The sequence below is a fragment of the Rhinoraja longicauda genome, chromosome 10 (genome assembly GCF_053455715.1).
Source record: "Rhinoraja longicauda isolate Sanriku21f chromosome 10, sRhiLon1.1, whole genome shotgun sequence".
In the NCBI taxonomy this organism is placed as follows: domain Eukaryota; kingdom Metazoa; phylum Chordata; class Chondrichthyes; order Rajiformes; family Arhynchobatidae; genus Rhinoraja; species Rhinoraja longicauda.
This window is the reverse complement of record NC_135962.1, coordinates 59807314-59951492: the sequence shown is the minus strand read 5'-3', so window position 1 is coordinate 59951492 and position 144179 is coordinate 59807314. Positions and strand designations below refer to the sequence as shown.

At 47.7% G+C, this 144179-nt stretch overlaps 2 protein-coding genes across 2 annotated transcripts; both read left to right on the top strand.

The window, feature by feature from the left end:
- The first annotated feature begins 33445 nt into the window (after nt 1-33445).
- On the top strand, nt 33446-89297 carry LOC144597497 (uncharacterized protein C14orf132-like). The gene is made up of 2 exons (XM_078406963.1): nt 33446-33680; nt 85331-89297. The coding sequence occupies exons 1-2, from the start codon at nt 33654-33656 to the stop codon at nt 85550-85552; spliced, it is 249 nt and encodes an 82-aa protein (XP_078263089.1). The 5' UTR covers nt 33446-33653; the 3' UTR covers nt 85553-89297.
- A 33506-nt stretch (nt 89298-122803) lies between these two features.
- Nucleotides 122804-123847, top strand: LOC144597536 (B2 bradykinin receptor-like). Its single transcript, XM_078407015.1, has one exon. It carries the CDS (start codon nt 122804-122806, stop codon nt 123845-123847), a length of 1044 nt encoding a protein of 347 aa, XP_078263141.1.
- Nucleotides 123848-144179: the final 20332 nt, after the last annotated feature.

Here is a 144179-nt window from a genome sequence, read left to right as displayed (position 1 = left end):
CTGTTAGTTAGCCGCTCAATGCCGCGGCAATAATGAAATTGGTCAGGCAGCCTTTTGCAGCTAGGCCCCCAAGCTGCGGAATACCCTACCCAGGGCTATGAGAGACGCCCACTCACATGACATTTTTAAATGGCTGTTAAAAACATATCTTTTTAATCAAGCTTTTAACTGATTTCACTTTGATTGTCTTTTCAAACTCTCAATTTTACATTTTACATTTTATATTTTTAGATTTTTTTAGATTTAGAGATACAGCGCGGAAACAGGCCCTTCGGCCCACCGGGTCCGCGCCGCCCAGCGATCCCCGCACATTAACACTATCCTACACCCACTAGGGACAATTTTTACATTTACCCAGTCAATTAACCTACAAACCTGCACGTCTTTGGAGTGTGGGAGGAAACCAGAGATCTCGGAGAAAACCCACGCAGGTCACGGGGAGAACGTACAAACTCCGTACAGACGGCGCCCGTTGTTGGGATGGAACCTGAGCCTCCGGCGCTGCATTCGCTGTAAGGCAGCAACTCTACCGCTGCACCACCGTGCCGTGCCGCCCTGCCGGTTTTACTAGACCAAGTGGGCCCGTTGGGCCCAAACCTCTCCTGCATTGCTGCAACACCCTCTCCTCTCCCCTCTCCCCACCTTCCCCCATCCACCTCCACCCCCCTCCATACCCCTCCCCCCCACCACCTCCCCCTTTCCCCTCCACCTCCCCCTTTCCCCTCCACCTCCCCCTCCCCCTTCCCCTCCCCATTCCACTCCATCCCCCTCAACCCCCTCCCTCCCTAGGAGATAGATTTAAACTTTAAAATGTGAATAACTTTAAAAATATAACACCGATTTTAATGAAACTTCTTCCATTAGTACTAAAGGGACGACGGTGAGTAAGGTGGGCCTAAAATTGTCGCGCTATCGTGTACCGTTTTGGCTGTAGTTCAGGAACAAACAAACAAACAAACAAACGAGAGCTTTGGTATATAGATGAATAGCCTATGTCTTTACTGTTTTAAATTGTATTTTTGTTTAGACGTGTGTTTGTTTTTGTGGAATGCACTTTGGGCTGCACTCAATTGCATGAAAAGTGCTATATAAATAAAGTTATTATTATTATTATTATATTATGAGGGGAGTAGAGAGGATAGACTGCAGGAAACTTTCCCCCGTTATCTACCACTCTATGTCATAACTGACTTGTGCAAACGTCTTCAGATGCACCATTAAAAGCACAATGTTGGGTGGCTTGGTTTGGGAACAGCTCTGCCCAAGGCCGCTAGAGAGTGCGGAGAGTTGCAGGTGCAGCCCTGTCCACCATTGACAGACCAGACTCCATCTCTGCTCTGCTCCCTGACAAGAAGCAGCCTCAGAATCAAGGACTACTCGCACACCTCAGTCATTCCTTCTAGCCTCTCCCGTCGGGCAGAAGATAGACAGACAATAGACAATAGGTGCAGGAGGAGGCCATTCGGCCCTACAAGCCAGCACCACCATTCAATGTGATCATGGCTGATCATTCTCAATCAGTACCCCGTTCCTGCCTTCTCCCCATACCCCCTGACTCCGCTATCCTTAAGAGCTCTATCTAGCTCTCTCTTGAATGCATTCAGAGAATCGGCCTCCACTGCCTTCTGAGGCAGAGAATTCCACAGATTCACAACTCTCTGACTGAAAAAGTTTTTCCTCATCTCAGTTCTAAATGGCCTACCCCTTATTCTTAAACTGTGGCCCCTTGTTCTGGTCTCCCCCAACATTGGGAACATGTTTCCTGCCTCTAACGTGTCCAACCCCTTAATAATCTTATACGTTTCGATAAGATCTCCTCGATAAGATACAAAGGTTTTAAATCATGTACCACCAGATTCAGGAATAGCTTCTTCCCCTCTGTTATCAGACTACTCAACAGTCCTTCCATAAGCTGGACCGATCTACCAACCTACCTCATTATGGACCTTGCACTTTTTTTCTCCTTGCACTACCTGTTGTACTTGTGTATGGCTTGACTGTACTCCTATGTGGCAAAACGTGACTGGATCGCAGGCAAAGATTTTGACTGAACCTCGGTACAGGTGACAATACAAATACCATTACCATCCAATTTCTTTAGTTTAGTTTGGTTTAGAGATACAGTGCGGAAACAGGCCCTTCGGCCCACTGAGTCAGTGCCGACCAGTGATCCCCGCACACTCACACTATCCTACACACAGTAGGGACAATTTTACATTCAGGCCAAGCCAATTAACCTACCAACCCGCAAGTCCTTGGGCTGTGGGAAGGAACTGGCGCAGCGGTAGAGTTGCTGCCTTACAGCAAATGCAGCGCCGGAGACTCAGGTTCCATCCTGACTACGGGCGCCGTCTGTACGGAGTTTGTACGTTCTCCCCGAGACCTACGTGGGTTTTCTCCGAGATCCTCGGTTTCCTCCCACACTCCAAAGACGTGCAGGTTTGTAGGTTAATTGACTGGGTAAATGTAAACATTGTCCCTAGTGTGTGTAGGATAGTGTTAATGTGCGGGGATCGCTGGGCGGCACGGACCCGGTGGGCCGAAGGGCCTGTTTCCGCTCTGTATCTCTAAAAAAAAGAAACCCACGCAGTCACAGGGAGAACGTACAAACTCCACACCGACGAATAATTTTGAAGCACTTCTTCAAGTATCACAACCAAACAGGGTCTGAAGAAGGGTCCCAACCTGAAACGTCACCTGTCCATGTCCTCCAAAGATGCTGTCTGAGTTACCCCAGCTCCGGCACTTCTTTTTGGTAAACCAGCATCTGCAGTTTCTTGTGTCTCCAAACAGGAAGGAACATGTTAAACCCAAACCACAGACATCGCCCTCCGCGAATGGGGCTGTTTATATATAGAGAGAATGACACACAGCTAGAGCTCACTAGTGCAACCTCGCTGTTAAAGCTGAGGCCGCGGCCTAAATTCTGTACCTGTCCTTCAACTAAAATCGCAAGAACACATTTTCTGGTGGTGGTGGAATCTTGCTCTGCAGGGCCCATGCTGTTGCACAGCTGGTAGAGCCACTGCCTCATAGCATCAGACCCCTGTGACCACGTAGGTTTCCTCCGGGTGCTCCGGTTTCAATAGACAATAGACAATAGGTGCAGGAGGAGGCCATTTGGCCCCTCGAGCCAGCACCACCATCCAATGTGATCATGGCTGATCATTCTCAATCAGTACCTGTAATTTCCTTCCTCAGCCCTAAAATGTGTGGGTTTGTAAGTTATTTGGCCTCTGTAAATTTCCCCTATTCTGGAAGGGATGGAAGAGAAAGTGGGATAACATGGAACTAATATGAAGATAAGACACAAAATGTTGGAGTAACTCAGCGGGACAGGCAGCATCTCTGGAGAGAAGCAATGGGTCGAGATCCTTCATCAGTCTGAAGAAGGGTCTCGACCTGAAACGTCACCCATTCCTTCTCTCCAGAGATGCTGCCTGCCACGCTGAGTTACTCCAGCATTTTGTTCACTTTAGAGATACAGCGTGGAAACAGGCCCTTTCGGCCCACTGTGTCCGCACCGACCAGCGAACGCGACATACTAACACTATCCGACACATGCTAGGGATAATTTAATCGTACACCCAGCCAATTAACCTACAAACCTGCACGTCTTTGGAGTGTGGGAAGTAACCGAAGATCTCGGAGAAAACCCACGCAGGTCACGGGGGGAACGTACAAACTCCGTACAGACAGCGTCCGTAGTCGGGTGGAACCCGGGTCTCCGGCACTGCATTCGCTGTAAGATAGAAACATAGAAAATAGGTGCAGGAGTAGGCCATTCGGCCCTTCGAGCCTGCACCGCCATTCAATATGATCATGGCTGATCATCCAGCTCAGTAGCCTGTACCTGCCTTCTCTCCATACCCCCTGATCCCTTTAGCAAAAAGGGCCACATCTAACTCCCTCTTAAATATAGCCAATGAACTGGCCACAACTACCTTCTGTGGCAGAGAATTCCACAGACGCACCACTCTCTGTGTGAAGAAATGTTTTCTCATCTCGGTCCTAAAAGACTTCCCCCTTATCCTTAAGCTGTGACCCCTGGTTCTGGACTCCCCCAACATCGGGAACAATCTTCCCGCATCTAGCCTCTCCAACCCCTTAAGAACATTATATGTTTCTATAAGATCCCCCCTCAGTCTTCTAAATTCCAGCGAGTACAAGCCCAGTCTATCCAGTCTTTCCTCATATGCAAGTCCCGCCATCCCAGGGATTAATCTGGTGAACCTTCTCTGTACTCCCTCTAAGGCAAGAACGTCTTTCCTCAGGTTAGGAGACCAAAACTGCACACAATACTCCAGGTGCGGTCTCACCAAGGCCCTGTACAACTGCAGCAGAACCTCCCTGCTCCTAAACTCAAATCCTCTTGCTATGAATGCCAACATACCATTCGCTTTCTTCACTGCCTGCTGCACCTGCATGCTTGCTTTCAATGACTGGTGCACCATGACACCCAGGTCACGTTGCATCTCCCCTTCTCCCAATCGGTCACCATTCAGGTAATACTCTGCTTTCCTGTTCTTGCCGCCAAAGTGGATAACCTCACATTTATCCACATTATATTGCATCTGCCATGCATTTGCCCACTCGCCTAATCTATCCAAGTCACTCTGCAGCCTCCTAGCATCCTCCTCGCAGCTAACACTGCCACCCAGCTTCGTGTCATCCGCAAACTTAGAGATGTTGCATTCAATTCCCTCGTCCAAATCATTAATATACATTGTAAATAACTGGGGTCCCAGCACTGAGCCTTGCGGTACCCCACTAGTCACTGCCTGCCATTCCGAAAAGGACCCGTTTATTCCTACTCTTTGCTTCCTGTCCGCCAACCAATTTTCTATCCACCTCAAAACTGAACCCTCAATACCGTGTGCTTTAAGTTTGTACACCAATCTCCTATGTGGGACCTTGTCGAAGGCCTTCTGAAAGTCCAGATATAACACATCGACTGGTTCTCCCTTATCCACTCTACTAGTTACATCCTCGAAAAATTCTATAAGATTCGTTAGACATGATTTGCCTTTGGTAAATCCATGCTGACTTTGTCCGATGATTTCACCACTTTCCAAATGTGATGCTATCACATCTTTAATAACTGACTCTAGCATTTTCCCCACTACCGATGTTAGGCTAACTGGTCTATAATTCCCCGTTTTCTCTCTCCCTCTTTTTAAAAAGTGGGGTTACATTAGCTACCCTCCAGTCCTCAGGAACTACTCCAGAATCTAAAGAGTTTTGAAAAATGATCACTAATGCATCCACTATTTCTGAGGCTACTTCCTTAAGCACTCTGTGATGCAGCCTATCTGGCCCTGGGGATTTATCTGCCTTTAATCCATTTAATTTACCTAACACCACTTCCCGACTAACCTGGATTTCCCTCAGTTCCTCCATCTCATTAGACCATCGGTCCCCCGCTATTTCCTTAGTGAAGACAGAACCAAAGTATTTGTTCAATTGGTCTGCCATCTCCTTGTTCCCTATGATCAATTCACCTGTTTCCGACGGCAAGGGACCTACATTTGCCTTAACTAATCTTTTTCTCTTGACATATCTATAAAAGCTTTTGCAGTCTGTTTTTATGTTCCTTGCCAGTTTTCCCTCATAATCTATTTTCCCTTTCCTAATTAAGCCCTTTGTCCTCCTCTGCTGGACTTTGAATTTCTCCCAGTCCTCTGGTATGCTACTTTTTCTGGCTAATCTGTATGCTTCATCTTTTGTTTTAATACTATCCTTGATTTCCCTTGTTAGCCACGGATGCACTACCTTTCCTGGTTTGTTCTTTTGCCAAACTGGGATGAACACTTGTTGTAGTTCATCCATGCGACCTTTAAATGCCTTCCATTGCATGTCCACCATCAACCCTTTCAGCATCAATCGCCAGTCTATCTTGGACAATTCACGCCTCATACCCTCAAAGTTACCTTTCTTTAAGTTCAGAACACTTGTTTCTGTATCGACTTTGTCACTCTCCATCCTAATGAAGAACTCTACCATATTATGATCACTCTTGCCCAAGGGGCCTCGCACAACAAGACTGCTAACTAACCCTTCCTCATTACTCAATACCCAGTCTAGAATGGCCTGTTCTCTCGTTGGTTCCTCGACATGTTGGTTTAGAAAACCATCTCTCAAACATTCCAAGAAATCCTCTTCCTCAGCACCCCTGCCAGTTTGGTTCACCCAATCTATATGTAGATTGAAGTCACCCATTATAACTGCTGCACCTTTAGTGCATGCATTTCTAATTTCCTGCTTGATGCCATCCGCTACCGCTGCGCCACCGTGACCGCCCATCGATTTTGTGTCTGTCTTCGATTTAAACCAGCATATGCAGTTCTTTGCTACACATAGAACCAACGTGAACGTGTGATCGGTGGTCGGCGTGGACTCGATGAGCTGAAGGGCCTGTTTCAATGCTGTATATATCAATCAAAATGGCTGCAGTGCCTCAACCATCCCAGCGATGAGAAAGACTATCTTCATCAGCTGAAAAGCCCTTTGGGAAAAGAAGGCAAATTAGTCGGTTGCTTTCCCTTTCCTCTTCGCTCCCTCGGCCTTCCCAGCTCGATGATCTGGCTGCTCAGTGAGTAACTCAGCTGTGCCCCTGATCTCCAGTCCCCCCCCAGCCTAATGAGTTAACAGATGTCAATGGCCTTAAAACAGCAGTGCATTCAGTGGGGCTTTCTTCAACAGCACCGCAAATTGGCCACTTGTTGGGTCAGGTCCGTTTATAAACAATAGGTGCAGGAGTAGGCCATTCGGCCCTTCGATTCCTGTAACTGCAGCTCATTGACCGCATGAAAGATACAGCAGGGGAAACCGGGCCCTTCGGCCCACTGAGTCCATGCCGACCATTTCAGATCACACCTTCAAAGGGTTCTATTTTATCGAAACATATAAGATTACGGATCTTATTGGAACATATAAGATTATTAAGGGGTTGGACACGTTAGAGGCAGGAAACATGTTCCCAATGTTGGGGGAGTCCAGAACCATGGGCCACAGTTTAAGAATAAAGGGTAGGACATTTAGAACGGAGCTGGATAGAGCTCTTAGGGATAGCGGAGTCAGGGGGTATGGGGAGAAGGCAGGAACGGGGTACTGATTGTGAATGATCAGCCATGATCACATTGAATGGCGGTGCTGGCTCGAGGAGGAGGAGGATACGATTGTTTTAAGCCAGAGCTGGTTATAGGCACAAGGTGATGGCGGAAAAGTTGGTGCGGTGTGTTTCCTGCAGGATGTGGGAAGACAGGGACGTCGCTGGAGCTTCTGGGAGCTACACCTGCAAGAACTGTGCCCAGGTGCAGCTCCTGAAGGGACGTGTGGTGGAGTTGCAGAGGCAGTTGGATGACCTCAGGGCCATCCGAGAATGCGAGAGTTTCCTCGACAGGACCTATTGTGAGGCTGTCACGCCAAGGGTCCAGGTCGAGCGAAGGTGGGAGACTGTTTCAGGGGGGAGTGGACGTGGACTACAGGAGACCCCAGTGGCTGTGCCTATTGCAAATAGGTATACCCTCTTGGGAACTGTCGGGGCAGAAGACGTTTCCAGTCCGAGTGGCGGACCTGTTGGCAAGGATACTCGACAGGGGAGACCGAAGTCTGGAAGAGCCGTAGTGGTCGGTGACTCCATAGTCCGAGGGACGGACAGAAGATTCTGTGGCAGCAGGAGGGACTTGAGGATGGTCTGTTGCCTCCCTGGTGCCAGGGTTCAACACATCACAGACCGGCTTCAGAAAATCCTAGTGAGGGAAGGCGATCAACCTGAAGTCGTTGTGCACGTGGGCACGAATGACGTCGGGCGGAAGAGGAAGGAGGTGCTACAGCGGGAGTTTAGAGAGTTGGGAAAAGCACTGAGAAGTAGGACGTCGAAGGTGGTTATCTCTGGACTGCTACCGGTACCTCGTGCTGGTGAGGCCAGGAACAGAGAGATAGAGGGTATGAATTTATGGCTGAGGGGCTGGTGCAGAGAGCAGGGATTTCGATTTCTGGACCACTGGGATCTCTTCTGGGCTAGGGGTGACTTGTACAAAAGGGACGGGTTGCATCTTAACAGCAGGGGGACAAACATTCTGGCAGGCAGGTTTGCTAGTGTGACACCTGTGGCTTTAAACTAAGTAGTGGGGGGGAGGGGTTAACAAATTGTGAATATGAAGATGAGGTAAAAGGGAATACAGGAGATATTGCAAAAGACTCTCGGAAGAATGGGAACAGAAGTTCTAGAGCGGAAAAGAAATTAAGGGCAGGGCCAATTGTGAACGATGTGAGAGAGGAGGTAAATACAGAAGTTAAAGTGTTGTACTTAAATGCGCGTAGTATAAAAAATAAAGTGGATGAGCTTGAGGCTCAGTTAGTCATGGGCAAGTATGATGTTGTAGGGATCACTGAGACATGGTTACAAGAGGACCAGGGCTGGGAACTGAATATCCAGGGGTACACAACGTATAGAAAAGACAGACAGGTGGGCAGAGGGGGTGGGGTTGCTCTGATGGTAAGGAATGATATTCATTCCCTTGCAAGGGGTGACATAGAATCAGGAGATGTTGAATCAGTATGGATAGAAATGAGAAATTGTAAGGGTAAAAAGACCCTAATGGGAGTTATCTATAGGCCCCCAAACAGTAGCCTCGACATAGGGTGCAAGTTGAATCAGGAGATAAAATTGGCGTGTCAAAAATGTAATGCTACTGTGGTTATGGGAGATTTCAACATGCAGGTAGACTGGGAAAATCAGGTTGGAAATGGACCCCAGGAAAGAGAGTTTGTAGAGTGCCTTCGAGATGGATTCTTAGAACAGCTTGTACTGGAGCCTACCAGGGAGAAGGCAATTCTGGATTTAGTGTTGTGTAATGATCCTGATCTGATAAGGGGACTAGAGGTAAAAGAGCCATTAGGAGGCAGTGATCACAACATGATAAGTTTTACTCTGCAAATGGAAAGGCAGAAGGGAAAATCGGAAGTGTCGGTATTACAGTATAGCAAAGGGGATTACAGAGGCATGAGGCGGGAGCTGGCCAAAATTGATTGGAAGGAGGCCCTAGCAGGGAAGACGGTAGAACAGCAATGGCAGGTATTCCTGGGAATAATGCAGAGGTTGCAGGATCAATTTATTCCAAAGAGGTGGAAAGACTCTAAGGGGAGTAAGAGACACCTGTGGCTGACGAGGGAAGTCAGGGACAGCATAAAAATTAAGGAGAGGAAGTATAACATAGCAAAGAAGAGTGGGAAGACAGAGGATTGGGACTCTTTTAAAGAGCAACAAAAGTTAACTAAAAAGGCAATACGGGGAGAAAAGATGAGGTACGAGGGTAAACTAGCCAATAATATAAAGGAGGATAGCAAAAGTTTTTTTAGGTACGTGAAGAGGAAAAAAATAGTCAAGGCAAATGTGGGTCCCTTGAAGACAGAAGCAGGGGAATTTATTATGGGGAACAAAGAAATGGCAGACGAGTTAAACCGTTACTTTGGATCTGTCTTCACTGAGGAAGATACACACAATCTCCCAAATGTTCTAGGGGCCGGAGAACCTAGGGTGATGGAGGAACTGAAGGAAATCCACATTAGGCAGGAAATGGTTTTGGGTAGACTGATGGGACTGAAGGCTGATAAATCCCCAGGGCCTGATGGTCTGCATCCCAGAGTACTTAAGGAGGTGGCTCTAGAAATAGTGGAAGCATTGGAGATCATTTTTCAATGTTCTATAGATTCAGGATCAGTTCCTGTGGATTGGAGGATAGCAAATGTTATCCCACTTTTTAAGAAAGGAGGGAGAGAGAAAACGGGGAATTATAGACCAGTTAGTCTGACATCAGTGGTGGGGAAGATGCTGGAGTCAATTATAAAAGACGAAATTGCTGAGCATTTGGATAGCAGTAACGGGATCATTCCGAGTCAGCATGGATTTACGAAGGGGAAATCATGCTTGACAAATCTACTGGAATTTTTTGAGGATGTAACTAGGAAAATTGACAAGGGAGAGTCAGTGGATGTGGTGTACCTCGACTTTCAGAAAGCCTTCGACAAGGTCCCACATAGGAGATTAGTGGGCAAAATTAGGGCACATGGTGTTGGGGGTAGGGTACTGACATGGATAGAAAATTGGTTGACAGACAGAAAGCAAAGAGTGGGGATAAATGGGTCCCTTTCGGAATGGCAGGCAGTGACCAGTGGGGTACCGCAAGGTTCGGTGCTGGGACCCCAGCTATTTACGATATACATTAATGACTTAGACGAAGGGATTAAAAGTACCATTAGCAAATTTGCAGATGATACTAAGTTGGGGGGTAGTGTGAATTGTGAGGAAGATGCAATAAGGCTGCAGGGTGACTTGGACAGGTTGTGTGAGTGGGCGGATACATGGCAGATGCAGTTTAATGTAGATAAGTGTGAGGTTATTCACTTTGGAAGTAAGAATAGAAAGGCAGATTATTATCTGAATGGTGTCAAGTTAGGAGGAGGGGGAGTTCAACGAGATCTGGGTGTCCTAGTGCATCAGTCAATGAAAGGAAGCATGCAGGTACAGCAGGCAGTGAAGAAAGCCAATGGAATGTTGGCCTTCGTAACAAGAGGAGTTGAGTATAGGAGCAAAGAGGTCCTTCTACAGTTGTACCGGGCCCTGGTGAGACCGCACCTGGAGTACTGTGTGCAGTTTTGGTCTCCAAATTTGAGGAAGGATATTCTTGCTATGGAGGGCGTGCAGCGTAGGTTCACTAGGTTAATTCCCGGAATGGCGGGACTGTCGTATGTTGAAAGGCTGGAGCGATTGGGCTTGTATACACTGGAATTTAGAAGGATGAGGGGGGATCTTATTGAAACATATAAGATAATTAGGGGATTGGACACATTAGAGGCAGATAACATGTTCCCAATGTTAGGGGAGTCCAGAACAAGGGGCCACAGTTTGAGAATAAGGGGTAGGCCATTTAGAACGGAGATGAGGAAGAACTTTTTCAGTCAGAGGGTGGTGAAGGTGTGGAATTCTCTGCCTCAGAAGGCAGTGGAGGCCAGTTCAATAGACAATAGACAATAGGTGCAGGAGTAGGCCATTCAGCCCTTCGAGCCAGCACCGCCATTCAATGCGATCATGGCTGATAGTTCGTTGGATGCTTTCAAGAGAGAGCTGGATAGAGCTCTTGAGGATAGCGGAGTGAGGGGGTATGGGGAGAAGGCAGGAACGGGGTACTGATTGAGTGATCAGCCATGATCGCATTGAATGGCGGTGCTGGCTCGAAGGGCTGAATGGCCTACTCCTGCACCTATTGTCTATTGTCTATTGTCTATTGCCTCCTCCTGCACCTATTGTCTATTGTCTATCCCACTTTCTCATCCACTCCCGCCTACACACTAGGGGGCAATTTACAGAGGGCCATTTAACCTACAAACCAGCACATCTTTGGGATGTGGTTGGAAACTGGAGCACCTGGAGTAAACCCAGGGAGAGGATGTGCAAATTCTACACACAAGCAGCAGCCGAGGTCAAAATTGAACCCGAGTCTCCAGCGCTGTGAGACAGCAGCTCTACCAGCTGTGCCTCCGTGCTGCCCAAAGTACCTTGTTAATTCTGAAAGGAAATTAGAGATACAGCGCGGAAACAGGCCCTTCGGCCCACTGTGTCCGTGCCGACCAGCGATCCCCGCACATTAATGCTATCCGACACCCATTAGGGACAATTTTTACATTTACCAAGCCAATTAACCTACAAACCTGCACGTCTTTGGAGTGTGGGAGGAAACCGAAGATCTCGGAGAAAACCCACGCAAGTCACGGGGAGAACGTACAAAGTCTGTACAGACGGCGCCCGTAGTCGGGATGGAACCCGGGTCTCCGGCGCTGCATTTGCTGTGAGGCAGCAACTCTACCGCTGCGCCACCACGTCCGCACAAGCTCACAAGTTATAGGAGTAGAATTAGGCCATTCGGCCCATCGAGTCCACTCCGCCATTCAATCATGGCTGATCTCTGCCTCCTAATCCCATTTTCATGCCTTGACCTCCGTTCTAATCAAGAATTTGTCTATCTCTGCCTTCAAAAAATCTACTAACTTGGCCTCCACAGCCCTCTGTGGCAATGAGTTCCCCAGATCAATCTACTAACTTGGCCTCCACAGCCCTCTGTGGCAATGAGTTCCCCAGATCAATCTACTAACTTGGCCTCCACAGCCCTCTGTGGCAATGAGTTCCCCAGATCAATCTACTAACTTGGCCTCCACAGCCCTCTGTGGCAATGAGTTCCCCAGATTAACTACCCTCTGACTGAAGAAGTTCCTCCTCGCCTCCTTTCCAAAAGAGCGCCCTTTAATTCTGAGGCTGACCCCTGCTCCTGGACTCTCCCACTAGTGGAAATATCCTCTCCACATCCACACTATCTACGCCTTTCATTATTCTGTAAGTTTCAATGAGGTTCCCCCTCAATCTAAGGTAGACACAAAATGCTGGAGTAACTCACGGCACGGTGGCGCAGCGGGTAGAGTTGCCGCCTTACAGCGAATGCAGCGCCGGAGACCCAGGTTCGATCCCGACTACGGGCGCCGTCTGTACGGAGTTTGCACGTTCTCCCCGTGACCTGCGTGGGTTTTCTCCGAGATCTTCGGTTCCCTCCCACACTCCAAAGACGTGCAGGTATGTAGGTTAATTGGCTGGGCAAATGTAAAAATTGTCCCTAGTGGGTGTAGGATAGCGTTAGTGTACGGGGATCGCTGGGCGGCGCGGACCCGGTGGGCTGAAGGGCCTGTTTCTGCGCTGTATCTCTAAATCTAAATCTCAGCGGGTCAGGCAGCAGCATCCTGGGAGAGAAGGAATGGGTGACGTTTCGCGTCGAGACCCTTCTTCAGACACCACCCATTTAGTCTGAAGAAGGGTCTCGACCGGAAACGTCACCCATTCCTTCCCTCCCAAGATGCTGCCTGACCCGCTGAGTTACTCCAGCATTTTGTGTCTACCTTCGGTTTAAACCAGCATCTGCAGTTTTATTTCCTACACATTTTGTCCCCCCCTCAACTTTCTAAAGTCCGGCGAGTAGAGAGGCAAGAAACCCAGAAGATCAACAGTCAATGTGAAGGGCACGGTCAAATTAATGTCCGAGAATTAAGAGTCCTGGATCAAACAAGTCACTGACCTGTTGTGGGGAGTCCAGAACCAGGGGCCACAGTTTATGAATAAGGGGTAGGCCATTTAGAACGGAGATGAGAAAAAACGTTTTCAGTCAGAGAGTTGTAAATCTGTGGAATTCTCTGCCTCAGAAGGCAGTGGAGGCCAATTCTCTGAATGCATTCAAGAGAGAGCTAGATAGAGCTTATAGAAACTTACAAAATTCTTAAGGGGTTGGACAGGCTAGATGCAGGAAGATTGTTCCCGATGTTGGGGAAGTCCAGAACAAGGGGGTCACAGTTTAAGGATAAGGGGGAAGTCTTTTAGGACCGAGATGAGAAAGTTTTTTTTCACACAGAGAGTGGTGAATCTGTGGAATTCTCTGCCACAGAAGGTAGTTGAGGCCAGTTCATTGGCTATATTTAAGAGGGAGTTAGATGTGGCCCTTGTGGCTAAAGGGATCAGGGGGTATGGAGAGAAGGCAGGTACGGGATACTGAGCTGGATGATCAGCCATGATCATATTGAATGGCGGTGCAGGCTCGAAGGGCCGAATGGCCTACTCCTGCACCTATTTTCTATGTTTCTATGTTTCTATGTTAAGGATAGCGGAGTCAGGGGGTATGGGGAGAAGGCAGGAACGGGGTTCTGATTGAGAATGATCAGCCATGATCACATTGAATGGCGGTGCTGGCTCGAAGGGCCGAACGGCCTCCCCCTGCACCTATTGTCTATTGTCTATTGTCTATTGTTGCAGCCCGTCAGATGTCCGTGCTCATCCAGCTCACACCACAGGAGCCCAGCGGAGACGTTTGCCAATGAGGCCCCTGGGACAACCGCCCGACGGCTTGTCACCTCACGTCGAGCCGAGAACATCGGGGACATGACACTTTCAAAGAGATTTCTTCTGTGCCATCAGAAGTGTCGTAGCTCCCGGCCCGGCTGAGATGTGGGCGAGATTAATTCCAACCAGAGATTTCAAAGCCAGCACGTCTGCCAGCTGAATGAACATTCAACCTGGAACCCAACGTCAACAGGAGCAGATGCAACACATTTCCTGCGTGCGGCTTTAGATAACAAATCTCCCTTAGATTCAACCAGACACCGTAAGAGTGAAACAGAGATTCAATTGTCAGTAGGCAACAAACTAGCATATTATTACTTTCAGCATGCATAAACACCGATGAGCCAGAACATTATGACCACTGACAGGCAAAGTGAATAACATTGATGATCTTGTTACAATGGCACCTGTCAAGGGGTGGGATATATTAGGCAGCAAATGAACAGTCAGTTCTTTTTTTTTAGAGGTACAGAGCGGAAACAGGCCCTTCGGCCCACTGAGTCCGCGCCGCCCAGCGATCCCCGCACATTAACACTATCCTACACACACTAGGGACAATTTTTTAAAAACATTTACCCAGTCAATTAACTTACATACCTGTACGTCTTTGGAGTGTGGGAGGAAACCGAAGATCTCGGAGAAAACCCACGCAGGTCACGGGGAGAACGTAAACTCCGTACAGACGGCGCCCGTAGTCAGGATCGAACCTGAGTCTCCGGCGCTGCATTCGCTGTAAGGCAGCAACTCTACCGCTGCGCCACCGTGCCGCCCTTGAAGTTGATGTGTTGGATGCAGGAGAAATGGGCAGGAGTAAAGACCTGAGCGACTTTGACAAGGGCCAAATTGTTATGGCCAGACGACTGGGTCAGAGCATCTCTGAAACGGCAAGGCTTGTGGGGTGCTCCCGGTCAGCAGTGGTGAGTACCTACCGACAGTGGTCCGAGGAGGGACAAACCACAAACCACAAACCACAACAGGCAGGGTGTTGGGCGCCCAAGGCTCATCGATGCGCGAGGGCAACGAAGGCTATCCCGTCCGGTCCGAACCGACAGAAGGTCGACTGTGGCACAAGTCATGGAAAATGTTAATGGTGACGTTTCACGGAGTGCTGGAGTAACTCAGCGGGTCAGGCAGCATCTGTGGAGAACATGGATAGGTGACATTTCACAGAGTGCTGGAGTAACTCAGCGGGTCAGGCAGCATCTGTGGAGAACATGGATAGGTGACATTTCACAGAGTGCAGGAGTAACTCAGCGGGTCAGGCAGCATCTGCGGAGAACGTGGATAGGTGGCGTTTTGGGTCGGGACCTTTCTTCAGACAGGTGTAGCAATCCTGCCTGATACTCCCTCTCAGAGGTATTGGTTTAGTTTGGAGACACAGCATGGATAATCCAGGTAAACGCAGCACCTTGAACCACAGAAGGAGGGAGGCAGGGTATCAAAAGGGAACGTGTCGGAAGGAACTACAGATGCTGGCTGATACGAAAGATAGACGCAAAGTGCTGGAGTAACTCAGCGGGTCAAGCAGCTCTCTGGAGAAAAGGTTTGGCTGACATTTCAGGTCGGATCCCTTCTTCAAACTGAGTTCAGTTGGGTCTGAAGAAGGGTTCCGACCTGAAACATCACCCATCCATTTTCTCCAGAGATGCTGCCTGACCCGCTGAGTTACTCCAGCACTTTGTGTCTATCCAAAGAGAATGTGACATTCCCCACTCAGTGAAGCTGTTGTCGGTTTGGAGAACAAAGCTTCACCGCCGCTGCGTTAACCATCAAGCTCCAATATGCTCCCCGAGGGATTTGGGTTCAAGGCCAACGCACGTCAGGCATCTGTGAACTGATGGCACATAGAAACATAGAAACATAGAAAATAGGTGCAGGAGTAGGCCATTCGGCCCTTCGAGCCGGCATTGACATTCAATATGATCATGGCTGATCATCCAGCTCAGTAACCCGTACCTGCCTTCTCTCCATACCCCCTGATCCCTTTAGCCACAAGGGCCACATCTAACTCCCTCTTAAATATAGCCAATGAACTGGCCTCAACTACCTTCTGTGGCAGGGAATTCCACAGATTCACCACTCTCTGTGTGAAAAAACGTTCTCATCTCGGCAGCAACACAAGTAATCGCAAAGACTTCCCCCTTATCCTTAAACTGTGACCCCTTGTTCTGGACTTCCCCAACATCGGGAACAATCTTCCTGCATCTAGCCTGTCCAACCCCTTAAGAATTTTGTAATTTTCTATAAGATCCCCCCTCAATCTTCTAAATTCCAGCGAGTACAAGCCGAGTCTATCCAGTCTTTCTTCATATGAAAATCCTGCCATCCCAGGAATCAATCTGGTGAACCTTCTCTGTACTCCCTCTATGGCAAGAATGTCTTTCCTCAGATTAGGAGACCAAAACTGTACGCAATACTCCAGGTGTGGTCTCACCAATGCCCTGTACAACTGCAGCAGAACCTAGTAGGATATAGTAGGATTGATTCGAAAAAAAAGGGGGGCTTTTGGAAGGCATAAAGAACTTAAGGCACAGGCATCATTAGAGGAATACAGAAGGTGTAGGGCGGTTCTTAAAAAAGAAATTAGGAGAACAAAAAGGGGCCATGAGATAGCACTAGCGGGCAAAATAAAAGAAAATCCCAAAGTGTTCTATAAGTATATCAAGGGTAAGAGGATAACGAGGGAAAGAGTGGGGCCCATCAGGGACCATAGTGGAAAGCTGTGTGTGGAGCCAGAGGATGTAGGAGATGTTTTAAATGATTTTTTTGCATCTGTTTTTACGAGGGAGGAGGGCGATGCGGACTTAGAAATGGAGCAGGAGGGTTGTGATGTTCTTGAGCATATTGCTATTGACAGGGAGGCGGTGCTGGAGGCTCTGGCAGGTTTAAAAGTGGATAAGTCTCCGGGCCCTGACGAGATGTATCCCAGGATGCTGAGAGAGGCAAGGGAGGAGATTGCAGAGGCTCTGGCACAAATTTTCAGAGCCTCTCTTGCAACAGGGGATGTACCGGAGGACTGGAGGATAGCTAATGTGGTGCCATTATTTAAAAAGGGCAGTAGGGATAAACCTGGGAACTACAGGCCGGTGAGTCTGACATCGGTGGTGGGGAAGCTGCTAGAAAAGATTCTGAGGGACAGAATCAGTCTTCACTTGGAGGAACGAGGGTTAATTAAGGATAGTCAACATGGCTTTGTTAATGGAAGGTCGTGTCTGACTAACTTGATTGAATTTTTTGAAGGGGTGACCAAGGAGGTAGATGGGGGTAGTGCAGTGGATGTGGTATACATGGATTTCAGTAAGGCTTTTGACAAGGTCCCACACAGGAGACTAGTCAAGAAGGTAAGAGCCCATGGGATCCAGGGCACCTTGGCAAAATGGATAAAAAACTGGCTTAGTGACAGAAGGCAGAGGGTGATGGTAGAAGGTTGCTTCTGTGACTGGAGGCCGGTGTCCAGTGGGGTGCCGCAGGGATCGGTGTTGGGTCCCTTACTGTTTGTAATCTACATTAATGATCCGGATGTCAACGTACAGGGCATGATCAGCAAGTTTGCAGATGACACAAAGTTAGGGGGGGTGGTGAATAGCGAGGAAGGGATCTGCAAGCTGCAGGAAGATATAGATGAGATGGTCAGACGGGCGGAGCAGTGGCAGATGGAATTTAATCCTGAAAAGTGCGAGGTGATGCACTTTGGCAGAAATAACTTGGAGAGGGAGTACACCATGAATGGAAGGACCCTAGGGAAGACAGGGGTACAGAGGGACCTTGGAGTACAGGTACACAAGTCCTTGAAGGCAGCAGGACAGGTGGATAGGGTGGTCAAAAAGGCATATGGGTTACTGGCCTTCATTAGCCGGGGCATCGAATATAAAAGTAGGGGGGTAATGATGGAATTGTACAGAACACTGGTGAGGCCACCACAGTTCTGGTCACCACATTATAGAAAGGATGTGATAGCTTTGGAGAGGGTGCAGAGGAGATTCACCAGGATGCTGCCAGGGATGAAGGGCCTCGGCTATGAGGAGAGACTGAGCAGACTGGGGTTGTTTTCCCTGGAGCAGAGAAGGCTGAGAGGGGACATGATCGAGGTGTACAAGATCATGAGGGGCATAGATAAGGTAGATGGCGGGGAACTTCTTCCACTGGTGGAAAGTTCAACAACGAGGGGACATCGATACAGGGTAAGGGGAGGGAGGTTTCGGGGGGATGTGAGAAATAACTTTTTCACCCAGAGGGTGGTTGGAGTCTGGAACTCACTGCCTGGGGTGGTGGTGGAGGCGGGAACACTCACAACGTTTAAGAGGCATTTGGATGGGCACTTGAAATGCTACAACATTCAGGGCTACGGTCCAAATGCGGGAAAATGGGATTAAAATTAGACTGTGTTTGGTAACGGGCGGCAGGGACACGATGGGCCGAAGGGCCTCTGTCTGTGCTGTAGGACTCTATGACTCTATGACTAACCTCCCTGCTCCTATACTCAAATCCCCTCGCTGTGAATGCCAACATACCATTCGCTTTCTTCACTGGCTGCTGCACCTGCATGCCTCACTGGATCGTTCGGCTTCAGTTCACAGGGCTTCAGTTTAGTTCAAGGGCTCTCCCTGACTCCTGCCAGAGAGAGGGAAGAGCCAGCAATTGATGGGAATGCTCTCGGAAGTAAACCGGCACTCCAGTCAACCCGAAGGCTCACACCTGTCAATGGCGGCACGTTGGAGCAGCGGGTAGAGCTGTTGCCTCATTGTGCTAGAGACCCACGATCGAACCTGACCCCTGGCACTATCAGTGAGGAGGTGGGACGTTCTCCCTGAGCTTCCTCCGGCTGCTCCGGTTTCCGCCAACATCCCATGTGGGTTTGTAGGTTAATTGGCCTCTGTAAATTGCTACCAGTGTGCAGGGGAGTTACTGTGAAAGTGGGGTAACATGTAACTCGTGTGAACGAGTTATCAATGGTTGGCATGGACCAGGTGGGCCGATGGGCCTGTTTCCGAACAGTTATTTTCCTAAAGAGAACAGCAAGGGTCTCCTAGGTAGACACAAAATGCTGGAGTAACTCAGCGGGTCAGGCAGCTTCTCTGGAGAGAAGGAATGGGTGACGTTTCGGGTCGAGACCCTTCCTCACGAGGGTCTCCTGTGCCTCTGGCTCCTGTGGCGACACAAGGAATCGCAAATGCTGGTTCACAAAAAAACCCCACAAAGTGCTGGGATAACTCAGTTGGTCAGGAAGCATCTCTGGAGACGTGACATAGAAACATAGAAAATAGGTGCAGGAGGAGGCCATTCGGCCCTTCCAGCCAGCACCGCCATTCATTGTGATCATGGCTGATCATCCACAATCAATAACCTGTGCCTGCCTTCTCCCCATATCCCTTGATTCCACTAGCCCCTAGAGCTCTATCTAACTCTCTCTTAAACCCATCCAGTGAATCGGCCTCCACTGCCCTCTGTGGCAGAGAATTCCACAAATTCACAACTCTCTGGGTGAAAAAGTTCATTCTCACCTCAGTATTAAATGGCCTCCCTTTTATTCCAAGACTGTGGCCCCTGGTTCTGGACTCCCCCAACATTGGGAACATGTTTCCTGCCTCTCACATGTCCAACCCCTTAATAATCTTATACGTTTCGATAAGATCCCCTCTCATCCTTCTAAACTCCAGTGAATACAAGCCTAGTCTTTTCAATCTTTCCTCATATGTCAGTCCCGCCATCCCAGGGATCAATCTCGTGAACCTACGCTGCACTGCCTCAATTACAAGGATGTCCTTCCTCAAATTAGGAGACCAAAACTGTACACAATACTCCAGATGTGGTCTTACCAGGACCCTATACAACTGCAGAACCTCTTTATTCCTACACTGAAATCCTCTTGTTATGAAGGCCAACATGCCATTAGCTTTCTTCACTGCCTGCTGTACCTGCACGCCAACTTTCAGTGACTGGTGTACAAGGACACCCAGGTCCCGCTGCACCTCCCCCTTACCTAACCTAACTCCATTGAGATAATAATCTGCCTCCTTGTTTCTGCCGCCAAAGTGGATAACCTCACATTTATCAATATTATACTGCATCTGCCATGCATCTGCACACTCACTCAACCTGTCCAGGTCACCCTGTAACCTCCTAACATCCTCCTCACAGTTTACACTGCCACCCAGCTTTGTGTCATCCGCAAACTTGCTAGTGTTACTTTTAATTCCCTCTTCCAAATCATTAATATATATGGTAAACAGTTGCAGCCCCAACACCGAGCCTTTATTCCTACTCTTTGCTTCCTGTCAAGTCAACACCCTACCCCCAATATCATGTGCTCTAATTTTGGTCACCAATCTCCCGTGCGGGACCTTATCAAGGGCTTTCTGAAAGTCTAGATACACTATAGACAATAGACAATAGGTGCAGGAGTAGGCCATTCGGCCCTTCGAGCCAGCACCGCCATTCAATGTGATCATGGCTGATCATTCTCAATCAGTACCCCGTTCCTGCCTTCTCCCCATACACCCTGACTCCGCTATCCTTAAGAGCTCTATCTAGCTCTCTCTTGAATGCATTCATTACACCCACTGGCTCACCTTCATCCATTTTACTTGTCACATCCTCAAAAAATTCCAGAAGATTAGTCAAGCATGATTTCCCTTTCATAAATCCATGCTGACTTGGACTTATCCTTTTACTGCTATCCAAATGCACCGTTATTACCTCTTTAATAATTGACTCCAGCATCTTTCCCACCACCGAAGTCAGGCTAACTGGTCTGTAATTCTACGTTTTCTCTCTCGCTCCTTTCTCGAAAAGTGGGATAACATTAGCCATTCTCCAATACACAGGAACTGATCCTGAATCTATTGAACATTGGAAAATGATCACCAATGCGTCCACTATTTCTAGAGCCACCTCTCTGAGGACCCTGGGATGCAGAAGATCAGGCCCAGGGGATTTATCATCCTTCAGTCCCATTAGTCTACCCAATACTATTTCTCGCCTAATGAAAAGTTCCTCTACCCCCCTAGATCCTCTGTCCTCCAGTACATCTGAGAGATTGTTTGTGTCTTCCTTAGTGAAGACAGATCCGAAGTACCTGTTCAACTCTTCTGCCATTTCCTTGTTACCCATAATAATTTCACCCGTGTCTGCCTTCAAGGGACCCACATTTGTCTTTGCTACTCTTTTTCTCTTAATATATCTCAACAAGGTTTTACTGTCCTTCTTTATATTCTTGGCCAGCTTCCCCTCGTACTTCATCTTTTCAGCCCGTATTGCCCGTTTTGTTACCTTCTGTTGTCCTATGAAAGTTTCCCAATCCTCTGGCTTCCGGCTACTCTTTGCTGTGTTATACATCTTTTCTTTTCGTTTTATTCCATCCCTAACTTCCCTTGTCAGCCACGGTTGCCTCCTACTCCCCTTAGAATCTTTCTTCCTTTTTGAAATGAAATGATCCTGCGTCTTCCGGATTATGCTCAGAAATTCCTGCCATTGCTGTTCCACCGTCAATCCTGCTAGGATCACTTTCCAGTCTATCTTGGCCAGCTCCTCTCTCATGCCTTCATAGTCCCCTTTGTTCAACTGCAACACTGACACTTCCGATTTAACCTTCTCCTTCTCAAATTGCAGATTAAAACTAATCATATTATGATCAGGTGGGAACTCTTCTTCAGACCCGAAACTTTGTCCCGCCCACCACCACTGACCATTAGTTTGAAGAAGGGTCTTGACCCGAAACGTCACCCATTCTCTCCCGAGATGCTGCCTGACCCGTTGAGTTATTCCAGCATTTTGTGTCTACCTTCGATTTTAACAAGCATCTGCAGTTTTTTTCCTACACAATAGACAGTAAACAATAGACAATAGGTGCAGGAGTAGGCCATTCGGCCCTTCGAGCCAGCACCGCCATTCAATGTGATCATGGCTGATCATCCACAATCGGTACCCCGTTCCTGCCTTCTCCCCATACCCCCTACACAAGTGATAGGTGGACACAGGTGAGGAGGGGTGGGGGTGGATTGGCAGATGGGTAGAGTAAGTGACAAAGCTTTAGGGTGAAAAGCAGATATGGAGAGAAGAGGAGGAATCAAACATAAGGGGAGAGATACGAGCATGAGGGTACTGAGGGGAGGGGAAAGACTGGGTAGAAAAGGGGAAATGGCGGACTCAGGGATGGGAAATGAGGAAACATTTCTCGAGATGAGAAAACATTTCTTCACACAGAGAGTGGTGAGTCTGTGGAATTCTCTGCCACAGAAGGTAGTTGAGGCCAGTTCATTGGCTATATTTAAGAGGGAGTTAGATGTGGCCCTTGTGGCTAAAGGGATCAGGGGGTATGGAGAGAAGGCAGGTACAGGTTACTGAGCTGGATGATCAGCCATGATCATATTGAATGGCGGTGCAGGCTCGATGGGCCGAATGGCCTACTCCTGCACCTATTGTCTATGTTTCTATGTTTCTATGAAATGAACGCAGGGAGGCTGGGAAAGGTGCACGAGCTACACTGAGTGCCAGCTCTGAGCCTAATTATCGGCAGACGTTTGGTGTTGAGAAGACGTTCAATATCCTTTCATAGAGCCTTAATGGACTGTGCGTCGATTGAAAATCAGTATTGAGAGTAGATTATTTTTCATTTCATGGTCACGGTAATTTGAAATATTGAACGGTTTTGAAGGGAATGGATAATCAGGACCTGCTGGAAGGGAGGGAAGTGGCTACAATCAAAGTAATTTAGCCATCTGTGGGCGCTAAACTAGCTGGAATGAGACATCACAACCACAGTGCCAGACTTGTGCCCCTCTGTAAATGTAACACTTAATAAACTATTTAATAGATTTTTTACTGCAGGAAATATACTAACATGTCCTCAGACATCTAAAGCGTGTGGTAACAGGCTCAGGAATGTTAATGAAGGACATAGAACATAGAACAGGATAGCACAGGAACAGGCCATTCAGCCCACAATGTCTACTTCTTCTTCTGTCGTATGTCTTTTAGACCTGCAGCTCCGTTGAGGCGAGCCAGGCCAACGTGTCATCGTCCAGGTCAATCAGACCTCGTTCACCATTCGGTGGGCGGTATTTGGGGCAACTGGTGACTATGTGCTCCACTGTCTGTGTTGGGTCCCCACACTCGCAGAAGGCACTGTCCACGAGACCCCCACCTCTTCATCGCCACTCCATAGCGTCCCACGCCTGTCCTCGAGCGATTGAGGGTTCTCCACTGCTTTTGGGGCAGGAGCTGGTCAGGGACGTCCATGGGTTCACCGATGTAGCGGTGTAGCCTAGATGGTTCCGCTGACTTCCACTGGTCTCTCCATCTCGTCTTGACCCAGGTGGCCTTGGAAGTGTCGACCGGTGTTGTACAGAGCAGCTCGTGGGCTTGCATGGCAAAGGGGCGCCGTGACTTGAGGCGCACATGTCGCGGTGTCTCTGTGACCATCTGATGGAGAAGGTGGAGATCACTGGTCTGTGCCTTTCGAGAAAGGGCCAGCGTGGCTGCTTCTCGTCTGATGTTGGCCGGGGCGAGGACGGGCAGTTGGTTTACTGGGGTAGCTCGTAGGCATCCGGAGAAGAAGAAGAAGATAATAATCTGCCTTCCTGTTCTTTCCACCAAAGTGGATAACCTCACACTTATCCACATTAAACTGCATCTGCCATCTCACACAACCTGTCCAAGTCACCCCTGCATCCTCATAGCATCCTCCTCACAGTTCACACTGGCTGCACCCAGTCCAGCTTTGTGTCATCCGCAAATTTGCTAATGTTACTTTTAATCTCTTCGTCTAAGTAATAATAATAATAAAAATGTGCGGCACGGTGGGGCAGCGGTAGAGTTGCTGCCTTACAGCGAATGCAGCGCTGGAGACTCAGATTTGATCCTGACTACGGGCGCCGTCTGTACGGAGTTTGTACGTTCTCCCCGTGACCTGCGTGGGTTTTCCCTACACTGTCCGGAGCTAAAATGTCGGAAACCTAGACCTAAACTGTTGGGACCTACAGCGTCGGGGCCTACAACGTCCCCCGGGCCTACAACGTCCCCCGGGCCTACAGCGCCTCCCGGGTCTACAACGTCCCCCGGGCCTACAGCGCCTCCCGGGTCTACAGCGCCTCCCGGGTCTACAGCGCCTCCCGGGTCTACAACGTCCCCCGGGTCTACAGCGCGTCCCGGGCCTACAACGTCCCCCGGGCCTACAACGTCCCCCGGGCCTACAGCGCCTCCCGGGCCTACAGCGCCTCCCGGGTCTACAGCGCCTCCCGGGTCTACAGCGCCTCCCGGGCCTACAGCGCCTCCCGGGTCTACAACGTCCCCCGGGTCTACAGCGCGTCCCGGGTCTACAACGTCCCCCGGGTCTACAGCGCGTCCCGGGCCTACAACGCCCCCAGGGCCTACAGCGCCTCCCGGGCCTACAACGTCCCCTGGGCCTACAGCGCGTCCCGGGCCTACAACGCCCCCCGGGCCTACAGCGCCTCCCGGGCCTACAACGTCCCCCGGGTCTACAGCGCGTCCCGGGTCTACAACGTCCCCCGGGCCTACAGCGCGTCCCGGGTCTACAACGTCCCCCGGGCCTACAATGTCCCCCGGGCCTACAACGTCCCCCGGGCCTACAACGTCCCCCGGGCCTACAGCGCCTCCCGGGCCTAATACAGGACAAGGGCGGTCCCGTACGGAACAAACCGATTTAGCCCAAAATACGGGATGTCCCGGCTAATACGGGACAGTTGGCAACCCTATTCAGCTTAGACATTATGGGCCGAAGGGCCTGTTCCTGCGCTGTGCTCGTTCATGTTCTGACATGAACATAGTCAGAATGCAATGATACTTTGCACTGTACAATGCAATGACACTTTACAGCTTAATGTGGTCTGGCTTCTCTCCTCTGTGGCCTCTCCCTCACCATAAATCGCAAAAAAAAGCCTGTATTATCTCTCGATTGCCAGACCCCTTGCCTGACATATCATCAAACAGTACAGCACTTGAACGGATCCTTCTGCCCACTATGTCCGTGCTGAACATGATGCCAAGCTAAACTAACCTCCTCTGCCTGCACCTGATCCATATCCCTCCATTCCGTGCATATCCATGTGCCTGTCTAAAAGCCTCGTTAACACCACTATCATATCTGCCTCCACCATCACCCAGGCACCCACCACCCTCTGTGTAAAGCAAAGTTGTCCCTCACATCTCCTTTAAACTTTGCCCCTCTCACCTTAAAGTTGTGCCCTCTAGACTTTGACATTTCAATCCTGGGGATAAGACTTTCGGCGTAGAGATTAACCAAGGAGGAACTGGACAGGGTGATGTTGCAGAGGTAGAGATTGATGTCATTAATGTCGGCACTGACTTATCGTCCAGTGTTCATCTCACCGTCATGTCTGCAGTCGAGTCCTTGAACAGTTTATGGCCGGGCAGTTGTAAGGGAGAGGGAAATGGAGTGCTAGAGATAGACACAAAAAGCTGGAGTAACTCAGCGGGGTCAGGCAGTATCTCTGGAGAGAAAGACTGGAGCGACTAGGCTTGTATACACTGGAATTTAGAAGGATGAGAGGGGATCTTATCGAAACGTATAAGATTATTAAGGGGTTGGACACATTAGAGGCAGGAAACATGTTCCCAATGTTGGGGGAGTCCAGAACCAGGGGCCACAGTTTAAGAATAAGGGGTAGGCCATTTAGAACGGAGATGAGGAAAAACTTTTTCAGTCAGAGAGTTGTGAATCTGTGGAATTCTCAGCCTCAGGCAGTGGAGGCCAATTCTCTGAATGCATTCAAGAGAGAGCTAGATAGAGCTCTTAAGGATAGCGGAGGCAGGGGGTATGGGGAGAAGGCAGGAACGGGGTACTGATTGAGAATGATCAGCCATGATCACATTGAATGGCGGTGCTGGCTCGAAGGGCCGAATGGCCTCCTCCTGCACCTATTGTCTATTGTCTATTGTCTATTGTCTATTGTCTATTGAATAGGTGACGTTTCGGGTCAGAACCCTTCTACAGACGTAAGTTAGAGGTGGGTGGTGGTGGTGGGGGGGGGGGGGGGGGGATAAACTGCTGGTGAGCAAGGGCCAGCAACAGATGATCTCAGGAAGGGTGGAGCCCATAATGACCCATTGTTGGCAGGGGGGGGGGGTGGTGTGATAACCAGCGTAGGAGGATGGGAAAGAAAGGGAAATTAGATGAGGCAGTCATGCGTAACGTACTAAAGCACAAACAAGATCCTCACACAGATTCTGTGATTGAAGTAGCAAGGATGTAGTTCAAGTCCCTGGAGAATCAACAACTCAAAATACCCAGCTCTCACACAGCAGCAGTCAACAAAGCCTTCTGAATCCGGAACAACAAACCCTAAGCAGAATACTTTGTGGACATGATATATACAGTGAACTGCGCATTGCTATTATTGTACAGTTTCTGTGTCAATGAAATTGGTCTGTTTGAACATAAAACGGTGTAGCATAGGAACAGCCCCTTCAGCCCACAAGGTCCGTGCTGAACATGATGCATCCTCTGCATGCATGTGATCCCTGCATATCCATGTGCCCATGCAAAAGCCTTCACTATTGCATCTGCCTCCACTACCATCCCTGGCAGCATGTTCCAGGCACCCGCCATCCTCTCTTGTCCCGAACATGTGTATGGTAGAGAGTCATAGAGTCATTTGGAAATTCCCTCTGGAAGACAATAGACAATAGGCGCAGGAGGAGGCCATTCGGCCCTTCGAGCCAGCACCGCCATTCAATGTGATCATGGCTGATCATTCTCAATCAGTACCCCGTTCCTGCCTTCTCCCCATACCCCCTGACTCCGCTATCCTCAAGAGCTCTATCTAGCTCTCTCTTGAATGCATTCAGAGAATTGGCCTCCACTGCCTTCTGAGGCAGTGAATTCCACAGATTTACAACTCTCTGACTGAAAAAGTTTTTCCTCATCTCCGTTCTAAATGGCCTACCCCTTATTCTTAAACTGTGGCCCCTGGGTCTGGATTCCCCCAACATTGAGAACATGTTTCCTGCCTCTAACGTGTCCAATCCCTTAATAATCTTATATGTTTCGATAAGATCCCCTCTTATCCTTCTAAATTCCAGCGTATACAAGCCTAATCGCTCCAGTCTTTCAACATACGACAGTCCCGCCATTCCGGGAATTAACCTAGTGAACCTACGCTGCACTCCCTCAATAACAAGAACATCCTTCCTCAAATTTGGAGACCAAAGCTGCACACAGTACTCCAGGTGCGGTCTCACTAGGGCCCTGTACAACTGCAGAAGGACCTCTTTGCTCCTATGCTCAACTGAATGGAGTCAAGTTAGGAACAGGGGACGTACAACGAGATCTGGGTGTCCTCTTTGCTCCTATGCTCAACTGAATGGTGTCAAGTTAGGAACAGGGGACGTACAACGAGATCTGGGTGTCCTAGTGCATCAGTCACTGAAAGGAAGCATGCAGGTACAACAGGCAGTGAAGAAAGCCAATGGAATGTTGGCCTTCATAACAAGAGGAGTTGAGTATAGGAGCAAAGAGGTCCTTCTGCAGTTGTACAGGGCCCTAGTGAGACCGCACCTGGAGTACTGTGTGCAGTTTTGGTCTCCAAATTTGAGGAGGGATATTCTTGCTATTGAGGGCGTGCAGCGTAGGTTAATTCTGTCTCCTTTTTCTGTTCGTTTACTTATTTATCTATTTATTTTCTTCTCTATGTCCTAGTAATCCCTGTAAAGCGTCTTTGAGTGTTTGAAAAGCGCTATATAAATGTAATGCATTATTATTATTATTATTATTATTATTATTATTATTATTATTATTATTATTAATTCCCGGAATGGCGGGACTGTCATATGTTGAAAGACTGGAGCGACTAGGCTTGTATAACATATAACATATAACAACTACAGCATGGAAACAGGCCTGTCCGGCCCTACCAGTCCACGCCGACCATTCTCCCTGACCTAGTCTCATCTACCTGCACTCAGACCATAACCCTCCAATCCCCTCCTATCCATATACCTATCCAATTTACTCTTAAATAATAAAATCGAGCCAGCCTCCACTACTTCCACCGGAAGCCCATTCCATACAGCCACAACCCTGAGTAAAGAAGTTCCCCCTCATGTTACCCCTAAACCTTTGTCCCTCAATTCTGAAGCTATGTCCCCTTGTTGGAATCTTCCCCACTCTCAAAGGGAAAAGCCTACCCACGTCAACTCTGTCCGTCCCTCTCAAAATTTAAAAAACCTCTATCAAGTCCCCCCTCAACCTTCTACGCTCCAAAGAATAAAGACCCAACCTGTTCAACCTCTCTCTGTAACCTAAGTGCTGAAACCCAGGCAACATTCTAGTAAATCTCCTCTGTACCCTCTCCATTTTGTCGACATCCTTCCTATAATTTGGCGACCAGAACTGCACACCATACTCCAGATTCGGCCTCACCAATGCCCTGTACAATTTCAACATTACATCCCAACTTCTATACTCGATGCTCTGATTTATAAAGGCAAGCATACCAAACGCCTTCTTCACCACCCTATCCACATGAGATTCCACCTTCAGGGAACAATGCACAGTTATTCCCAGATCCCTCTGTTCCACTGCATTCCTCAATTCCCTACCATTTACCCTGTACGTCCTATTTTGATTTGTCCTACCAAAATGCAGCACCTCACACTTATCAGCATTAAACTCCATCTGCCATCTTTCAGCCCACCCTTCCAAAAGGCCCAAGTCTCTCTGTAGACTTTGAAAATCTACCTCACTATCAACTACTCCACCTATCTTAGTATCATCTGCATATTTACTAATCCAATTTGCCACACCATCATCCAGATCATTAATGTAAATGACAAACAACAGTGGACCCAACACAGATCCTTGGGGCACTCCACTAGACACTGGCCTCCAACCTGACATACAATTGTCAACCGTTACCCTCTGGTATCTCCCATTCAGCCATTGTTGAATCCATCTTGCAACCTCACTATTAATACCCAACGATTTAACCTTCTTAATCAACCTTCCATGTGGAACCTTGTCAAATGCCTTACTGAAGTCCATATAGACAACATCCACAGCCTTACCCTTATCAATTTCCCTGGTAACCTCTTCAAAAAATTCAAGAAGATTAGTCAAACATGACCTTCCAGGCACAAATCCATGTTGACTGTTTCTAATCAGGCCTTGATTATCCAAATAATTATATATATTGTCCCTAAGTATCTTTTCCATTAATTTTCCCACCACAGACGTCAAACTAATAGGTCTATAATTGCTAGGTTTACTTTTAGAACCTTTTTTAAACAAAGGCACAACATGCGCAATGCGCCAATCTTCCGGCACCATCCCTGTTTCTAATGACGTTTGAAATATTTCCGTCATAGCCCCTGCTATTTCTGCACTAACTTCCCTCAATGTCCTAGGGAATATCCTATCAGGACCTGGAGACTTATCCACTTTTATATTCTTCAAAAGTGTCCGTACCTCCTCTTCTTTAATCCTCCTAATTTCCATCACTACTCTACTTGTTTCGCTTACCTCACATAATTCAATATCCTTCTCCTCGGTAAATACCGAAGAAAAGAAATTGTTTAATATCTCCCCCATTTCTTCCGGCTCAGCACATAGCTGTCCACTCTGACTCTCTAATGGACCAATTTTATCCCCCACTATCCTTTTGCTATTGACATATCTGTAGAACCCCTTGGGGTTTACTTTTACATTACTTGCCAAAGCAGCCTCATATCTTTTTTTCGCTTTTCTAATTTCCTTTTTAAGATTCCTTTTACATTCTTTATATTCCTCAAGAACCTCATTTACTCCCTGCTGCTTATATTTATTGTATATCTCCCTCTTTTTCCGAACCAAGTGTCCAATTTCCCTGGAAAACCACGGCTCTTTCAAATTATTATTCTTTCCTTTCCACCGAACAGGGACATAAAGACTCTGTACTCTCAAAATTTCACCTTTAAATATCCTCCATTTCTCTATTATATCCTTTTCATAAAACAACAATTTCCATTTCACTCCTTTTAAATCCTTTCTCATCTCCTCAAAATTAGCCTTTCTCCAATCCAAAATCTCAACCCTTGGTCCAGATTTGACCTTCTCCATAATGATATTGAAACTAATGGCATTATGATCACTAGACCCAAAGTGCTCCTCAACACATACCTCCGTCACCTGACCCATCTCATTTCCTAACAGGAGGTCCAACACTGCCCCTTCTCTGGTAGGCACCTCTACGTATTGCTGCAAAAAATTATCCTGCACACATTTTACAAACTCCAAACCATCCAGCCCTTTAACAGAATGTGATTCCCAGTCTATATACGGAAAATTGAAATCACCCACAATCACCACTCTGTGCTTACTACTAATATCTGCTATCTCCTTACATATTTGCTCTTCCAATTCTCGTTCCCTATTTGGCGGTCTATAATACACCCCTATAAGTGTTGCTAAACCTTTCTCATTTCTGAGTTCCACCCAAACAGCCTCCTTAATCGAGCCTTCTAGTCTGTCCTGCCAAAGCACTGCTGTGATATCCTCCCTGACAAGCAATGCAACACCCCCACCTCTTGCCCCTCCGATTCTATCACATCTGAAACAATGAAATCCTGGAATATTTAATTGCCAATCGCAACCCTCCTGCAACCATGTTTCACTGATCGCCACAACATCATACTTCCAGATGTCAATCCAGGCTCTAAGCTCATCCACCTTTCTTACAATGCTCCTAGCATTAAAATATACACATTTAAGGGACCCATCATTTCTTATTCTCAGTTTATTTCTTTTCCCTTCTTTCTCTCCTACATATTGGGTCTGAGTGTTTCCCTTTTCTGCCTCCTGCCTCACACACTGCCTATTAGCTATCTGTGTTTGAGTCCCTCCCCCCAACCGTACTAGTTTAAAGTCTCCGCAGTTATTTTAGCAAATCTCCCCGCCAGGATATTGGTTCCCCTCGGGTTCAGAAGCAACCCGTCCTTTTTGTACAGGTCATACTTCCCCCAGAAGAGGTCCCAATGATCCAGAAACTTGAAACCCTGCTCCCTGCACCAGTTCCTCAGCCACGTATTTATCCTCCACCTCACTCCATTCCTATTCTCACTATCGCGTGGCACAGGCAGTAAGCCTGAGATTATTACTTTGGAAGTCCTTTTTTTTAACTCTCTTCCTAACCCCCTGAATTCTCCTTTCAGGACCTCTTCCCTTATCCTACCTATATTGTTGGTACCTATATGTACCACGACCTCTGGCTCCTCTCCCTCCCCTTTCAGGATATCCTGGACACGCTCAGACACATCCCGGACACCGGCACCAGGGAGGCAAACCACCATCCGGGTCTCCCGACTGCGTCCACAGAAACGCCTATCTGACCCCCTCACTATAGAGTCCCCTATTACTACTGCTCTCCTCTTCCTTTCCCTACCCTTCTGAGCAACAGGGCCGGACTCCTTGCCAGAGGCCCGGGCACCGTCGTTGCCCCCAGGTAGGCTGTCCCCCCCAACAGTACTTAAACAGGAGTACTTATTTCCAAGGGGTACAGCCACCGGGGTACTCCCTAGTCCCTGCCTCGGTTCCTTGCCCCCCCTAACAGTGACCCACTTGTCTACCTCCCGTGGTCTAGGAGTGACCACCTCCCTGTAACTCCTATCTATAACCTCCTCACTCTCCCTGATCAGACGGAGGTCATCAATCTGCCGCTCCAGGTTCCTAATACGGTCCCTTAGGAGCCCCATCTCGTCACACCTGGCGCAGATGTGGATGTCTGGAAGACTATCAGACTCCCAGATTCCCCACATCTGACACCCAGAACAAAAAACTGCCCTGGCAGTCATACTCTCCAAACAAAGCCCCGCGCTCGGTTACTAAACCTACCGCCCGGCCGCTACTCCAACCGCTCCAACCGCCCACCCAAAAGAACTGAGTGATCTCCTGGGAGAGGCGAAAAACCGGATAAAAAACCCAGGCCAATTTGGGAAAAAATCCGGGAAATTCCTCTCCGACCCCAAGCTAGGCGATCGAAACTAGTCCGGGAGATCACACAGGTCTTACTCCTTACTATCCCCACACAATCCCCACACAATCCCCACACACTACTTCCCAAGCAACACAGCTTGGTGCTGCTTGCTACTGCTGCTGCTTGCTGCTGCTGCTACTGCTGATTGCTGCTGCTGCTGTATACACTGGAATTTAGAAGGATGAGAGGAGATCTTATCGAAACGTATAAGATTATTAAGGGGTTGGACACGTTATAGGCAGGAAACATGTTCCCAATGTTGGGGGAGTCCAGAACAAGGGGCCACAGTTTAAGAATAAGGGGTAGGCCATTTAGAACTGAGATGAGGAAAAACTTTTTCAGTCAGAGAGTTGTGAATCTGTGGAATTCTCTGCCTCAGAGGGCAGTGGAGGCCAATTCTCTGAATGCATTCAAGAGAGAGCTAGATAGAGCTCTTAAGGATAGCGGAGGCAGGGGGTATGGGGAGAAGGCAGGAACGGGGTACTGATTGAGAATGATCAGCCATGATCACATTGAATGGCGGTGCTGGCTCGAAGGGCCGAATGGCCTCCTCCTGCACCTATTGTCTATTGTCTAACTCCTCTTGTCATAAAGGCCAACATGCCATTAGCTTTCTTCACTGCCTGCTGCTAACTTTCAGTGACTGATGTACTAGGACACCCAGATCTTCCCATTTCCTAACTTGACACCATTCAGATAATAATCTGCCTTCCTGTTCTTTCCACCAAAGTGGATAACCTCACATTTATCCACATTAAACTGCATCTGCCATCTCACACAACCTGTCCAAGTCACCCTGCATCCTCATAGCATCCTCACACAGTTCACATTGCCACCCACGCAGCTTTGTGTCATTCGCAAATTTGCTAATGTTACTTTTAATCCCTTTGACCAAGTAATAATAATAATAATAATAATAATAATAATAATAATAATAATAGTAATAGTAATAGTTATAGTAATAATAGTAATAATAATAATAATCATAATAATAATAATAATAATAATCTTCATAATAATAATAATAATTATAATAATAATAATAATAATAATGTAATAATAATAATGATAATAATGACAGTAATAATAATCATAATAATAATAATAATCATAATAGTAATAATAATAGTAATAATAATAATAGTAATAGTTATAATAATAATGATAATAATAGTAATAATAATAGTAATAATAATAGTAATAATAATGATAGCAATAGTAATAATAATAATTATGGTAATAATAATAGTAATAATAAAATGGTAATAATAATAATAATAATAATAATAATAATAATAATAATAATAATAATAATAATAATAATAATAATAATAGTAGTAGTAGTAGTAATAATAATAATAATGATAATAATGATAATAATAATGATAATAACGACAGTAAAGGCCCAGCACAGGCTGCGGGCTGGAGGCTGGGCCCGGCGTTGCTGAGGGAGTGTTGCCCTGGCAACCGAGTGGGGGGGGGGGGCGAGGCGAGCTAGCCCAAGTGACGGCGGCGCGGGTCTCGGGAGCGCGGTTGCGAGCGCGCGCGAGTGTGTGAGAGAGGGAGTGAGAGAGGGAGGCGCGCGGCCGCCAGTTGTTGTTGTTGTTGTTGTTGCCGCCGCCGCCGCTCGACAGTTGACGCCCGCTCGCCCGCCCGCCCGCGCGCGGACCGCGACCTCACCCTCACCCTCACCCTCACCCTCACCGCGCCTCGCCGGCGGAACGGCCACCAACATGGACCTCTCCTTCATGGCCGCGCAGGTGAGGGGGGCGAGGGGGCGGGAGAGGTGATCGGTGGAGAGAGAGAGTGAGAGTGTGTGTGTGAGGGACGGAGAGAGAGAGTGTGTGTGTGAGGGATGGAGAGAGAGAGTGTGTGTGTGAGGGATGGAGAGAGAGAGTGTGTGTGTGAGGGATGGAGAGAGAGAGTGTGTGTGTGAGGGATGGAGAGAGAGTGGGGGATGGAGAGAGTGAGGGATGGAGAGAGAGTGGGGGATGGAGAGAGTGAGAGTGTGAGGGATGGAGAGAGTGAGAGTGTGTGTGTGAGGGATGGAGAGAGTGGGGGATGGAGAGAGTGAGAGGGATGGAGAGAGTGGGGGATGGAGAGAGAGAGTGTGGGGGATGGAGAGAGTGTGGGGGATGGAGAGAGAGAGAGTGTGTGTGTGAGGGTTGGAGAGAGAGAGTGGGGGATGGAGAGAGAGAGTGTGGGGGATGGAGAGAGTGTGGGGGATGGAGAGAGAGAGTGGGGGATGGAGAGAGTGTGGGGGATGGAGAGAGTGAGAGAGTGTGTGTGAGGGATGGAGAGAGAGTGGGGGATGGAGAGAGAGTGGGGGATGGAGAGAGAGTGGGGGATGGAGAGAGAGTGTGGGGGATGGAGAGAGTGTGGGGGATGGAGAGAGAGAGTGGGGGATGGAGAGAGAGTGGGGGATGGAGAGAGTGAGGGATGGAGAGAGAGTGTGGGGGATGGAGAGAGTGTGGGGGATGGAGAGAGAGTGGGGGATGGAGAGAGTGAGGGATGGAGAGAGTGTGGGGGATGGAGAGAGAGTGTGGGGGATGGAGAGAGAGTGGGGGATGGATAGAGAGAGTGTGGGGGATGGAGAGAGTGTGGGGGATGGAGAGAGAGAGAGTGGGATGGAGAGAGTGTGAGGGATGGAGAGAGAGTGGGGGATGGAGAGAGAGAGTGTGGGGGATGGAGAGAGAGTGGGGGATGGAGAGAGAGAGTGGGGGATGGAGAGAGTGTGGGGGATGGAGAGAGTGGGGGATGGAGAGAGAGAGTGGGGGATGGAGAGAGTGCGAGGGATGGAGAGAGTGTGAGGGATGGAGAGAGAGTGGGGGATGGAGAGAGAGTGGGGGATGGAGAGAGAGAGAGTGGGGGATGGAGAGAGAGAGTGTGGGGGATGGAGAGAGAGTGGGGGATGGAGAGAGTGAGGGATGGAGAGAGTGTGGGGGATGGAGAGAGATTGGGGGATGGAGAGAGAGAGTGTGAGGGATGGAGAGAGAGTGGGGGATGGAGAGAGAGAGTGTGGGGGATGGAGAGAGTGGGGGATGGAGAGAGTGAGTGGGGGATGGAGAGAGTGTGAGGGATGGAGAGAGTGTGGGATGGAGAGAGAGAGTGGGATGGAGAGAGTGTGAGGGATGGAGAGAGAGTGGGGGTTGGAGAGAGTGTGAGGGATGGAGAGAGAGTGGGGGATGGAGAGAGAGTGGGCGATGGAGAGAGAGAGTGGGGGATGGAGAGAGTGAGAGTGTGTGTGAGGGATGGAGAGAGTGTGTGAGGGATGGAGAGAGTGTGTGAGGGGGAGTGATGGAGAATGTGTGAGGGGGATGGAGAGAGTGAGGGAGAGAGTGTGTGAGGGATGGAGAGAGAGAGTGAGGGATGGAGAGAGTGAGAGTGTGAGGGATGGAGAGAGTGAGGGGGATGGAGAGAGTGAGAGGGATGGAGAGAGTGAGGGAGGGGTGGAGAGAGTGATGGAGAGAGTGTGAGGGATGGAGAGAGAGAGGGATAGAGTGAGATAGAGAGAGGGATGGAGAGAGGGAGGGATGGAAAGTGGGAGGGATGGAATGAGGGGGATGGAGAGGGAGAGGGATGGAGAGTGAGGTAAGTGAAAAGAGAGAGAGGGATAGTTGAAGAGAGTGAGCGAGGGGGATGGAGGGGATGAGGGATGAAGAATGAAGGAGGGATGGAGAGAGTGCACAACAGTGCCCTCCATAATGTTTGGGACAAAGACCATTTATTTATTTGCCTCTGTACTCCACAATTTTAGATTTGTTATAGAAAACAATCACATGTGGTTAAAGTGCACGTTGTCAGATTTTATTAAAAGGTATTTTTATTCATTTTGGTTTCACCATGTAGAAATTACAGCTGTGTTTATACATAGTCCCCCCCATTTCAGGGCATCATAATGTTTGCGACACATGTCTTCACAGGTGTTTGTAATTGCTCAGGTGTGTTTAAATGCCTCCTTAATGCAGGTATAAGAGAGCTCCCAACATCTAGTCTTTCCATCACCTTTGGAAACTTTTATTGCTGTTTATCAATATGAGGACATATCCAAAGACGTACAGGTATGTAGGTTAATTGGCTGGGTAAAATGTTTTTAAAAATTGTCCCTAGTAGGTGTAGGATAGTGTTAATGTACGGGGATCGCTGGGCGGCACGGACTTGGTGGGCCGAAAAGGCCTGTTTCCGGCTGTATATATATGATATGATATGATAGGACCAAAGTTGTGCCAATGAAAGTCAAAGAAGCCATTATGAGACTGAGAAACAAGAATACAACTATTAGACACATCAGCCAAACCTTAGGGTTACCAAAATCAACTGTTTTGGAACATCATTAAGAAGAAAGAGAGCACTGGTGTGCATACTAATCGCAAAGGGACTGGCAGGCCAAGGAAGACCTTCACAGCTGATGACAGAAGAATTCTCTCTATAACAAAGAAAAATCCCCAAACACCTGTCCGACAGATCAGAAACACTCTTCAGGAGCCAGGTGTGGATTTGGCAATGACCACTGTCCGCAGAAGATTTCATGAACAGAAATACAGAGGCTACACTGCAAGATGCAAGCCACTGGTTAGCTGCAAAAAGAGGATGGCCAGGTTACAGTTTGCCAAGAAGTACTTAGAAGAGCAACCACAGTTCTGGAAATAGGTCGTGTGGACCGATGAGACGAAGATTAAATTATATTAGAGTGATGGCAAGAGCAAAGTATGGAGGAGAGAAGGAACTGCCCAAGATCCATGTATGGCTGCTGAAGGTACTGGCTCACTTATCTTCATTGATGATACAACTGCTGATGGTAGTAGCATAATGAATTCTGAAGTGTCTAGACACATCCTATCTGCTCGTTCAAACAAATGCCTCAAAACTAATTGGCCGGCGGTTCATTCGACAGCAAGACAGTGATCCCAAACATACTGCTAAAGCAACAAAGGAGTTTTTCAAAGCTAAAAAATGGTCAATTCTTGAGTGGCCAAGTCAATCACCCGATCTGAACCCAATTGAGCATGCCTTTTATATGCTGAAGAGAAAACTGAAGGTAACTAGCCCCCAAAACATGCATAAGCTAAAGATGGCTGCAATACAGGCCTGGCAGAGCATCACCAGAGAAGACACCCAGCAACTGGTGATGTCCATGAATCGCAGACTTCAAGCAGTCATAACAGGTATAACAGGTATAACAGAGCTTTATTTGTCGTTCGGTACCGAAGTACCGAACGAAACTACATAGCAGTCATATAAAAAAAAAGAATACAAGACACATAACCCCAACACAAACATCCATCACAGTGACTCCAAACACCCCCTCACTGTGATGGAGGCAACAAAACTTCCACTCTCTTTCCCACGCCCACGGACAGACAGCTCGTCCCCGACCGACCCGCACAGTCCCCGCACCGGGCGCTGAAACGTCTCGCGGCCGAACCGGGCGATGAAAGGCCCGCGACCAAGCCTTGCGCAGCTAAGTCCCGTGGTCGAGCCGCACCGGGCGATGTCAAGTCCCGCAGTCGAGCCGCACCAGCGGTGAAAAGTCCCGCAGCCGAGCCGCACCGGGCGATGTAAAACCCCGCGGCCGAGCCGCACCAGCGATGTAAAGCCCCGCAGCCGAGCTGCACCGGGCACTGTTAAGTCCAGCGGCCAAGCCGCACCGGGCACTGTTAAGTCCAGCGGCCAAGCCGCACCGGGGGATGTAAAGTCCAGCGGCCAAGCCGCACCGGGCACTGTTAAGTCCAGCGGCCGAGCCGCAGCGGGTGATGTTAGGCCCCGCAGCCGAGCCGCACCCCGCGCCGTGAGGAAGAGAAAAGTTCCCCCCCCCCCACACCCACCCACACCACCACCCCCTCCCACACATACACAACCAAAAAAAATATATAAAAACCATCCCAACACCGACACACAACAAAAAAAAAGACGGACAGACTGCTAGTCAGCCGCTGCCGTTAGGCGCCGCCATCTTGTACATTGCATGCAAAGGAAATGCAACAAAACACTAAACACGACTACTTTCATTTACATGACATTGCTGTGTCCCAAACATTATGGTGCTCTGAAATGGGGGGACTATGTATAAACACTGCTGTAATTTCTACATGGTGAAACCAAAATGTATAAAAATGGCCTTTATTAAAATCTGACAATGTGCATTTTAACCACATCTAATTTTTTCTATGACAAATCTCAAATTGTGGAGTACAGGGGCAAATAAATAAATGATGTGTCTTTGTCCCAAGCATTATGGAGGGCACTGTAGGTGATGAGAGCCAGGCGATGAGGGAGTGAAGGATAGTGAAGAGGATGGTGGAGAGAGGGATGGAGAGAATGAGATGGGGGGAGAGATGGATGGAGGGGATGAGGGAGCGGGAGTGAAGGATGGAGAGTTTGATGGAGAGAGTGAGATAGCTGAAGAAAGAGAGGGATGTAGAATGGATGGAGAGAGTGAAGACAATGGGGAGAGTGGGATGGAGAGAGAGGAATGGTGAAGAGAGAGAAAGGAATGGAGGGAGTGAGGGTGGGTTGAAGAGAGTGATGGTGTAAGGAGAGGGAGAGGGTGAGGAAAGGTGGAGTGGGGGATGGAGAGAGTGAGATAGGTGAAGAGAGAGAGGGATGGAGGGGGTGAGGGATGGAAAATGGAGGGATGAAGAGAGCGAAGGAGACGGGGAGAGGGATGGAGAGAGAGCTGGAGGAAGAGGGATGGAGGAAGGTGAATGGATGTAGGGGGCGAGGGAGTGGTGGGAGGAGGGATGGAGGATGAAGGAGGAATGAAAAAACTGGAGGGAGAAAGGGTTGGAAAGAGTGGGAGAGGGATGGTGGTGGTGGTGAAAAAGGTGGAGGGGGTGAGCAAGGGGGAGAGGAATGAAGAGAGTGAGGAAGGGGGGACTGAGGGATGGAGAAGGAAGGAGAGAGCGGGTGAGGATGGAGGGAGTGAGGAAGACGGTGAAAGGGGTGGAGAGGGTGAGAATGGAGGGAGAGTGAGGGATACAGAAAGTGAGGAAGATGGGGAGAGAGGGATGGAAGGAGGGCAGGAGAGAGATGGCAATGGAGCGATGAAGAGTGAGGAAGGGAGAGGGATTGCTGGATGGAGGAAGTGAGGGGGAGAGGTATAGGAATGAGTTGAGAAGGCAAGAGAGAGATAGATTGAGAGGGAAGAAAGCAGTGGGAGAGAGGATGGAGGGAGTGGGATGGAGCAGGGGGTGAAGGATGAGGGATAGGAGTGGAGTGAAGGGATAGGAGAGAATGAAGGAAAGAAGGGAGGTCGAAATTGAAGAGAAAGGGATTGAAGGAGGGAGGGAGGGATGGAAGGTTAGGAAGGAGGGTGAGAGGGATTGGTGGGTGAGGTAAAGAAGGAGGACATGGAGGAACCTGGCGAAGGGTGGAGGAGATGGGAGGGTGAGGCGTAGAGACGGGAGAGGGGAAATGAAGGCAGGGTGAAATAATCGCAACACTGTAAAAAGAGGGAATTCCAAACAATGGGAATTTTCAAAAGGATTCTCTTTTTGGTGAACTGTATTTTCCTCGCCTGGAGTCTGGTAAAGTCGGGGTTAAAGATAGAATAAGCCTACTTGCATCTTAGACTGTTGAAATCCTAGTCCCTAATGTTGGGTTGGGAATTTTCCAACTTCAATACCCCTTCCCCCAACTTATCTACCCAGCTCCCACTCCTAGCACACCTTTTTTTTACTCCCCCACTACTCCCCCCTCCTTTCCATCTGTTCATCTTACTCCCCTCTCTACTCCCACATTTTTCATTTGCACACCCCTCCCTCTGGTTTTACATTTCACTCCTCCCTTTCCTTGCTTATCAGATTGCACCATTTGTACCCCCATGTCCTCACCATCCCCGGCTATTATGATCTCCTCCCCAATCCAACTCATATGCCAATCAACCCATCACACCAGCTCATTCCTCTCTCCGCTTTCTTTCGGCTTTCTCCGCTCTGCTCCATCAGACGGACGGAAGAAGAGTCCTGACCTGAATTTTCAGCTGTCCATTTCCGCATGGGTTTCCTCCACATCGCAAAGACAAACAGGTTTTTAGGTTAATTGGTCTCTGTAAATTGTCCCTAGTGTGTGTAGGGATTGGATGAACAGGACAGGTGATCGATGGTTGGCGTGGTTTCGATAGGCCGAAGGGCCTGTTTCCATGCTGTATCTTTCAATCAATCAATCAATTTCTCTTTACAGTTAGTACTTGACCCACTGACTTCCTTCAACAGTTTGTTTTTTGCTCAGGAATTCTGTGTAGATGATTTGTGTTTATCGCCAGTCACGGAAATTTCCAGTTTCTCTCTGGCCCTTGGTTATTTACGTGTGTGTTGCCCTTCTCCACTCCCCTCATGCCTCACCTACAGTCTACTGATGCCAATGCTGCGGTCTTCCATCTGCTATCTTCTTGCTTGGAAGGTGTCAGGAAAGTCCAGGCGTTACAGAATGGTTGATCCTGTGGGATATATCCTGTGGGATATTTGAGGGTGGGAATGATTCATTACATGTGGATTATCTGGGATGAAGACCTATTTGGGAAAGACAAGGGGGTCACGCTCCACCCACCCTGGTTCAGCAGGGATGTAGCCTGCCCAGTGTATAACTAGTCAAGTAAACAACAGACACCAGAACCCCCAATTGACTAACACACTGTCCCATATGGTGCCAGTGAGCAGTGATCTTTAATTTAGTTTAGTTTATTGTCACGTGTACCGAGTACAACCGAGTACAATGAAAAGCTTTTGTTGCGTGTTAACCAGTCAGTTTATTATCATTTCAACAATTAAAATCAAAATTTAATCTCAATAATAACCAATACTTTAAATATTTACAGATATGTGACTTTATAAAAAAATATATACCAAGATCACAGAATATAACGATAGACCCACTGGAAGAAGCAATGAATATTAAGGCGGACTCACAAAAATTAATATCATATCTATATAACAGTATTCTTAATAGAGAATTGCCTCCAACAGAGGCAATTAGAGAAGACTGGGAAAAAGAATTACTGATAAAAATTTCTAAAGAAACATGGGAGAGGTATTTGATATACATACATAAATGTTCGATTAACTCTAGACATAATTTAATCCAATTTAAAATATTACACAGACTATATTACTCAAAAGTTAGGTTGAATAAATTTTATTCAAATATCTCACCCATTTGTGATAAATGTCTTTCACAAAATGCCAATCTTACACACGCTTTCGTTTCGTGCATAAAACTTCAAAGTTTTTGGGGTGATATATTTGATGTATTTACTAGTTTATTTAAGACAAAAATGGAACCTAGCATGGAAATGATTATCTTTGGAGATGTAAATAAATTAAATAAATTAAATATATCCCAAATCTCATTTTTGAATTATGGTTTAATAATAGCGAAAAAACTCATACTTAAATTGTGGAAAAAGTCTACTCCACCAACACTTAAAATGTGGATTGGTAATATGTTGGAAACAGCACATTTGGAAGAAATGAGACTCCTCCTAATAGAAAAAAAAGACCAATTCTTATCGAGTTGGTCTCCATTTATTGACCTTGTGGAATCATGCGGTGTAATATCAGCATAAAATTAAAAATTCTGGGTTTGATTGAAAATTGATTAAGAATCTCCTTTCTGCTTTACTTTCGCACATTTCTTTTTTTTTTTTTTTTTTTTTTTTTCACTCTATACTCACTAATTTATTCTTTACTCTTCACTACTTCTTTCTTTCTCATTTCTTTTTAAAAAAGGAAGTTGTACAAATAATGTTTTAATAATTCTTGGCACCTGTAAAAAGGAACCATTAAAATGTAATGTGCTTACTTCCAAAGAAAATAAAAATTATTTAAAAAAAAAACAAAAAAAACCCAAAACCAGTCAGTGGAAAGATTATACATGATTACAATGGAGCCATCCACAATGTACAGATATATGATTAAGGGAATAACGTTTTGTGCAAGGTAAAGTCCAATAAAGTCTGATTAAAGATAGACCGAGGGTCTCCAGTGAGGTAGATAGTCGCTCAGGACTCTACTTGTTGATAGGATGATTCAGTTGCCTGATAACAGCTGGGAAGAAACTGTCCCTGAATTGTTTTCACACTTTTGTACCTCTTGCCTGGAGGGAGAAGGGAGAAGAGGGAGTGACCGCGGCGAGACTCATCCTTGTTCATGTTGCTGGCCTTGCTGAGGCAGCGTGTGGTGTAAAATGGAGTCAATGGAAGGAAGGTTGGGTTGCGTGATGGTCTGGGCTACATCCACAATTCTCTGCAATTTCTTGGATGGAGCTGTTCACAAACCATGCTGTGATGCATCCTGATAAAATGCTTTCTACGGCGCATCTAGAAGTGCGTGAGAGTTGTTGGGGACATGCCAAACTTCCTATGCCTTCCAAGGAAGTAGAGGTGTTGGTCTGCTTTCTTGGCCATTGTTTTGATATAAATAGTCTAGGATAGGTTGCTAGTGATATTTACTCCTAGGAACTTAAAGCCTACAACCACCTCTACTTCGTCACTGCCAATATATACTGGGGTGAAGTCGATCACTATCTCCTTTGATTTGCTGATATTGAGAGAACGGTTGTCATGAGGTTCTCAATGTTCTTCGTGTATTCCATTTTATCATTATTTGATGTCCGGCCCACAATGGTGTTGTCGTCCGTGAATTTATAGATTGGATTGTATTTGTACTTGGCTGCACAGTCGTGGCTGTATATGGCCTTTTTTGAGAGGCCATTTGAGGGTAGTGCTGTCATAGACAATGTTACAGCCCAGAAAGAAGGCCTCCAGCCCATTGTGTTCACATTGGTTGAGATGCTCCGATTCCGCTGTGCCCTACAGAGCACAGCTCTTCAAGAACACGTTAGGTTTAGGTTTATTATTGTCACATGTAATGAGGTACAGTGAAAAGCTTTGTTTTCATGCTATCCAATAAGATTAAAAAATGCTCTACATGTATACAATCACGTCAAATTCAAGCACAATAGATAGAGCAAAGAAAGAGCAACTTGTAGAGACGGCAAAGACGAAGCACCTGGAATAAAAACTAGACATGGGTAAGTCCACTTCAGAATTCTTTGCCCCAGAGAACAGTGAGAATGTGGAACTCATTCTCAGAGAGAGTGGTCGAGCTGAATATTAGAGATTAGTTTAAGGGGAAGCTGAAGTTGTCATTGTAAGGTCCCCATCCACCCTCACACTCTGCAGGACACGACCATTATACTCTCAGCCAAAATCTACAATACACCCAGTGTTCCAACCAAACTATCAAGCCCCTCGCCACATTTTCACCATCACCCTTTGCCCAAACCCATGTCATCCCTATTCTTCAGCTCCAATTTCCCGCACAACCTATGGTCCACGACTCATTCCTTTTTCTCACACCAACTCCCCCTGACCCCTTATTCATAAAGTCATAAGGAATAGTAGAATTAGGCCATTCAGCCCATCACGTCTACTTTGCCATTCAATCATGGCTGATGTATCTCTCCCTCCTAACCCATTGTCCTGCCTTCTCCCCATAACCTCTGACACCTGTAGAATTCTCCCATTAACCATCCATGTTCTCACCTCACACCCAACACTCCAAACAGCACTCACCCCCTACCAATTTCTCAGCCCAATTCCACCTCAACTCCTACTCTCCCACCTCACCCTACTTCCCCATAGCCTCTACCTCACCCTTCCAGGCACATTCCCGATGAAAAGGGTGACCATCACGGCACTTTGCCAAAACCCGACGCAGGTTAACAGGGATGTGAGATGGTTCTGTTCCCAGCCTCCACGGGGACCCAGTGACCTTACCCCTCTCTGGTTTGCAATCATCGTCTCCATGGCAACTAGCCTGCTACGGTCTAATCACTCCGGTCAATCATGTTCTCAGCTTAATTGTTCACCGCGGGAAAGCAGCAAATCACAAACCTAACTGCTCGGCCTTACGCAGTTAGATGGAAGGTAGGTTTTGTCTGACACACTCACTGCTGGAAACAGCCTGGAGACACCAATAGACGCAAAGCGCACAGCCCAGACCTTTCCTGTTCTGCTTTCCACCCCTAGCAATGTTAGTTGTTGCTGGGATCATCCTCCCATGAAAGGAGCATCATCCCAAACTCAAAACCCTCGATGTCTGAGCACCTCAGCTGGGTGGGAGGAGGGACTTTCCACTGGAGGATTACTGAAAGATGTGGATGCACAAAAGATAGCGTAGAGATTTACAATGAGGGATGGATAGACCATTGTTAAATATGTGACTAGCAGATAGACCATTGGGGGCTGGCCTGTTTATTTTGGAGCAAAGGAGACTAAGGGACTGGAGATGCTGCCTGATGTTTCGGGTCGGGATGGGACCTGCTGAGTTACTCCAGCACTTTGTGTCGTCCTTTGCCTGAAAGAACGGTGGAGGGAGAAATTGTTTTTGTACTGGAACTGATGTGCTGCAATGCTGGGAACTATATTCTCCACTATAGAATATAGTAGAGATTTTTCTCTTTGCTCTACCTGTTGTACTTGTGTTTTCTTGTTTTTACTCATGTCTTGTGTTGTCTGATTTGATTGGATAGCATGCAAACAAAAGCTTTTCACTGTACCTGACAATAATAATGGATTGGTATAAATACCAATACTAAATCAATACCAATACCAGTGAGACACCGGATGCAGGAACCTATTGCCCCACCCTGACGAGTAGACTACAGCCACAATGACTTGTCGAGTGTGAGGGTGGATGGGGACATTGCAATGAAATCTTCAGCTTCCCCTTAAACTCATCTCTAAAATTCAGTTGACTATTCTCTCTTGAGAATGAGTCCCACATTCTGTTCTCTAGAATTCTAAAGTGGGTTTATCCAAGTCTAGTTTTAATTCCAGGCACCTTTGCTCTCCCTACAATTGAACATCACTATTTCAAGCTGATTGAAATCCCGATCAGGTTACTTTCAGCCACTTTCCTGTGAAACAGCCTCACCCCATTCAACTTTTGCCAGTGATCACAACCTCTGTACGTGTGCAATCTGTGCAAATCTGTTCCACGCCTTTAAGGCTGCCATGTGTCTCATTTTATCAGGAGACCAGGACTATGTGCAATGCTCTGACATGCCAAAGTTTGGGTGCAGGTTATTTGTAATTCTTTTTTCCATTTTCTCTCTGCGAAATGGCAGACTGTGCTTAGATTGTTTTTTTAGCACAACCTTTTTAATCTGTTGCACCTTTGGTGATTTATGTATCTGTTCCCCAACTTCTTTGTCTGGTTTATACTCTTGTTTATTTGGGGGGATGTAACATTATTTATTCATTCTTCAGGATTGGGCATTGCTGGGAAGGCCAGCTTTTATTGCCTGCACCTAATTGCTCTTGAGAAGCTGGTGGTGAACTATCTTCTAGATTGGCTGCCCTGGTCTCCACTCCAAACTGATGGTATCTCCACTACTTTCTACTCTCTATGCCTCTCATAATTTTATGTACTTCTATCAGGTCTCCTCTCAGTCTCCAATGCTCCAGAGAAAACAATCCAAGTTTGTCTAACCTTCCGTTATAACTAATACCCTTCAATCATTCTGGTAAGCTTCTGCACCCTCTCCAACGTCACTACCACCTTCCTGTAACTGCACACAATACTCCAAATGCAGCCTAACTGAAGCCCAATAAAGGTGCAACATGACTTCCTGACTCTAATACTCAATGCTGCGACCGATGAAGGCAGGTTTACTTTCTTTTGTCAACGTGTAGTGGGTGAATGGGACAACGTAAATACAGACAAGGACAACAGATTTCTGCCTAAGCTGCTTTTTGGTTTTGGCAGGGATTGTAGATTCTGGAGGTAGTGGGCATGGATGAAGGTGTCGGTAGCCATGAGCCAACACAGGAGGATCACCTTGAGATGTTTGGCTCGAGAAAAATATATTTGTTAGCTATTTTGCTCTCATGCTGGGCGCTGCTTCAAAGATTAATGTTGCAGCAGTAAATCCACTCAAACTTGAGCGATCGATCCTTCACTGGGGCAATGACCGCCAAACGAAACTCTTTAAAGCGCAATTGATAATTAATGTAATAAACTGTCATGTCTGCTTGAGTATCTTTCCATCTGCTCCATTATGAATTCCTGCATTCATAGTTAAAGTGGGATCTGTCCATGCAAACTTCATTAGCTTTCAAGCATCCGGAGAATAACACGCAGAATGATGGAGGAACTCAGCAGGTCAGGCAGCATTTGTGGGGGGTGTGGACAGGTGACATTTCGTCTCAGGACCCTTCTTCAGACATGGAGTAGGAGGGAGAATGTTGGAAAAGAGAGGTGGGGATAGGGCAATGGTCTTCCTCTCCCCACTTCCCCTACCACCCATATTCCTCTCTCCGGCTTTACATTTCACTTCTCCTCTTCTCCCCTTTTCATCGATTTAGACTGTACTGGCTCTTGGAATGATCCCATTCACCCCACTAATTTTAGGTCATAAGTGAGAGGGGTAGAATTAGACCATTCGGCCCATCTTAGAACTGAGATGAGGAAAAACCTTTTCAGTCAGAGAGTTGTGAATCTGTGGAATTCTCTGCCTTAGAAGGCAGTGGAGGCCAATTCTCTGAATACATTCAAGAGAGAGCTAGATAGAGCTCTTAAGGATAGCGGAGTCAGGGGGTATGGGGAGAAGGCAGGAACTGGGTACTGATTGAGAATGATCAGCCATGATCACATTGAATGGCGGTGCTGGCTCGAAGGGCCGAATGGCCTCCTCCTGCACTGATTGTCTATTGTCTATTGTATCGTCTACTCCGCCATTAAATCATGGCTGGTCGATTTCTCCTTCTTAACCGCATTCTCCTGCCTTCCCCCCATAATCTCTGACACCTATACTAATCAAGAATCTATCTCTGCCTTAAAAGATATCCACTGACTTGGCCTCCACAGCCTTCTGTGGCAAACTTTTACCTGTAAACTATTCTCCCTACATTCCCATCTGCAGCCCCGAATTCTTCCACACATCTATAGTCCATGCACAATTTGCAGTGATCAATTGAATAATTAGGATGTATTTGGAGTATTGTGTGCAATTTTGATTGCCCCATAAAAGAAAGGATGTGGAGGCTTTGGAGAAGGTTCAGTCGAGGTTCACCAGAATGTTGCCTGGATTAGAGGGTGTTGGCTACAAGGAGAGGTTGGACAAACTTAAGGGCCTGTCCCACTTAGGCGATTATTTTGGCGACTGCCGGCGACTGTCAAAGTCGTAGCAGATCGCCGAACTTTTCTTTTACCCGACGACAATGACCATGACAATGCCGAGTCAGGTCGAGATTACAGCATCTTCTGAAACATTGCGAAAATTCCCACGCTGTCAATGCTTCTCCCGCGTCCTGGTTTTCGCTGAAATCACTGACAAGTCGGTAAGTACTTGAGAGTTTTGAACTATAACACCTTGTATGGGTTACTTAAAGACCAAGCTTCACTGTAACAAGGAATGAACTGGATTTACTTCCAGTTTACTAATTAATAGCTGTATTAAAAAAATAATTTAAAAAGTGGTTAAGTGGATTTTTATGAAAAGTGTGTGGGCATTCTTTGAAAATGTAAGGGAGATGTATATCTGGTTTTTGGGTTGCATATCTGGGTTTGGAGCCCACTTTAAATGTAATGGCTGAGGCCAAAAACATCGCGACAATTCCCACGCTTACCTGACCGTCAAACTGTCGTCTCCAATCTACCTGTCAAATGTCCTGACGGTAAATAAATTGGTTAAACACAAGCATTTTATGGTATTTTGAAATGACTTTACTTATTTTAATATTATGTGCTTCTAAATGCATCTTAAGAGAACCTATCAAACCTGGGGACAGCATGCGACAGCGACCGCAATAAGCTACGATACCTGGCGACAAGCCAGCTGTCGCCGAGAGATTTCAAACCATTTGATTTCTCAGCGACGCACCGAGATCCACTAAGATCCAATACGATCTTTGGAAGACTCCTCACGATCATGCCCGCGACACCCCAGTGAACTGTCGGCGACAGCCTAGTCGCCGGCAGTCGCCTTAAAATCGCCTAGTGGGACAGGCCCTTTAAATTGCTTTCTCTGGTACACTGGAGTTGAAGGGAGACCTGAGAGAAATATATATAATTATTTGAGGCATAAATGGAGTAGACAGTCAGAATCTTTTTTCCCAGGTGGAAAGGTCAAAGACTAGAGGCCATAGTTTTAAAGTGAGGGGGGAGGGTTGAAAATAGATGTACGGGGCACATATCTTACACAGAGGGCAGTGAGTGCCTGGAATCCCCAGGCAAGGATGGTGGTGGTGGCATTTAAGAGATTTTTAGGAACATGTATATGTAGGGAATGCAGGCTTACTGATCATGTCTCGAGGTACAACCGAGGTACGCCCTTCGACCCAGCACGTCCATGCTGACCATTGATCACAATGTGTTCACTATGTTCATACTATGTTATCTCACTTTCTCATCCACTCCCTGCACTGGTGGGGCAAATTACAGTGGCCAATTAACCTATAAACCTGCACATCTTTGGGATGTGGGAGGAAGCCAGAAGAAACCTATGCGGTCACAGGGAGAATGTGCAAACTCCACATGCTCAACAGCCGAGCTCAGGATCAAACCCAGGTCTCTGGCGCTGTGAGACAGCAGCTCTACCAGTTGATGCCATCATCATGTGCAGGCAGATAAGATCTGAAGACTTGAGTCTGAAGAAGGGTCTCGAACCGAAACGTTACCCATTCCTTCTATCCAGTGATGCTGCCTGTCCTGCAGATACCACAGGATTTTGGCTCGATCTTTAGTATAAACCAGCATTTGCAGTTCCTTCCTACACTGTTCTATGTTAATTAACCTGGATTTCTTTGAAATACGGGAATTTAGTAGAAACTCGTATGGTCGCAGGGAAAACATCCAGGGTCAGGATCAAATCTGGGAACAGCTGAGAGGAAGAGTAAAGATGGATTGAAGGTGAAGCCTAGATAAGCTGTGATTTCCAGGTATGGCAGAGTAGGCTCGAGGGGCCATTTTGACCCATTCCTGTTCTTTTTTTAATGTCACCTGTCTTGAAATCCATTTGCTAATCTATTCTTAACATTTTTAAGTGTCTCTTAAGTTGATAAGTCCATTAACGATTTTCGGGCTGTTTGGTACACAGCGAATGATGAATGCCTGGAACCGGCTGTCAGGTTGGTGGGGGGTGAGGGCAAACACAACAGTGGCATTTCAAATGCTTTTTGATAGGCACATGAATATGCAGGGAATAGAGGAATATGGATCATTTGCAGGCAGACGAGATTAGTTTAACGGCATCATGCTTGGCACGGACACTGGGCCGAAGGGCCTGTTCCTGTGCTGTACTGTTCTATGTGCAGGGAAGAACTTCAGATGCTGGTTTAAATCGAAGGTAGACACAAAATGCTGGAGTAACTCAGCGGGCCAGGCAGCATCTCTGGAGAAGGAATGGGTCCTTCGCTCCAGAGATGCTGCCTGACCCGCTGAGTTACTCCAGCATCCGGTACTGTTCTATGTTCTACCTTCCTCAGCATGGACTATTCTCCCAACTGATGTCACCTGCAAATTTAGAAATTTCGATAATTGCAAAGTTTAAATTGTTGAGATAAGTTGGGAGCCACAATGGTTCTAGCATTGAATTTTATGGGACCCATTTCACCTATGGCCACACCAAGCAGCAGCCTCCTTTTCCCTTCGTGTTTGTTGTCACGCAGCTGTCTGCTCCCTGTCTTTGCCTGCTCTGGTCTCATTCATGGAGACACAAGAAACTTCAGATGCTGGAATCTTGAGCAAAACACAAAGTGCCGGAGGAACTCGGTGGGTCCGACAGTATCTGTGGAGAGGAATGGACAGATGATGTTTCGGGTTGGGACCCTGTTTCAAATTGAATGGAGTGGAGGTGGGGGGCGGGGGAGAGTTGGAAGAGAGGCGGGGACAAAACCTGGCAAGTGATGGGTGGATACAGATGGGGGTTGGACTGGGAACGAGTGGAGTAAGTGACAAAGGCTGGAGCTTAAAAGGAGACATCAGATAAGGAGAGATGAGGAGTGAAATGTACAGCCGGAGGGAAGGAGAAATATGGGTGGAAGGAGACAGGGGGGACGGGAAAGAGGCGGGATAAGAGGGAAATGGGGTGTTGGACATGGAAGCTGAGTGTACAGAGAAATGTGCCGAAGGGAGACACAGAAAAGGGAAGGATGTAGGGTGGGTATTACTTGAAATTGGAGAATTCAGTTTATATTGTCGGGTTGTAAGCTATCCAAGCGACCTTGTTAGGTGTATTTGAGCATTCAGTGCAACGTTTTGGGAAGTCTGCATTCTCACAGCCTTCTCTATCAGATGAGCCTAGATTTTATTTGATTGCCCTGTGCTCCGTGGTTGCTGTAGAAATCAATTAACGATCCAGCTCCCAGTAATAGATTTCTAATCAATCAACCGTCTGCTTGAGTTCTGACAGTTCACTTTGCTAACAATGTTTAAACTGTCAACATGGGCTCTGATCACCATGGAGCGTTCTAGATGAGACATTAAACTGTGTCACTGTCTGCAATCAAAGGTGGATGTCATAGATCCTCTGGTCTCCTTGGAAGAAGAGCAGGGGGGCTCTCCCCCTCGTGCCAGCACTGATATTTATTCCTGTACCCGCGTCATGAGCGTGGGCTATTCGAACATGATCACGTGGCATGTTGTGGGAGCACAGCGTGTGTAATGTTGTGCTCCTGCTTCCCCTTTGTTACCACAGTGACTGCAGCATCTCAGAGTCGCTGAGGACATCTCACAATGGTGAAAGGCGCACGATACGCCTGTCCTTCACTTCCACTCGAGCTCCTTTGCCAAAAAGCATTATCTGACAAGAGTCTGAGGAGGGAGACGAGCAGTTAACCTGTGGGTGGGAGGCAAATTCCTGCTAATTAAGTGTTTTAAGTGCTCCGGATGAGGGCAGGGAAGGAAAGGCATTTGCATCACAGTGTGGTTTTAAATTAAAATGTGTGGACTGGAGACACAGCCTTTGCTCTCAGAAGAGAGCAGATGATTTTGTTTTTGGCTCTTTGCTGTGTTGTTGCTATGGTAATCGGTTCACGATACAGCCTTCTATATTAGATTTCCAATCAGCCAATAGCTCTTCCTCTGACAGCCCACCACTGATATTTCTAATTTGCACAAGTATCTGGTTCATCACAGGCTGGGTGCTGATCACCATGGAAATGGAGATCTCCAGCCTCAGGAATTGCCTTCAGTCTTCTTCTTGCGCATGGCGTGCACAGCCTACAGTAGCAGGTCAAGGGTAGACATCCAGGCCAGTGCAGGGCAGCATCAGTTGCTGGATGGATGGCCTTGATGCCACCAGGGAAAAGCCTCAGTGAGCAGTCATTCACCATGTGTGGGATGGTCTGGTCTGGATATCTGCAGTCGCAAGCAGGGCTGTCTGTCATCCCCCACCTGTGCAGGTGATGGGCTGTTCTTGCTTGGAGGGTGCGGATCAGTGAATGGTAACAATAAAGCTTTTTAACTTTTTTAAGGAAAGCAAGTTAAAAGTATGATGTTCATCCCGTACATTTGTACATGAATTGAGTGGTTCGCTGAGCCCGTAACAGCTAACTGAATTACTTTGGGTGCAAGATCACATAATGGTCCAAATGGAGAAGAATGAGAGATGGAAAAGCAATATAGAAATGCTGAATGAAATAAAAGCAGAAAGCCACTGGAAAAATTCAGCAGGTCGGGCAGTATCTATGGAGAGATTTAATGAGTCAAGAGAGATAAGAATGTTTTATTGTCACGTACTGACAACTGAACAATGAAACTCTTACTTACAACGCCTTAACAAGTCCATAAATGCGATTACACAGATAAATATATAATAATCGATAGTACAATTATTTAATATTAGGTAACCAAAAGCAGTGCAAAATCAAAGTCCATCGTGCAAGCAAAGACACAGAGCATAGATCCCGGCACAAAGTGCTGGGGTAACTCGATGGGTCAGGCAGCATTTCTGGAAAACATGGAAAGGTAACATTTTGGGCCGAGACCCTTCTTCAGACTGATTGTGGTGGTAGGTGGGGCGTGACAAATTCTGGCAAGTGATAGATGGATATAGGTGAGGGGGAATTTTGATAGGCAAACGGTTGGACAAAGGCTAGAGACGAAAAGACAATGTCTACGAAGGAACTGCAGATGCTGGTTTAAACTGAAGATAGACACAAGAAGGGTCTTGACCCGAAACGTCACCCATTCCTTCTCTCCAGAGATGCCGCCTGTCCCGCTGAGTTACTTCAGCATTTTGTGTCGATGAAAAGACTAAAGGTGTGAGATAGGAATAGAAGTTGTGTTAATTATGAAGACAGGAATAATGTAGGTGGGAGGGGAAGTGGATGGGAGAAATCGGTACAGGTTCAGGTGAGGCACAGGAAAGAGAATGGTGGGGAGGAGAAGGTGGGATGGGAGAGGGGGTTTAACACAGAGAGCTTTTCAGGTCAGTAAACCTTTGTGAGTTTAAATTCCACAGTGGCCATGGGGGGGCGGAATGATGCCTGACTGTAGCCCTCTGATCCTTCATTCAGTGCTACATGTTATGCGTGTTTTATGTCTGCACGCCAAGGATATATACTGCCAGTTAGCACAACTCTGATTTCAGCCTTTAGGCCAGTTTATTCTCCACACTGCTGCTGACCTCTTTAATTACTTGTGCTTCTATTTTGGTATACAGACATTTGTGGTAGGACTTCAAGTAACCGTTGCAGGTAGACAGGGCGGTGGCCATTGCAAGCTGATAGGATGGTGAAGAAGACTTTTGGCACACTGGCCTCCATCATCATGGGAATCCAGTGTAGAAGGCACAAGGAGCTGCAGATGCTGGAATCTTGAGCAAAATGCAAAGTGAGGGAGTAACTCAGCAAAGGTATCACAAAATGCTGGAGTAACACAGCAGGTCAGGCAGCATCTCAGGAGAGAAGGAATGGGTGACGTTTCGGGTCGAGACCCTTCTTCAGACCGATGTCAGGGGGGCAGCACAAAGGAAGGATATAGGTGGAGACAGGAAGATAGAGGGAGAACTGGGAAGGGGGAGGGGAAGAGAGGGACAGAGGAACTGTCTAAATTTGGAGAAATCAATGTTCATACTGCTGGGTTGCAAGCTGCCCAAGCAAAATATGAGGTGCTGTTCCTCCAATTTGCGGTGGGCCTCACTATGGCACTGGAGGAGGCCCATGACAGAAAGGTCAGTCTGGGAGTGGGAGGGGGAGTTGAAGTGCTCAGCCACCGGGAGATCAGGTTGGTTAAGGCGGACTGAACGAAGGTGTTGAGCAAAACGATCGCCGAGCCTGTGTTTGGTTTCGCCGATGTAAAGAAGTTGACATCTAGAGCAGCGGATACAATAGATGAGGTCTATCTACAACAGAGTAACTCAGCAGATCAGGTGGCATTTGTAGATAGAATGGACAAGGAAAATTTCATGCCATCGGGACGTTATGTTATAGTTACACATAATGGTGGTGAGGTTGCAGCTGGAATATTGAGTTCAGTTCGGGTCACCCCCTGGTCACCGGAGAGGGACAAGTCTTGTACTTTTTGATTTATATCCTCCAGTTTGGCTTCCCTTGCTTTGCCCTTGAGCCTGAAGATGGGTCCTGCAACACCTGTCCATTCCTTTCACAGACGCAGTCTGAGCTGTTCCTCCAGCACTTTGTGTTTTGGTTAAGACTCCAGCATCTGCAGTTCTTTGTCTTTCTCTTGTTCTTCCTATGATATGCTAAACTTCACATGTCTCTGCCGGATTTCATCAGGCGCGGGATGAGAGGGGATCTTTTCGAGACATATAAAATTATAAAAGGACTGGACAAGCAAGATGCAGGAAAAATGTTCCCAATGTTGGGGGAGTCGAGAACCAGGGGCCACAGTCTAAAAATAAAGGGGAGGCCATTTAAAACTGAGGGGAGAAGAAACATTTTCATCCAGAGAGTTGTGAATTTGTGGAATTCTCTGCCACAGAAGGCAGTGGGAAAAGATTTGAGCATCCGGAGGGTCACAGCGAGAGCAAACAAACTCCAAACAGATCGCATCAGAGGTCAGGATTGAGCCCGAGTCTCCAGCCAGGACTTTGGGCCACTCGTGTCAGAGCTTAACCTTCCCCAACGTTCTTAGGGATTTTTGTTGGCAGCGACAGAGTTAACGGTCGAGTGATGCCTTCTGTTGTTTGGAGCTTGTACTTGGCACAGATGCATCGTTTAAATGGTTGTTCATCAGACATGATCATTCTTAATGGAAGGACTGGAGAAATGCCACATCACCGCCGCCTGGCAGTTTGAAAAGCATGACCTCTGGCAGCACCACTATTCATGGTGACCTCCACATCTCATAACTTCATCATGACATCCACACAGTAATGATGGGATGGCTTTCAATCCAAATTATTTCTGTACCAGGATGGAAACAACATTGTGTCATCTGCCTATTAAATAGCGAGAAGAGAGCATTGACTTAGACTCCTCAAGGTCGATCTTAGAAAAGATGATTGTAAAAGTTTGTTTCCTGAACTTGTCTCTGTCCTTCAGTCCGTCCTATCCTTTGTGAGAACATCTTTCACTTGCCATCTCCCATGGACAGCAGATGTAAAAGCAGTTTAAATATTTATAGCGCTAAACGCTTTTCGATTTGACTTCACAGTTCAGATTACGCAATTCAGTTTTTGCAATACATCTTTTCAACTCTTGAGCTGCGCCTTTCATGAATCACTGGAGTACTCCTGATTTACTACTGTGTATCTCTTGGAAATTTGAGCCATGTTCAAAATGCAAAACATTCCAAGAGCAATATAAATAGAAGCAGGGACACGGTGTTTGGATAGATTTTTCTCAGCCAACATGATTATTCCATTGCTATTTGTAGTCTTCTGTTTGTTTTCTCGTTACCGCAGTGATGATGCTTCATAACATCTTTGGTCAAAAAATGCTTGTAAGACCCTGAGCTGCTAAAAGACACCAGAAAAACTTAAGCCTTTCTCATCAACCCTCAGCTAAAACCGTCCGTAAGGTCCGAAGCAAATTTCAATTATTTCAGGCAGCATCTGCCTCTCTATCGATCTGCATAGCCAAGTGTTTAGCTTACTTTAGAGATACAGCAAGGAAACAGGTCCCTCGGCCCACCGAGTCAAAGTCGACCATCAATCACCCTTTCACACTAGTTCTATGTTAGACAATAGACAATAGGTGCAGGAGTAGGCCATTCGGCCCTTCGAGCCAGCACCGCCATTCAATGTGATCATGGCTGATCATTCTCAATCAGTACCCCGTTCCTGCCTTCTCCCCATACCCCCTGACTCCGCTATCCTTAAGAGCTCTATCTAGCTCTCTCTTGAATGCATTCGGTGAATTGGCCTCCACTGCCTTCTGAGGCAGAGAATTCCACAGATTTACAACTTTCTGACTCTATCTCATCCACTCCCTATATCCCGATGACAATTTATAGACTAATTAACCTACAAAACTCACACGTCTTTGGGATGTGGGAGGAAGTACCAGAGTACCCGGAGGAAACCTAACGCCATCGCAGGGAGAACGTGCAAACTCCACATAGACAGCACCCAAAGTCAGGATTGACCCTGGGTCTCTGGTGCTGCAAGGCAGCAGCTCTACCAGCTGCACCACGGTTTTAGCTTTCTTCACATTCAACAAAAATGAAAATGTCATTAATGTTTGTAAACCAAATATTTATTACAGGAAAATGAATTGCTCTTAATAATAGAAGGTGCAATGTTCACGAAAGAACTATCCCGTGTTAATAATCATACCATCTGCATCAGATGGCTCATGTCTGAACAGTAAGTTCAGTTATTTCCAGCAAGAGTAGGGATGTCTCATTGGACCTGCATCAAATAATAGGCTGCAGCTAGAATAGTCTGCGTACCATTCTGGTTACCATTTTACAACATGGATACAGAAACATAGAAAAATAGGTCCAGGAGTAGGCCATTCAGCCCTTCGAGCCAGCACCGCCATTCAATATGATCATGGCTGATCACCCAAAATCAGTACCCTGTTCCTGCTTTTTCCCCATATCCCTTGATTCCGTTAGCCCTAAGAGCTAAATCTAACTTCTCTTGAAAACATCCAGTGAATTGGCCTGGACTGCCTTCTGTGGCAGAGAATTCCACACATATGGTAGTGCTAGAGAGGATGCAAGGAACATTTCTGAAGATGTTAATTGCCAGAGCTCGAGAATTCGTTATCACGAGAGATCCTCTTATGGAGCAACAAGCAATCTGCTAGAGGGACTCAGCGGATCAAGCAGCATCTGTGGAGGAAAATGAGCAGTCAGCACTTTATTAAGACACTGAAGTACTTAGGTTAACTCTGTCCAAGCCTCTCCTGTGGGCCCAGCGACCCTCCCCCAACTGATGACCCGTGGACCTGTTGCCGGCCGGGGAGTCTTCCCCGGGGCTGGGGGCGGTCGAGGGGGGAGAGGAAAGGGGAGAGGGAGCCACTCCCCCCCGCCCCGGGCGGCCATCGCTGCGTCCAGAGCGACTCGTGGACTCGTTGGGTTCAAACCTCTCCTGCAGCGGCAGCTCAACGGCGATGGCCGTTGCTTTGCGCAGGCAGAAGCCCCGGCGGACAACCAGCGTGCTTAGAGCGCATGTGCGGATCCGGCGGCCATCTTACGTAAGTATTAGATCAACGGGCCCCAACTGTGCAGGCGTGGACCCGTTGGGTTCCCATTGTGACGTCGAACACGGAGGCATTACTGCGCAGGCGCGGCTGACGGGCAAGTGGAAATGGGATTTATTAAAGTTTAAAAAGTGATTTTTAATGTTTAAAAAGTGAATAACTTATAAAATATATCAACCACTTGAACCGCGGGACAATCGTGAGTAAGGTGGGCCTAAAATTGTTGCGCTATCGTGTACCGTTTTGGCTGTATTTCGGGTACGTACAATCAAACAAAGAGAGAAACAAACAAACAGACAGACAAGATGAGAGTCTTAGTAATATATATAGATGTTATTTATCTGTGTGCGGTGTGATTTGGGCCTGTTAAGCTGCTACAAGCAAGAATTTCTTTATTTTATTGTCAGTTCATATGACAAGCAACACTCTTGATCCTGAAGAAGGGTCTCGACCCGAAACGCCCGGTAGAAGGGTCTTGAACGGAAACATGACCCATTCCTTCTCTCCAGAGGTGCCACCTGTCCCGCTGAGTTACTCCAGCTTTTTGCGCCTATTTTCGATTTAAACCAGCATCTAGAGTTCCTTCCTACACCCTTGACTCTTAAAGTCCATTTTGGCCAGCATGGCCACCTTGGACCAAATGGACTTCTGAGCTCACAGGGTGGTACAGTGACGCAGCGGGAGAGTTGCTGTCTTACAGCACCAGAGACCCAGGTTTGATCCTGATTACAGGTGCTGACTGTACATAGTTTGTACGTTCTCCTGTCAGTTTTCTCCGGATGCTCTGGTTTCCTCCCACACTTCAGAGATGTACAGGTTTGTAGATTAATTGGCTTCAGTAAAATTGTAAATTGTCCCTAGTGTGTAGGATAGTGCTAGTGTATGGCGTGATCGCTGGTCGGTGCTGGCACGGTGGGCCGAAGGGCCTGTTTTAGCACTTTATCTCTAAAGTAAAGTCTGAAAGCTGTAGGTGTCTATAGTGCTAGAATTCTACAATTACTCCCTTTGTACAATTCATGCATAGCTCTTTTGGGAAATTATTTAGATAACAATTCAGGGACTACTGAGAGAGATTTATCTACATACACCTTTTTGCCCTTTTTTATCTTAAATGTATCCTACATCCCTTGCATTCTAAGCTTATGAAGACAAAAAGGGTAAATAGGGAGAGAGTAGATTCCCTGATGGATCAGAATGGATGAGGTTTTAAATGAATCCTTTCTCATCTGCATTTATTGTGGAGAAAAAAGTGGAAGCTTGTGAGATCAGAGAAGAGAACAGAGATATCCTGAAGCCTACTGACACTCTGAAGGAGTGGTGTTGGCTTGAAGTGCATAAATCCCTGGGACTTGACTAGTTCTATCATAGGATGCTGTGGGAAGTAAGGAAGGAGATTGTTGGGACACTGTTAGAGATTTTCGTATCTTCGATAACCAGTGGTAATGTACCGAAGACTGCAAGATAGCTAATGTTCTGCTTTTATTTAAGTTCTCTGAAAGTGGTGACACAGGTAGACAGAGTGGTGAAGAAGACGCCTGGTATTCTTGCGTTCATTGGCCGAGGTATTGAATTTGGGAATTGGTGCATCATGTTACAGTTGTACAATTTGTTTGTTTTTACACTCTCAGTTTAAGCTTTGCCCGCTGTTCTTTCATGTAATACCATTATTCTGTCAAGAGTGTTTTATTGTCATATGTCCTGAAACGGAATAATGAAATTCTTACTTGAAGCAGCACAACAGATAAGTAAACGTGTGTAGGAAGGAACTGCAGATGTGTAGGAAAAAAAACTGCAGATGCTGGTTTAAATCGAAGGTAGACACAAAATGCTGGAGTAACTCAGCGGGTCAGGCAGCATCTCAGGAGAGAAGGAATGGGTGATGTTTCGGGTCGAGACCCTTCTTCAGACTGATGTCAGCCCAAGCGAAATATGAGGTGCTGTTCCTCCAATTTGCGCTGGGCCTCACTCTGACAATGGAGGAGGCCCAGGACAGAAAGGTCAGATTGGGAATGGGAGGGGGAGTTGAAGTGCTGAGCCACCGGGAGATCAGGTTGGTTGAGACTAACTGAACGGAGGTGTTCAGCGAAACGATCGCCGAGCCTGCACTTGGTCTCGCCGATGTTGAGAAGTTGACATCTAGAGCAGCAGATACAATAGATGAGGTTGGAGGATGTGCAGGTGAATCTCTGAACTGCAGATGCTAGTTTAAACTTAAGATAGACACAAAATGCTGAGGTAACGCAGCGAGACAGGCAGCATCTCTGGAAAGAGGAGTCGAGACCCTTCTTCAGAGAGGGATAAGTAAACATAGTTCTCTGTAAACCCATAATGAACAGACAGAGGTTCACATGCACCTCATCTATCCTAGAACTACTGCATCCGGTGTTCCCGATGTGGCCTCCTGTCCATTAGCGAAATCAACCGTACACTCGGCAACCATTTAGCTGAACTCTTGCACTCGGTCTGCCGAGACCTACGGGAACTCCCGGGATTTCAACTCCCCTTCCATTCCCATACTGACCTTTCTGTCCTGGGCTGCCTCCATTGCCAGAGATGAAAAGATAAAAGTGTGAGATAAGGAGGGAAAAGGTGTGAAATGTGAAACCAGAGGAAGAAATCTAGGTGGAAGGAATTGAATTGAATACTTTATTGTCACTTTCCTGTGACAAGTCACAATGAAACTCTTTGCTTGCGTACCTTGCCAAGGTATACAAATAGTCGCCCATAAATGTTGGGGGAGTCCAGAACCAGGGGCCACAGTTTAAGAATAAGGGGTAGGCCATTTAGAACGGAAGATGAGGAAAAACTTTTTCAGTCAGAGAGTTGTGAATCTGTGGAATTCTCTGCCTCAGAAGGCAGTGGAGGCCAATTCTCTGGATGCATTCAAGAGAGAGCTGGATAGAGCTCATAAAGATAGCGGAGTCAGAGGCTGCAGATGATATTAAGCTGGGGGGTAATGTGAATTGTGAGGAAGATGCAATAAGGCTGCAGGGTGACTTGGACAGGTTGTGTGAGTGGGCGGATACATGGCAGATGCAGTTTAATGTAGATAAGTGTGAGGTTATTCACTTTGGAAGTAAGAATAGAAAGGCAGATTATTATCTGAATGGTGTCAAGTTAGGAGGAGGGGGAGTTCAACGAGATCTGGGTGTCCTAGTGTATCAGTCAATGAAAGGAAGCATGCAGGTACAGCAGGCAGTGAAGAAAGCCAATGGAATGTTGGCCTTCATAACAAGAGGAGTTGAGTATAGGAGCAAAGAGGTCCTTCTACAGTTGTACCGGGCCCTGGTGAGACCACACCTGGAGTACTGTGTGCAGTTTTGGTCTCCAAATTTGAGGAAGGATATTCTTGCTATGGAGGGCGTGCAGCGTAGGTTCACTAGGTTAATTCCCGGAATGGTGGGACTGTCGTATGTTGAAAGGCTGGAGCGATTGGGCTTGTATACACTGGAATTTAGAAGGATGAGTGGGGATCTTATTGAAACATATAAGATAATTAGGGGATTGGACACATTAGAGGCAGGAAACATGTTCCCAATGTTGGGGGAGTCCAGAACAAGGGGCCACAGTTTAAGAATAAGGGGTAGGCCATTTAGAACGGAGATGAGGAAGAACTTTTTCAGTCAGAGAGTGGTGAAGGTGTGGAATTCTCTGCCTCAGAAGGCAGTGGAGGCCAGTTCGTTGGATGCTTTCAAGAGAGAGCTGGATAGAGCTCTTAAGGATAGCGGAGTGAGGGAGTATGGGGGGAAGGCAGGAACGGGGTACTGATTGAGAGTGATCAGCCATGATCGCATTGAATGGCGGTGCTGGCTCGAAGGGCTGAATGGCCTACTCCTGCACCTATTGTCTATTGTCTATTGTCTATTGTCTATTGGTATGGGGAGAAGGCGGGAACGGGGTACTGATTGAGAATGATCAGCCATGATCACATTGAATGCGATGCTGGCTCGAAGGGCCAAATGGCCTACTCCTGCACCTATTGTCTATTGTCTAAAGGGCACTTACAAAGTTACAAATCTCCCCCTCCCTCCCCCACTCTCCGCGCCAGTTCCCCCTTTGTTCTACCTTCCCTCACGGCCGTCCCCCCCACGCCGGGACCTCCATTGTTCCTTCCCCCGGCAGCGCAGTCCTTACTCCACGTGTCCGTCCTCGTCCATTGTTCGGCGCCATCATCGACCGCTGCACTGACCTTTCCACTCACTAACACTGCCGGGTTCGCTCCGGACGCCTCTGTGGGCGCAGAACCAGGCCCCAGCTGTGGGCTCCGTCGACCCAGGCCCCAGCAACGGGCTCCACAGACCCAGGCCCCAGCCGCGGGCTCCACAGACCCAGGCCCCAGCCGCGGGCTCCACAGACCCAGGGGCCAGCCACGGGCTCTGTTAACCCAGGCCCCAGCCTTGGGCCCCACAGACCCAGGCCCCAGCCGCGGGCTCCACAGACCCAGGCCCCAGCTGCGGGCCCCACAGACCCAGGCCCCAGCCGCGGGCTCTGTTAACCCAGGCCCCAGCCGCGGGCTCCACAGACCCAGGCCCCAGCCGCGGGTTCCACAGACCCAGGCCCCATCTGCGGGCCCCACAGACCCAGGTCCCAGCCGCGGGCTCTGTTAACCCAGGCCCCAGCCGTGGGCCCCACAGACCCAGGCCCCAGCCGCGGGCTCCGTTAACCCAGGCCCCAGCCGCGGGCCCCACAGACCCAGGCCCCAGCCACGGGCTCCACAGACCCAGGCCCCAGCCGCGGGCTCTGTTAACCCAGGCCCCAGCCGTGGGCCCCACAGACCCAGGCCCCAGCCGCGGGCTCCACAGACCCAGGCCCCAGCTGCGGGCCCCACAGACCCAGGCCCCAGCCGCGGGCTCTGTTAACCCAGGCCCCAGCCGTGGGCCCCACAGACCCAGGCCCTAGCCGCGGGCTCCACAGACCCAGGGGCCAGCCGCGGGCTCTGTCAACCCAGGGACCAGCCGCGGGCTCTGTTGATCACGAGGCTCCGCCAGCCCTTCTCCGCGGCACCTCCGGAAGGTGTCGGAGACAGGGAACATGGAGAAACGGAGAAATGGGTGCGCATCCAAGTGTGGCGCAGCGAAGAAATAGGGAGAAAAGGGGGAGGGATGTTTGTAGATTAGTTACCTAAAATCAGAATTTAATGCTCATACCATTGGGACGTAGGCTACCCAAGAGGTATATGAGGTGCTGTTCCTCCTGTTTGAATGTATTCAAACTTGTTACCATATCTCTTCCTCGCTAATTACTGTTAACCTGTTGTATGATTTTAAGAAAGGAGAGAGAGAGAAAACAGGGAATTATAGACCGGTTAGCCTTACATCGGTAGTGGGGAAGATGCTTAAGTCGATTATTAAAGATATAGTAGCAACGCATTTGGAAAGCAGTGACAGGAATCTTTTGAGGATGTAACAAGTAGAATGGATAAGGAGAGCCAGTGGATGTGGTGTATCTGGACTTTCAAAAAGCCTTTGACAAAGTCCCACACAAGAGAGCACATGGTATTGGGGCAGGATATTGACATGGATAGAGAACTGGTTAGCAGACAGGAAGCAAAGAGTAGGAATTAACGGGTCCTTTTCAGAATGGCAGGCAGTGACTAGTGGGGTGCCGCAAGGCTCGGTGCTGGGACCCCAGTTATTTACAATATATATTAACGATTTAGACGTGGGAATTAAATGTAACATCTTCAAGTTTGCAGATGACACAAAGCTGGGTGGCAGTGTGAGCTGCGAGGAGGATGCTATGAGGCTGCAGGGTGACTTGGATAGGTTGGGTGAGTGGGCAGATGCATGGCAGATGCAGTATATTGTGGATAAATGTGAGGTTATCCACTTTGGTGGCAAGAACAGGAAGGCAGATTATGATCTGAATAGTGTCAGATTAGGAAAAGGAGAGGTGCAATGAGACCTGAGTGTGCTTGTACATCAGTCACTGAAAGTAAACATGCAGGTACAGCAAGGCAGTGAAGAAAGATAATGGCATGTTGGCCTTCATCGCGAGAGGATTTGAGTTTCGGAGCAAGGAAGTCCTACTGCAGTTGTACAGGGCCCTGGTGAAACCGCACCTGGAGTATTGTGTGCAGTTCTGGTCTCCTTATTTGAGGAAGGGCATTCTTGCTATTGAAGGAGTGCAATGTAGGTTCACCAGGTTAATTCCCGGGATGGCGGGACTGACATATGATGAAAGAATTGATCGACTGGACTTGTATTCACTGGAATTTAGGATGAGAGGGGATCTTATAGAAACAAAAATTCTTAAAGGCTCAGACGGGCTGGATGCAGGAAAAATGTACCTCGTGTTGGGGGGAGTCCAGAACCAGGGGACACAGTTTAAGAAGAAGGGGTAGGCCATTTAGGACTGAGATGAGGAAAACCTTTTCACCCAGAGAGTTGTGAATCTGTGCCACAGTTGGGAATTCTCTGCCACAGAAGGCAATGGAAGCCAATTCACTGGATGTTTTCAAGACAGAGTTAGATTTAGCTCCTAGGGCTAAAGGAATCAAGGGATATGGGGAGAAAGCAGGAATGGGCTACTGATTTTGGATGATTAGCCATGATCATATTGAATGGTGGTGCTGGCTCGAAGGACCAAATGGCCTCCTCCTGCACCTTTTTTCTATGTTTTTGATTCAAATCTATTGTTTCGCTCACTTAACATTTCAATAGTCAATAGTCGTTTATTTGTCGAAATGAAACATTACCCGCAGTTCAACAATAAGACCAATAAGAATAATCAATAAAAATGCAATAACACATACAATCATAACTAACACCAAACAAAAAGAAACATCCATCACAGTGAGTCTCCTCCAGTCCCTCCTCACTGTGATGGAAGGCCAGAATGTATTTTTCTCTTCCCTTGCCGTCTTCTCCCGCGGTCAGGCTGTTGGAGTTGCCACGTCGGGGCGGTCGGGACTCCCGACATTGAAGCCCCCACCGGGCGGAGAAAAACCCACGGCCTATTTCAGGCCGCGCCGGACGGTGAAAGGTCCGCGGCGGGCCGACCCAAGCCCCGCGATTCGGGGCAGGCGAAGACGCTGCCGCTGCCAGAGCTCCCGATGTCGGCCCCCACCCTGGGCAGGGCCTACGGGCTCCCGCAGCATCCGCAGGTAGCCAGCGCTGCAGGTGGTGAGTCCAGGCCGTGGGCTCTGCGAACCAGAGCCCAGGTGGTCCCAGGTGCATGGCCGGTGGTAGGCCGCAGCGGGAACGGAGACACGACACAGAAACAAAGGTCACGTCTCCGTTCGGGAGAGAGGATTTTTACAGTTCCCGTTCCCTCCCACCCCCCCCCCCCCCCCCCCACATAACATACAAACACTACACCATATTAAAACTACAATTCAGACAAAAACAACAAAATACACAAAAGACAGACGGACTGCAGGCAAGCCGCAGCTGCGAGGGCAGCGCTGGCTAGCTGCTATCTTCTGATCAAAAGGTTAAGTGGATTTGTAATTTATTTTAACTTGCATCATACACCTACTCCTCCCCTCAATGTCCAGGAAAGGATGTGTCACATAGGGTTGTATGTTTGGCACGGATTGCAAAGTGTTTCATATCTTCCAGGATACTGTCAATTTAACATGTGTCTGATGGATTGTGCTGTGTGTCTGTAAATCTCACGGCTTGGGAAATCGGGTAAAACAGAGAGTTCAATGCCTGCGGAAAGAAAATAAATGATAAAGATAGGGATGGGCTTGAATTGTTAGAGTGCGATATCTTCATTTCTCAATTCACAGAGTCTTTTACCCAGGTTAGGGGAATCAAGAACCAGACGACATAGGTTTAAGGAGAGAAGGAAAAGATTTAATAGGAACCTGAGTGGCAACTTTTTCACACAGAGGGTGGTGAGCAAATGGAACGAGCTGCCAGAGGAGGTAGTTGAGGCAGGTACTATAACAACAGATGCAGACAGGTACATGGATAGTTTAGTTTAGGTTTGAGATACAGCATGGAAGCAGGTCCTTCGGCCCACCGAGTCCATGTTCACAGGATAGCTCAGATAAGTATGGAACATCTGAAGGATCCAAAGGAAATGTGCTGGCAGAGGAGATTGGTTTACCTTAGCATCATGTTCAGCACAGACATTGTGGCCCTGATCAGGCTGGGAGGATAACGTGCTGTTGAGGTACAGTGCTTGTCTGGGTGAGTGAGGCCAGGAGCTGTGGGAGAGGCAGAGAGAGGGCTTGCAACATGGCCAAGAGTGTAGAACGCAGGATGCGGAATGAGAAGTGTTGTGAGAAGTGGTGGATCGAGTATGGGTATAAGATCCTGTCCATGTTCTCTAGAAATGCTGGGGCAGCATGGTGGCGCAGCGGTAGAGTTGCTGCCTTACAGCGAATGCAGCGCCAGAGAACCGGGTTCGATCCCGACTACGGGTGCTGTCTGTACGGAGTTCATACGTTCTCCCCGTGACCAACGTGGGTTTTCTCCGAGATCTTCGGTTTCCTCCCACACTCCAAAGACGTGCAGGTTTGTAGGTTAATTGGCTTGGTAAATGCAAAAATTGTCCCTAGTGGGTGTAGGATAGTGTTAATGTGTGGGGATCGCTGGTCGGCGTGGACCCGGTGGGCCAAAAGTGCCTGTTTCCGCGCTGTATCTCTAAACTAAACTAAACTAAAATACTGCCTGACCCGCCGAGTTAATCCAGCATGATTTATCATTCTTGTTGAATTCCCCTCTCTGATTAGGATATATTTTGTTGAGCATTATGAAATTGCTACTTAAATATTTGCCACCGCTCGTCTGCTGACCTTTCCTGAAGCCTATTTTCCTCGACTACTGCAGACAATTCTATCTTAATACCTTTCTAATTTAATAGCTTCTGAATTTGATTGTACTTCCTAATGTTCAGCTGGCTGTTGTGTCAGTCCAGAGATCTGTTTATTAATACTTTATAGAGATTTACAGCAGAAATAAATATTTGGCATAAACTGTGTTTGATGTTACATAGTGACTCCCATCTGCAGAGGTTTAGCAGTGAGTGATGGAGTCAGGGACAGTGGGTTTTTTCTGCAGAAAATACTTCTCACAAGGAGAGAAGCCTGACAAATCACAGCATCCAGATCCCTTTATTAGATGCCCTTCTGTTGGAGAACTTTAGACTTTACAGATTCAGCGTGGAAACAGGCCCTTCGGCCCACTGAATCCTTGCCGACCAGCGATCACCCCGTACACCAGCACTATGCTCCACCCTGGGGACAATTTACAGAAGCCAATTAAACTACAAAGCTGTACATCTTTGGAGTTTGAGAGGAAACCAGAGCACCTGGAGAAACCCCACGTGATTACATACAAACTCTGTGCAGACAACACCCATAGTCAAGATCAAACCCGGGTCTCTGCTGCTGTAAGGCAGCAACTCTACCACTGTGCCTTCCCCTGAAGCCACAAAGCACTGGGGAATTCAGCGAGTCAGGGAGCATTTATAGAGGGAAATGGATTTTAGTTTGTCTTACTGCACTGTAACCCCCCCCCCCCCACATAAAACAAAACAAGAAACACTAATACATACTACTTTTAACACATACTGGATGGAGGAACATTTTACAAAAACAAATCATAAAGTTATGTTTATCTGCGGCGACTTCAATATTGATTTGCTAAATCCGAATAATCACAAAATGACTGAGGAATTTATCAATACATTGTACAGTATCAGCCTATATCCCAAAATCACCAGACCCAGTCGGATTACTTCCCATTGTGCTACATGAATTGATAATATATTTACTAATGATATAGATAACAATACAGTAGGAGGATTATTAGTAAATGACATCAGTGACCACCTTCCAGTTTTTACAGTTTATAACAGCAACTACGGAAAAAATAAGCAGGACAATAAACAAGAATACCGAAGGGTTAGGACAGAAGAGTCCATGGTTGCACTTAAAAATGATTTACTTGCACAAAACTGGGAATTAATATATAAAGAAAATGATATTGATAAAGCTTATGACGAATTTTTAAGAATATTTAAAATACTATATGATAAAAATTGTCCAATGAAATAATATTGTAGAGAAATAAAGTATAAAGATAATCATTGGATGTCAAAAGGATTGCTAAATGCCTGCAAAAAGAAAAACACACTATACAGAGAATTCATTAAACATAGAACTATAGAAGCAGAAAATAAATATAAGAAATATAAAAACAAGTTAACTAATATCATGAGAAATTGTAAGAAAGAATATTATAATAAACTATTAGAAAACAATAAACACAACATTAAGGGTATATGGAATATATTAAACAGCATAATTAGAAATAACTCTAGACAGATTAATTACCCGCAGTATTTTATAGAAAATGATAAGACAATAAATAACATGGATGACGTGGTTAATAAATTTAATAATTTTTTTGTAAGTGTTGGACCTAATTTAGCAGAAAAAATCCCAGATCCGGTGACATCTAATGATAATCTTATAGAAACGAATCCAAGTACAATGTTTTTTAAACCGGTAGAAGAAATGGAGATTGTAGATATTGTTAATAAATGCAAGAATAAAACATCCACTGATTATAATGAGACAGATATGAAAATAGTAAAAAAAGGTAATTGATGGGATTTCTAAACCACTAACACACATTTTTAACTTATCACTACAAACCGATCAATTTCCCAATAATATGAAAATATCTAAAGTTATTCCGCTGTATAAAACTGGAGATAAACACCACTTCACAAATTACAGACCTGTTTCTCTTCTCCCACAGTTCTCTAAAATTCTGGAAAAACTTTTCTTCAACAGATTAGACAATTTCATAGATAAGCACAATTTACTCTCTAATAGTCAATATGGATTCCGAAGTAACCGGTCAACATCACTAGCTTTAACTGAACTCATTGAACAAATCACAAATTCTATAGATAAAAAGAAATATGCTGTTGGGGTATTCATTGATCTAAAAAAAGCATTCGATACAATAAATCATAAAATATTAATCAATAAATTGGAACTATATGGGATTAGGGGGTTGGCTTTAGAGTGGGTTAGAAGTTATTTAAAGAACAGGAAACAATTCGTGAAGATGGGAGAATATCAGTCTGGATGTTTGGACATTGTGTGTGGAGTCCCCCAGGGGTCAGTGTTGGGTCCTAAACTCTTCATCATCTACATCAATGATATATGTAAATTATCAAAAATATTGAAATTCATCCTATTTGCTGATGACACTAACATTCTTGGTTCTGGTGAAAATTTACAGCAACTTTTGGACAGTATCACCTCAGAATTTTGCAAAATTAAAAAATGGTTTGACATTAACAAATTATCACTAAACTTGAGCAAAACAAAAATTATGATATTTGGGAACAGTAAAATAAACAATCAAGCACAGGTACAGATAGAGGGTGTTAACATAGAAAGAGTAAATGAAACTAAATTCCTTGGGGTGATAATAGATGAAAAAATTTGCTGGAAATCTCACATTAAACATATCCACAGTAAAGTATCTAGAAGCATTTCAGTTCTGGCCAAAGCAAAACATTTCCTAGATAACAAATCACTTCGCATTCTGTTCTGTTCACTAGTTTCACCTTATTTAAGTTACTGTATAGAGGTGTGGGGAAGTACATATATAAGTTCACTACAACCACTATTCATACTGCAAAAAAGAGCCATTAGAATAATTCATAATGTCAGTTTTTGTGAACACACCAACTCATTATTTATAAAGTCTAAAATAATCAAATTTTATGACATTGTGGAATATCAAACAGCTCAATTCATGTACAAAGTGAGAAACAATTTGCTACCAAGTAACTTACAGGAAATATTTTATGAAAGAGAGAGGGGGGTATAATTTAAGGGGAACATTAAATTTCAAGATTCGCAATACTCGAACAACAATGAAAAGATTTTCTATATCAATCAGTGGAGTAAAGCTATGGAACAGAATGAATGCGGAATTAAAACAATGTTCAAACATCATCCAGTTTAAAAACAAATATAAACACATGATTTGTTCTAGGTACAGTGAGGAGGGGGATTAACAGTCACCAGGGGTCTACATATAATAACACATCATTATTTAAATAAGTATATCTATATGAACATATAAGGGTGTATGAGTATTTTTGTATTAATATCTGATACTTGATAAATATTGATTAGGGAATGGGGGTAGGATTAAATAAGTTCACACTTCTTCCTACTCCTTTTCGCACATGTTAAGTAATGGATGAAATTCCTTGTATTTCTTCTGTTTTTTTGTTTATTTTGTTTTTTAATTGATGTCTTTTAACATGTTCGAAATAAAATGAAATGAAAATGAAATACTTAAAATAATAAAAACAGTAGAAAGGACAGACAGACTGTTGGCGAGGCGGCCAGTGGTGGTGGCGCCATCTGGAGGAAAATGGTCACCAGTTTGGTTTAAAAGTTATGTGGAGTGAGTGGATAATTAATGTGGATAAATCTGAAGTTATCCACTTCAATAGAGAAAACCAAAAGGTTGACTATTTTCTATTAAGAAGAGAGATTGGAAATGGTTGGTGTAAAGCGAGCCTTGTTGTACATCAGTCTCTGAAAGGAAATGTGCAGGGATAGCAAGCAGTTAAGAAGATGAATGATATGAAGACACAAGGAACTGCACAAGGAATCGCGGGGCTGGGGTCGGCCCGCTGCGGACCTTTCACCGTCCGGCGTGGCCTGGAACGTGGCAACTTCAACAGCCTCACCGCGGGAGAAGACAGCAGGGGAAGACATTCTGGTCTTCCATCACAGTGAGGAGGTGACTGGAGGAGACTCACTGTGATGGATGTTTCTTTTTTTTGTTTTGTGTTGGTTTATGATTGTGTGTGTTATTGCTTATTTTTATTGCTCTTATTGTTGGACTGTGGGTAACGGAATTTCGTCCAAAAGACATTTTTTGGATGACAATAAAGGCTATTCTGATTCTGATTCTGAGATGTTGGAATCTTGAGCAAAGCACAAGGTGCTGGAGGAACTCAGCTGACTAATTGCACAGTTGAATTCATTCAGGAGTCAAGTTACACATGTAGACAATAGGAACTGCAAATGGTGTAAACTTGAGCAAAACACAAAATGCTGGAGTGACTCAGCGAGTCAGGCAGCATCTGCGTAGAGAATAGCCAAGGGATGTTTAGGAAAACAGGTCCTTTGGCCCAACTTGTCTATGCCGACCAAGATTCCCCATTCCCATTGGCCCACGTTTGGCCCAATCTCTCTAAATCACTTCTCTCCTTTGACGTGTCCAAATGTAGATATTGTTATTGCCACTGCCTCAACTACGTCCTCTGGCCCATATACCCATCACCCTCTGTGTGAACAAAATGGCCCCTCAGGTTCATATTGAATCTTTCCCCTCACACTTTGTTTTTGTGCCTTGGATGGTATTGAGTTTGAGTGTGGTTCTGGCTGTTCCATCCTGCCAACAGTATTTTATTGCCTTCCTGACCTAATCCAGGCTGCTTTTCCCTCTCGTAAACAGCATCAAGTGCCACTTGTTCAACCTGAACACCGGGTGGCGCCGTCAGCAACGGCAGCCTCGCCAACAGTCTGTCTTTTCGTCTTTTTTGTTATTTTTAGAGTGTTTTTAAAAGTTTGTGTTAATGTTCTCTGGTTTGTTTTATGTGGGGGGTTGGGGGAGGGGGTCGAGGGAAACTTTTTTTCAATCTCTTACCTTGCTGGAGATGCGATTGTTTTCCGGATCGTATCTCCGGTCGCTCTGCGGCCTAACATCGTGGAGCTGGCGGCCTTGCTCGAGACTGACTTTGAGCCCCACCGCAGGGCCGTGGACTTACCATCGGAGCCTGCGGTCCCTTGCCTGGGATCGACGCTCCAACCGCGGCCTGCGGATTTCACCATCGAGGAGCCCGCAGTCTCGGGTAGAGACCGATGTCGGGAAGCTGCAAGCCGCAGGAGGTTTGACCAGCCCCGGCCCGGGGTAGATCGCCCGGCGTGGGGGAGCTGAGATCCCCCTGATACAAGAGCTTGATCGCCCGAACGTGGAGGGCCTGACCGCTGGCTACGGGAGCCAAGATCGTCCCATCAACGGAAGGCTTGAGACCCCCGACCGCGGGACCCCGAACTAAGAAGGGAAGAGATTGAACTTTTTTCTCGCCTTCCATCACAGTGAGGAATGTGGAGGAGTCACTGTGGTGGATGTTCATGTTAAAATGTATTTTGTGTGCCTTAGTGCTTTTTATTGGTATGACTGTATGGCAAATCAAATTCCTGGTATGTTGCAAAACATACTTGGCTAGTAAAGTATGATTATGATACCGTGTTATCTGTGGCTCTTTTAGTGGAACCTCCATCTGTCCCTCTTCATTTAATACTGAGAGAATAAAGGAGATTCCAGCATTTCCACCTCACACCTGTGAGCACACAATTATTTCCTGCTAATATAAAAGCACAACATGAATTTGTCCAGACAGTAGACAGCTGGCAATGATTCCACTCCGGAAGAGATTAGTCAAAGCTCCTTCTTCATCACATGAATGAATAAAGATGTTCATTAGTTATCTGTGTGTGTAGCAAACCCCCAAGCAGAAAGATGTTGTTAACTTCACATGCCCAGGCAGTGAATGCAGCAAATAATCCAGCTTTAGCTTTCCCAAACTACAGCGAAAAGCTTTGTTTTGTATGCTATCCAATCAAATCAGATAATACTACACAAAAGTACAATCAAGTCAAATTCAAGTACAACAGGTAGAGCAAAGGGGGTATGGGGAGAAGGCAGGAACGGGGTACTGATTGAGAATGATCAGCCATGACCACATTGAATGGCAGTGCTGGCTCGAAGGGCCGAATGGCCTCCTCCTGCACCTATTGTCTATTGATATACAGAGTGCGGAATATAGTTCTCAGCGTTGTAGCGCATCAGTTCCACAGACAAAGTCCAATGTCCTCATTTGGGTAGAGGAAAATCAGACAGTACCCTAGCTAATGGAAGGAGAGTTCAGAAGTCCGATAACGTGGGAGAACGCAGGTCAGGCAGCATCTCTGGAGAGAAGGAATGGGTGATGTTTCGGGTCTGAGGAAGGGTCTCGACCTGAAACGCCACCCATTCCTTCTCTCCCGAGATGCTGCCTATCCCACATTTTATGTCTACCTTTGAGAGAGAGGTTGCTGCCTTGCCACATATTACTAAACTCCCCATCCCCTTCGATCCGGCTTCGATCCTGACCACAGGTGCTATCTGTATGGAATCTGTACGCTCTCCCCGTGACCATGTGGATTTTCTTTGGGTGCTCCGGTTTACTCCCACACTTCAAAGACGTACAGGATTGTAGGTTAAATGGCTTCAGTAAAATTGTAAGTTGTCCCTAGTGGTGCAGGATAGTGTTAGTGTACGGGGCGATTGCCTGTCAGCATGGACTCGGTGGGCCAAAGGACCTGTTTCCGTGCTGTATCTCTAAAGTCTAAAGGTATGGATATAGGTGGAAGTGGAAATTCCTTCTGATCGGGTACATGAATATTAGTTTAAAGTGATGTGGACCAAACGTGGACAAATGGGGTTAACTCACCATGGATGAGTTGGGCCGAAAGGTCTGTTTCTGGGCCATATGACTCGCTGTGAGCCGTAACACCTTAAGGAAGGGTATATTGTCTCTGGAGAAGAAGAAAAATGATAATTCACAGGGCCTAAAGTGTGAGGCTATGAGCAATTACAGTAGAGGTTTACTCTTTCTGAAATATTGAAGAATAAGTGATGATTTAATGGAGATTTGTATTTTAAAATTGGGCGGCACGGTGGCGCAGTGGTAGAGTTGCCGCCTTACAGCGAATACAGCGCCGGACACCCGAGTTTGATCCTGACTATGGGTGTTGTCTGTACGGAGTTTGTACGTTCTCCCCGTGACCTGCGTGGGTTTTCTCTGAGATCTTCGGTTTCCTCTCACACTCCAAAGACGTGCAGGTTTGTAGGTTAATTGGCTTGGTAAATGTAAAAATTGTCCCTAGTGGGTGTAGGATGGTGTTAATGTGTGGGGATCGCTGGTCGGCGCGGACCCGGTGGGCCGAAGGGCCTGTTTCCACGCTGTGTCTAAACTAGACTAAACTAAATTGCTAAGAGAATGTGAAACAGAAAAAATGCTAAATATCAGAGGCAGGCCAGACCAGAGCTTTAAAAATACTTCTTTAAAAATACTTCTACTAAAGTATGGTAGAAATGTCACTTATATTTTAAAAAAACAGCAATGATAGCTCAGTTAATAATTTTAAATCAGAAATTTAAAGATGTTTACTTGACAAGTGACATGGAGCCATGGTAAGAGAGTGAATAAATGACACGGATCTGTCTTGATTTCATTAATCGGGAGAACAGGGCAGTCTCCCCTCATCATCCGGCACTCTGAAAGAAATAATCCAACGTACTTAAATATTCATGCATTGTCTATTTACATAGATACATAGATAGATGCATAGACAATAGGTGCAGGAGGAGGCCATTCGGCCCTTCGAGCCAGGACCACCATTCAATGTGATCATGGCTGATCATCCACAATCAATACCCCGTTCCTGCCTTCTCCCCATATCCCTTGATACCGCAAGCCCTAAGAGCTCTATCTAACTTTGAATGCATCCAGTGAATTGGCAGAGAATTCCACAAATTCACAACCCTCTGGGTGAAATTTTTTTTCTCCTCAGTTCTAAATGGCCTACCCCTTATTCTTAAACTGTGTCCTCTGGTTCTGGACTCCCCCAACATCGGGAACATGTTTCTAATCCCTTAAGAAAATTTACATGTTTCTATAAGATCCCCTCTCATCCTTCTAAATAAAAGTGAATAAAAGCCCAGTCGCTCCATTCTTTCATCATATTACAGTCCCGCCATCCCGGGAATTAACCTCGTGAACCTACGCTGCACTCCCTCAAGAGTAAGAATATCCTTCCTCAAATTTGGAGACCAAAACTGCACACAGTACTCCAGGTGTGGTCTCACTAGGGCCATGTACAACTGCAGAAGGACCTCTTTGCTCCTATCCTCAACTCCTCTCGTTGTGAAGGCCAACATGCCATTATCTTTCTTCACTGCCTGTCGTACCTGCACGCTTACTTTCAGTGACTGATGTACAAGGACACCCAGGTCTCGTTGTACTTCCCCCTTTCCTAACCTGACACCATTCAGATATTCAGATAGTCTGAAGAATGGTCTCAACCCGAAATGTCACCCACTCCTCTCCAGAGATGCTGCCTGTCTCGCTGAGTTATCCCAATGTGTCTACCATTCAGGTAATAATCTGCCTTCCTGTTCTTGCCACCAAAGTGGATAACGTCACATTTATCCACATTATACTGCATCTGCCATGCATCTGCCCACTCACCCAACCTGTCCAAGTCACCCTGCAGCCTCATAGCATCCTCTTCGCAGTTCACACTGCCACCCTGCTTTGTGTCATCTGCAAATTTGCTAATGCTACTTTTAATTCCTTCATCTAAATCATTAATGTATTAATGTATAATGTAAATAATTGCCTTTTCATTTCAAACCTCGTATAAGTACATTGGGCAGCGCAGTGGTGCAGCTCCTAGAGTTACTACCTCATGGTGCCAGAGACTCTGGTTCGATCCTGATCTTGGGTGCTGTCTGTGTGGAATTTGCACGTTCTTCCTGCAGCCGCTTGGGTTTTCTCCGGGTGCTCCGGTTTCCTCCCACATCCCAAAGACGTGTGGGTTTGAAGTTTTTTTTAACAATACAATACAATACAATATATCTTTATTGTCATTGTACAGGGGTACAACGAGATTGGGAATGCGCCTCCCATACGATGCAATAATTTAATTAGCTAGTCAGTATTAATTTAAACAACCCAATGAAACAAATTAGAACAGTTTTAAAGCAGAATAAAGTGCAAGTAGGTCTGTGCCGGATCACTGTGCAATGTGACCATCCGGCTCAGCAGGATCGGTTCATAGCAGCTATGGCCCTGGGGATGAAGCTGTTCCTGAGTCTGGAGGTGCGGGCGTAGAAGGCCTTGTATCGTCTGCCCGATGGAAGGAGTTCGAACAGACTGTTGCAGGGGTGTGAAGAATCAAATGGCTTCTGGTGTGTAGGGAGTGCATGAGAACGTGGGATAACATAGAACTATTGTGAACAGGTGGTCGATGGTTGGTACGGATTCCATGGGCCGTAGGTGCGTAGGAAGGAACTGCAGATGCTGGTTTAAACAGAAGATAGACACAAAATGCTAGAGTAACTCAGCTGGGCGGGCAGCATCTCTGGAGAGAAGGAATGGGTCTGAAGAAGGGATCTTGACCCAAAACGTCACCCATTCCTTCTCTCCAGCGATGCTGTTTGTCCCACTGAGTTACTCCAGCATTTTGTGTCTATCTTTGTTGGGCCGAAGGGCCTGTTTCCATGCCTGTATCTCCAAAGGAAATGGATCAGCGGTCCAATAAAACATTCTGTGTTTCTATGTTCCTATGCTTGGTTGGTATAATGCCTTCAGAATGTATGGAACATGGCAAATGTATATTTTGAGAGGTAGAGATTTATTTACAAGACACAACCGACTATTTATGCAATGAGACTTTAAACTGCAAGCTCCAAACTGTCTGCTGAATTTTTATTTGAAAAGCAGGCACATCACATAAATCTGTTGTCCAATAACTTCAGAATCTAAACAACACATTTGGAGAAAACACCATGTTCCATGGATACAGGACTGTTGGAGACTTAAAATATGCATTAAACTAGGTTTGTAATTCCTGTGTTGATGGCTGACACAGTTCAAGTTTTAACGTTGAAAAATAATCCTCTATTTTCAAAGAATTTAGAACATGGACTTTGGTGAGACCGCATTTGGAGTATTGCGTGCAGTTCTGATCATCCCATTACAGGAAGGATGTGGGAGGCTTTGGAGAGAGTTTTGCACAGGAGATTTAGCAGAATGATGCATGGATTAGGGTGTATTAGCTAAGGGGAGAGGTAGGACACACTTGGATAGTTTCCTCTGGAACGCCCGGAGATTGAAGGGAGACCTGATAGAAGTATATAAAATTATGAGAGGCATAGATAGGGTAGACAGTCAGAGCTTCTTTCCCAGGGTGAAAATGTTGATGACTAGAGGGCATCGTTTTATGGTGAGAGAAGCAAGGTTTAAAGGAGATGATCAAGGCAAGTTATTTTACACTGGGGGTGGTGAGTGTAATGGCAACTTTCCGACTTTTCCAATGACTTCATCTCCAATTGCCATTACTACACAGGGAGTCGGAGTAATCTACGCAGACCCAACAGAACAGATCTTCCAGTCGTTATTTCCAGTTTAATTGGTTGTTTATTGAAGTAGTTGTATAAACAAGGAGATGAACATACCAGGCTTTCTTTATTTCGTATACAAGTTGTAGCTGGCTGCTCTGTCCCAGGTCTGGTCCCAGGTCTCAGGTCTGTCCAGTCGTAGGTCTGTCCAGATGTTGGTCTGTCCAGGTCTGGTGAGAACTGTATGCTCTCCCTCCCTGTGTTTGCCACTCCCTGGCCCTTATGCCCACCACCACCCTGTGCATCTAATGACTGCCCCCAAGTGTCCAAAATAATACGGCAAGATATATCTAGACAAAATAATATAATATGCCAACAGTAGCTAGTCTAAACATAAATGGCTCCAACAGTGAGTACCTGGAACACTCTTCCTGGGGTGGTGGTGGAGCAGATACGATGGTGGCGTTGAAGAGACCTTTACATGGGCACATGGATATGCAGGGAATGGGGAGGTATGGATTATTTTATCGTGGCATCATGTTCGGCACAGACATTGTAGATTGAAACCCTGTTCCTGCGCTTTACCATTTTATAGAGGCTGAAATCTTAAAATTCCCGCTCCAACCACAGTACTGAAACTGCACTCCTCAAAATCTCCAACGACCTTCTCCTCTCCTCTGACGCCGGTAACCTCAACATTCTCATCCTCCTCGACCTCAGCGCCACCTTTGACACCATCAATCACTCCATCCTCCTCACCCGACTTGAAACCACCTTTAACATCACCGGCACTGCCTTCTCTTGGATCAAATCATACCTCTCCGACAGGCACCAGTTCATCTCCATTAATAACTGCAAATCCACCACCGCTCCCCTCCTCCAAGGTGTCCCCCAAGGTTCTCGGCCCCCTCCTCTTCATCCTGTACCTGTTCCCCCTTGGTCACTTAATCTGCCGTCATGGTCTCCAATTCCACTGCTGCGCCGATGATATCCAGCTCCTCATCTCCACCAAGTCAATCTCCACCGCTACACACTCTACCTTGACAAACTGCATCACTGAAATAAAATCTTAGCTTCAAACCAATTTCCTCAAACTAAACTGTGACAAATCCGAAATCATCATCATTGGACCAAAAATGCTCACCAAATCCACCCACAACTTCACCCTCAACATCGACGGTTTCTCAGTATCCACCTCCCCTCACATCCGGAATCTTGGCATCATCTTTGATCAAACCCTCTCCTTTGACAAACACACTAAACACATCACCAAGACAGCCTTCTTCCACCTCAAAAACATCGCCCGTCTCCGTCCATCCCTGTCCTCCACAGCTGCAGAAACCCTCATCCACACCTTCATCACCTCCCGTCTGGACTACTGTAACAGCCTCCTCCTCTATGGTTCACCCTCAAAAATCATCAATAAACTCCAATACATCCAGAACTCCGCTGTCCGTCTACTCACCCACTCCCCGACCCGTGACCACATCACCCCCGTCCTTTACAAGCTCCACTGGCTCCCCATCCCCCAGAGAATCCAGTACAAAATCCTCCTCATGACCTACAAAGCCCTCCATAACCTGGCCCCATCCTACCTGACTGACCTCCTCCACAGACACGCTCCCACCCATACCCTCCGCTCTGCTGCTGCTAACCTCCTGTCCCCCCCCATCCGGACCAAACTCAGATCCTGGGGGGACAGCGCTTTCTCCATCACTGCTCCCACCCTCTGGAACTCACTACATCAAACCATCAGAGACTCCTCCTCACTCACCACATTCAAAACATCACTTAAGACTCACCTGTTCAACACTGCCTTCAACCACTGACCGTCGCTTCTCCTTTTCCTTCCTTTTTTGTTTGTTTATTTATTTATTTTTATGTTTTACTTACTCTGTAAAGCGTCTTTGAGTTTCCAGAAAAGTGCTATACAAATGAAATGTATTATTATTAAAACCATGGGGCAACTGCGGGAAAATGGGAGTAGCCCAATATGAAGAATGGGTCGGGATGGACGTGATGGGTCGAAGGGTCTTTCTCCGTGCTGTACAGCTCGATGACGCCGTGACCATTCGAGGTCGAAGTCAAGAAACACTTTTGCACAGGAATAGGAATGAAAAACTGAGACCCGCCTCAGGGAAGGGGCCAGTGACATTGAAGCTTGATAGGATTTCTGTAAGTTGGGGTAATCCAGAGATGTGGGGCAAGGTTTGGTAAAGGGACGGCAAAAGATGGCAGCCAAGGTCCTATTGACCGGCAGATCTGGTTTGCAGGTTAGGTGGACACAAAATGCTGGAGTAACTCAGCGGGTCAGGCAGGATTTCGGGAAAGAAGGAATGGGTGACGTTTTGGGTCGAGACCGTTCTTCAGACTGATTCGTCGGAGAGAAGAGGAGAACTTCTTCAAAGTTGGCATACCTTGAGGAGATTTCGCAGTGGAGCGGCAAAATGTGTAGGAGAAAAACTGCAGATGCCGTCTGAAGCAGTCTGAAGAAGGTGTAGATCAATCATATTTATCTCTGTCTAGATAACCTTCACCACATATCCTATGCATGGTACACATTCCACTTTGTAATTCAGTGCAGGATTTAGGTAGGACTGGAGTCACTGACATAGTTTAAGAAAATAACTGCAGATGCTGGTACAAATCAAAGGTATTTATTTCACAAAATGCTGGAGTAACTCAGCAGGTCAGGCAGCATCTCAGGAGAGAAGGAATGGGTGACGTTTCGGGTTGAGACCCTTCTTCACCCATTCCTTCTCTCCTGAGATGCTGCCTGACCTGCTGAGTTACTCCAGCATTTTGTGACCTAGTTAGTGTGTAGCTTGTTTGGTTAGTCTGTTGGTCTGTTCGCTTAAGTGAGGAACACACAGGTGTGCTGCTCACTCGGCTTGGGTTTAATAAATGTTTTATGGGTCACCGAATACTTCGTAATGGATTGACTACAAAGCATGGTGTCAGAAGTGGGATGCGCACCGTGCATAGGATATGTGGTGAAGGTTATATGGACAGATAAATATGATTGATCTACATCCTTCCTCTTCAAGAAACAAATCACAATTAAACTAACATATAGTGGAGTATATATGGAAACACCAATATAGGGGAGTGCACTTTATGTTTGTTTACTTGTGATTTGCTTCTTGAAGCAAAGGCGGAAAGGATACGCACCTAGCTGACACTCTGTCACGGGCTCCTCTCAACACCTGTGCGAAACACCAGTCGAACGATGATGGTTTTGCTGTTATGATGGTCTCCTACCCCCCATCCTCGTGTCCCGACGATCTGGCAGCACAAAGAGCTGCAGATGCCACTCTACAGTCACTCACCTCTGTCGTCCGACGTGGATGGCTAGACGAGCAATACAGACTACCACCCCGGCTTCGCCCATTCTACCCTGTCCATGATGAACCGGTACTTCAGGATGGCATCGTGATGAAAGGACACAAGGCGTTCCTGCATCTCTGCAAAGCAAGTATTTTGGTGCCATCGGCAGGGGTCATCTCGGTGTGGAGGCAACGGTTCTGAGGGCAAAGAGTTTGTTCTTCTGGCCTGGAATGGCCGACGTTGTGCACAGGAGAGTCGAGTCCTGTGCGGTGTGCGACAGCTTGGCGCCACACCAACCCTCCTCTTGCACCCCACGCCTGACTTGCCGTGGTCTACAGTTGCAACTGACATTTTCGAGTGGCGTGGCAATCAGTACCTGGTCTTAGTTGACTCGTTCTCTGGTTGGTTGGAGATCGACCTACTCCGCAGTCCCACCTCAGCCACGGTTGCTGAGAAGCTGGCACGCCACTTTTCTGTCCACGGGGCTCCTGTCTATCTTCTCTCCGACAATGGCAGCCAATTCACTAGCCAGCACTTCAAAAACTTCGCCAAACGCCGGGATCTCCGCCACGTCACCAGCAGCCCAGACTGCCCGCAGTCCAACGGTTTGGCCGAACGTGCGATGAGAAGTGCCAGACAAGTGATGGAGCGATCCCATCGGGCCGGTTCCGACATCTATCTCGACCTGCTCAATTTACGAAACATCTCTCGTGATTCGAATCTGGGTTTCCCTGCCCAGCGCCTTATAGAAAACATAGAAAACATAGAAAATAGGTGCAGGAGTAGGCCATTCGGCCCTTCGAGCCTGTACGCACCGCCATTCAATATGATCATGGCTGATCATCCAGCTCAGTAGCCTGTACCTGCCTTCTCTCCATACCCCCTGATCCCTTTAGCAAAAAGGGCCACATCTAACTCCCTCTTAAATATAGCCAATGAACTGGCCTCAACTACCTTCTGTGGCAGAGAATTCCACAGACTCACCACTCTCTGTGTGAAGAAATGTTTTCTCATCTCGGTCCTAAAAGACTTCCCCCTTATCCTTAAGCTGTGACCCCTGGTTCTGGAGTCCCCCAACATCGGGAACAATCTTCCCGCATCTAGCCTCTCCAACCCCTTAAGAATTTTATATGTTTCTATAAGATCCCCCCTCAGTCTTCTAAATTCCAGCGAGTACAAGCCCAACCTATCCAGTCTTTCCTCATATGAAAGTCCCGCCATCCCAGGGATCAATCTGGTGAACCTTCTCTGTACTCCCTCTAAGGCAAGAACGTCTTTCCTCAGGTTAGGAGACCAAAACTGCACACAATACTCCAGGTGCGGTCTCACCAAGGCCCTGTACAACTGCAGCAGAACCTCCCTGCTCCTAAACTCAAATCCTCTTGCTATGAATGCCAACATACCATTCACTTTCTTCACTGCCTGCTGCACCTGCATGCTTGCTTTCAATGACTGGTGCACCATGACAACCAGGTCACGTTGCATCTCCCCTTCTCCCAATCGGTCACCATTCAGGTAATACTCTGCTTTCCTGTTCTTGCCGCCAAAGTGGATAACCTCACATTTATCCACATTATATTGCATCTGCCATGCATTTGCCCACTCGCCTAATCTATCCAAGTCACTCTGCAGCCTCCTAGCATCCTCCTCGCAGCTAACACTGCCACCCAGCTTCGTGTCATCCGCAAACTTAGAGATGTTGCATTCAATTCCCTCGTCCAAATCATTAATATATACTGTAAATAACTGGGGTCCCAGCACTGAGCCTTGCGGTATCCCACTAGTCACTGCCTGCCATTCTGAAAAGGACCCGTTTATTCCTACTCTTTGCTTCCTGTCCGCCAACCAATTTTCTATCCACCTCAACACTGAACCCTCAATACCGTGTGCTTTAAGTTTGTACACCAATCTCCTATGTGGGACCTTGTCGAAGGCCTTCTGAAAGTCCAGATATAACACATCGACTGGTTCTCCCTTTTCCACTCTACTAGTTACATCCTCGAAAAATTCTATAAGATTCGTCAGACATGATTTGCCTTTGGTAAATCCATGCTGACTTTGTCCGATGATTTCACCCATGCTGACTTTGTCCGATGGATATGTCCAGGCAGACTCGCACTGCGATACCTGCAGCCAAGCACATGCTACAACCGCAGGTCCGTGTCCCTCTGGTGGTCCAGACACAACTCCAACAATGCCGTGACACTCAGAGAAAACACAATGACAGGTCTTGCACACCGCTTCCCCACTAAACAAAGGCCAGGTTGCCCGCTTGCAAACGACAAAAGGCTACGTCCGGCTGGGAGTCATTCAAGGCCCTACGCTCTTACCTGGTCCATGTTGGTGATGGCACCTACAGACGTACCCGGTAACACCTTCGTCCAATCAATCAGCCAGTGCCACCTCAACACTATCCTGACTACACCACTGTGTCTCCTCCACAGCCCGACGGCTCGAGGTCCAACAGTTCTTGCCCCACGGCCCCACAACTGCCTGCTGACCCCGGTCCAGGTGCCTCGCCTGCTGCTTCACCTCCCCGGCTGCTGCCGAGGTCTCCATCCTCACCCTCAACACTGACCAGACCTGCTGTGCTGCTCCCTTCTCCTGTTCAATCCTCGGTGAGACAAGGTGGCGGCTGGTACCGTACACGCAGGCCGCCTCTGCAAGCCGAACCCGCAGTACAATGACTAGTGCAAGGACCGTGTTTGAACTGTCGGTGAGCTGTCTTCTCACTTGCAGCCTTCAGCGCACTGTACGCAACATAAAGTGCCCTCCCCCTATACTGGTGTTTCCCCATATACTCCACTATATGTTAGTTTAATTGTGATTTGCTTCTTGAATACAATACAATACAATACAATACAATATATCTTTATTGTCATTGTACAGGGGTACAACGAGATTGGGAATGCGCCTCCCATACGATGCAATAATTTAATTAGCTAGTCAGTATTAATTTAAACAACAACAACCCAACAAGCGGAAAAAACTTCTACATTACCGGAATCCTTTTCAATGGCAATCATAACTGTAATTCAAAAAAAAGGGAAAGACCCTTCAAAAGCATCGTCGTATAGACCAATATCACTGTTGAATGCAGATTATAAAATAGTTGCCAAGCTTTTGGCAAAGAGACTGGCAGAATTTTTACCTAAGTTGGTTTAAGAGGATCAATCTGGATTTGTCAAAAAAAGGAGAATATCTGATAATGTAGCAAGATTTATAAGTATTTTACATTTAGCACAGAACAGAAAGGAATTAAGCGTAGCAGTTGCTTTAGATGCTGAAAAGGCGTTTGACAGGTTAGAATGGGATTTTTTATTTAAAGTATTAGAGAAGTATGGATTGGGGAATGGTTTCATTAACTGGGTAAAAGCTCTTTATAAACAACCCAAAGCCAAAGTAGTGACAAATGGCCAATCTTCTCAACCATTTAATTTGGAAAGATCTAGCAGACAGGGATGTCCCTTGTCACCAGCTCTATTTATATTGGCTATTGAACCTCTGGCAGAACTAATAAGATCAGATTCAGACATTAAAGGATTTAAAGTTAATCAGGAAGATCACAAAATTACTTTATTTGCAGATGATGTCTTAATTTGTCTTACTAGACCATTGGAATCCTTAAGAAAATTATATTTCAGATTGGAAGAATACGGGAAAGTATCAGGATATAAAATTAATAAAGATAAAACTGTAATAATGCCTCTTTTTGAAGGCAATTATGACCAATGTAAAAGAGAAAGTCAGTTTAAATGGCAAAAAGAAGGCATTAAGTACAGGAGTTAAAGTAGATAATAAGTTAAATAATTTGTATAAATTAAATTATAAACCACTAATAAAAAAAAATAGATGAGGACCTGAAGAAATGGATGAATCTTCCAATTACATTGATAGGGAGAGTGAACTGTATTAAGATGAATATTTTTCCGAGGATACAGTATTTATTTTCAACACTGCCTATACCTTTGCCAAATAATTTTTTTCAAGAATTGAACAAAATTGTGAGGAATTTTCTTTGGAAAGGTAAAATGCCAAGAGTGTCTCTGGAAAAATTAACATGGAAATTTGAATTAGGTGGACTGCAATTACCAAATTTTAAAAATTACTATCTGGCAGCACACATTAGTTTTATTTCATCCTTTTATCAAGAGGGTGGAAAAACAGCATGGGTTAAAATTGAAATGGATAAAATAAAAGAGTTATGTCCAGAAGAATTTATATATAAATGGGAAGCGAAGCTATTAGTTAAGGATAAAGAGTCACCTTTGCTAAAACATTTAATTAATACATTGTTGAAAACAGTTAAAGTTAATGATAAAAGATTTTTTTTAACAGCTAAAACTCCATTAGTAAAAAATAGATTATTGCCGTTTGCTTGGAATAATCAAATACTACAAATCTGGGAACAGAAGGGTATTAAAAATATAGGAGATTGCTATGAAGGAAATAACTTTTTGACATTTTCTCAATTGAGAAATAAATATCAAATTCCAGGGAATAGTATTTTTTTCTATTATCAATTACAATCTTTTTTAAGGGAAAAGTTAGGTAATTCAATGTCTCTATTTCAGATTAAAGGAATTAAATCCTTGATTCAGGGCAAGGGAATAAAAAAAATTATATCATCAATGTATAAATTATTACAAAAATCTAGTCCAAAGATAGGAATTCAAAAATCAAGACAAAGATGGGAAACAGATCTTAATATTATCATTGATGAACCAAGTTGGGAAAGACTGTGTTTAGATAGTATGAAAAATACTATTAATGTGAGATATAGTTTAGTACAATATAATTTTTTACATCAACTATATTTAACCCCGAAAAAATTAAACAATTTAAAACCAAACTCATCTGAAATTTGTTTTAGATGCAACCAAGACGTGGATACTTTTTTACACTCTACATGGGCATGTCCGAAGGTAACTCCTTTTTGGAAAGACCTAAAAAAAAATTGGAACAATTGATGAATAAGATCATACTATTGGATTCAAGGTTGTTTTTATTGGGAGATACAAAAGGAATATTACCAAAGCTAATTTTAGATAAACATCAGGAAAGATTTCTCAAAATAGCAATAGCAGTAGCAAAAAAATGTGTAGCGGTCACTTGGAAAGATCAAAATGAAATAAGATTTGAAAGATGGTATGCAGAAATGCGTAGTTGTATCCCATTAGAAAAAGCAACGTATAATCTGAGAAATGGATATGACTTCTTCTTGAAGGTGTGGAACCTATTCATTTTAAAGCTAGGATTAAGAATTGGAAGTATTTAAATTCAGGATTGTTTTGATACCTTTAATAAGAATTTAATAAGAAATTACCTGGAAGTGTCTCCTTCTGGACTCCAGGTTTCTTTCTTTCTCTCTTTCTTTTTCTTTTTCTTTTTCCTTCTTTTTAACTGGGGGGTGGGGGGAAGGGGGGGGGGTGGGAAGGGAGATAATACAGAACAATACATGTATAATCGAATTTATAATGTAGTTATTATTGCTTACTATGAAATGTAACATGTATGAGTTCTGTTAAAACTTAAATAAATGTTTTAAAAAAACAAAAAACAACAACCCAATGAAACAAATTGTAACAGTTTTAAGACAGAATAATGTGCAAGTAGATCTGTGCCGGATCACTGTGCGATGTGACCATCCAGCTCAGCAGGACCGGTTCATAGCAGCTATGGCCCTGGGGATGAAGCTGTTCCTGAGTCTGGAGGTGCGGGCTTAGAAGGCCTTGTATCGTCTGCCCGATGGAAAGAGTTCGAACAGACTGTTGCAGGGGTGTGAAGAGTCTTTGTGGATGCTGGTGGCTTTTCTGAGGCATCGTGTGTTGTAGATGCCCTCCAAGGCTGGTAGCTGTGTTGTAGATGCCCTCCAAGGCTAACAGAAGAGGAAGGATGTAGATCAACCATATTTATCTCTGTCTATATAACCTTCACCACATATCCTATGCATGGTACACATCCCACTTTGTAATGCAGTCCAGGATTCAAGTAGGACTGGAGTCACTGACCTAGTTAGTGTGTTGCTTGTTTGGTTAGTCTGTTGGTCTGTTCGCTAAAGTAAGGAACGCACAGGTGTGCTGCTCACTCGGCCTGGGTTTAATAAATGTTTTATGGTTCACCGAATACTTCGTAATGGATTGATCACAAAACAGAAGGGTCTCGACCCGAAACGTCACCCATTCATTCTCTCCCGAGATGCTGCCTGACCCGAGTGGTTTGAAGGTGAGGTCTCTGTAAACGGAGTGAAATGCCACTGAGTATCTTTGTATTATGCTTGCTCTTACAGATCCCTGTTATGACAGGTGCCTTCATGGATTCGCCCATCGACGAATGCCACACCGACTTCTCCCCCTTTAATTCCTCGACCAACATGAATGAAGCCTCCTCAGCGAACCAGCCCGAGGAACCCGCCCCTCCCTCCAACGATGCCATCTGGTTATGGATTGCCATTACGGCCACCATCGGCAACATTGTGGTGGTCGGCGTGGTGTATGCCTTTACCTTTTAGGTGAATCAGGCGACCCGAGGCGCCTGCCTCCAGGTTAGAGGAACTCAGCGGCCTTCCAGCTCAACCCTCCTTCTCATTGTGCATGCTATGATGGTGATCACGCCAACTGTGCCTGCTCGCAGTCACCTGACAATCAACATGTGTCAGCCTCTTCAACTAGAGCTGGGTCTTCTCCGCGAGATGAGCTCTGGTCTGCTGCCTTTCAACAAAGAAGCCCTTGTGTAAAGAACAATAACATTTGTCTGTTGAAAGAGCCTTTCCTGATGGAACTCACGATGCAGTTTTTCACCACTCAAGTATTCAGTACATTCCGATAATCCAACCATTTGGTGACAGTGTTGAGCTTCACTTTGAGAATTAAGACACTGCAATAGGTTGACTTTTGGAATACTATAGATTTTCTTTTTAAATACAAGTCAATTTTATCCAAGGAAAAGAAGTTTGATGGAAATCAGATTCAGATTGCCATTGGTTTTTATTGAGGTCAACTTGGTTCCCGAGCCATGGACAATTCATGGGTGCCTATGTATCATGAGACTAACGGGGGTCAAGTTAGAAATACCAAAAAAACAAGTTTGTGAGTTGGGGGATGGCCTCTAGGTTTTGGCAGGGTTTAGTTTCAATTCCCCCTGAATCACAAATGTTTTTGTGTCAGTAAGGTTGGTGAGAATTGGGTTGTATCTGAGGATTCTGGTTGAGTGCTTGAGAGCTGGGCTTGTGTTCAAGCAGAGGACCAGTGGGTTGTGCAGAGGCAGGGAGCACCGGAGGAGCAGTGGAACACATTCCCACCATGTCCTCTCGATGTCACCCTCTCACACCTGTGCTGAAGATTGGCAGCGTCGAGGTGTCGTCACTGGCTACGTCGAAAGGCCAGTGGGGAATGTGTGAAACTGCCATTAAGGACCTGTGCGGAATCGCCCGCCCGCTGCCAGTACAGAAAATGCAGTTAATTCATCAGTTACAATGCAATCCAGCAGGACAAAACGAGGTAGAAAGAGATCTCCAGCAAGTGCACAGGTTAGACAGCTGTGCCTGAGTCAGCACCTACCCTTACAATGGTCAGTGAAATCAATGGAAATTAATATTCTTCTTCTTGGGCAGTCTCTCAGGGTTGCAAACAACTTGTTTTCATTCCAGTTTTATAGGTTCTAGGTTGCCGGATGAGAGCAATACGGAACCCCCAGCCTCTGCAGGACGGGTGTGATGGGTGGGGTAGTCAGGAAGTGCCGCCTTTGCTTGGCCTTCCGTGCGCTCCCATCTCGAGACTCAGCCTGCACTGTCCGGTCCTTCAGCGGCCCCCCGTCCTACTGTGTCCGGGCCTACAGTGTCCGGGCCTACAGTGTCCGGGCCTACAGTGTCCGGGCCTACAGTGTCCGGGCCTACAGCGCCCCCCGGGCCTAATACGGGACAAGACTAGTCCCATATGGGACAAACCAATTTAGCCCAAAATACAGGATCTCTCGGCTAATACGAAACAGTTGGCAATCCAAAGTCCATGTCTCAGGCTTGAAGAGGGACCAATGCTCTCTGGAGCACCATGTGCTTTGAGGTGCCTATTATAGGCAGTCCATGTCTCACAGGCGTCTGGTAGATCATGAGCTTTGAGATACCTGAGTGAAAAGCAACAAGACACACAACCACATAAGTTTAGTTCAGTTTAGATTAGAGATACAGCATGGAAACAGGCCCTTCGGCCCACCGAGTCCACGCCGACCAACGATCCCCGCTATCGCGGATCAACACCTTCCTATTCCCTCTAGGTGAAAGACGTTTGGGTTCAGAGGTTAATTGTCCCTAGTGCGTAGGGAGTGGATGGGAAAGTTGAACAACATAGAACCAGTGTGAACGGGGTGATCGATGGTGGGTCGAAGGGACTGTTTCCATGCTGCATCATTCAGATCAATCCAAGATGCAGACAGCGAAGCCATTAATCTAAGACTATGTACCTAGACACGACAATAGACAGATTGAGGATATGGTGTTGAATTCATGTGACACCTCTCTTATATTAATCCTTCTGTTAGGAAAATAATCCAGACTTCAAGGCTTTCATCACAATCACAATCATACTTTATTAGCCAAGTATGTTTTGCTACATACGAGGAACTTCATTTGCCGTACAGTCATACCAATAAAAAGCACCAAGACACACAAAATACATTTTAACATGAACATCCACCACAGTGACTCCTCCACATTCCTCACTGTGATGGAAGACAAAAAAAAGTTAAGTCTCTTCCCTTCTTTGTTCTCCCGCGGTTGGGGGTCTCGAGCCTTCCGTTGACGGGACGATCTTACTCCCGTGGCCGGCGGTGTTTGGGCCCCAGGTTGGGGTTGGTCGAAACCTTCTGCATTCTTTGGAGCTTCCCGACATCAGTCTCTACCTGAGACTGCGAGCTCCTGGATGTTGAAGTCCGCAGGCCGTGGTTGGAGTGTCAGTGAGCTCCGGGAGGACAAATTATAAAAGGACCGGACAAGCTAGATGCAGGAAAAATGTTCCCAATGTTGGGGGAGTCCAGAACCAGGGGCCACAGTCTAAGAATAAAGGGGAGGCTATTTAAAACAGGTGAGAAGAAACTTTTTCACCCAGAGAGTTGTGGAGTTCTCTGCCACAGAGGGCAGTGGAGGCCAATTCACTGGATGAATTTAAAAGAGAGTTAGATGGAGCTCTAGGGGCTAGTGGAATCAAGGGATATGGGGAGAAGGCAGGCACGGGTTACTGATTGTGGATGATCAGCCATGATCACAATGAATGACGGTGTTGGCTCGAAGGGCCAAACGGCCTCCTCCTGCACCTGTTTTCTATGTTTCTATGGGATCACGGGATGCCGGATATCCATGTTGCTCCCCAGTCTTCTCCCAATTACTCGCAGTTGGTCAGTGAGAGGCAGCTGGGAAGAGCAAGGTCCCAGCCTTGAGCTGCGTGAAACATGGCAAAGGAAGGGGATATGTAGCCAAGGAGGGGAAAGCTTTAGGATCAGAGACCTTTCCCCTCCACAATCCTTATTTGGTCATATTGGACTGAAAAGTCTAACTGCAGGTGTCTGGAAATGTGCAGGAAAGAAAACTGCAGATGTGGTTTAAATCGAAGATAGACACAAAATGCTGGAGTAACTCAGCAGGTCAGGCAGCATCTCTGGGGAGAAGGAATGGGTGACATTTTGGGTCATGTCCCTTCGTCAGACTGAGGAAGGGTCTCGACCTGAAACGTCACCCATTCCTTCTCCCCAGAGATGCTGCCTGACCTGCTGAGTTACCCCAGCATTTGGTGTCTGGAAATGTTCTATTTGTCTATGTGTCGTTTAGTAAAATTGTGGAAGGAAAGCGCAGAGTTTGTGATGGTGGTAGAAGAGGCGTAAAATACGCCAGAATTCAGAGATAGGATAGGGGGGACGGGACACGATTAAAAAATAGGTAGTGGAACATCTGTGATAGGTTTGAGAGAGATTTTATATAGGCTTTGATAATATCTAACCCCTGTACAGATTGTAATACAATTTAGTGGCGACCTTCTATTTAATGGGCCAATTGCCGTTCTACAATCACTGTTCTATACTGATGATATCTCCTGGTTTTGATGTAATTGTATTAACGTGGCTCTTTAATAATTCTCAAACTGTTCTATTTTCTTCCTGTTCGTTGTTCAGATGCTGTAGATTTTTTTACAATGAAGTTTTTAGAACCGGGGTGAAAATCGAGACTGTGGTGGTCGTGGATTGAGTGGGGATGTCAAATAAATGGTTCTCTGTGATGGTGTGGTTTCTCAGTGCATCCTCCACTCGCGGGAAATTCCAGAAGGTCGGCGGGTTTGGGAACTAACTGATCTCCCCTGGAGCGGGTGACAGGAATCTTCGACTCTCCCACTTGATAAAGAGACATTAAGGTGTGCAGGCAGATTAGTAAATGCCCTGCGCCTCACCCTGCCGCCCCTGGCAACGTTATCAGCTGACATTGGAATGGACACTTCCTCCCTCCCTCAGCGGCTAGAAGACACGCCAAGCCCAGGTGCCACGTTAGGTAGAAGCAGTGTTGCCAACTGTCCCGTATTAGCCGGGACAACCAGTATTTTGGGCTAAATTGGTTTGTCCTGTATGGGACCGCCCTTGTCCCGCATTAGGCCCGAGGGGGGGGGGGGGGGGGGGCGCTGTAGGCTGGAAGGGCCAAATGGCCTCCTCCTACACCTATTTTCTATGGTTCTGTGTTTCTGTCTCCCATCCTCAACTCCCCTATTTCTATTTGAGCCCCACTATCACCCCTTCCCCCCACATCCCTCCCTCTGATGGCTGACTTTAACGGAGCGTCACAACGGCTGGGAAGGCGGATGGATGAAGGCTGCAGCAGAAAAGGATCCCCGGTCGTCTTGGACTCCATGCCACTGGATCCTGACCCAGATCTGTCAAGGACCGTGTGGTGGCTGTCTGTGCACCAGTCTCCCCACGTTAAACAAAGTCACGCACAGGCGTCCGACCCTATGGAGAGGACAGTCACACTCGCTTCCAGTGACCACCGATGATGATGACCTGTCCAAATGCCTTTTAAATGTTGCGTTAGTCCCCGCCTCAACTACGTCCTCTGGCAGCTCGTTCCATACACCCACCACCATTTGTGTGGAAAGAGTTTCCCCTCAGGTTCCTATTGGTTTGTTTTATTGTCACATATACCGAGGTACTGTTTAAATTTTTCCCTTCTCACTTTAAACTTATGTCAGGAGTTCGGAGTCAAGAGGCAAGAGTGTTGGGTCTTCCCCCTCCACTCCCTCTGGCAAACCAACAATTTTAACATTTTTTCTCCTGTTATAATTTTCCAAGGCGTCAAACTTCTCCGCCCTCTTTTTGCTTTCAATTGCTGCCGCAGTAATACTATCTTCATTGTTTTCCACTCTAGATTTTAACATTTCATATTCCATTTGTATATCATCAACTATCACTGTTTGAAAATTCTCCTCCATTTTTTTCAGTCTTATGCATCCATTGGTGTCCTTCCTAAGTACTTTCACTTCATTTTTCATCAATTTGTTATCTCCTTCAATTTTCTTAAGCCTGTTAATAATTTCTTCAAACATTGTTTTAAAGTTAGTTTCTTGTCTAATTTGATTCTTTGCAAGCTTTACCGATGTCTCTGTATCTTCTTGATTTCCTTTTTCCTCGTTTCCACTACCACTGCTAATGAGGTCTCCCGTTCCCTCATCCTCACTCGTGTCCGAAGCTTCAGACACGACTTCAGCAACCTCTCGGCGAACAGTGCGCCCTCTTGTTAGCTCGCGAAGACACCGTTGTGTTTCGCCCCCAGTCGAAGAGTGCTTCCTGGGCGTAGTAGACTCCAGCTTCGCACCGGAGCCCTCCCCAGACACTCCGCCTGCTGAGGGCTCCCAAAATCTAGGCCCCTGCTCCATCTGGACTGTAGGCCTACCTTCGATTTTTTTTCTTGATTCCTTTGCTGGATTTCTTTGCTTCTGTGGCAGTTGTATTCCTCTTTTTTCTTTCTTGCAAGGCATCAGTACATTCTGTATACTTTTAGATTTAATTTAAAGTACATGATTTCCTGTAGTACATCTTTTTTTGGCAGTTTAGGGCTTTATTTTCGGGAGTGCTGAAAAGTTATGTCTGCTCAGACAAGCATTGGACACGCCCCAATCAATTTTTTCCAAGATTGGATAGTGACCTGTCTGGGAATACATAAACAAGGTGTGATGGAAATAGAAATAGAAAGAGCACACAGGGCTCTAAGACCGAAACCTTTGGCTAATCAAAAGCCAAGATCTGTTTTGATTAAATTCCTAAGATACCAAGATCGAGAATTGGTTCTGAAGTCAGTCGGGAATAACATAAGAGCGGGGAAACCAATAGAGCATGAAGGTACTAAAATAATTTTCTACCCAGACATCAGTAATGCCTTGTTGAGCAGAAAAAGAGAATTTAATAATGTAAAAAATATTTTATGGAAGAAAGGTTATAAATTCACTTTACTGCACCCGGCTACTTTGAAGATTACGACCAACCCTGGAGAAAATAAATTTTTCAAAGACTTTGTCCAAGCACAAGATTTTGCTGAAGAATTGCCATGGAGAAAAGCTCAAGAAGACTTAATGAATGATTGTTAACTCTATTATCCGTTTCAACAATTTTGATATTTTTGACACCGTGTTTGAATTTTTGTTGACAAGAATTAAGAATATAAAACCAAGATAAGATAAATAATGGTTGTAACCCACTTCCTAATGTATTCTATTAATAAGATCTGTATACTATAGAGGGGACTAATTGGATTAAGGATTGTTAATTTTCAGAAGTGCTTGATATATCGGGGTGGTTGGAGAATATGGATGCTCCACCATAAATCATGGGCACAAGTGTGGTATGGACCACACCTCGTATAATAGAGGGAGGTAATGTTGTTAATCTCTTATTTATTAACAACATTAGAGGGAGGGCTTACTTTTCTATCTTTCTTTTTTCTTTTCTGTTTTTGTACCTGGACCATGGAAGGGAGCACACTGAAATACGGCGCAATGTAAATATCAGAAGAGGTATCAAGGTAAGGAAGAAGGAAAAAAAGGAATGAATGGATAAAACATTAAATTTTTAAAGTTATAATGTGAATGGGTTAAATGGACCGATAAAAAGGAAGAGAATTTTAACACAGATGAAAAAATTGGAAGTGGATATAGCTTTTTTACAAGAAACACATCTAACGGAAAAAGAACATCAAAAGTTAAAGAGAGATTGGGTAGGAAGTATGGTAGCATCTTCTTTTAATTCAAAAGCAAGAGGGGTTGCTATCTTATTTAAGAAAACGCTACCAATTAAGATACAAAATATTGTAAGTGACCCAGTAGGTAGATTTATAATGGTACATTGTCAAATTTTCTCAGAATTGTGGACTTTAATGAATATATATGCACCAAATACAGATGATGAGAAGTTTGTGCAGGATACCTTTTAAAATCTAGCGGAAGCACATGAAAATATATTGATCGGAGGAGATTTTAATTTTTGTTCAGATCCAGTAATGGATAGATCATCAAGGACAATGACAAGGACAAGAGCAGTGAAGATAACCTTGAACTTAATGGAAGATCTAAATTTAATAGATGTTTGGAGGAAAAGCCATCCTAGGGAAAGAGACTACTCCTTTTATTCCAATAGACATGATACATATTCTAGAATAGATCTATTTTTGATTTCAGCTCAATTAAGGGGTAGAATAATACAAATAGATTATAAGGCTAGATTGTTATCGGATCATTCACCATTATTAATTAAAATTACGATGCCAGATAAAGAACAGTCAGTGTATAGATGGAGACTCAACTCTTTACTATTGAAAAGGCAAGACTTTTGTGATTTTATTCGAAGACAAATTGGATTATTTTTGGAAACAAATTTAAATTCAGTTAATGATAAATGTATTGTATGGGATGCAATGAAGGCTTATTTGAGAGGCCAAATTATAAGCTACTCATCTAAGATAAAGAAAGAGTATAGGAAGGAATCTGAAAGATTAGAAAAATAAATCACCGTACTAGAAAAAGACTTACAGAAAGTTTCTTCAGATACGAAAAAAATACAACTTGCAAATATAAAATTTCAATACATACTTACAGAACAGAAAAACTAATATTACGAACTAACCAAAGGTATTATGAATTAGGAGAAAGAGCGCACAAGGTATTGGCATGGCAACTGAAAGAAGAACAAATATTAAGAACAATAAATTCAATTAGAACAGATCAAAACATTATTACTTATAACATATAACATATAACATATAATAACTACAGCATGGAAACAGGCCTGTCCGGCCCTACCAGTCCACGCCGACCACTCTCCTTGACCTAGTCTCATCTACCTGCACTCAGACCATAACCCTCTAATCCCCTCCTATCCATATACCTATCCAATTTACTCTTAAATAATAAAATCGAGCCAGCCTCCACCACTTCCACCGGAAGCCCATTCCATACAGCCACCACCCTCTGAGTAAAGAAGTTCCCCCTCATGTTACCCCTAAACCTTTGTCCCTCAATTCTGAAGCTATGTCCCCTTGTTGGAATCTTCCCCACTCTCAAAGGGAAAAGCCTACCCACGTCAACTCTGTCCGTCCCTCTCAAAATGTTTAAAACCTCTATCAAGTCCCCCCTCAACCTTCTACGCTCCAAAGAATAAAGACCCAACCTGTTCAACCTCTCTCTGTAGCCTAAGTGCTGAAACCCAGACAACATTCTAGTAAATCTCCTCTGTACCCTCTCCATTTTGTCGACATCCTTCCTATAATTTGGCGACCAGAACTGCACACCATACTCCAGATTCGGCCTCACCAATGCCCTGTACAATTTTAACATTACATCCCAACTTCTATACTTGATGCTCTGATTTATAAAGACAAGCATACCAAACGCCTTCTTCACCACCCTATCCACATGAGATTCCACCTTCAGGGAACAATGCACAGTTATTCCCAGATCCCTCTGTTCCACTGCATTCCTCAATTCCCTACCATTTACCCTGTACGTCCTATTTTGATTTGTCCTACCAAAATGCAGCACCTCACACTTATCAGCATTAAACTCCATCTGCCATCTTTCAGCCCACCCTTCCAAAAGGCCCAAGTCTCTCTGTAGACTTTGAAAATCTAACTCACTATCAACTACTCCACCTATCTTAGTATCATCTGCATATTTACTAATCCAATTTGCCACACCATCATCCAGATCATTAATGTAAATGACAAACAACAGTGGACCCAACACAGATCCTTGGGGTACTCCACTAGACACTGGCCTCCAACCTGACATACAATTGTCAACCGTTACCCTCTGGTATCTCCCATTCAGCCATTGTTGAATCCATCTTGCAACCTCACTATTAATACCCAACGATTTAACCTTCTTAATCAACCTTCCATGTGGAACCTTGTCAAATGCCTTACTAAAGTCCATATAGACAACATCCACAGCCTTACCTTTATCAATTTCCCTGGTAACCTCTTCAAAAAATTCAAGAAGATTAGTCAAACATGACCTTCCAGGCACAAATCCATGTTGACTGTTTCTAATCAGGCCTTGATTATCCAAATAATTATATATATTGTCCCTAAGTATCTTTTCCATTAATTTTCCCACCACAGACGTCAAACTAATAGGTCTATAATTGCTAGGTTTACTTTTAGAACCTTTTTTAAACAAGGGCACAACATGCGCAATGCGCCAATCTTCCGGCACCATCCCCGTTTCTAATGACGTTTGAAATATTTCCGTCATAGCCCCTGCTATAAACCTAGAGAAATCAATGAGGTATTTAAGCAATTATACACTAATCTGTATCATTCTGAATCTGAAAAGGATGAAATTAAGATAAATATTTTTTTATCCAAGATACAATTACCAACAATCTCTAATGAGGAGCAGATGGGACTAAATGCCTCCTTTACTTTGAGAGAAGTGGAGGAAGTATTACATTCTTTACAAAGTAATAAATCACCAGGGGAAGATGGTTTCCCGCATGAGTTCTATAAAAAATTTAAAGATTTATTGTTACCAGTATTTATGGAAGTGATACATCAAGCGGAAAAAACTTCTACATTACCAGAATCCTTCTCAATGGCAATTATAACCGTAATTCCAAAAAAAGGGAAAGACCCTTTAAAAGCATCTTCTTATAGACCAATATCATTGTTGAATGCAGATTATAAAATAGTTGCTAAGCTTTTGGCAAGGAGATTGGCAGAATTTTTACCTAAGCTGGTTAAAGATGACCAAACTGGATTTGTCAAAAAAAGGAGATTATCTGATAATGTAGCAAGATTTTACATTTAGCACAGAAAAGAAAGGAATTGAGCAGTTGCTTTAGATGCTGAAAAGGCGTTTGACAGGTTAGAATGGGATTTTTTATTTAAAGTATTAGAGAAGTATGGATTGGGGAATGGTTTTATTAACTGGGTAAAAGCTCTTTATAAACAACCCAAAGCCAAAGTGGGGACAAATGGCCAATCTTCTCAACCATTTAATTTGGAAAGATATAGTAGACAGGGATGTCCCTTGTCACCAGCTTTATTTGTACTGGCTATTGAACCTCTGGCAGAACTAATAAGATCAGATTTAGACATTGAAGGATTTAAAGTTAATCAGGAAAATCACAAAATCACTTTATTTGCAGATGATGTTTTAATTTGTCTTACTAGATCATTGGAATCCTTAAGAAAATTATATTTCAGACTGGAAGAATACGAGAAAGTATCAGGATACAAAATTAATAAAGATAAAACTGAAATAATGCCTCTTTTTGAAGGCAATTATGATCAATGTAAAAGAGAAAGTCAGTTTAAATGGCAAAAAGAAGGCATTAAGTACCTAGGGGTTAAAGTAGATAATAAGTTAAATAATCTGTATTATAGTGGGTGCGGTCACCGCGGTAATCAGGCCAGACGCCAGATGAGTAGTTAATATACTTTATTACCTAAGGCACCAAACACCGCACTCAAGAACTCGTGAGTGGACACACCCAAAACCTTTTATAGTCCCAGACCACCTGACCCAAGGGAACTGACCCAGGAAATGACCTAATCCCTCCCGTCCACTGAGTGCCGAGTGGAATGACCAAGGGAGTGGCCTAGCCCCCGGGCGCCGCCACAGTATAAACTAAATTATAAACCACTAATTAAAAAAATAGATGAGGACCTGAAGAAATGGATGAATCTTCCAATTACATTGCTAGGGAGAGTGAACTGTATTAAGATGAATATTTTTCTGAGGATACAGTATTTATTTCAAACACTGCCTATACTTTTACCAAATATTTTTTTTCAAGAATTGAATAAAATTGTGAGAATTTGTTTTTGGAAAGGTAAAATGCCAAGAGTGTCTATGGAAAAATTAACATGGAAATTTGAATTAGGTGGATTGCAATTACCAAATTTTAAAAATTACTATCTGGCAGCACAAATGAGTTTTATTTCATCCTTTTATCAAAAGGGTGGAAAAACATCATGGGTTAAAATTGAAATGGATAAAATAAAAGAACTATGCCCAGAAGAATTTATCTATAAATGGGAAGCAAAGCTATTAGTTAAGGATAAAGAGTCACCTTTGCTAAAACAGTTAATTAATATATTGTTAAAAACAGTTAAAGCTAATGATAAAAGATTTTTTTTAACAGCTAAAACTCCATTAGTAAAAAATAGATTACTGCCGTTTGCTTGGAATAATCAAATATTACAAGTCTGGGAACAGAAGGGTATTAAACATATAGGAGATTGCTATGAAGGAAATAATTTTTTGACATTTTATCAATTGAGAAATAAATATCAAATTCCAGGGAATAGTCTTTTTTTCTATTATCAATTACAATCTTTTTGAATTGAATCCTTGATTCAGGGCAAGGGAACTAAAAAATTTATATCTTCAATGTATAAATTATTACAAAAATCTAGTCCAAAGATAGGAATTCAAAAATCAAGACAAAGATGGGAAACAGATCTGAATATTAGCATTGATGAACCAAGTTGGGAAAGATTGTGTTTAGACAGTAGGAAAAATACTATCAATGTGAGATATAGTTTAGTACAATATAATTTTTTACATCAATTATATTTAACTCCGAAAAAATTAAACAATTTAAAACCAAACTTATCTGAAATTTGTTTTAGATGCAACCAAGATGTGGGTACTTTTTTACACTCCACATGGGCATGTCCGAAGGTAACTCCTTTTTGGAAAGACCTAATAATTTTTTTTGGAACAATTGATGAATAAGACCATACCATTGGATTCAAGGTTGTTTTTATTGGGAGATATTAAAGGAATATTACCAAGGTTAATTTTAGATAAATATCAGGAAAGATTTCTCAAAATAGCAATAGCAATAGCAAAAAAATGTGTAGCGGTCACTTGGAAAGATCACAATGAAATAAGAATTGAAAGATGGTACGCAGAAATGCGTAGTTGTATCCCATTAGAAAAAGCTACTTATAATCTGAGAAATAGATATGATTTATTTTTGAAAGTTTGGAACCCATTCATTTTAAAACTAGGACTAAGAATTGGAAATATATAAATTCAGGATTGTTTTGATACCCTTAATAAGAAATTAATAAGAAATTAGCCGGAAGAGTTTCCTTCTTGGCTTCAGGTTTCTTTCCTTCTTTCTTTCCTTCTTTCTTTCCTTCTTTCTTTCCTTCTTTCTTTCCTTCTTTCTTTCCTTCTTTCTTTCCTCCTTTCCTCCTTTCCTCCTTCCCTCCTTCCCTCCCTCCCTCCCTCCCTCCCTCCCTCCTTCCCTCCCTCCCTCCTTCCCTCCCTCCTTCCCTCCCTCTTTCCCTCCTTCCTTCCCTCCTTCCTTCCTTCTTTCCTTCTTTCTTTCTTTCTTTCTTTCTTTCCTCCCTTTCCTCCCTTTCCTCCCTTCCTCCCTTCCTCCCTTCCTCCCTTCCTCTCTTTCTTCCTTTCTCCCTTTCTCCCTCCCTCCCTTTCTCCCTCCCTCCCTTTCTTTCCTTCTTTCCTTCTTTCTTTCCTTCCTTCTCCCCTTCCTTCCTGGTGGTGGGGAGGGGGGGTTGTGGGTGGGGAGATAATACAGAACAGTACATGTATAATCAAATTTATAATGTAGGTATCATTGGGTACTATGAGTTTTAACATGTATGTGCTTTGTTAAAATTTAAATAAAATTATTAAAAATAAAAAAAAGAGGCAAGAATGTTTAATTGTCAAATGTACTTATAATAAAAATGAAGTTCTTACATGCAGCAGAATAACAGCACCCACAGATATAGCAAGAGACAGTGATCACAAGACCATTTCCACACCGATCACTCAATTCCTTAATTGCCCTGAAATCTAATGGTCTCTGTTTTGAATTAACTCAATAAATGAGTTTCCAAAGCCCTCCGGCTCCATCCAACTTTTAGATTTTAGAAAATAAGTGCGGAAATAAGGCCCCCCGGCCCACATCGAACCCGCACTGACCAGTGATCACCCCGTACACTAGCGCTATCCTACACGCTAGGAACCATTTACAGTTTTAGCTAAGTCAATTAACCAACAGACCCATTCGCCTTTGGAGCTTATCCATCAGGTAGATAAGGTGGTCAAAAAGGCTTTTGGCACATTGGCCTTCATCAATCAGAGTATAGAGTATAGAAGTTGGGAGGTCATGTTGCAGTTGTATAAGACACTGGTGAAATATTGTGTTCAGTTCTGGGCAGCATGTTATAGGAAAGATATTATCAAGCTTGAAAGGGTTCAGAGAAGATTTACGAGGACTGGAGGGTGTGAGCTACAGGGAGAGGTTGAGTAGGCTGGGTCTCTATTCCATGGAGCGCAGGAGGATGAGGGGAGATCTTATAGAGGTGTATAACATTATAAGAGGAATAGATCGGGTTGATGCACAGAGTCTCTTGCCCGGAGTAGGGGAATCGAGGACCAGAGGACACAGGTTCAAGGTGAAGGGGAAATGATTTAATAGGAATCCGAGGGGTAACTTTTCCACACAAAGGGTGGTGGGTGTATGGAACAAGCTGCCAGAGGAGGTAGTTGAGGCTGGGACTATCCCATTGTTTAAGAAACAGTTGGACAGGTACACGAATAGGACAGGTTTGGAGGGATATGGACCATGCGCAGGCAAGTGGGACTAGTGTAGCTGGGACATTGTTGGCCGGTGTGGGCAAGTTGGGCCAAAGGGCCTGTTTCCACACTGTATCACTTTATAACTATGACTATGAGTGTGGCAGGAAACCGGAGCACCCAGAGAAAACCCACGCGGTCACAGGGAGAACGTACTAAGTCCGTACACACAGCAGCTGCCCGGGTCTCTGGCGCTGCAAGGCAGCAACTCTACCACTGTGCCATCTGCTGCTTCTTATTGAGTCTTAGCACGGGAAACAAGCCCTTTTGAACCTTAGTAATAATTATTTATGATGTTTATAGAGGAGTTGTACAGTTTGATAGCTACAGGGGAAAAAGGATCTGTGGCGTTCTGTGCTGCATGTTGATGGAGCCAGTCTGTTGGTGAAGGGGCTCCTCAGGTTGACCTGTGTGTCATGGAAGGGGTGAACTGTATTCTTCCCTCCAGGACCCCCTCCCATGAATCCAACTCCACCCCCAGGACGGAGCCAGGCCTCTGTAGATTCTTCGTCTTCCCGTGTCCATCATCCACGTTTCAAATGTCACATCACTGTCATCGTCCGTCCTGAAAAGGGCGTGAGCTTCCGGCGACAATCAGTGGGAGCCATCACTTGTGCAGCAGACGATGGTGGTGGCAGAATTAGCTCAGGACACTTCCAGTCTCCAGCCCCATCAGGTGGATGCTTCTGCTATGGGGCCGCCCTCTGCGTGTAAGAGTTAAACGGACAATTTCAGCTAAAATATAGAATGGAGTTCTCAGCTAAATTAACAGCCCTGCGTTCCGTCGCCTCTTGAAAACAAGTTATCCCCAAGAACTGAGCTTGCACCTGTCCATGTGAGGGGACTCGCATTGTCTGGGAACGTCGCCTTTCCCAGGCCATTCTACGTGAGAGCACAACGCTGGTGAACACAACACAGCAGCAATAGGTGGGTGGACCATCCGCGCCCCCCTGCTGCAAGTGGCACAGAAGCGTTGCAGACAAGGGGGGGCTTTTACTTGGCTCGGGGAGGGGGGCTGTCTGCTCTGGATGTGGAGAGGATAGTTCCACTAGTGGGGGAGCCCAGGACCAGAGGGCACAGCCTCAGAATGCAAGGACCTTCATTTAGGAAGGAGATGAGGAGGAATTTCTTTAGTCAGAGGCTGGTGAATCTGTGGAATTCATTGCCACAGACGGCTGTGGAGGCAAAGTCAGTGGATATTTTTAAGGCAGAGATGGATGGATGGATGGATGGATGGATGGATGGATGGATGGATGGATGGATGGGTGGGTGGGTGGGTGAGTGGGTGGGTGGATGGATGGATGGATGGATGGATGGATGGATGGATGGATGGATGGATGGATGGATGGATGGATGGATGGATGGATGGATGGATGGATGGATGGATGGGTGGGTGGGTGGGTGGGTGGGTGGGTGGGTGGGTGGGTGGATGGATGGATGGATGGATGGATGGATGGATGGATGGATGGATGGATGGATGGATGGATGGATGGATGGATGGATGGATGGATGGATCTTATCGAAACATATAAGATTATTAAGGGGTTGGGCACGTTAGAGGCAGGAAACATGCTCCCAATGTTGGGGGAGTCCAGAACAAGGGGCCACAGTTTAAGAATAAGGGGGAGGCCATTTAGAACTGAGATGAGGAAGAACCTTTTCAGTCAGAGAGTTGTGAATCTGTGGAATTCACTGCCTTAGAAGGCAGTGGAGGCCAATTCTCTGAATGCATTCGAGAGAATGAGATAGAGCTCTAAAGGATAGCGGAATCAGGGGGTATGGGGAGAAGGCAGGAACGGGGTACTGATTGAAAATGATCAGCCATGATCACATTGAATGGTGGTGCTGGCTCAAAGGGCCAAATGGCCTCCTCCTGCACCTATTTATTCACAAAATGCTGGAGTAACCCAGCAGGTCAGGCAGCATTTCAGGAGAGAAGGACTGGGTGACGTTTTGGGTCGAGACCCTTGTCTCGACCCGAAACGTCACCCATTCCTTCTCCCCTGAGATGCTGCCTGACCTGCTGAGTTCCTCCAGCATTTTGTGAATAAATACCTTCGATTTGTACCAGCATCTGCAGTTATTGTCTTAAGATAGATAGATAGATAGATAGATAGATAGATAGATAGATAGATAGATAGATAGATAGATAGATAGATAGATAGATAGATAGATAGATAGATAGATAGATAGATAATGATTAGTGCAGGTGTCAGGGGTTATGGGGAGAAGACAGGAGAATGGGTTAGGAGGGAGAGATAGATCAGCCACGTTTGAGTAGACTTGATGGGCCGAATGGCCTATTTCTGCTCCAATATCCCATGTCTGCAATGGGGTAGAGGAGAATGGGACAGGAAAGTCCCGGCCCACCCAGCCTCTCCCTCTAGCTCAGGCCCTCATTATTAAGGACCACCCACTCCACTTCCAATGATTACAGTCTTGGAAGCAAATGATGTCACCTGTTTTCAAATCTGTGGTTTTATTTAAAGAAAGCGTTACTGCAACATCAACAAACAGAAATTATTGCTGAAATCCTGAGTTGTTCTTGTTCGCAGAAAATAATATTGACTGGTAATTCTGCCGTTGCCAGATTCAGTTTACTCTTTCCCGAAGGGTTTGTTTGGCGTGGGATGGCATGTTTACAAGCCACTTCGGAAGTCCCTAGCCTGACAGATGGCTGGGCCAAATGCAAAGTGGTGGGCAGCACAGCAGAGAAGGAGAGGCCCTTCGAGCCAGCATCGCCATTCATTATGATCATGGCTGATCATCCACAATCAGTAACCCGTGCCTGCCTTCTCCCCATACCCCTTGATTCCACTAGCCCCTAGAGCTCTATCTAACTCCCTTTTAAATCCATCCAGTGAATTGGCCTCCACTGCCCTCTGTGGCAGAGAATTCCACAAATTCACAACTCTCTGGCTGAAAAAGTTTTTCCTCACCTCAGTTTTAAATGGCCTCCCCTTTATTCTTAGACTGTGTGTGGAGCTCCTGGTTCTGGACTCCCCCAACATTGGGAACATTTTCCTGCATCTAGCTTGTTCGGTCCTTTTATAATTTTATACGTTTCTTTAAGATCCCCTCTGATCCTTCTAAACTCCAGTGAATACAAGCCCAGTCTTTCCAATCTTTCCCCATATGACAGTCCAGCTATCACTGGCAACACCAACAATTTGTGGCCATTCCTAATTGCTCCTGAGAAGATGGTAGTAAGCCGTCTTCTTAAACCGCTGTAGTCCTTCTGGTGAAATTGCTCTGTTGGGGAGATGTTCCAGGCTTGGACCCAACGATGGTGAGATTGAAGTGTCATACTGCAAGGAAACAGGCCCTTCGGCCCAACACATCAATGCCTACCAAGCTGATCCATCCAGGCTATTGGTAGAGTTGCTGCCTTACAGAGAATGCAGCGCCGGAGACCCGGGTTCCATCCCGACCATGGGTGCTGACTGTACGGAGTTTGTACGTTCTCCCTGTGACCTACGTGGGTTTTCTCCAAGATCTTCAGTTTCCTCCCACACTCTGAAGACAATAGACAATAGGTGCAGGAGTAGGCCATTTGGTCCTTCGAGCCAGCACCGCCATTCAATGTGATCATGGCTGATCATTCTCAATCAGTACCCCGTTCCTGCCTTCTCCCCATACCCTCTGACTCCGCTATCCTTAAGAGCTCTATCCAGCTCTCTCTTGAATGCATTCAGAGAACTGGCCTCCACTGCCTTCTGAGGCAGAGAATTCCAGAGATTCACAACTCTCTAACCGAAAAAGTTTTTCCTCATCTCAGTTCTAAATGGCCTACCCCTTATTCTTAAACTGTGGCCCCTGGTTCTGGTATCCCCCAACATTTAAAACTGAGGTGGGAAGAAACTTTTTCACCCAGAGAGTTGTGAATTTGTGGAATTCTCTGCCACAGAGGGCAGTGGAGGCCAATTCACTGGATGGATTTAAAAGAGAGTTAGATAGAACTCTAGGGCTAGTGGAATCAAGGGATATGGGGAGAAGGCAGGCACGGGTTACTGATTGTGGATGATCAGCCATGATCACAATGAATGGCGGTGCTGGCTCGAAGGGCCGAATGGCCTCCTCCTGCACCTATTGTCTATGTTTCTATGTTTCTATCAAACCAGCATCTGCAGTTCCTTCCCACACATTTGGACCTGTGGGTTGTCTGCAAACATTAGATTTGTTTGTTTAGGACAGGACTGCAGATGCTGGTTTACATTTGCTTGGTCACCCTTCGGACGTGGGCTGGGGAAGAGAGAAACATACTTGGCAGAGGTGGGGTGCATTTTTTGTTGAGCGTGGCTCATGACTGTATGCTCATGGTATGAATATTTGCACACTGCGATGCTCGACGTGACCTTTGCAAAAGTAAATATTCCTACCACACATAAGCAGGATGTCAACATTAAAAATGGGTGCTATTTCAAGCACATGACTGCCTTCATCGTAATAGAGATTAGAAGGGTTTTTGCGGGGCGATGATCATCATCCTACAGATAGCAGCTTCCTCGGCGAGGGTGGGACTTGTAACGCAGTGCTTTAGTACTGTTCATACCTTTAGTTTAGCTCAGAGATACAGCGCGGAAACAGGCCCTTTCGGCCGACAAGGTCCGCGCCGCCCAGCGATCCCCGCACATTAACACCATCCCACACCCACTAGGGACAATTTTTACATTTGCCAAGCCAATTAACCTACAAACCTGCACGTCTTTGGAGTGTGGGAGGAAACCGAAGATCTCGGAGAAAACCCACGCAGGTCACGGGGAGAACGCACAAACTCTGTACAGACGGCACCCGTAGTCGGGATGGAACCCGGGTCTCCGGCGCTGCATTCGCTGTAAGGCGGTAACTCTACCGCTGCGCCACCTTGGCCGCCCAAATTATAGGAGCAGAATTAAGCTATTCGGCCCATGAAGTCTACTCCGCCATTCAATCATGGCAGACCTATCTCTCTCTCTCAACCCCATTCTCCTGCATTCGCCCCATTAGCCCTGACAGCTTTACTGATCAAGAATCTATTAATTTCTGCCTTAAAAATATCTTGGCTGGGAACAAATTCCTGATTCACCACCCTCTGACTAGAGAAATTTCTCCTCATCTTCCTAAAGGTACGCCCTTTTCTAGTGGAGACATCCTCTCCACATCTACTCTATCCAAGCCTTTCACTAATCTATGTTTCAATGAGGTCCCCCCTCAACCTTCTAAACTCCAGCGAGTCCAGGCCCAGTGCCGACAAAAGCTCATCATAGGTTAACCCACTCATTCCCTGGGATCGTTCTTGTAAACCTCCTCTAGACCCTCTCCAGAGCCTCCAGATATGGGGCCCAAAACTGCTCACAATACTCTAAATGTGGCCTGACCAGCACTTTATGGAGCCTCAGCATTACATCCCTGTTTTTGTATACAAGCCCTTTTGAAATAAAGCTAGCATTCCATGTGCCGATTTTGCTTAGCCCAGATAGACAATAGACAATAGACAATAGGTGCAGGAGGAGGCCATTCGGCCCTTCGAGCCAGCACCACCATTCAATGTGATCATGGCTGATCATTCTCAATCAGAACCCCGTTCCTGCCTTCTCCCCATACCCCCTGACTCTGCTATCCTTAAGAGCTGACATTCGGCAGACTAGCTGAGAGCTCACTACAGGTGTCTTTGGGTGACGCAGCACTGAAACAGGCCCTTCGGCCCAACTCAGCCATGCCGAGCAAGATGCACCATCAATAAGTTCAATGGTTCAATGGTTCTTTTACTATCACATGCACTAAGGCACAGCAAAATTCATTTTTTAATTTACATACAGATAAGATTATTTCCACACATGGGCTTGTATTCACTGGAGTTTAGAAGGATGAGAGGGGATCTTATAGAGACGTACAAAATTATAAAAGGACTGGACAAGCTAGACGCAGGAAAAATGTTCCCAATGTTGGGGGAGTCCAGAACCAGGGGCCACAGTCCAAGAATAAAAGGGAGGCCATTTAAAACTGAGGTGAGAAGAAACTTTCTCACCCAGAGAGTTGTGAATTTGTGGAATTCTCTGCCACAGAGGGCAGTGGAGGCCAAATCACTGAATGGATTTAAGAGAGAGTTAGATAGAGCTCTAGGGGCTAGTGGAATCAAGGGGTATGGGGAGAAGGCAGGCAAGGGTTACTGATTGTGGACGATCAGCCATGATCACAATGAATGGCGGTGCTGGCTCGAAGGGCCAAATGGCCTCCTCCTGCACCTATTGTCTATTGTCTGTTGCTGGAGGAACTCAGTGTGTCAGGCAGCAACTCAAAGGTTCAATAGTTCTTTATTATCACGTGTATGGTAAATTGTTGCCGCGCATAACCGCAATCCCAGATTAGTACCGAGTGTGGAAACAGCCCACTGGGTGGGTGTGCCAGAGTCACCAGGTTGTGTCACCGATTCCCAGTCCCTGCACCAGTTGGCCATAAAGTCCCATCGCCTCCGCCCAGACTATCCCGCGATCAGTCGTTCCTCTCCTCGCCCGGACACCTTCGGTCTTCGTGCCCCAGGGGAGGGGGCGCCACCCACCGGCCGCCTGTCACTTCTGCGGCGAGGAAGAGACCGTGTTCCACGTGTACGCGCGGCGCGAGAGGTTGCCGCCCGTGTTCGAGTATCTGGAGGGGCTGCTCCTCAAGTTGTGGCTCCATTTTAGCCCCACGCTCCTGATATTTGGGCACCCGGTACAGAGGAGGGAGGGTCGGGAGGGAGGGGGGGGGTCTACCTATCGGTCTGCTCCTGGGCCTGGCCAAGATGGCCGCCCGCGGGACCAGGCAGCGGGTAGTTGACACGCACAGGGGTCGGCTGCCCGCCCCTGTTCCGGGCCTACGTCAGTGCTCGCGTGTTCCTGGTGAGGGAACACGCACACGCGGTGCCCACGGGAACGCTGGAGGCCTTCCGTGACCAGCTGGTCGCCGCGGAAAGCCGAGGGTAATAACGATGAGGGCGACAGTATTTTAATATTAGACAATAGACAATAGGTGCAGGAGGAGGCCATTCGGCCCTTCGAGCCAGCACCGCCATTCAATGTGATCATGGCTGATCATTCTCAATCAGTACCCCGTTCCTGCCTTCTCCCCATACCCCCTGACTCCGCTATCCTTAAGAGCTCTATCCAGCTCTCTCTTGAATGCATTCAGAGAATCGGCCTCCACTGCCTTCTGAGGCAGAGAATTCCACAGATTCACAACTCTCTGACTGAAAAAAGATTTTCCTCATCTCCGTTCTAAATGGCCGACCCCTTATTCTTAAACTGTGGCCCCTTGTTCTGGACTTCCCCAACATTGGGAACATGTTTCCTGCCTCTAACGTGTCCAACCCCTTAATAATCTTATACGTTTCGATAAGATCCCCTCTCATCCTTCTAAATTCCAGTGTATACAAGCCTAGTGGCTCCAGTCTTTCAACATACGACAGTCCCGCCATTGATGACTGTTGTTTTGTAAAATGCCACAAAGGCAGTTTTGACCGTGTCACCCTTTTGTATGTTTGTTTTTGTTTTCTGAATAAAAGTATTTGTATATTTAAAAGAAGGACGAGAGCGTGGGAGGTAAGACCCCACCCAGGTTGCTTCTCACCGGCCGTTTGTCCAGCGTCAGCTGCCGTTCCACCCTCCGGTTCCCGGTCATCGGGGCGAGCAGGAGACGAGCATCGGACAACACTCCCACTCCAGGCGGGGTCGCCACTTCCATGAGCTCAAAGGTGATAGGAGCAGAATTAGGCCATTCGGCCCATCAGGTCTACTCCTCCATTCAATCACGGCTGATCTATCTCTCCCTCCGAACCCCATTCTCCGGCCTTCTCCCCAAAACCCCTGACACCCGCGGGGAATTTTAGTTTAGAGACACAGCGTGGAAACAGGCCCTTTCGCCCCACCGGGTCCGCGCCGACCAGCGATCCCCGCACGCTAACACTATCCTACACACACCAGGGACAATTTTTACATTTATACCGAGCCAATTAACCCACAAACCTGCACGTCTTTGGAGTGTGGGACGAAACCGAAGATCTTGGAGAAAACCCACGCAGGTCACGGGGAGAACGTACAAACTCCGTACAGACGACGCCCGTAGTCGGGATGGAACCCGGGTCTCCGGCGCTGCATTCGCTGTAAGGCAGCAACTCTACCGCTGCGCCACCATGACCGCCCCTAAAATTTTACACAGATGGTTTTTTTTAAATTAATCAAAAATATTTATTCAAATATTAAAATAATATTTACGACACAATAAAACCAAACCAGAGCCCACCAGCGTAATACAAGACAAACAATAAACTATTATACAACTGTCTTACACTCCTTGTCCAGGATACATTCCCCCCTCCCCCTCCCGCAGTGCCCAGCAGTCCCGGCAATCCCCCATGGTGCCCGTGGACGGTGCGTGGTCCCTCTCTAACCCCACCCGGGCATGGACGGACGTAACCCCCTGGAAAAGGGGCAGGCAGACGGCTCGGGCAGAGCCCTCTCCCACCTGGCGCCGTGACTCGTGGACGGCCATCTTGGCCAGGCCCAGGAGCAACCCGACCCAACCAGGACATCCTCGGCCCCCCCACACTCTCCCCTACGCACAGGGTGTCCACAGGTGAGGGTGGTGGGTGTGAAGTGTAGCCAGAAGGCAAAGGGGCAGCCCCTTTAGATATTGGAACAGGGGCTGCAACCTCACACACTCCATGTACACGTGGTACACAGACTCACACACTCCATGTACACGTGGTACACAGACTCACACACTCCATGTACACGTGGTACACAGACTCACACACTCCATGTACACGTGGTACACAGACTCACACACTCCATGTACACGTGGTACACAGACTCACACACTCCATGTACACGTGGTACACAGACTCACACACTCCATGTACACGTGGTACACAGACTCACACACTCCATGTACACGTGGTACACAGACTCACACACTCCATGTACACGTGGTACACGTATTTTACGCAGTGGCTGGTGGGTGTTGTATACTTCAATTAATACCCCAACCATTCTCTGCGTGAAAATGTTGCCCCTCATGTTCCCATTACATTTCTCCTCTATCACCTTAAAGCTGTGCCTGCTACTATTTGATATTTCATTCTGGGAAAAAGGTTCTGACTGTCTCCCGTATCTATGTCTCTCGTAATATTATATACTGAAACATAGAAACATAGAAAATATGTGCAGAAGGAGGCCTTTTGGCCCTTCGAGCCAGCTCCACCATTCATTGTGATCATGGCTGATCATCCACAATCAGTAACCCGTGCCTGCCTTCTCCCCATATCCCTTGATTCCACTAGCCCCCAGAGCTCTATCTAACTCTCTTTTAAATTCATCCCGTGAATTGGCCTCCACTGCCCTCTGTGGCAGAGAATCCCACAAATTCACAACTCTCTGAGTGAAAAAGTTCCTTCTCATCTCGGTTTTAAATGGCCTTCCCTTTATTCTTAGACTGTGTGGCCCCTGGTTCTGGACTCCCCCAACATTGGGAACATTTTTCCTGCATCTAGCTTGACCAGTCCTTTTACAATTTTATACGTCTCTATAAGATCCCCTCTCATCCTTCTAAACTCCAGTGAATACAAGCCCAGTCTTTCCAATCTTTCCTCGTACGACAGTCCCGCCACTCCCGGATATTCTTCTATTAGGTCTCTCCTCAGCCTGAGCATTCTAGAGGAAAATAGTGCAAGTCTGTCCAAACTTTCCCTGTAGCTAATCACCTTTAATCCAGGCAGCCGTCAGGTAAACCTCCTCCACACCCTCTCCAAAGCCTCCACATCCTTGCTGTAATGTAGGCGACCAGCCATGCCAAACCTCTATAGGCTAGACAGAGCTGTCTCAGGCATGATGGGCCAAATTGTCTTGTTCAGCACTGGGAACAGTGAAGCAATGAGAACTCGTCTGGCTGAACGCCTTCGCTCAGTCCACCTGGACCTATCTGATGTCCCAGTTGCTAAACACTTCAAACTCCCCCTCCCACTCCCACGCTAACCTTTCTGTCCTGGGCCTCCTCCATTGTCAGAGTGAGGCCACACGCAAACTGGAGGAACAGTGGTATGAATATTGATTCCTCTAACTTCAAGTAACCCCTGCATCCCCTCTCTCTCCATCCCTCCCCCACCCAAGTAGTTGTACCAGTTTCAAAGCCGTCTTGTTGAGTCTCATTGTCTGTAACTCGTTTTCACCTAGCTCACAGATAACAATGGCCAGTTTTCGTTATCATCGTTACGTTTTTGCGTATCCTTCATTCATTTGTCCTATATCTCTCTACTTCACCGTCTATATCTCTCGTTTACCCCACTCCCCCCCCCCCCCCCCGACTCTCAGTCTGAAGAAGGGTCTCGACCCGAAACGTCACCCATTCCTTCTCTCCAGAGATGCTGTCAGTCCCGGTGCTGTGAGTTACTCCAGCATTTTGTGTTAACCTTCACAACTCATGTCTTGGCAGCTGTTATACGTCCCTTGTTTGGCCCTAACACTGTTTTTCCACTCAGAAACGCTTTTCACACATTTAGTCTTCGCTTCCCCATATTTGGACGAGTTTGGTGTCAGAAAACTTTGGAAGCTTGAAGCCGAGATGACGCTGTGCTCACTGGAAAATACGTAGAAATTCCCAATGAATGTGCAAACAGCGCACGTCGGCTGTGGAAAGTGAGCGGACTCAGTGTGGGAGAATGTAGAAGGACTGTGATTCAGGGTGATCAGAAGATCATTGAGCAATCAGAATCAGAATCAGAATCAGAATAGCCTTTATTGTCATCCAAAAAATGTCTTTTGGACGAAATTCCGTTACCCACAGTCCAACAATAAGAGCAGTAAAAATAAGCAACAACACACACAATCATAAACCAACACAAAACAAAAAAAAGAAACATCCATCACAGTGAGTCTCCTCCAGTCACCTCCTCACTGTGATGGAAGGCCAGAATGTCTTCCCCTGCTGTCTTCTCCCGTGGTGAGGCTGTTGAAGTTGCCACGTTCCAGGCCGCGCCGGACGGTGAAAGGTCCACGACGGGCCGACCCCAGCCCCGCCATCCAGGGCGAGCGAAGTCGCTGCCGCTGCACGTCGGGGCGGTAGTGGCTCTTGGAGTGATACAGTGTGGAAACAGGCCTTTCGCCCACACCGGCCAACAAATGTCCCAGCTACCCTCGTCCCACCTGCCCGCGCTTGGTCCATATCCCTCCAAACCTGCCCTCTCCAGGTACCTGCTTAACTGTTTCTTAAACGTTGGGATAGTCCCAGCCTCAACTACCTCCTCTGGCAGCTTGTTCCACGCACCCACCACCCTCTGTGTGAAAAAGTTACCTCTCGGATTCCGATTAAATCTTTTCCCCTTCACCTTGAACCTAAGTCCTCTGGTCCTCGATTCCCCTACTCTGGGCAAGAGATGCTGTGCGTCTACCCGATCTATTCCTCTCATGATTTTGTACGCCTCTATAAGATCTCCCCTTGTCCTCCTGCGCTCCATGGAATAGAGACCCAGCCTCTCCCTATAGCTCACACCCTCTAGTCCTGGCAACATCCTCGTAAATGGTCAGGGTGGATGTGGTGGGGCTCAAGATCACAAAGAATTGCAGAGTAGTCGATGTAGCCCAGTCCATCACACAGACCACACTCCCCACCATCGACTCCGTCTACACTTCACGCTGCCTCAGAAAAGCTGCCGCACAGCGCCAGAGACCCGGGTTCGATCCTGACTACGGGTGCTGCCTGTACGGAGATTGTACATTCTCCCTGTGACCACGTGGGATTTCTTCAGGTGCTCCGGTTTTCTCCCACACTCCAAAAATGTACAGGTTTGTAGGTTATTTGACTTCAATAAAATGTAAATTGTCCTGAGTCTGTAGGATAGTGCTGGAGTACGGGGTGATTGCTGTTTGGCGTGGACTCAGTGGCTCGAAGGGCCTATTTTCACGTTGTATCACCAGAGTCTAAAGTCTAAAGAGTGCAAGGCAGTCAAAGTTAAATGCAATTAATGGCTTTTGGCATCCTGCCTGCGTTGCAACATACCAAATTTCCTAACGCACCTTTGACGTAATCTATCTAAAAATTCATTTGTTATGCTCGTATGTCTACTTTACATCCGGAAGCAATCTATTTGCAAATCTTTGGTCTCACTGAAGTTGTTCTATAAGTGTGTGTGCTTGCTCCCACCTCGTGTGTGTCGTGAACGTGTTAAATCAAGTTCTTTACCTTCAGTCTGAATAATCACACGTGATACTGGATGAGCACATCAGATTTATTCCACCATGGGGTTCTTCCCGTGGGGATCCCCAGATACAATACTAGTGTCTGAAAAGATCTCAACTCAGGAGAGGGGAAGAACAACTTTTCCACGATTGTTTACTTTTTTATACAGAAAGGAAAAAGGGGTGTAACAGATAAAATCAAGGACCAATTACAATTCTAATACAATTCCCATGGTTACAGAGAAAACAAAATCATTAATACAGGTCACATGCTTAGAAAATAAAACGATTAATATAAGTCACATGCTTTTGGGGAAATGCATCAATTTACCTAGAGTGGATTCGAAACTTTTCCTACTTTCACACGCACCCATATAAGGAGTTGTTATTGAGAAAGAAAATTATCTCTATTGACGAGCAATCTCACAGCTGCACGACCTGTCAGCCAAAGGGAGTAATGCTCCTCTGTCTACTCCCTATCATTCATAAAAGGACACACACATTCTGTTTCCAAGCATAATGTTTCTGCCACAAGCATCCATCTTACTGCTTTCCACTGAAAATAAGCATTCATTTTATATTAGCTAAAACAACAAAATAAACCATCTCGACTACAACAAAATATCAATATCTCTAATTAACTATATCAACTAATAGCATAGATTCTCAAACGGAGGTAGGCAGATCCCTGGAATATCTTGCAACATGTTGCACAGAACTTTGACATTCAGACTCGATGTGTTGTCATCGTCTGTGGCTCACTGCCAGAGAAGAAAGTTGGAACACACACACACCCTCTCCATCATTGGCAGAGCAGCCAGCACTTGGCAAATTTCATTCCGACCGCGTTTTGGAAAGACCCGAATCCAGGGAGGAACTGCAGATAAGGTCATAAATGATAGGAGCAGAATTAGACCATTCGGCCCATCAATAGACAATAGACAATAGGTGCAGGAGGAGGCCATTTGGCCCTTCGAGTCAGCACCACCATTCAATGTGATCATGGCTGATCATTCTCAATCAGTACCCCGTTCCTGCCTTCTCCCCATACCCCCTGACTCTGCTATCCTTAAGAGCTCTATCTAGCTCTCTCTTGAATGCATTCAGAGAATTGGCCTCCACTGCCTTCTGAGGCAGATAATTCCACAGATTTACAACTCTCTGACTGAAAAAGTTTTTCCTCATCTCTGTTCTAAATGGCCTCCCCCTTATTCTTAAACTGTGGCCCCTTGTTCTGGACTCCCCCAACATTGGGAACATGTTTCCTGCCTCTAACGTGTCCTTTCTCTAAATGAGAGAGTTAGCAAGTCATATGGCATCGGCGGTCACGGTGGCGCAGCGGTAGAGTTGCTGCCTTACAGCGAATGCAGCGCCGGAGACCCGGGTTCCATCCCGACTACGGGCGCTGTCTGTACGGAGTTTGTACGTTCTCCCCGTGACCTGCGTGGGTTTTCTCCGAGATCTTCGGTTTCCTTCCACACTCCAAAGACGTGCAGGTTTGTAGGTTTGTAGGTTAATTGGCTGGGTAAATGTAAAAATTGTCCCTAGTGGGTGTAGGATAGTGTTAATGTGCGGGGATCGCTGGTCGGTGTGGACCCAGTATCTCTAAACTAAATGGGTCGATTGTAATCATGTATAGTCTTTCAGATGACTGGGTTAGCACGTAACAAAAGCTTTTCACTCTAACTCAGTACACGTGACAATAAACTAAAATAAACTAACAGGTGTCTAGTTGACATCCAGCCGTTTTGCAACAAGACCCTGTCTCTGCTACATAATGGACCCTTTGTTTCATGCAATCAGTAACAGGAAAGGCTAAGTGTTAAAGCTTCCTGCTAAGGCGTCTAGAACTAGTGGACTGTCGTATGTTGAAAGACTGGAGCGACTGGGCTTGTATACACTGGAATTCAGAACGATGAGAGGGGATCTTATCGAAACGTATAAGATTATCAAGGGATTGGACACGTTAGAGGCAAGAAACATGTTACCAATGTTGGGGGAGTCCAGAACCAGGGTCCACAGTTTAAGAATAAGGGGAAGGCCATTTAGAACAGAGATGGGGAAAACCTTTTTCACCCAGAGAGTTGTGAATCTGTGGAATCTCAGAAGGCAGTGGAGGCCAATTCTCTGGATGCTTTCAAGAGAGAGTTAGATAGCGGAGTCAGGGATATGGGGAGAAGGCAGGAAAGGGGTACTGATTGTGGATGATCAGTTATGATCATAGTGAATGGCGGTGCTGGCTCGAAGGGCCGAATGGCCTCCTCCTGCACCTATTGTCTATTGTAACCCCTGTCAGAGATGATCCACAGGATATCCAGCTTTAATCCATCCGCTATTTGCTTTTGGGAAGAGTCACAGAGTCACACAGCACGGAAACAGGCCCTTCGGCCCGAGTTGTCCATGCCAACCCAGATGCCACATCTACACTAGTCCCACCTGCCTGCGTTTGCCCCATATCACTCTAAACCTCTCCTATCCGTGTACCTGTCCAAATGTCTTTGAAACATTGTTCTTGTACGTGCCTCAACTACCTCCTCTGAAGAAGGGTCTCGACCCGAAACGTCACCCATTCCTTCCCTCCAGAGATGCTGCCTGTCCCGCTGAGTTACTGCAGCATTTTGTGTCTATCTGCAACTCGTTCCATATACCCACCGCCCTCTGCGTGAAAACGTTTATCCCTCAGGGCAGCACGGTGGCCCAGAGGCCGAGTCACTGCCTCACAGCACCAAAGACCTGGGTTCGATCCTGACTACAGGTGCTGTCTGTATGGAGTTTGTACGTTCTCTCTGTGACCGCGTGGGTTTTCTCCGGGTGCTCCGGTTTCCTCCCACACTCCAAAGACGTCCAGGTTTGTAGGTTAATTGGCTTCTGTAAAAATTGTAAATAGTCCCTAGTGTGTGTAGGATAGTGTTGGTGTGCGGGGATCGCTGGTCAGCACAGACTTGGTGGGCCGAAGGGCCTGTTTCTGCACTGTATCTCTAAACTAAACTAAAAACTAAAAGATAACTAATACAGGTACACGGATAGGATTGATTTAGAGGGTTATGGGCCGGGAGTGTATAAAATCATAAGAGGAATAGATCGGGTAGATGCACAGAGTATCTTGCCCAGAGTAGGGGAATCGAGGACCACAGGTTCAAGGTGAAGGGGAAAAGATTTAATGGGAATCCGTGGGGTAACTTTTTCACACAGAGGGTGGTGGGTGTATGAAACAAGCTGCCAGAGGAGGTAGTTGAGGCTGGGACTATCCCATCGTTTAAGAAACAGTTGGACAGGTACATGGATAGGACAGGTTTGGAGGGATATGGACCAAGCGCAGGCAGGTGGGACTAGGGTAGCTGGGGCATTGTTAGCCGGTGTGGGCGAGTTGGGCCGAAGGGCCTGTTTCCACACTGTATCACTCTGTGACTCTGTGACCTGGCATCAACTTCAGCATCGACACTGCGGGCCAAATGGCATGTTTCTGTGCTGTACTAGAAACATACATAGAAAATAGGTGCAGGACAAGGCCATTTGGCCCTTCGAGTCCCACGGTCCACGATCAGTAACCCGTGCCTGCCTTCTCCCCATATCCCTTGATTCCACTAGCCCCTAGAGCTCTATCTAACTCTCTTTTAAATTCATCCAGTGAATTGGCCTCCACTGCCCTCTGTGGCAGAGAATTCCACAAATTCACAATTCTCTGGGAGAAAACGTCTTTTCTCACCTCAGTTTAAAATGGCCTCCACTTTATTCTTAGACTGTGTGTGGCCCCTGGTTCTGGACTCCCCCAACATTGGGAACATTTTTCCTGCATCCAGTCCTTTTATAATTTTATACATCTCTCTATAAGATCCCCTCTCATCCTTCTAAACTCCAGTGAATACAAGTCCAGTCTTTCCAACCTTTCCTCTACTGTACTGCTCTATGTTTCTACAAGTGCTGCTCTTAGATCATCACCTCTTCCCGACAGAGTCTTCCGGAAACTTGCTGCCCTTCCACGTTGGGGATACTGACTGAGGCTTTCCGGACTGCGGGTGTTGATGAAGCAACAGCAAGCCTCGGTGACGAAGGGCGACACACCGTGGACCCATCAGCTCTGGGAGGCAGGGTCCTTGGTAACATCCTCGAAAACACTTCAAGGCCGCGTTGTGGAAAGAGGAAGCACGAACGCTGTTCCCTTACAGTAAGGGGATGTGTTAACATCACGGTATTTTGAAGGAAGACTCAGACCTGTACTGATTGCATTTCCTGCACATATTTTTAGTTTAGTGCAGTTTAGTTTTCGAGATACAGTGTAGAAACAGGCCCTTCGGCCCACCGAGTCCACACCGACCAGCGATCCCCGCACAGTAGTTTGGAGATACAGCACGGAAACACGCCCTTCACCCCACGGGGAGAACGTACAAACTCCGTACAGATAGCACCCGTGGTCGGGATGGAACCCGGGTCCCTGGCGCTGTGAGGCAGCAACTCTACCGCTGCACCACCCTGACCGCCCCACCTATCTGTGGGATTCTCTGCCTCGGAGGGCAGTGGAGGCCAATTCTCTAAATGCATTCAAGAGAGAGCTAGATAGAGCTCTTAAGGATAGCGGAGTCAGGGGGTATGGGGAGAAGGCAGGAACGGGGTACTGATTGGGAATGATCAGCCATGATCACATTGAATGGATGGGGGTGGGGTGGTGGGGTGGTGGGGTGGTGGGGTGGTGGGGGGTGAGGGTTGGGGGGGGGATGGGAGGGGGGAGGAATGGTTCCGTTGTGTCCTGAGTGAATGGCAGGTGGGGCCGAGGTCTCCACTGCTGCCTGATATCCTCGCCGCCACTTCCTGGCAAACACGTCTAATTGGTGTTTAGACGAGCGATGATGCCGGGCGATGGATGCTGTGACAGACGTTGACACCGCTCCCCTCCACCGCTCCCCTCCACCGCTCCCCTCCACCGCTCCCCTCCACCGCTCCCCTCCACCGCTCCCCTCCACCGCTCCCCTCCACCGCTCCCCTCCACCGCCCCAAACAGGGGCTGCTCCTGGGTGCGACATGTGGATGTGGAAAGAGCTTAGCTCCCCGCCCGCCCGGGACAGGGGAGGGGTGGGGAGAGGGGAGGGGAGGGGATGAGGGAGGAGATGGGAGGAGAGGAGAGGGGAGAGGAGGTTAGGGAAGAGGAGGGGAGAGGAGGGGGGAGGGGAGGGGAGGGAAGAGGAGTGGAGGGGAGGGGAGGGGAGGGGAGGGGAGGGGAGGAGAGGGGGGAGGAGAGGGGAGGGGAGGGTGAGAGGGGAGGAGAGGTTAGGGAAGGGGAGGGGGAGAGGGGAGGAGGTGAGGGGAGGAGAGTGCAGAGGGAGGGGAGGGGATAGGGGAGGAGAGGGGAGGGGGAGAGGGGAGGGGAGGAGAGGTTAGGGAAGGGGAGGGGGAGAGGGGAGGGGAGGTGAGGGGAGGAGAGGTTAGGGAAGGGGAGGGGGAGAGGGGAGGAGAGGTGGGAGGGGAGGTGAGGTGAGGGGAGGAGAGTGCAGAGGGAGGGGAGGGGATAGGGGAGGGATATAAAGACACACTGGGCGGTGAGCTGGGTCTCACACTCACAGGCGGGTGTGAGCAGGAGCGAACAGTTTGTGAGACAACCCGGGAGAGGGAGAGGGAGAGGGAGAGGACCGGGGAGAAAATCCACCGTCGCACCGACACAGAGAGAGGGTGAGAATCAAACAAGTGCAGCTGCCGGTCAGCACAAGACCCAGAGTGCTGGAGTAACTCAGCGGGTCAGGCAGCATCTGTGGAGAACGTGGATAGGTGACATTCCGTCGGCCAGTGGAGCCAAGTTGGCGAGTCCCGTTTGCTTGCATTTGGTCCAGTTCTCTCCAAACCCTTTCCTATGCAGATAGAAAACATAGACAATAGGTGCAGGAGGAGGCCATTCGGCCCTTCGAGCCAGCACCACCATTCATTGTGATCATGGCTGATCATCCACAATCAGTAACCCGTGCCTGCCTTTTCCCCATATCCCTTGATTCCACTAGCCCCTAGAGCTCTATCTAACTCTCTTTTAAATCGACCTCCACTGCCCTCTGTGGCAGAGAATTCCACAAATTCACAACTCTCTGGGTGAAAAAGTTTCTTCTCACCTCAGTTTTAAATGGCCTCCCCTTTATTCTTAGACTGTGGCCCCTGGTTCTGGACTCCCCCAACATTGGGAACATTTCTCCTGCATCTAGCTTGTCCAGTCTCATGTATCTGTCCGAGTGTCTTTTACGAGAAGTAGCCGTATTTTTCTCTTCTGCAGCTTCCTCTGGCAGCTCGTTGCTGATACCGACCACCCTCTGAGTGAAACAATAATCCCTGAGCTCCCTCTTAAATCCCCCCACTCCTCTCACCTTAACCCTGTGTCCTTTAGTTTATTGGAAAGGCTTTGTGCTCTCTCGGGGGTTGAAGTTGCACAAACTTTATGGGGGCAAGCGGACGAGGCTGGCTGCTACATTAATGCAGCGCACGACTCGATGTGTGCAAGAGGACGGGGCTGGGTGATAACCTAACGCAGAACAGAATTCCCCTGCCCTCTTATCCCGCTGCCCGGAACTCTGTGTGCAAGGGGACGGGACTGGGCGTTAAATTAATGCAGCGCAGATTTTCCCTCCCCCCTGTCCTGAACCCTGTGAGTAAAGTGGACGGGACTGGGTGCTAAATTAATCCAGCGCAGAATTCCCCTACCTCCCCTCCCCCCCGCAGTTCGGAACTCTGTGTACAAAGGGACGGGACTGGGTGCTACATTAATGCAGCGCAGATCTTTTCCCTTCCTCCCCCTGGCCTGAACCCCGTGTGTAAAGGGGATGGGACTTGGTGCTACATTAATGTAATGCAGCGAGCACCCCTGCCCCCCCTCTCTCCGGGTCAAATGGCTCCTCCTGCACCTATTGTCTATGTCTAGACTTGGTGGGCCGAATGGCCTAATTCTGCTGCTACCTCTTATGAACTTGTGACCTATCCATATATATCTGTCCAAATGAGTTCCTTCTCTCCACAGATGCTGCCTGACCCGCTGAGTGACTCCAGCACTCTGTGATACCTTTAAAATGAGCAATTGTGTTGGCTTCTACAGCTCCCTCTTGCAGCTGATTCCAGATACGGATTACCCTCTGAGTGTAAACGTTGCCCCTGAGGTGCCTGTTAAATCTCTCCCCTCTAACCTTAAACCTGTGTCCTCTAGTATGGTATTTACCATAAGGAGAGAGTGGACATGTTTTCTCTGGAACGCTGGAGGTTGAGGTGGAGACCTGAATGAGGTTTACAAACAGATAGGGTTAAGGTTTAGTTTTAATATGGACACATAGAGTTTCGTTTTTTTAGTTTTGAGATACAGCGCGGAAACAGGCCCTTCGGCCCACCGGGTCCGCGCCGCCCAACGATCCCCGCACATTAACACTATCCCACACCCACTAGGGACAATTTTTAGATTTACCAAGCCAATTAACCTACAAACCTGTACGTCTTTGGAGTGTGGGAGGAAACCGAAGATCTCGCAGAAAACCCACGCAGGTCACGGGGAGAACGTACAAACTCCGTACAGACAGCGCCCGTAGTCAGGATGGAACCCGGGTCTCCGGCGCTGCATTCGCTGTAAGGCAGCAACTCTACCGCTGCGCCACCGTGCCGCCCAAATTATAGTCATAGTGTGGAAACAGGCCCTTCGGCCCAACTCGCCCACACCGGCCAACGTGTCCCAGCTGCCCTAGTCCCACCTGCCTGCGTTTGGTCCATATCCCTCCAAACCTGTCCTATCCATGTACCTGTCCAACTGTTTCTTAAACGTTGGGATAGTCCCAGCCTCAACTACCTCCTCTGGCAGCTTGTTCCATACACCCACCACCCTCTGTGTGGAAAAATTACCCCTCGGATTCCTATTAAATCTTTTCCCCTTCACCTTGAACCTGTGGTCCTCGATTCCCTCACACGTACTGAGATGCAGTGGTTTTGCATTCTGGTGGGCAGTCAGAATCTTTTCTCAAGGGTGGAGATGTCAAAGACTGGGGGGCACAGCTTTAAGGTGAGAGGGGCAAAGTGTAAAGGAGATGTGAGGGACAACTTTGCTTTCCACAGAGGGTGGTGGGGAGCTGGAACGCGCTGCCAGGGGTGGTGGTGGAGGCAGATGGTGTTTGAGAGGTTTCCAGACAAGCACATGGATATGCAGGGAATGGAGGAATATGGATCACGTGCAGGCAGAGCAGAGGAGGTTAGTTTAAATTGGCATCATGTTCAGCACGGGCATCGTGGGACGAAGGGCCTGTGCCAGCACTGTACTGTTCTATGTTTAAGCCTGTACATATTTATGATATTTATGAGCTTGGGTGCTTTGTTGCTATGTATTCTTCAGTCAGGCAGTGTTGAATGTGTGGAATTCTTTGCAACAGAAGGCTGTGGAGGCTAAGTCAGTGGATATATTTAAGGCAGAGGTAGATAGATTCTTGATTGGTACAGGTGTCAGGGGTTATGTCTAACCCAGGATTGGTACCAGGGAAATTGATAAGGGCAAGGCTGTGGATGTTGTCTATATGGACTTCAGTAAGGCATTTGACAAGGTTCCACATGGAAGGTTGATTAAGAAGGTTAAATCGTTGGGTATTAATAGTGAGGTTGCAAGATGGATTCAACAATGGCTGAATGGGAGATACCAGAGGGTAATGGTTGACAATTGTATGTCAGGTTGGAGGCCAGTGTTTAGTGGAGTGCCCCAGGGATCTGTGTTGGGTCCACTGTTGTTTGTCATTTACATTAATGATCTGGATGATGGTGTGGCAAATTGGATTAGTAAATATGCAGATGATACTAAGATAGGTGGTGTAGTTAATAATGAAGTAGAGTTTCAAAGTCTACAGAGAGACTTGGGCCTTTTGGAAGGGTGGGCTGAAAGATGGCAGATGGAGTTTAATGCTGATAAGTGTGAGGTGCTGCATTTTGGTAGGACAAATCAAAATAGGACGTACATGGTAAATGGTAGGGAATTGAGGAATGCAGAGGAACAGAGGGATCTGGGAATAACTGTGCATTGTTCCCTGAAGGTGGAATCTCATGTGGATAGGGTGGTGAAGAAGGCGTTTGGTATGCTTGCCTTTATAAATCAGAGCATCGAGTATAGAAGTTGGGATGTAATGTTAAAATTGTACAGGGCATTGGTGAGGCCGAATCTGGAGTATGGTGTGCAGTTCTGGTCGCCAAATTATAGGAAGGATGTCGACAAAATGGAGAGGGTACAGAGGAGATTTACTAGAATGTTGCCTGGGTTTCAGCACTTAAGCTACAGAGAGAGGTTGAGCAGGTTGGGTCTTTATTCTTTGGAGCGTAGAAGGTTGAGGGGGGACTTGATAGAGGTTTTAAAAATTTTGAGAGGGACGGACAGAGTTGACGTGGGTAGGCTTTTCCCTTTGAGAGTGGGGAAGATTCCAACAAGGGGACATAGCTTCAGAATTGAGGGGCAAAAGTTTAGGGGTAACATGAGGGGTAACTTCTTTACTCAGAGGGTGGTGGCTGTATGGAATGGGCTTCCGGTGGAAGTGGTGGAGGCAGGCTCGATTTTATTATTTAAGAGTAAATTGGATAGGTATATGGATAAGAGGGGATTAGAGGGTTATGGTCTGAGTGCAGGTAGATGAGACTAGGTCAGGGAGAGTGGTCGGCGTGGACTGGTAGGGCCGAACGGGCCTGTTTCCGTGCTGTAGTTGTTATATGGTTATCAAGAGAGAGCTGGCTAGAGCTCTTAAGGATAGCGGAGTCAGGGGGTATGGGGAGAAGGCAGGAACGGGGTACTGATTGAGTGCTGGCTCGAAGGGCCGAATGGTCTCCTCCTGCACCTATTGTCTATTGTTATGCAGTTGTACAGGGCCCTAGTGAGACCGCACCTGGAGTATTGTGTGCAGTTTGGTCTCCAAATTTGAGGAAGGATATTCTTGCTATTGAGGGCGTGCAGCGTAGGTTCACGAGGTTAATTCCTGGAATGGCGGGACTGTCGTATGTTGAAAGACTGGAGCGACTAGGCTTGTATACAGTGGAATTTAGAAGGATGAGAGGGGATCTTATCGAAACATATAAGATTATTAAGGGGTTGGACACGTTAGAGGCAGGAAACATGTTCCCAATGTTGGGGGAGTCCAGAACCAGGGGCCACAGTTTAAGAATAAGGGGAAGGCCATTTAGAACGGAGATGAGGAAAAACTTTTTCAGTCAGAGTTGTGAATCTGTGGAATTCTCTGCCTCAGAAGGCAGTGGAGGCCAATTCTCTGAATGCATTCAAGAGAGAGCTGGGTAGAGCTCTTAAGGATAGCGGAGTCAGGGGGTATGGGGAGAAGGCAGGAACGGGGTACTGATTGAGAATGATCAGCCATGATCACATTGAATGGTGGTGCTGGCTCGAAGGGCCGAATGGCCTCCTCCTGCACCTATTGTCTGTTGTTATGGGGTGAAGGCAGGAGAATGGGGTTAGGAGGGAGAGATAGATCAGCCATGATGGAATAGCGAAGTAGACGATGGGCCGATGGCCTAATTCTGCTCCTATCACTGATGAACGTATGTATGTAAGTTCCTGTGTGATTTGGGCATCCTGCTCAGCATGGACATGTTGGGCTCTGTGACCATCTCACCATGGCTCTGTGACCAAGGATCTGTGAATCTATGACTGTTTCTGTATGGCTCTGTGTGTGTCTGTCTGTGTCTCTGTGACTTTGTGCTCTGTGTGTGTCTGTGTCTCTGTGACTCTGTGTCTCTGATTTTTATGACAGTATGATTCTATGCAAGGTGCATGTCAGCTCGATGCAGGAAAAATGTTCCCAATGTTGGGGGAGTCCAGAACCAGGGGCCACACAGTCTAAGAATAAAGGGGAGGCCATTTAAAACTGAGGTGAGAAGGAACGTTTTCACCCAGAGAGTTGTGAATTTGTGGAATTCTCTGACACAGAGGGCAGTGGAGGCCAATTAACTGAATGAATTTAAAAGAGAGTTAGATAGAGCTCTAGGGGCTAGTGGAATCAAGGGATATGGGGAGAAGGCAGGCACGGGTTACTGATTGTGGATCAGCCATGATCACAATGAATGGCGTTGCTGGCTCGAAGGGCCAAATGGCCTCCTCCTGCACCTATTTTCTTTTTCAATGTTTCTATGTTTCAATAAGTGATAAGAGCAGAATTAGGCCATTTGGCCCATCAAGTCTACTCACAATGAATATAAGAAAATAACTGCAGATGCTGGTACAAATCGAAGGTATTTATTCACAAAATGCTGGTGCAACTCAGCAGGTCAGGCAGCATCTCAGGAGAGAAGGAATGGGCGACGTTTCGGGTCGAGACCCTTCTTCAGACTGACAATGAATGAATGTCTACTCACAATGAATGGCGGTGCTGGCTGGAAGGGCTGAATGGCCTCCTCCTGCACCTGTTCTCCGTGTGTCTATGTTTCTGACTCAGTGACTGTTCCTTGCCCTCAGGTTTCCGTGCCGTCTGCCGTCGAGGGATGGAGTCTGTGAATCTGAGCATGGCGGTGAATGGCAGCAACTCCACCGACTGCCTGCCGGTTGCGTTCTGGGCCGGGCTGTACACCTTGCTGCCCGCCTACATCATGGTGGTGTGCGTGTCGGGCCTGCTGGGCAACATCTTCGTGCTGCTGGTGATGTGCCTGCACAAGAGCCCCTGCACGGTGCCCGAGATCTACCTGGTCAACCTGGCTGGTGCCGACCTGCTGCTGCTCACCTGCCTGCCCTTCTGGGCGGTCAACATTGCCCAGCGCTTCGCCTGGCCCTTCGGCCAGCTGCTGTGCCGCTGTGTCAACCTGGCCATCTACATGAACCTGTGGAGCAGCGTGTACTTCCTGGTGATGGTCAGCGTGGACCGCTACCTGGCTCTGGTCAAGGTGCTCAACCCAGGCCGCATCCGGACCCGCTCCTGTGCCAAGATCAACTGCTGCCTGATCTGGGTCTTCAGCCTGGCGATGAGCAGCCCGGCCTTCGTGTTCCGCCGTGTAGTCCACGTGCCCACGCTCAACATCTCCGCCTGCCTGCTCCACGTCTCCAGCGCTTGGAAGCTCAGCATGGACGTGACGCTGCTGGTGGGGGTCTTCCTGATCCCTGGCCTGGCCCTCATCTTCTTCACCTCCCGCATCTTGGGCGCGCTGAGGAACGGCCGGCCTCGGGCATTCAAGCAGCTGCGTAAGGAGAGCCGGGCAGCCACCCTGGTGCTGGCTGTCCTCCTGGCCTTCCTGGTGTGCTGGGTGCCCTTCCAGATGCTCCGCCTGCTGGACCTCCTCTACAAGGCCGGCGTGCTGTCGGGGTGCGGCTGGGTGAATGTGCTGGCCAACGGCAACCAGGTCACCACCTTCCTGGGCTGCACCAACAGCTGCATCAACCCTGTGCTCTATGTCATGGTGGGCCGGCAGTTCCGCACCAAAGCCAGGGAGCTCTACTCCCAGTCCGTCGCCAGGCACAAGTCACAGCCCACCCTCGGGGACTCCTTCGTGACCCACAACACCCCCATCTCCACCCTGGAGAGAACCCGCCACTGAACCTACACAACAACCAACGTCTAATGATAGCGAAGGCAAGGGGTACGGGGAGAAGGCAGGCACGGGGTACTGAATAGATAGAGCTCTTAAGGATAGCGGAGACAGGGGGTATGGGGAGAAGGCAGGAACGGGGTACTGATTGAGAATGATCAGCCATGATCACATTGAATGGTGGTGCTGGCTCGAAGGGCCGAATGGCCTCCCCCTGCACTTTTTTTTCTATAGTCTATTGAATGTGGACGATCAGCCATGATCACAGTGAATGGTGGTGCTGACTCGAAGGGCTGAATGGCCTCCTCCTGCACCTATTGTCTATTGAATGTGGACGATCAGCCATGATCACAGTGAATGGCGGTGCTGGCTCGAAGGGCTGAACGGCCTCCTCCTGCACTTATTTTCTATAGTTTATTATTGTCTATTATCTATTGAGTGGATGTGGAGAGAACCAAGGGCCACACAGTCTAAGAATAAAGGGGAGGCCATTAAACAAACTTTCCACCCAGAGAGTTGTGAATTTGTGGAATTCTCTGCCACAGAGGGCAGTGGAGGCCAATTCACTGGATGAATTTAAAAGAGAGTTAGATAGAGCTCTGGGGGCTAGTGGAATCAAGGGATATGGGGAGAAGGCAGGCACGGGTTACTGATTGAGAATGATCAGCCATGATCACAATGAATGGTGGTGCTGGCTCGAAGGGCCGAATGGCCTCCTCCTGCACCTCTTTTCTATGTTTCTATGAGAAGGTGTTTCCACCAGTGGGAGAATCTAGGACCAGAGGTCGTAGCCTCAGAATTAAAGGGCGCTCTTTTAGAAATGAGGTGATGAGGAACTATCTTTAGTCAGAGGGTGGTGAATCTGAGGAACTCATTGCCTCAGAGGGCTGTGGAGGCAATAGACAATAGACAATAGACAATAGGTGCAGGAGTAGGCCATTCAGCCCTTCGAGCCAGCACCGCCATTCAATGCGATCATGGCTGATCACTCTCAATCAGTACCCCGTTCCTGCCTTCTCCCCATACCCCCTCACTCCGCTATCCTTAAGAGCTCTATCCAGCTCTCTCTTGAAAGCATCCAACGAACTGGCCTCCACTGCCTTCTGAGGCAGAGAATTCCACACCTTCACCACCCTCTGACTGAAAAAGTTCTTCCTCATCTCCGTTCTAAATGGCCTACCCCTTATTCTCAAACTGTGGCCCCTTGTTCTGGACTCCCCCAACATTGGGAACATGTTATCTGCCTCTAATGTGTCCAATCCCCTAATTATCTTATATGTTTCAATAAGATCCCCCCTCATCCTTCTAAATTCCAGTGTATACAAGCCCAATCGCTCCAGCCTTTCAACATACGACAGTCCCGCCATTCCGGGAATTAACCTAGTGAACCTACGCTGCACGCCCTCCATAGCAAGAATATCCTTCCTCAAATTTGGAGACCAAAACTGCACACAGTACTCCAGGTGCGGTCTCACCAGGGCCCGGTACAACTGTAGAAGGACCTCTTTGCTCCTATACTTAACTCCTCTTGTTACGAAGGCCAACATTCCATTGGCTTTCTTCACTGCCTGCTGAACCTGCATGCTTCCTTTCATTGACTGATGCACTAGGACACCCAGATCTCGTTGAACTCCCCCTCCTCCTAACTTGACACCATTCAGATAATAATCTGCCTTTCTATTCTTACTTCCAAAGTGAATAACCTCACACTTATCTACATTAAACTGCATCTGCCATGTATCCGCCCACTCACACAACCTGTCCAAGTCACCCTGCAGCCTTATTGCATCTTCCTCACAATTCACACTACCCCCCAACTTAGTATCATCTGCAAATTTGCTAATGGTACTTTTAATCCCTTCGTCTAAGTCATTAATGTATAAGGCCAAGTCAGTGGATATTTTTAAGGCTGAGATAGACAGATTCTTGATTAGAGCAGGTGTCAGGGGTTATGGGGCCTGTTCGTGCGCTGTACGGTTCTATGTTCCATGTGAGGACCCACCTTAACACCCGCCAACATTTAGAAGGATGAGAGATCTTATCGAAACGTATAAGATTATTAAGGGGTTGGACACGTTAGAGGCAGGAAACATGTTCCCAATGTTGGGGGAGTCCAGAACCAGGGGCCACAGTTTAAGAATAAGGGGTAGGACATTTAGAACGGAGATGAGGAAAAACTTTTTCAGTCAGAGAGTTGTGAATCTGTGGAATTCTCTGCCTCAGAAGGCAGTGGAGGCCAATTCTCTGAATGCATTCAAGAGAGAGCTAGATAGAGCTCTTAAGGATAGCGGAGTCAGGGGGTATGGGGAGAAGGCAGGAACGGGGTACTGATTGAGAATGATCAGCCATGATCACATTGAATGGTGGTGCTGGCTCGAAGGGCCGAATGGCCTCCTCCTGCACCTATTGTCTATAGAACTAGTGAGAACGGGGAAGTATTCAGATATGAAATAGACTTTGAGGAGAAGGATTGTCAGGGTTTGTTTAGTTGAGTTTGGTTTATTGTCACGTCTACCAAGGTGCAATAAAAAACTTTTTTGTTGCGTGCTATCCAGTCAACGGAAAGACTGTACATGATTACAATCGAGCTGTCCACAGTGTGCAGACACAGGATAAAGGGGATAACGTTGAGTGCAAGGTAAAGTCCAATAAAGTCCGATTAAAGATAGTCCGAGGGTGTCCAGTGAGGTAGATGATAACTCTGGACCACTCTCTGGTTGTGGTGGGATGGTTCAGTTGCCTGATAACAGTCGGGAAGAAACTGTCCCTGAATCTGGAGGTGTGCGTTTTCACACTTCTGTACCTCTTCCCTGATGGGAGAGGGGAGAAGAGGGAGTGGCCGGGGTGAGACCCGTCCTTGATTATGCTGCTGGCCTTGCCGAGGCAGCGTGAGGTGTAGATGGAGTCAATGGAGGGGAGGTTGGTTTGGGATTGAGGCGGATGAAGGAATTCTTAAGAGATTGGACAAGCTAGATGCAGGAAAAATGTTCCCATGTTGGGGGAGTCCAGAACCAGGGGGTCACACAGTTTAAGAATAAAGGGGGAGGTCATTTAGGGCTGAGATGAGGAAAAACTTTTTCACCCAGAGAGTTGTGAATCTGTGGAATTCTCTGCCTCAGAAGGCAGTGGATGCCGATTCACTGGATGTATTTAAGAGAGAGTTGGATTTAGCTCTTCGGGCTAATGGAATCGAGGGATGTGGGGAGAAAGCAGGAACGGGTTACTGATTGTGGGAGATCAGCCATGATCATATTGAATGGCGGTGCTGGCTCGAAGGGTGGAATGGCCTCCTCCTGCACCTATTGTCTATGTTTCTATGTTTACCTGGTCACTGTGTAATGTTACGTTGGAAGTACCAGTGTTGAGTTGATCTGATGCACTTAAATCAAGTTGTAACTAATCAAATGGAAAATGCATTCCACCATGAACTAATGTGTTATCATATGTTATCATAAAGTAATAAATGTAATGATTCTTCCTCCTGCGCTCTTGAAGACCGACTGAAAGGCACAAAGCCGTTTACCCTGAAGTGTGCATGCAGTCCTTTGGGAACTGGGGGTGGTGACAATAAACGCTGAAGGGTCACGAGGAGATTTCAAATACACGGGTCGGGTTGTATCACAGCTTGGTTCAGGAACAGCCCGAGACAACTGCAATGTATTTAGCAACGAGGAACTGCAGATGCCGGTTAACACAGAAAATCGGATAACAGGGAACGAGTGCGAGCGGGGTGATCCATGATCGGTCATAGAGTCATAGAGGCCCTCCAGCCCAAATCGCCCACACCGGCCAACAATGTCCCAGCTATACTTGTCCCACCCAGTGGGCGCAGCGGTAGAGTTGCCGCCTTAGAGCGAATGCAGCGCCGGAGACCTAGGTTCCATCCCGACTACGGGCGCTGTCTGTACGTAGTTTGTACGTTCTCCCGGTGACCTGAGTGGGTTTTCTCCGAGATCTTCGGTTTCATCCCACACTCCAAAGACGTGCAGGTTTGTAGGTTAATTGGCTTGGTGAATGTAAAAATTGTCCCTGGTGGGTGTAGGATAGTGTTAGTGTGCGGGGATCGCTGGTCGGCGCGGACCCGGTGGGCCGAAAGGGCCTGTTTCCGCTCTATATCTCTAACCTAAACTAAACTAAAACTTGCCTATCCCTATCCCTCCAAACCTGTCCTATCCATGTACCTGTGTAACTGTTTCTTAAACGATGGGATAGTCCCAGCCTCAACTACCTCCTCCGGCAGCTTGTTCCATACACCCACCACCCTCTGTGTGAAAAAGTTACCCCTGTAGTGGCCTGGCGGAGGCCAGAGAAAAGGCAAGACGCCAGGCAGTGTTTTGTTAGATTCTTTATTAGGCTGTGAGCTGGTGCCCACAGCGTAGTTCTCCAAGGGATGAGACACGCCTTCCCTTGGTCTGGCTTTTAACTCCTTTCACCTGTCCGTCACGTAACGAGGGGGCTGACCCGAGGAGTGGCCTGATCCGCCACAGGACCCCCCCCAAGAACCGGAGGTACAAAACGGACAGGAGGGCGCACGAGGCGACCAGCCCGGGTGCGCACCATGACCGGCGCAGGGACCGGCGACTGACCGACAGGTGGAGGGGTCGTAGCAGACAGTGGAGGGGGTAGCTTGGACGGGGGGCGACCGCGCGGGCGGGGCTGTGCAACCGGCACCGGCCGATCAATGTCCACGTGTGCCGGCTTCAGCCGTGCGATCGAAACAGTCTCTCTGCGACCCCCCATGTCCAGAACGAATGTGGCCGAGCCGTGTTGTAGGACCCGGAAGGGGCCCTCGTACGGCCGCTGGAGAGGTGATCGGTGTGCGTCCCTGCGCAGGAACACGAACTGGCAGTCCTCCAGAGCGGCAGGGACGTGTGGCTGGAATGTCCCATGACGTGATGTGGGCACAGGTGCCAGCCTGCCCACCGTCTGCCGAAGACGTTGCAGGGCGTCAGAAGGCTGCTCCACTCGACCGTGCGCTGGTGGGATGAACTCCCCGGGAACCGTCAAGGGGGCCCCGTACACCAACTCGGCGGAGGAGGAGGCCAAGTCCTCCTTGGGTGCGGTGCGGATCCCCAGCAAAACCCACGGCAGGGCGTCCACCCAGTCTGGGCCCGTGAGCCGAGCCTTCAAGGCAGCTTTCAGCTGGCGGTGAAAGCGTTCCACCAACCCGTTCGACTGTGGATGGTACGCCGTAGTGTGGTGTAGGCTGACACCCAAGAGTCTTGCCATGGCCGACCACAGTTCCGAAGTGAACTGTGGCCCCCGGTCGGATGTAATGTCCAGTGGTACCCCGAACCGGGCGATCCAGTGCGCCGCCAAGGCCCGCGCGCAGGTGGCCGTCGAGGTGTCTGCCAGCGGAATGGCCTCCGGCCACCGCGTGAAGCGATCTACCACAGTGAAGAGGTGGGTCATGCCCCGGGACGGCGGCAGCGGCCCCACGATGTCTACATGAATGTGGTCGAAGCGCTGCCGAGGGACACGAAACCCTTGCAGAGGCGCACGCACGTGTCGCTGGATTTTTGAAGTTTGGCACGGGATGCAGGTACGTGCCCAGTGTGCGACCTGCTTACGCAGCCCGTGCCACATGAAACGGGAGGATACAAGGGCCACCGTCGCCCGAATGGAGGGGTGAGACAGCTCGTGGAGCACCTCGAATACCCTGCGACGCCAGACGACAGGGACGATGGGCCGCGGCAGGCCAGTGGAGGTGTCGCACAACAGTGTTGTATCCCCGGGGCCACAGACAATGTCCTCCAGCTGCAGGCCGGACACGGCTGTACGATAGGCGGCCATCTCCTCGTCCCCCAGCTGTGCGGCTGCTAGGGCGGAATAGTCGATCCCCCCGGCCATTTGTAGGACGGCGTGGATCGCGGGTCTAGACAGGGCGTCGGCCACCCTGTTGTTTTTTCCCTCCACGAACCGAATTGAGGTGGTATATTCCGACACATAAGCCAATTGTCTCTGTTGCCGCGCAGACCACGGATCCGAAACCTTGGCGAACGCAAATGTGAGTGGCTTGTGGTCGGTGAACGCGGTAAAAGGTCTCCCTTCTAGGAAGTACCGAAAGTGGCGTACCGCGAGGTAGAGGGCGAGGAGCTCCCGGTCGAACGCGCTGTAATGCCGTTGGGCCCCACTGAGGTGCCTGCTAAAGAAGGCGAGTGGCCGCCAACACCCGTCGATGTGCTGCTCTAGCACCGCGCCGACCGCCACCTCCGAAGCGTCCACGGTCAGGGCGGTTGGGGCATCCTCCTTAGGATGGACGAGCATCGTGGCCCTGGCCAGGGCCTCCTTAGCCTGCTCAAAGGCCGCTCCTGCTTCGTCGTCCCACTCGACCTCCTTGCGGCGACCAGCCATGAGGTGGAAGAGTGGGCGCATAGTTCGGGCTACCGACGGCAGGAAGCGGTGATAGAACGAGACCATCCCAGCGAATTCCTGCAGGCCCTTGACAGTGGTCGGTCGGGGGAAACGGCGGACAGCTTCGACCCTGTCCGGAAGAGGTACCACCCCTTGTGGGGTCACCCGATGGCCGAGGAAATCGATGGCCGTCACTCCAAAACGGCACTTGGAAGTGTTGATGGACAAACCGTACTCGCTGAGGCGTTTACACAGCTGGCGGAGGTGGGTGCAGTGCTCCTGCTTCGAGCGGCTGGCCACGAGTACGTCGTCCACGTCGGGGTCACCAATGTAGTGGCCTGGCGGAGGCCAGAGAAAAGGCAAGACGCCAGGCAGTGTTTTGTTAGATTCTTTATTAGGCTGTGAGCTGGTGCCCACAGCGTAGTTCTCCAAGGGATGAGACACGCCTTCCCTTGGTCTGGCTTTTAACTCCTTTCACCTGTCCGTCACGTAACGAGGGGGCTGACCCGAGGAGTGGCCTGATCCGCCACACCCCTCAGATTCCTATTAAATCTTTTCCCCTTCACTTTGAACCTATGTCCTCTGGTCCTCGATTCCCCTACTCTGGGTAAAAGACTCTGTGCATCTACCCGATCTATTCCTCTCATGATTTTGTACACCTCTATAAGATCTCCCCTCATCCTCCTGCGCTCCATGGAATAGAGACCCAGCCTACTCAACCTCTCCCTGTAGCTCACACCCTCTAGTCCTGGCAACATCCTCGTAAATGGTCAGGGTGGATGTGGTGGGGCCGAATGGCTGCATCTTGCATTTTACTGCAACTAAATCAAGTTGTTTCATGATAGAAAATGCAGGAGTGAAAAGGATCCCAGTTCTCAAACTTCAAACAATACCAGTCAAAGACAGACACAAATATAAGTTTCTATAAGATGTGTGCACTGGCACCTTTTTGTCTACACTAAAAGATTCAAGATTCACGATTCAATTAAGACACAGTGAAATTTAGATTTTTTTTAGATTTAGAGATACAGCGTGGAAACAGGCCCTTCGGCCCACTGAGTCCACGCCGCCCAGCGATCCCCGCACATTAACACTATCCTACACACACTAGGGACAATTTTTACATTTCCCCAGTCAATTAACCCACAAACCTGCACGTCTTTGGAGTGTGGGAGGAAACCGAAGATCTCGGAGAAAACCCACGCAGGTCACGGGGAGAACGTACAAACTCCGTACAGACGGCGCCCGTAGTCGGGATCGAACCCGAGTCTCCGGCGCTGCATTTGCTGTAAGGCAGCAACTCTACCGCTGCGCCACCGTGCCGATTTTGAATTTGAATTTGATGCATTCAAGGGAGAGCTAGATAGAGCTCTTTAAAGATAGCGGAGTCAGGGGATATGGGGAGAAGGCAGGAACGGGGTACTGATTGTGAATGATCAGCCATGATCACTTTGAATGGCGGTGCTGGCTCGAAGGGCCGAATGGCCTACTCCTGCACCTATTGACTATTGTCTATTGAGTTACCACACAGCCAAACTAGGTGAAAAGCAACAAGGCACACAGCCACATAAAGTTAAATTTAGCATGAACATCCACCACAGCGGATTCCACATTCCGACCTGTGCTGGAAGGCAATAAAACTCAATCACCTTCCTCTTTGTAAAAGCACTGGCCTTGGGAAATGGGAGGAATCCTGAGCAGGCGGTGGAAATGCTCACGGGATCAGAGGATGCATCTGTCAAGAGCACAGCCCGCTGTGTTCCTCTGTGGCAACGTCACATCAGCACGCTTGAGAGTTTCATTGTATGTGCAGACAAGGGGTAAATGGCATTCTAACTGGCAGCAGCACAACACGCCAGTCACCATGGATAACAAAGTCAACACATTACATCAACATGTTAAAAATGAAGACTGGCACGCAAAGCTGGAGTAGCTCGGCGGGACACAAAGAACAAGGGTCTCGACCCGAAATGTCACCCATTCCTTCCTTCTCTCCAGAGATGCTGCCTGTCCCACCGAGTTACTCCAGCGTTTTGTGTCTGTCTTCGGTTTAAACCAGCAGCTGCAGTTCAGTTTAGAGTTTAGAGATACAGCGCGGAAACAGGCCCTTCGGCCCACCGGGTCCACGCCGACCAGCAATCCCCGCACATTAACACTATCCTGCACACACACGAGGGACAATTTTTACATTTACCAAGCCAATTAACCTACAAACCTGTACGTCTTTGGAGTGTGGGAGGAAACCGAAGGTCTTGGAGAAGGCACAACGTTCAAACTCCGTACAGACAGCACCCGTAGTCAGGATTGAACCTGAGTCTCCGGCGTTGCATTCGCTGTAAGGCGGCAACTCTACCGCTGCGCCACCGTGCCGCAAAACAAAGTTCCTTCCTGAACAAATTAAAAATGCGAGTGCAAAAAGCCTGAAGTCGTTCGTGCTCAAGAGAGAGCTAGATAAAGCTTTTAAGGATATCGGAGTCAGGGGGGATGGGGAGAGGGCAGGAACGGGGTACTGATTGAGAATGATCAGCCATGATCACATTGAATGGCGGTGCTGGCTCGAAGGGCCGAATGGCCTATTCCAGCACCTATTGACAATTGTCTATTGTCTATAACCACAGACAGTCCATCGTTGATAGTTTAGCCAGTGTTATGTAGAGTTCAATAGGCTGTTGGGATGAGGATGCTCCTGAACCTGGAGGTCATGGTTTTCAGGCTCCTGCACCTTCTTCCCACAGGCAGGGGTGAAGTTAGGTGCCATTTTCTATCTACTTCGGATCAAGTAACAATAATAAACCTAAACATCATCCCCTCTGTTATCAGGCTTCTGAACGGTCCACCCAGAAGGTCATAAAAGGATTGGACAAGCTAGATGTGGGGAAAAATGTTCCCAATGTTGGGGGAGTCCAGAACCAGGGGCCACACAGTCTAAGAATAAAGGGGAGGCCATTTAAAACTGAGGTGAGAAGAAACGTTTTCCACCCAGAGAGTTGTGAATTGGTGGAATTCTCTGCCACAGAGGGCATTGGAGGCCAATTCACTGGATGAATTTAAAAGCAAGTTAGATAGAGCTCTAGGGCAGGGGTGTCAAACTCATTTTCACCCCAGGCCACATCAGCATTATGGTTGCCCTCAAAGGGCCGGTTGTAACTGGCCCCCCTTTTCCCCACTCTCTCCTTCCCCCCCCCCCCACATTCTCTCCTCCCCAGCCCCACTCTCACTCTCCCCCAGCCCCACTCTCCTGCACCCTTCCTCACCCACCCCCACCTCCCCCACTCTCTCCTCCCCTCACCCCTCTCCCACCCCTACCCTCTCCTCCACCCACCCGACCTGCATTCTCACCATCCCCCTCCCCCCCCACTCTCTCCCTTCCCCCCACCACCACCCCCCTTCCCCCCACCACCACCCCCCTTCCCCCCACACTTCCTCTCTCCTCCCCCCACCCTCACACACCTTTCACTCACTGTCCCCTTCCCCCACCTTTTCCTCCCTCCCCCCACTTGTCCCTGACCCCCACTGTCCCCCTTCTCCACTCTCTCAACCCCCCACCACCACCCCCTCTCCTGCTGTCCCCTTCCCCCACCCCTCCTCCTCCCCACCCGCACTCTGCCCTCCTCCCAGTCCCTCTCCCTCCCACCCGCACTCGCTCTCCCCCACCCCTTTCCCCACCATCCCCCTTTCCCCCCACTCTCCTCCCCCACCCCCTCATTCTCTCCTCCCCAGCCCCTCTCCCCCACCCCCCCTTTCCACCACTCTCTCCTCCCCCAGCCCCTCTCCCACTCCTCCTACCCCACCCTCCCCTCCACACTCGCCTCACCCCCATTCTCACTGCCCCTCCCCACCCCCACTGTCCCCCTTCCCCCACCCCTCTCTTCCCCCCCCCCCACTCTCCCCTGACCCCCACTCTCTCTTCCCCCAACCACCCCCCACCTCTGCTGTCCCCCTCCCCAGTCCCACTCTCCCCCTACTCTCTCCTCACCCACTCTCACTCCCCCCCTTTCCCCACCACCCCCCTTCCCCCATTCTCTCCTCCCCCCACCCTCACCCCCTTTCTCTCCTCCCCCCACCCTCACCCCCCTCCTTCCCCCCACCCACTCGGCCCCCACGTCCACTCCCCTCCGTGGAGCCGTTGGCGGCGAAAGGCACTTACCGAGCGTGCGGGGGGGAGGAGGAGGGAGCGCCGGACTGTTCGAGGCGGGCGGGCGGGCGGCGGCGGTGGGACTACTCGAGGCGGGCGGCGGCGGAGGTGGGAGCGTCGGGAGGGGAGGTGAGGGGCGCGAGGCGCGGGGAGGGGAGGTGAGAGGCGCGGGGCACAAGATGGCGGAGTGTGAGGTGAGAGGCGCGGGGAGGGAGGCGCGGGGCACAAGATGGCGGAGTGTGAGGCGGGAGGCGCGCGGCGGGAGGCGCGCGGCGGGAGGCGCGCGGCGGGAGGCGCGCGGCGGGAGGCGCGCGGCGGGAGGCGCGCGGCGGGAGGCGCGCGGCGGGAGGCGCGCGGCGCACAAGATGGCGGAGTGTGAGGAGAACGGCCGCCATCTTTGTGAAGTCACGACGGGGTCGTCGGTGGCAGCGGCCCTGGTCGACGCCACCATCGGTGGAAGCGGCCGCTGAGGGAGGAGGAGGAGGAGGAGGAGGAGGAGGAGGAGGAGAAGCTGCCCGCTGCCCGCTGCGCTGCGCTGCGCTGCGCTGCGGCCTGTGTGCGGTAACGGTGCTGGGCCCGGGCGGGCGGGCGGGCGGGAGGGAGGGAGGGGGAACTCGAGGACGCCGTGGCGTGGGCTGAAGGGACGGATGAGCGGACCATTACTCCGACCATCTCCCTCCTGCTCGGGAGACAGTGTCCCCCCGTCCCCCCCCCGGGTGTGAGAGAGTGAGGGGAGCGGGGAGAGTGAGGGGAGCGGGGAGAGTGAGGGGAGCGGGGAGAGTGAGGGGAGGCGGGGGGGGGGGGGGCGGGGAGAGTGAGGGGAGGCGGGGAGAGTGAGGGGAGCGGGGAGAGTGAGGGGAGGCGGTGATTGCGGGGGGGGGGGCGGCTCCACTAACGGCGTCCATCTTGTCGGTGCGAGTGAGGAGAGGCCGTGACGTCAGACGCACAGCACTTTTAAAAATGTGTTTAGAAATGAAACTTTTAAAGTTTAAAATGTCTGTAACTTAAAAGATATTCGACCAATGACAATTAAGCACTCACGGGCCACATGAAATGACGTGGTGGGCCGGATTCGGCCCGCGGGCCTTGAGTTTGACACATGTGCTCTAAGGGGCTAGCAGAGTCAGGGGGGTATGGGGAGAAGGGCAGGCACGGGGTACTGATGGTGGATGATCAGCTATGATCACAGTGAATGGTGGTGCTGGCTCGAAGGGCCGAATAGCCTCCTCCTGCACCTATTTTCTTTTTCAGTTTCTATGTTTCAATAAGTGATAAGGGCAGAATTAGGCCATTCGGCCCATCAAGTCTACTCCGCCATTCAATCATGGCTGATCTATCTCTCCCTCCTAACCCCATTCTCCTGCCTTCTCCCCATAACCCCTGAACTAATCAACAATCTGTCTATTACTGCCTTAAATATATCCATTGACTTGGCCTCCACAGCCTTCTGTGGCAAAGAATTCCACAGATTCACCACCCTCTGACTAAAGAAATTCCTCCTCATCTTCCTAAAGGAACGTCCTTTAATTCTGAGGCTGAGACCTCTAGTCCTAGGCTCTCACACTAGTGGAAACATCCTCCCCACATCCACTCTATTCAGGCCTTTCACTATTCTGTAAGTTTCAATGAGGTCCCCCCCTCATCCTTCTAAACTCCAGCGAGTGCAGGCCCAGTGCCGACAAACACTCATAAGCTTGGGTACTGTCTGATTCTCCTCTACCCCATTGCAGACATTGGACTTTGTCTGTGGAACTGATGCGCTACAATGCTGAGAACTATATTCTGCACTCTGTATCTTCCCCTTTGCTCTGCCTGTTGTACTTGAGTTTGACTTGATTGTACTTTTGTGTAGTATTATCTGATTTGATTGGATAGCATGCAAAACAAAGCTTTTCAATAGACAATAGGTGCAGGAGGAGGCCATTCGGCCCTTCGAGCCACCACTGCCATTCAATGTGATCATGGCTGATCATTCTCAATCAGTACCCCGTTCCTGCCTTCTCCCCATACCCCCTGACTCCGCTATCCTTAAGAGCTCTATCTAGCTCTCTCTTGAATGCATTCTGAGAATTGGCCTCCACTGCCTTCTGAGGCAGAGAATTCCACAGATTCACAACTCTCTGACTGAAAAAGTTTTTCCTCGCTGCACTTTGGGAAAGCTAAAGCTGGATTATTTGCTGCATTCACTGCCTGGGCATGTGAAGTTAACAACACCTTTCTGCTTGGGGGTTTGCTACACACACAGATAACTAATGAACATCTTTATTCATTCATGTGATGAAGAAGGAGCTTTGACTAATCTCTTCCAGAGTGGAATCATTGCCAGCTGTCTTCTGTCTGGACAAATTTATGTTGTGCTTTTATATTAGCAGGAAATAATTGTGTGCTCACAGGTGTGAGGTGGAAATGCTGGAATCTCCTTTATTCTCTCAGTATTAAATGAAGAGGGACAGATGGAGGTTCCACTAAAAGAGCCACAGATAACACGGTATCATAATCATACTTTATTAGCCAAGTATGTTTTGCAATATACCAGGAATTTCATTTGCCATACAGTCTAGTTTAGTTTAGTTTAAAGATACAGCGCGGAAACAGGCCTTTTTGGCCCACCGGGTCCACGCCGACCAGCGATCCCTGCATATAAACACTATCCTACACCCACGAGGGACAATTTTTACATTGACCAAGCCAATTAACCTACAAACCCGCACGTCTTTGGAGTGTGGGAGGAAACTGAAGATCTCGGAGAAAAACCACGCAGGTCACGGGGAGAACGTACAAACTCCGTACAGACGGCGCCCGTAGTCGGGATGGAACCCGGGTCTCCGGCGCTGCAAGGCAGCAACTGTACCGCTGCGCCACCGTGATCACCCAGTCATACCAATAAAAAGCACCAGGACACACAAAATACAGTTTAACATGAACATCCACCACAGTGACTCCTCCACATTCCTCACTGTGATGGAAGGCGAAAAAAAGTTCAATCTCTTCCCTTTGTCCTCCGTGGTCGGGGGTCTCAAGCCTTCCGTTGACAGGATGATCTTGGCTCCCGTAGCCAGCGATCAGGCCCTCCACGTTCGGGCGATCAAGCTCCTGTATCAGGGGGATCTCAGCTCCCCCACGCCGGGCGATCTACCCCGGGCTGGGGCTGGTCAAACCTCCTGTGGCTTGCAGCTTCCCGACATCAGTCTCTACCCGAGACTGCGGGCTCCTCGATGGTGAAATCCGCAGCCCGCGGTTGGAGCGTCGATCCCAGGCAAGGGATCGCAGGCTCCGATGGTAAGTCCATGGCCCTGCGGTGGGGCTCAAAGTCAGTCTCGAGCAAGGCCGCCAGTTCCACGATGTTAGGCCGCAGAGCGACCGGAGATACGATCCGGAAAACAATCGCATCTCCGGCAAGGTCAGAGATTGAAAAAAAGTTTCCCCCGACCCCCTCCCCCAACCCCCCACATAAAACAAACCAGAGAACATTAACACAAACTTTTAAAACACACGAAACATAACAAAAAGCCGAAAAGACAGACAGACTGTTGGCGAGGCTGCCATCGCTGACGGCACCACCCGGTGTTCAGGTTGAACAAGTGGCACTTGATGCTGTTTACGAGAGGATAAAGCAGCCTGGATTAGGTCAGGAAGGCAATAAAATACTGTTGGCAGGATGGAACAGCCAGAACCACACTCAAACTCAATACCATCCAAGGCACAAAAACATAAAGTGTGAGGGGAAAGATTCAATATGAACCTGAGGGGCCATTTTGTTCACACAGAGGGTATTAGGTGTTAACATAATAATAATAATAATATATTCCTTTATTCGTCCCACATCGGCGGTCACTGGAAGCGAGTATGATTCTCCTCTCGACCCGAAACGTCGCCCATTCCTTCTCTCCTGAGATGCTGCCTGACCTGCTGAGTTACTCCAGCATTTTGTGAAATAAATACCTTCGATTTGTACCAGCATCTGCAGTTATTTTCTTAAACTACATGACTGTCCTCTCCACGGCCTGTGCGTGACTTTGTTTAACGTGGGGAGACTGGTGCACAGACAGCCACCACACTGTCCTTGACAGATATGGGTCAGGATCCAGTGGCATGGAGTCCAAGACGACCAGGGACCCTTTTCTGTGCAGCCTTCATCATCCGCCTTCCCAGCCGTTGTGACGCTCCACTAAAGTCAGCCGTCATCCTCCGCCTGTTCCACCGTCGTGAGGTCTTGGTTGGATTGCTCTTTGTCAGGGACCTCCCCCTCGACCTTACCGCTATGGGTGACCCTACCAGGAGCGTAGCTCCAGACGGCATCGCTCTCAGGATCTCAGGACCACACAAGCTTCTCCACCACAACAAGGTGACGATCCACAAAGATGGGTGTACAGGCCAGAAGGTGCAGTTGAGGCAGGGACTATAACATTTAAAAAGACACCTGTACAGGTACAGGAAAGGTTTAGAGGGAATGAGCCAAACAGGTAAACGGGACCGGCATTTTGGTCGGCTTGGACGTGTTGGGCTGAAGGGCCTGTTTCTGCGCAGTGTGACTATGACCACGACAAGGAACGGCAGCAAACTAGAACCCTGAGCTAAACACCAAGTGCTGGATTAACTCAGCGGGTCAGGCAGCATCTGTGGAGAACATGGATAGGTGACGTTTCACAGAGTGCTGGAGTAACTCAGCGGGTCAGGCAGCATCTGTGGAGAACATGGATAGGTGACGTTTCACAGAGTGCTGGTGTAACTCAGCGATTCAGGCAGCATCTGTGGAGAACATGGATAGGTGACGTTTCACAGAGTGCTGGAGTAACTCAGCGGGTCATGCAGCCCTCCCCCGGGCCTAATACGGGACAAGGGCGATCCTGTATGTGACAAACCGTTCCGAAATCCCCAAATATGGGATGTCCCAGCTACTACGGGACAGTTGGCAGCCCACCTATCACACGACAAGTGTAAGGAAGTGACTGCCAAGGCTCCACACATTGAATCTGAAGCATTTAATATCTTTCTGTGAAGCTGTATAAGAGTTTCTGGGATTGCAAGCTCATACAAGGTGGGGCAGCGCAGTGCCTCCACTAACAGTCGGGAACGTGGCTGTCAGATGTCCTCCCTGCTGGGATGGTCTTCTTCAACTGCAAAGAAAAGAAAACAGTCATAACGAGAGGATATGAGTCTCGGAGTAAAGAGGTCCTTCTGCAGTTGTACAGGGCCCTGGTGAGACTGCACCTGGAGTACTGTGTGCAGTTTTGGTCTCCTAATTTGAGGAAGGACGTCCTTGCTATCGAAGCAGTGCAGCGTAGGTTCACCAGGTTAATCCCTGGGATGGCGGGACTGTCGTATGAGGAAAGATTGGAAAGACTGGGCTTGTATTCACTGGAGTTTAGAAGGATGAGAGGGGATCTTATAGAGAGGTATAAAATTATGAAAGGGCTGGACAAGCTTGATGCAGGAAAAATGTTCCCAATGTTGGGGGAGTCCAGAACCAGGGGCCACAGTCTAAGAATAAAGGGGAGGCCATTTAAAACTGAGGTGAGAAGAATTTTTTTTACCCAGAGAGTTGTGAATTTGTGGAATTCTCTGCCACAGAGGGCAGTGGAGGCCAATTCACAGGATGAATTTAAAAGAGAGTTAGATAGAGCTCTAGGGGCTAGTGGAATCAAGGGATATGGGGAGAGGTTGGGCACGGGTTACTGATTGTGGATGATCAGCCATGATCACAATGAATGGCGGTGCTGGCTCGAAGGGCCAAATGGCCTTCTCCTGCACCTATTTTCTATGTCTATGTTTAATCCATCAGAGTCATGGAATCATGCAGCAGTTTTCCCATCGGGCTAAAGGTACAGAAGTGTGAAAACATACACCTCCAGTTTCTTCTTAGCAACTGAACCACTGTATCACCAACCAGAGAGCAATCCCGACCACCCACTCTCCTCATCGGAGACCTACGGACTATCTTTGATCGGATTTTACTGGGTTTAACTTGAACTGGACGTTATTCCCTTATCATTCTTCTGTACACTGTGAATAGGGGTGCCAACGTTCTCACTCCCAAATAAGGGACAAAGTGACGTCACCGCCCCGCGCCCCACGTGACTTCGCCCAGGTCCCGCTCCACCAATGGCGGCCGCCCGGGCCGGGAGGTGGGTTGCTACGCAACCACCGTTGGGCAGTGCCCGGACCTCCGGGCCTACAGTGTCCAGGCCTACACTTTCCGGGCCTGCACTGTCCGGGCCTGCAGTGTCAGGGCCTGCAGTGTCCGGGCCTACAGTGTCGGGGCCTACAGTGTCCGGGCCTACAGCGCCCCCTGGGCCTAATACAGGACAAGGGCGGTCCTGAACGCCTACCAAGGTGCCCCAAGGATGGACACAAAACGCTGGAGTAGCTCAGCGGGACAGACACCATCTCTGGAGAGAAACAATGCATGATGTTTTGGGTGCAGACACTTCTTCGTGACCCGGAACATCACCCATTCCTTCTCTCCAGAGATGCTGCCTGTCCCGCTGAGTTACTCCAGCATTTTGTGCATCTGCAGTTCCTTCCCGCACGACCAAGATAATTTCGTCAGGAATAGGGTCTTTTACCCAGAGTAGGGGAATCGTTGACCAGAGGATACAGGTTCAAGGTGAAGGGGAAAAGATTTAATAGGAATCCGAGGGGTAACTTTTTCACACAGAGGGTGGTGGGTGTATGGAACAAGCTGCCAGAGGAGGTAGTTGAGTCTGGGACTATCCCATTGTTTAAGAAACAGTTGGACAGGTACATGGATAGGACAGGTTTGGAGGGTTATGGACCGAGCGCAGGCAGGTGGGACTAGTGTAGCTGGGACATTGTTGGCCGGTGTGGGCGAGTTGGGCTGAAGGGGCTGTTTCCACACTGTATCACTCTATGACTCTATGAGTGGAATTAGGCCATTCGGCCCATCTAGTCTACTCAGCCATTCAATTATGGCTGATCTATCTCTCCCTCCTAACCCCATTTCTCCTGCCTTCTCCCCATAATCCCTGACACCCGTACGAATCAAGAATCTATCTATCCCTGCCTTAAAAATATCCACTGACTTGGCCTCCACAGGCAAGATGGCGGCCGATCTAGGCCGGTCCCTTCGGCCCGCGTACCTTTCCTGCACGTTTGCCTTGAGGAGTTTTGGGGAGTGAGTTGCCACCATCTGTAATAACTGGGCAAGCTGCTTTTTCTTTGTAGCCGTGTCCTTCGAGAGCTCTGGAGAGGTTGTAGTGCCGAGCGGCCTTTGTTCACGCTGGACCTTGGTGTGGACCGGATCTGGTACTGGCACAACTTCTGCAAAACAATAGACAATAGACAATAAGTGCAAGAGGAGGCCATTCGGCCCTTCGAGCCAGCACCGCCATTCAATGTGATCATGGCTGATCATTCTCAATCAGTACCCCGTTCCTGCCTTCTCCCCATACCCCCTGACTCCGCTATCCTTAAGAGCTCTATCTAGCTCTCTCTTGAATGCATTCGGAGAATTGTCCTACACTGCCTTCTGAGGCAGAGAATTCCACAGACATCTTGTGTCCAACTTCGCAATAATAAACCTGCAGACAACAGGAGTGGCGGATGCAGGGATTGAACTGGGGACCCTGGAGCTGTGAGGACAGCGGCCTTACCCGCTGTGCCACCACAAACGTGGAGCGTCTGCCACACTCGGCGCCGTGTGGTAAAAGTACCTGGAAGGAGATGGCACTTGGTGGACGTATGGTGAGACGTTCGCTTCTTCCTGTGGGCTCTGTCGTGCGGGGAGACGGAGGACTTCGGCCTGTCGGGCTGCTGCTGCTGCTGCTGCTGCTCCAGCCTCCGTCTGAGCCACACCAGGTGCTCCTTAGCCAGCGCGTACTCCACGTGTGCGGGGTGCCGGTGGTGGCGCCGACGGCAGGGCTGCCCGTGCGCAGAGCCACCCGGACTGGGGTCAACGCCGCACAGCGGGGGGGCCGCCTCGTTCTCCCCCGTGCTGGCCCGCGGGTGGTCGGCGCCGTGCTGCCGCCGCTGCTCCCTCTCTGCGCGCGCCACCCGGCAACCAGAAAGCCGCTGCTGGCGGCCATCTTGTTGGTCCCTCTCCTCACATTGAGGCTGACGGGCGGCGTGACGCTGTTGGCGACCATCTTGTTGGTCCTCTCCACACTGAGGGGAAGCATGACGCTGTTGGCAGCCATCTTGTTTGTCCTTCTCGCCACACTGAGGGGAAGCGTGACGCTGTTGGCGACCATCTTGTTGGTCCTTCTCTCCACACTGAGGGGAAGCATGACGCTGTTGGCAGCCATCTTGTTTGTCGCTTTCCTCGCATTGAGGCTGTCGGGCAATGTCGATTTGGTGGAGGCCATCTTGTTGATCCCTCTCATTACACTGTGGCTGATGGGCAGTTTGACGCTGGCGGCCATCTTGTTGGTCCCTCTCTCCGCGCTGTGGTTGAGAGATAGCATGACGGTGTTGTCGGCCATCTTGTTGGTCCTCCCTCCACTGTGGCTGAGGGGTGGAGTGGCGCTGTTGGCGGCCATCTTGTTGGTCCTTCTCACCGCCCTGTGGCTGAGGGGTGGCGTGGCGCTGTTGGCGGCCTTCTTGTTGATCCTTCTCACATTGATACTGTCGGGCAGCGTGGGTCTTTTGGAGGTCATCTTGTTGGTCCCTCTCACCATACTGTGGCTGACGAGCAGCTTGACGCTGGCAGCCATCTTGTTGGTCCTTCCCACACAGTGGCTGAGGGACATCGTGGCGCTGTTGGCGGCCATCTTGTTGGTCCCTCTCCCCGCACTGTGGCTGAGGGGTGGCGTGGCGCTGTTGGCGGCCATCTTGTTGGTCCTTCCCACCGCCCTGTAGCTGAGGGGTGGCGTGGCGCTGCTGGTGGCCATCTTGTTGGTCCCTCTCCCTGCACTGTGGCTGAGGGACGGCGTGGCGCTGTTGGCGGCCATCTTGTTGGTCCTTCTCCCCGCCCTGTGGCTGAAGGGGGGCGTGACGATCATGGCGGCGGCCATCTTGTTGGTCCCATTGTCTGCTATGGGACTGAAGGGCAGCGTGGTGCTTTCGACGGCCATCTTGTTGGTCCCTGTCCCCGCAATCGGACTGAGGGGTGGCGTGACGCCGTTGGCGGCCATCTTTTTGGTCCAATTCCCCGCACTGGGTCTGCAGGGCAGCGTGGCGCTTTTGGCGGCCATCTTGTTGGTCTCTCTCGCCGCCCACCTGCCGTTGCCAGGCCTTGGCCTGTGGCTGCCGGTCTCCGCAGGCCCGGCGATCGAGCCACGGGCTCCCGTCCGACTTCTCTCGCGGCACGGCCTCTTCCTCTGCCGCTGCCGCCGCCGCCACTGTCAGCAGCTGCTCGGAGCAGGCATTCTGTGAGAGAGAAACGACAAGTAAATGTGAACCTGAGGTAATAGAGGCGAAAAAATCCGAAGTCAAAAATAAATCCTAAAAATCTCCCCTTAACGTTGGAAAATAGAGTCACAGACTTGTGTGTTACCCGAGATAAAATGTCCATGAAACGGACAAAACTGAAGTTCCGTGACTAAATCCGAGGTAAACATCCCTTTAACGCACACTGGCAAAGTCACACTTGTCCTTATGTGGTCAGTTAAATATCCTTTTACCACAATGACATCATATCTGAGACTCTATCTCCAATATAAATATTCCTTTAATACTTAGAACTAGAGCCACGGATATATCCTTACGTTGTCCAATGTAAACATCCCTCTAACATTTATTAATAGAGTCACAAACGTGTGTTGTCTGAGATAAATGTCCATTTTACACACTGGCTGAAGATCTGTGTGGTAAATATACCCCATTAATAATCACAGTCATCCTTATGTGGTCAGTTAAATATCCAATTAACACACCGACTATGATATCTGTGAC

Coding starts and splice junctions, on each gene's coding strand:
- LOC144597497 (XM_078406963.1), top strand. CDS start 33,654: ATGGACCTCTCCTTCATGGCCGCGCAG. Junction 33,681..85,330: donor TCTCCTTCATGGCCGCGCAG/GTGAGGGGGGCG, acceptor TTGCTCTTACAG/ATCCCTGTTATGACAGGTGC.
- LOC144597536 (XM_078407015.1), top strand. CDS start 122,804: ATGGAGTCTGTGAATCTGAGCATGGCGGTGAATGGCAGCAACTCCACC.